General features: G+C 40.1%; 2 protein-coding genes and 1 non-coding gene across 9 annotated transcripts; 1 reads left to right on the top strand and 2 right to left on the bottom strand.

The window, feature by feature from the left end:
- Nucleotides 1-3008: 3008 nt before the first annotated feature.
- Nucleotides 3009-83717, bottom strand: GABPB1 (GA binding protein transcription factor subunit beta 1). 7 transcript variants are annotated; one of them, XM_030930238.1, is made up of 10 exons: nt 82339-83717; nt 73449-73472; nt 36863-36970; nt 32359-32526; nt 29105-29299; nt 27453-27564; nt 26984-27097; nt 15885-16067; nt 12481-12596; nt 3009-4548 (listed from the first exon to the last, which is right to left on the bottom strand). In XM_030930238.1, the coding sequence occupies exons 3-10, from the start codon at nt 36968-36970 to the stop codon at nt 4396-4398; spliced, it is 1149 nt and encodes a 382-aa protein (XP_030786098.1). In that variant the 5' UTR covers nt 73449-73472; nt 82339-83717; the 3' UTR covers nt 3009-4395. The 7 variants fall into 7 exon arrangements, with proteins under 7 accessions (XP_030786098.1, XP_030786095.1, XP_030786097.1 ...); XM_030930235.1 differs by having other exon boundaries at nt 15885-16070; nt 27417-27564; XM_030930237.1 differs by lacking the exon at nt 73449-73472.
- On the bottom strand, nt 74571-74673 carry LOC115897769. Its single transcript, XR_004057565.1, has one exon. It is a non-coding gene; the product is annotated as a U6 spliceosomal RNA (small nuclear RNA).
- Nucleotides 74713-83701, top strand: LOC115897548 (formin-like protein 3). The gene is made up of 2 exons (XM_030930804.1): nt 74713-74818; nt 81577-83701. Exons 1-2 carry the CDS (start codon nt 74713-74715, stop codon nt 82221-82223), a joined length of 753 nt encoding a protein of 250 aa, XP_030786664.1. The 3' UTR covers nt 82224-83701.
- Nucleotides 83718-104061: the final 20344 nt, after the last annotated feature.

A 104061-nucleotide genomic window follows, 5' to 3' on the forward strand; every position in this document is an offset into this window, starting at 1 on the left:
TTGACTATCATTGAAGTGAAAAGTTAAAAGAGCTCAGTGTATCAAGAGGATCAAGACTGTGTATCTGTGTATCTATATATTTGGAAAATAGTTTTAATAAGTCACAAAAATATTGATATCAAAATTTTGATTTGGAACCAGAAGCATATTTCCAATGATGATAGTATGTTTTCCATCGTAGGTTACACAGAATAATCTGAGAATGAATATGGAGAGCTTACGTCAAACTGAGTCCATGTGCATCAGGTTTTCTCAACTAACAGAGGAAGCAAATAGCAGACATCATTCAAAACTACAACAGACTAGTTATCTATAATGAAATCCAAGCACGGTAAATATTATTTGATGAAATAACGAATCTATTAGTTAGTCCATTCCTAAGTTGACCTGACATAATGGAGGAGTTATTTATTCAATAGAAACCAGGTGAATGGAAAATGTTTTTTTTCTATTTGCTATATAAGCCTGAGTGCTAATGCCTTGGGAACCCATCCACATGGACATTAAGGTTCCTTTGTTTGTGATTTTACCTGAAAAGGCTTTTCGTCTTGCTCTATTTTATTCTGAATCAGCTCTCAAGGTCTTTCAGGTATTAAAGCACAAAGAAACTTTATAGATTTTATCAGGAAAAAACTTTGTTATACAGTAGTATGGAAAAAATCAGTAACATCAGAATAAGGTACTCAAAAACATTTCTATCAACTCATCAATTCCTGCTATGTGCAAGGATTTCTTCTAATTTTCAATAACATCATAAACGATCATGTTGAAGACATATATACTGGTAGAGATTTTCATCAGTCACGTTTTGGACAAAGATATTTGGAAGCAGATCTTTTTATTACAAACAAGTACAGACGCTCTCTGGCTTGCAATGGGGTTACGTCCTGATAAACTCATCCTGTCAAAAATATCATAAATGTAAAATGCAATTAATACCCCGATAAACCCATTGTAAAGTCAAACAATCACAAATCAAACCATCATAACTTGGAGACCATCTGTATAGTTTTCATTACATGAGATTTCCCATTTATCCCCTTTTCTCTTTAAATTTCTTCCCAACACTCCACCACCATAAAGAAATAGAGCAGTCCAGTGGCAGAGTAAAAGAACTATTCTGCCATTCATATCACAAAAGACTGATGTTAAGAAAATAATTCCTAAAAGCCAATGAAAGCAAATGATATCACAAGTCCTTTTGTGAAGCAATTAAGATATAAATAGAATAAACAACAATAAATAAAAATGAGTTGAGAAGCACAGTCCCTACAGATACTACTCAGATGAGGCTTTCTGAAAGCATCACAGATTCAACCTAGAATTCATAATTCTAGAGGTCCAGGGACTATACAGAGGGAAGTGTTAAATCTGAATCAAGTAACTGGGCAGTCAAGATGCCTAACGAACTTGGTGTCTAGATAATTCGTAACAAGAATGATTCTAGGTGCATAGGAAAGAAAATAATTCATTACACTGTAACACTAAATGGCTTGCTTGTCTTGCAGAACCCTGGTTGAGAAAGGTTGCTCTAGAAGGTGTTTGTTCATATATATGTCGAAACAATTAACCGGTGATGTGGCAACCAGACGACTGCTAACTACAAATCCATCATTTGGGTATGTAGTGGAAACAACTGTGTGGATTTCTGAAAACTTTTATTTCATAGACTTTTATTTTTGTCAGTTCTTTAAATCCTCTGCTCAGAGCACCATTGAGAATGGCTAGAATGCAAAGTTTTTACAGCCCACCTGAAAACAGTATGAAATAAGTGAAGGGAAAAAGAAATCCATTTTAAGTTTTAATTACAAATTCTTGTCGAAGTATTGATTTTACAGAACAGTAAATGAGATGTAAATGATTGAGAAATTGTAAGTTATATAACAATGACTCTGAAAAAGGTGAGCTTCCTCCATAGATACCTGAGTACCTGATGCTACCATAGACTTACTCATTTTAAGCACCAATTATTTTCTCCCATCTATGCCAGCTGTTGTTATTAGGAATCAAAATTATTTCTTGCACCAGGTAAAGTCTCAAGCAGGAGAGGAGATTGGAAGTCAAAGACAACATTAAGTTAGCTTTCACAAACTTGTTCCCAACACTGTCTTGAGGCTTTTCAGGGCCAGCCTGGTCTGAAAGCAAAACTCTACAGTGGCTGCACTCTGGGGTGAAGACATTGGCCCCTCTCTGCTCCTGCACCACGTCAGGGTACCTGGCTGTTGTACCAGCACCCTGCCTAACATGACCAATTAATGTGCCAAAGTAACCAGAAACAGACGTTCTCTATTGACTTTTCAGGACTGCAGAAAAAGTCACTTCATGCTACTGAAAATATGGCCTGGCATTTATTTTTATTTATTTTTTTTTTTTATTTTTTGAGACTGAGTCTCGCTCTAGTCACCCAGGACTGGAGTGCAGTAGTGCGATCTCGGCTCACTGCAAGCTCCGCCTCCCAGGTTCAAGCAATTCTCCTGCCTCAGCCTCCTGAGTAGCTGGGATTACAGGCACCTGCCACCATGCCCAGCTAATTTTTTGTATTTTTAGTAGAGACGGGGTTTCACCCTGTTAGCCAGGCTGGTCTCGAACTCCTGACCTTATGATCTGCCTGTCTCGGCTTCCCGAAGTGCTGGGATTACAGGTGTGACCCACCGTGCCCCGCCCCTGGCATTTTTAAAAACTAGTTTTTGGATCACTTAAAATATGTCAAATTTAGTGGAAAATTGAAAAAGATCTTTTTCCTCTTCCTTACAGAGTTCTTCAATTTGCCCTAAACCCTTTTTAAGCGCTTCCAGTAGTAACCATCAGGCAGGCAGACCACAGACCCCTTTATTACATTAACAAATAAACTGGTAATTCCAGTGAGAGAGTTAACAAATTCTCAAGAGCTACCTCAGGAATTTTAACATCACACTGTGGAGAGTATAAAATATTTTCATATGGTGGCTCAAATACGCAGTAGGATAACATTTTTAATGTGTTAATAAGATGTGATAAAAACATAAGTCTACAATGAACATATGTGAAAAAGATATTTAATTGCAAAATAGAAAAGTAGGCCAGAGTACAGTTTTAAGGGTAATTGCTTTTTTATACAGTATAGATAACCTAGAGGGATGTTAGGGTTAAACAGTTCATAAAGCAATAAAACATTGAAAAATAAAGCAAGAAAAAGGGGTTTGAAGTAATGTTTTACCAAAAAAAAGAAAGAAAAAGTGAACAGTCTGCCAGTGTTTAATGTCCATACATTGTGGAATTCAACAATACTGTGATGAGGGCAAGTCACAGCACAGACACTGAGCTTTCAAAGGGAAAAGTAGAAGTTACATTAGACATGTCTATTGCATCACTGTAGTACAAAAAGTTCCTGTTCTACATACAAAAGCAATTTTTTTCCATAAGAATAATTTCCTGGGGAGAAATAAGTCCATAAAATATTTCAGAAACCCATATACATTGAGTTTTCCAAAAACATTATCTTAAAATCCAGTGCCTTAAAGTGCTTTCATGTGGAAATCATGATGGAAGGCACAGAATACAGTTTCACATCCCCACTATTAAATTTTCGAAAAAGCACAGATTTTGCAGAATTGGCAAATTCAAGTTATCTTGTAGGCTGCTCCTTCCGAGAACATTGTCATTCCAATAAAACCAGCTGCTAGCTTACTTAGTTTCAATGACCTACAGAGTAAAGGGGTTTTTTTTTTTTCCCCCGGTCACTTTCATCATTTCTGTGGGAGAAATACCTACGTAAGTGATGCATTGTGAAATTATAAAACATGCAGAATATGTACAAACAGAAATTTTAAAAAATATTTGCTTCATATACATGTAAATCTACTTGGGTATAGCTGAAATTGAACAAATATAAAAATTTTGCTTTCTAAAAAATGTTTTCAGAGAATCTGACACAACTTAAAGCTGTACAAAGATTTCCTGGGAGAAATCTTCTCTTCGTATAGAGGTTTATACCTATAGGAGTAATTCCAGCATCAGTCCACCATAATTATTACACAACATTTGCTCTAACCAGCAACGATCACCCTTAAAACTGTTCTGTTTCTGAGAAATTAAGGTTTGTACTAAAATCAAAAAGAATTCACAAAAGCAGTGGCTTATTGTGGTTTTGGATCTCTTCAACAATCTTTATCAACTCATTTGGAACTGTAAAAAAAAAACAAAAACTATTTACAGAATTCAGTTTTAAATACATTTCACAACTTCTAAAGTAAAGTTTTATGTTACAAGAATTCAGAGCTCATGGCTTAAGTCCAATTATCAATCTGTAGTCTCTTCTATCATTCTGTATTCCCATGGCTGTACCTTTGTTGTGTACAGTTCAAGACTGTATTCTTTCTTGACCAAAAGTAAAATCAAACTACATGTTCGTTTCAATTAAACAGCTTCTTTATTAGTCTGAAGACGAGTCATAGCTTCCAACTTCTGTCTGTAGGCCTCTGCTTCCTGTTCTTTCTTTAGGAGCTGCTGTCGATATTTTTGTGCTTCTCGATTTGCTTCATCCAGCTGTTTCTGAAGAGCTTCTCTCTCCTAATTAAAAGAATAGTTTTTTTTTAATTTTGGCAAAAATACATTTTTAATACATATAAGCATGCATCATTCAAATTAAAAAAAACAAAAAACAAAAAACTGTAGTAGCTAAAAGTAGCCACCTACTGAAATTTCCTAGACATCTTGCCTTTTCAATCAATTCACTAATATTTAAGTCCCTAATTTTGTGCTCCACATTATGAGATATGGATCACTTTCCGACCGCAAGGAAATTATTTTCCTATTTAGAAATAAGACTAACAGAAAGACTCCAAGCTGGGCACCTGTACTTTTATATGTACTACAAAAACTAACAAAGAGTTTTTAAGAGGGAAATACACAACCACACCTCTTTATATTTCCATTTGTTGTGCTCTTACCTAAAGGTAATAATTATAAGACAATTTTACTGAGCACCCACTATATGAGTAAACAGGGTGATTTCCAACAATAAGCTTCTGAGACAGATACTATGCACAAGTTACAGATGAGAAAAATGATGCGCAGGGATGATGTAGCTCTCCCAAGGTCACGTAGTAAGGAGTTAGATTTATAGGGTTCTGACATTACTGCTTTTAAAACTATTTTTCATTTACAATAGCAAGCAAGATAATTCACCTTTAAAATGAAGAGTGCTGATCAAGATCAGTATTTCCTAAATTATACTGTTTCATAAACCAATAAAATACAAAATTATCAATGATTAAATTATATAGGTATAAAATGTATGTATTAAATTCCTCAGCAAATTGAGAGCTGAAACACAAATCCAATCCAATGAAAACGGTATTCTTTCTCCTCTTCCTCCTCACTCTGCCCCTATTCAGTTATTGCAGGAAAAACAAGGAAAAACATTTCAACGAACCCATTCCCACACCTCTAAGCAAGCACAAGGACAAAAGCTCAGCCTCCACAGACCAAAGCTCAAGGTTAGTTTCCATGGTCTTAGGAATGAAGCAACCTCATCACAGATGCCCAGGACCTCTGAGTGGGGTGAAGGCCAGGGTTCGGACTGTGCCAAGAATGATGGGTCCACAGTGGACAAGACAATTGGTCAGAGGAAACTAAAGGTAAGTGGTTGGCCGACTGCTGGGGAGGCACAGTATGAGGTTCTCTTTCTATATATCCTATTCTGTGTATCCTCTGCCTCCTTGACTCTTGCCCATTGCCAACACCAAAGGATTCCTCACCTTCACTATTCACATGGTTGGTCCACAAGCAGGAGCATGTATAATCCCCCTGCCTTTCTGTGATTCCACTTCCTTCCCCACAATGGGAATGAAGCGAGATCCAACATTTCTTTTTCTCATGGGCCCACCAGATGTGGGAGTGATTCATTTGGAATCCAATTACACAAAATGTATAAGTAGAAGAAAGGAATGCCCCTTACCCCCAGTTTAAGCAATGCCCAGGCCCTATCCTGCGGCCTCCCAATACTTCTTCTCCCCTCCTCTTATCCTAACTCCAGCCAAGATAGGAACAAGTCAGAAAAGACACCCTGGGATGAGTCCAAGGTAAGCAATCAATGCCAGTACCCTGGCTACGAACTGCAGGACTTTAAGGACACCAATGGAAGGGGTGAGGTGTGGAAGGTTGGATGTTACTTCCCAGGAGCTAGACCACAGCTCTGGCAGGAGTGTTCACAGCCATGCATGTGTTTTAAAATGTTACGTGTAGCCGGGCACAGTGACTCACACCTGTAATGCCAGCACGTTGAGAGGCCAAGGCAGGTGGACCACTTAAGCCCAGGAGTTCGAGACAAGCCTGGGCAACATAGCAAAACCCCTACAAAAAAATACAAAATTTAGCCAGGCATGGTGGCATGCACCTATTGTCCCAGCTACTTGGGAAGCTGAGGCAGGAGAATCACTTGAGCCCAGGAGGTTGAGGTTGCAGTGAGCAACTCCACTGCACTCTGGCCTGGGTGACAGAGCAAGACCTTGTCTCAAAAAAACAAGAAAAAAGAAAAAAACAAACACAAACTTACATGTATGTGAAAAATAAGACCAATCCTTTGGTAGCCAAAGTTTTGAAAATGAGTAAAAATTTACCTTGATTTAGCAGGAAATATTGGAAGAGGTTAACTCTAAAGCATCTTCTAGTATTACCTATTTATTAACATTTAGAGTCAGCCGGGCGCGGCGGCTCAAGCCTGTAATCCCAGCACTTTGGGAGGCCGAGACGGGTGGATCACGAGGTCAGGAGATCGAGACCATCCTGGCTAACACGGTGAAACCCCGTCTCTACTAAAAAAATACAAAAAACTAGCCGGGCGAGGTGGCGGGCGCCTCTAGTCCCAGCCACTTGGGAGGCTGAGGCAGGAGAATGGCGTAAACCCGGGAGGCTGAGCTTGCAGTGAGCTGAGATCCGGCCACTGCACTCCAGCCCGGGCGACAGAGCGAGACTCCGTCTCAAAAAAAAAAACAAAAAAAAAAAAACACAAACATTTAGAGTCAGGAAAGGATTCACAATTATTGCGGAAGATGAAAGCAAACCGAGTGAGACAGTCTAACAGTGAAAAAAGCCTAACCCTATTTTCCATATTGCATATTTTAACTTCAAGAAGTATAATTTATCTTGATAAAAATAAAAAGATAGCTCCCTTCTGCCTACTAGGTGAAATAAAGAACTCATTTTCACAGTATTTTTTGGCTAATTCTATGAAACCTAGAAGACAAAGATCATTAGCACTGCATGCTCAATACATTTAATCTTTAAGACTGAAAGTATAATTAGCAGTATACTTTTTTTTTTTTTTTTTTTTGAGACGGAGTCTCCCTCTGTTGCTCAGGCTGGAGTACAGTGGTATGATCTCGGCTCACTGCAACCTCCACCTCCCGGGTTCACACCATTCTCCTGCCTCAACCTCCCGAGTAGCTGGGACTACAGGCACCTGCCATCACGCCCGGCTAATTTTTTGTATTTTTAGTAGAGACGGAGTTTCACCATGTTAGCCAGGATGGTCTCGATCTCCTGACCTCGTGATCTGCCTGCCTTGGCCTCCCAAAATACTGGGATTACAGGCATGAGCCACTGCGCCCGGCCTAAATGTTTTTTAAAAGAGATAAACTGGGCAGGATATGTGAGCTGTTTGCTTGTGTGTAAACGTCAATTTTCTAACTGCCCTGGGCCAAACATGATAACTATGATTTTGTTTTTATAAAGTTTTATTGAAATATAGCCACACCCACCCATTTTCAAATTGTCTATGGCTGCTTTCACTACAATGTCAGAATTGAGTAGTTGACAAAGAGACTGCAGGGTCCACAGAGCCGCAAATATTTGGTACCTGGCCATTTATGAAAAAACCTTTGCCTTCTCCAGCCTTAGAAAAAAAGAGATATGGACTGGGTGCTGGGCATGCAGTGGCTCATGCCTGAAATCCTAGTACTTTGGAAGGCCAAGGCAGGAGGATTGCTTGAGCCTAGGAGTAAGAGACTAGCCTGGACAACAGGGCAAAGCCTCGTCTCGAACTCCTGACCTCAAGAGATCCTCCCACTTCAGTCTCCCAAAGTGCTGGGATTACAGGCATGAACCACCATGCCCGGCTGCAAAACCTTGTTTCTACAAAAAAATACAAAAATTGGCCAGGCATGGTGGTGTATGCCTGTAGTCCCAGCTACTCAAGAGGCTGTGAGGTGGGAGGATTGCTTGAGCCCAGGGAGGTCAAGGCTGCAGTGAGCTGTAAATGCACCACTGCACTCCAGCCTAGGCAACACAGTGAGACCCTGTCTCAAAAAATAAATAAATACAAACATACATACATACATACATAAAAACATTAATTTTAAAAAAGAGAGAGAAGAGATATGACCTGGATATGGTGACTTATGCCAGTAATCTCAGTTCTTCAGGAGGCTGAAGTGGGAGGATCACTTGAGGCCAGGAGTCCAAGACCAGCCTGGGCAACATAGCAAGACACCCTCTCTACAAAAAGAAAAAAGCCTAGCCTGGTATAGTGGCCCCAGCTACTTAGGAGGCCAAGGTGGGAAGCTTGCTTGAGCCCAGGTGTTTGAGGTTGCAGTGAGCCATGACTGCACCACCGCACTTCTGCCTGGGTGACAAAGCGAGACCCTGCCTTAAAAAAGAAAAAATAAAAATAAAAAAAAACAGAGAGAGATGTGACTATAAACATTTTTAAATTGCAGCAGATCAGGAAAGACAGCCATAAAAAAACAAAAAACAGATTGAAAAACTTTGCATCAAATAAAACATTTTATAAAGTTTACAGAAATCAGTTTTTTAGAGAGCACTAAGGATCTCAAATCTACCACCAGTTCAAGGACACAAATATTTCATTAAAAATAAAATGTACAGACATGAGCAGTGGCTCACGCCTGTAATCCCAGCACTTTGGGAGGCTGAAGCGGGCGGATCACCTGAGGTCAGGAGTTCAAGATCAGTCTGGCCAACACAGTGAAACCCCATTTCTACCAAAAATACAAAAATTAGCCAAGCATGGTGGTGTGCACCTGTAATCCCAGCTACTTAGGAGACTGAGGCAGGAGAATCACTTGAACCTGGGAGGAGGAGGTTGCAGTGAGCCGAGATCGCAGCACTGCACACCAGCCTGAGCAACAGAGTGAGACTCTTTCTAAAAAAAAATTAAATAAAATAAAATTTACTAATAAACGTATTTATCTTTAACCTCCATGGGAAAGAAAACGTAAAGGTATTTCCTGAAGTCACACAATAAAGTAATAGAGAAAATCTGTTACTCCTAATACACTAAATGTATTTCTTACACATGTACAAAGATTAATTTCAATTCAGAATAGTCTAACGTTTATTTTTGGAAATCTGTAAATAACACTCTTCTGCCAAAAATATATTCAATGCAGTAATAAATGGAAGATAAAATTATATACATTATTGCAATTTGGTGTCTTATTCATACCCTTCCCTCCAAAAAACAAACCTATTTTATTTCCTATATTGCCATATGCAGATGTAAAGCCCACAAAATGTACAATACACTTTCTACAATTTAAAGTAATTTTTCCAGAGACTCTTGGAAAACTTCTCCATTGTTAGTTAGGAAACTGTAAACATAAATTCTTAGCACCTTATTGTATTATTATTTTTTCTTTTGTCTCACTCTGTCATCCAGGCTGGAGTGCAATGCCGTAATCTTGGCTCACTGCAACCTCCGTCTCCCAGGTTCAAGCGACTGTCTCGCCTCAGCCTCCCGAGTACCTGGGACTACAGGCGTGTGTCACCACACCCGGCTAATTTTTGGTTTTTGTTTTTTTTTTTTTTTTTTTTTTTTTTTTGAGACGGAGTCTCGCTCTGTCGCCCAGGCTGGAGTGCAGTGGCCAGATCTCAGCTCACTGCAAGCTCCGCCTCCCGGGTTTACGCCATTCTCCTGCCTCAGCCTCCCGAGTAGCTGGGACTACAGGCGCCCGCCATCTTGCCCGGCTAGTTTTTTTGTATTTTTTAGTAGAGACGGGGTTTCACCGTGTAGACCAGGATGGTCTCGATCTCCTGACCTCGTGATCCGCCCGTCTTGGCCTCCCAAAGTACTGGGATTACAGGCTTGAGCCACCGCGCCCAGCCTAATTTTTGTATTTTTTAGTAGAGATGGGGTTTTGCCATGTTGGCCAGGCTGGTCTCGAACTCCTGACCTCAGGTGATCTACCCACCTTGGCCTCCCAAAGTACTGGGATTACAGGCGTGAGCCACTGCCCCTGGCCAATTCTTAGCACTTTCTTTATGGAGAGTCACTCTGGTCATTGCAGTCACAGATACATGGAGAAAACCCAAACATTAGATTTTGTACAGAGTTAATTCTTAAATTTCTTTAAGTTTCTCAATCTCAGCATCATTGATATTTTTGGGCCACATAATTCTTTATTGTGGGAGGCTGTCTTGTGCATTGTAGGATGTCTACGCAGCCTCTATCCATTACATGTCAGTGGAATGCCACTAGTCATGACAACCAAATATGTCTTCTGATGCTGCTTTAAAGAAACTTTTTCAGTTAATGGCCAAGCTGTCCCTCAGGAGTATAAAAGTCTCCCCACAAGATAACCCCATTGGCCACCTAAGAAAATAAATTCAAAATAACAACTTCACGTATTATAAGGAAATGATTACCTGGTTTGGTGAAAACATTGGAGGTCATCTCTTCATTCTATATCTCCAGCCTACCACTACCTGTATACTCACTGTATGCTTCCAGGGTTCTCTGAAATAGCCCTAAGAGGTCAGGCAAGCTTGGCTTGAACATTTCCAGTGATGGAGAACAAGATTTCCATTACCAGAAAGCTCTCATTACTAAAATCAAAACAAAGCAAGCAAACAAAAACCACTGTTCTTCACACCAAGCTGAAACCGAATCTCCCTAAAGCTCCATCTCCTGGGCCCTAGTTATTTTATATACCTCTCAATTCATACTTTCCTGTTATTTGCAATTATTTTCCCTGGTCTCTCAAAGACTGTAAGAAAGAAATCAGGCTAAACTTTGAGGGAAACAGCAATGCTCCCTGGTCATTAGGTAAATAAAGGTACAGGCTGCACATTCATTGTTTAAAAATATAATCTGTTGAATTAAATAAGCTTACATTTAATAAAAAATTCAAGTAATTTTAAAATAATACTTTATTAAAGAGTTAAAGCGAAGTACATTTTTTTACCTTATGTGTCTGAAAAATATCATCTGACATATCAGAAAAACAACAAAAGTATTAAATAATAAGTATACTGATACCATTCAATGGAAAAATTGTTAGTTTGTGAATAAAAACTTCAACATCCTACACATCACTTTAAATCCTGAAGAAATAAAACAACCCAACATCAATATTTAAAGTCATAATTTTACCAGATATTCTGGTTAAACCATTAATCAGATTCTTTTAAACTCAATAATATATTTGTGGTGTGGCCAAAGATGTACCAGTCTTATATTTACATGAATTTAGGAACGGTATTTTCTCATTGTCTTTAGTTTAACTTACGTTACCTTTTAGTGGCTTATTTTAAAAATCTCCTTTCTATAACAAGAACCTTTACAAAAAATTACTAAATATTCACCAAATTTACTACAAACACATATCAGATATAAATACTGTATGACTATGCTGACTTTTTCAATTCTCATAAAAACCCAAAAATGGAGACATTATTATTCTAAATTCCAGTTTGGAATACAATAAAACTGCAACTCAGAAAGATAAGATTCCTTGCCTCAATGCTAACAGAGCAAGAGGTGGGATTCAAAATCAGCTCATCTGATTTCAAGTTCAGTGGTTGCAGCTGTTCTTTCAAAGTTATTCAATAATAACTTTGTTTTCATTTGATATAACTTATTATCAAGTTCATGGAGCAAAATTTTATTTAGTCAAGAAAAAAACCTGTGAAGCAACTATGGTTTGGTTACACCTACAAACTGGTTTACACTTACAAATTACTCTGGGGGAGGGGAAAAAAAGTTGAATCCTATGAACAGCTAGTCTAAATTCATTTACTTTCCTTGAAAGAAGCAATTATCTACTGCTTTTAAAAAATAACCCATTTGACAAACATCAACCTTCTTTAAGAGGACCCCCTAGCCCAACTGGGTATTTTAGCTTCAGTTTTGAATGACAAAAAAAATTTTAGCCAATATATACTGGTATTTTCCTTAGTGACTTGTAAGAATGGTGTGTGTAAGTTTAAAATATAAAGGATGAAGTGCAAGAACCAAAGACATTCCAGTGTTGCCAAGATGACAGACTATTATAAACAAATTCTTCACTCACTCATTCATTCATTCAATATTTATTTATTGAGGGCTTGCTATATGTATAAGGCAAAAATAAACAAAATGAAAATACTACGCACTTTCATTCTGTATCAAAACAATACTGTCAGTAATAAATATAAAAGACAAAAAACTTGAATTTATTTTGGATGACTGCGGCAAAGCACACCGGGTAAAAGACTCCTTACTTCTATTTCTGCAGATTCCACCCGGTTTTCAATTATTTCGATACATTGTCTCTTAGCTGGTGGTTCTTCACTTATAACAGTTTCTTCAGCAATGTCTGTTGCTGGTACTGTTAATACTAAAATGAAAAAAAAAAATTATGTATTACTTCATTTTCAGAGAGATTTATTAGAAATAAAACTAGTCTTGACACTGTTGATGCTACTCATCTAAAATAAGTACATTCCAAAAGAGTAATTCCAAATCATTGATCTGCTTTTTATGAGACTATCCATATACGTCTTTTTTATTACCTTCTTACTTTTTTACTTATGAAAGTACCTACATATATTTTTTAAATTATATAGATAATATATTCATTCATGACTCAAACATCAAAATATTGAACAAGCATATTTTGAGAGGCTTCATGCCCACCCCGATAACAGATAATCATTTTATTAATTTATTATGTATTATCCTTGTATTAATTTGTTTAAAAATTAGTATACATTCTCATTTTCCTTTCTTACATAAAAGGTAGCATATATAAAATAGATACATTATTCTGCATCTGCTTTTTTCACTCCAAATACTTATAGTATCTTACATCATTACATAGAGAGCTTCTGTTTATTTAGCTTCTTAATATCCACTAAGTGGATATTCCATTACGAGCACTTAGAGTTCATAAACATTGCTTGTTTTTGTATTGGACTGTTGGGCTTTTTCTCAGTTTTTAGTAGCTCTTTATATAAATGTAATTATACAGAGAGGCTGTCCTTGCTTTGCACAGCAGTACAGGAACATAAAAACGACTGTGCAAGCTGAAACCACGTGAAGCCATCCTAATAATCACAATGGGGAAAATTACAATTGTCCCATGGCCTTTAAAATTTTTTGCCAAAACATGAAAAACCCTCTTAGTGACAGCTACAAATGTAAATAAAAATTTAAAAATAGTAAAACTAACATTTATTTAGTACAATGTAATTTAAAACATTAGAGATATTGAGAATTCGGGTTTTCTTTTTTATTCATGACATTTATAAATTAACTCAGGAAAAAAGAATTTATATCTGTTTATTAGACTGTACAGTCTATATAATTCACATGTTAACTATATATTTTTAATTCAGGAAGGCTTTAAAAGTTTTTTGTTTTTTTTTAATATTCAGTAGAACTCTCTCATTGCTATTCTTTTCCAGAGTTTTCCTTATTCTTCTTCCCTCTGCCCCATCAACATAAACTTTAGAATCAATTTGGCTAATTACAGAAAAAAACGTGATCTTTGTTATGGGCTGAATGGTACTCCCACTCCCCAAATTCACATGTTGAAGTCCTAACCCCCAGTACCTCAGAGTGTGACTCTATTTGGAGATAGGGTCCTTAAACAGATAATTAAGGTAAAACGAGATGGGCCCTAATCCAGTACTACTGGTGTCCTTACAGGAGGAGGAGATTAGGACACAGATAACACAAACAAACTGAGGTAGACCATGTGAGGACAGGCCAGAAGATGGCCATCTGCAAATCAAGAAGAGCAGCCTCAGAAGAAACCAAACCTACCCCAAGACCTTGACCTTGCACTTCTAGCCTCAGAGCTGTGAGAAATCATTAGTCTGCATAATGATACAAGTTTTGGAAACAATGTTACGTCTGCTTGATACAAATATTTTTAAAGCTTTCTTCTTTTCTAAAAATTAGAATTAGTTCTTTAACGCTTTGTGAAAGCATCTGACCCTAATCCAAATTTCAGACCAGCTATCAGCAGAAGATTTCAGCAGAGTGGGACAGAATGGCCTCCCAGGCTTCACAGGTCAAGTGTTTCCTCTTCTACTGTTACAGCAACAAACTCCTTTCTCGAAATCTGGTCTCTGTTCAGTGTCATGCCTCCTCTGTCACTCAAAACCAAACCTGGTTTAGGCGAAGTTCTACCTCTAGCCCTGCCCTTCACTGGCCATGAAAGGCACACGCTCTACAATCCTACTCATTTTCTTTCTTCTTTATTTTTTTGGAGATAGGGTCTCGCTCTGTCATCCATACTGGAGTGCAATGGCGCAATCATAGTTCACTGCAGCCTCAAACTCCTGGGCCCAAGCGATCCTCCTGCCTCGGCCTTCCAAGTAGCTGGGACTACCATACCTGGCTAATTTCGTTGTTTCTACTTTTGTAGAGACGAGTATCATTGTGTTGCTAAGGCTGGTCTTGAACTCCTGGCCTCAAGCAATCCTCTCACCTTAGCATTCCAAAGTGCTGGGATTATGGGCTTAAGTCACCATACCAGCCCTAGTCATTTTCTCAAAGATTATGTGTGGACACTATTTTTAGGGGAAGACAAGGTATAGGGCAATGCTTAGTTAGGTACTTTCTGCAGCTTCTCTCTCTGCCTCAGTATTCATGCCCTATTCTATCTTAGTCCTGCATTCAGCACTTCCTACTGAGTCTGGGGCCCTATCCTTCTGAGAAAGCATGTTTATCTTTATTGCTGAGCTTAACCTCTTTTCTTTCCTTGATGTACCAGTGTGGATTTCCATGAGAGTCCTCTTGCCCTCTGGCTGTAATGGCTTCAGATGCTTTTGGCAGCACTTAAAAATGAGGAATTCTGAGGTTTTCTCAGCCTTTTAGTTTTACTGAAAATGTAGTTGAGGCTTTTGTTTCATCTTGTTAGCCTTTGTGGTTTTCAAAAGGAGAAAAATGTTAGAATTCACAATAAAGCTGCTAAAATTAGCTACCATATTCCTACTACAAGTCTTAAGTCCACCTTTTTTTTTTTTCTTTTTCTTTTTCTGAGAAAGAGTTTCTCTCTGTTGCCCAGGCTGGAATGCAGTGGCACGATAATGGCTCACTGCAGCTTCAACCTCCTGGGCTCTAGCAATTCTGCCTTCAAGCTCCCAAGTAGCTGGGACTATCAGTAAATGTCACCATGCCTAGCTAATTTTTTATAATTTTTTTAGACATGGGGTCTCACTATGTTGCCCAGGCTCCAACTTCTTTTTAAGTAGCTTTTTCTTATGTGATATTTTTAAAAGCTCACATGGTATTCGAATTGCATTAAATGATCTAGGAAACTATTGTCCAATGCTGATTTGAATTATTTATTTCAGGTATTATTTGTGGTGACATTTAAGCTCATTTTTCAACCAGAATACTTTAGGGCCAATTTCTCTTTCCACCTAGTATATACTCAGAGAAAGCAAGCTAATTTTAATTTTAATTAGCCTTAGCAAATAAAATTAGGTAATTAAGTATACTGCAAAGGGTTATACAAATATAACTCAAGGCAAAAATAAATTCTTTGGAACACATATCATAATTTCCTGAGAATTAAAAATAAACACAATCTCTTTGGACTGCAGAGAAGACTTAAAGAAAATAAAAATAAAAATAAACAAACACAAACTTTATAAAAATGTCTACTACTAACCTTGTTGTCCATCTGGCATGGTCACAATGATGGGTTGACCAATTCCACTGGTTGGAATAGAGTGCAAATTTCCAAGCTGAATTCCATCTGTAACTATTGTGATGACTTGCTGACCCCCTGAACTAACTACTTGCTGAATGGCACCATCCACAGATTCTGCAGTAACTACTTCCTCTGTGGCCACTACTGGAAAAAAAAAAAAAGAAAACTCAGCAAACATATGTAACAGTATGAACAGAAACCTATTATTGCTTTGTCTGCTACTTTTGCTTTCTCTGCTTCTTTCTTTTATTTTTTTAAATAGAGACAGGGTCTCACTCTGATGCCCAGGATGGAGTGTAGTGGTGCAATCATGGCTCACTGCATCCTTAACTCCTGCACTCAAGTGATCCTCTTGAATCAGCCTCCCAAGTAGATGAGACTGCAAGTACGTACCACCATACCTAACTAGTTTTATTTTTTGTAGGGATGAGGTCTTGCTATGTTGGCCAGGCTGGTCTCAAACTCATGGCCTCAAGCAAGCCTCCTGCCTTGACCTCCCAAAGTGCTGAGAATTACAAACATGAGCCACCACACCTGGTCCCCTGCTTCTTTCTTACCCAGGAAAATTTGTACATGGTTTTAAAACTCAGTCTCCAGTGGTGTTGGAAATATCTGTGTAACCAGTTGATTGCAAGTCTCTCGTAATTTACAATACATAAGTTCCAACTATCTTCACATGTGAGTGGTTAAACAATTTCTCTTCATTTGGTTGTATGAGGTATAAAATTTAGAAGATCTAATATCATGACAAAGGTTGTAACTGTTTCATAAAACCTCACAATTCAGTCGGGTGCTGGTGGCTCAGGGCTGTAATCCCAGCACTTTGAGAGGCTGAGTCGGGAGGACCACTTGAGGTCAGGAGTTCGAGACTAGCCTGGCCAACATGGCAAAATCCCGTCTCTACTAAAAATACAAAAATTAGCTGGGCCTGGTGGTGAATGCCTATAATCCCAGCTACTCAGGAGGTTGAGGCAGGAGAATTGTTTGAACCCGGGAGGCAGAGGTTGCAGTGAGAAAAGATCATGCCACTGCCCTCTAGAATGGGCAACAGAACAAGACCCTGTCTCAAAACAAAACAAAAAAAATCCACAATTCATAAGATGAATTTGAATATGATTATACTCCATTTACATTTATATATGAGTTGACATACAGAAGAAAGAGTATTCTCTTTTTGGATTAAGTGAGCAAGGATTTGCCTTGATAATAAGTGGTATACAGATGTGGTACTATGTGATAGTAAATAGTATAATATATTAACATTTCCACAAATAAAATCCCCAAATATGCTCTTAATAATTTATGGGAGCCTTAGAGAGGATTCTGGCAGCTAAAGCAGCACCTGTGTCCTTGTCTGGGTAGAGAAATTGCAAGTTAATACTGCCAAAATCCTTTCTCACAGGCAATCCTACACCCACTACTGATCCCAAAAGACATGTAGAAGAACATACATGGTAGCTTTATTCATACTAGTAAAAAACTACGAACAACCCAGACATTCTTTGATAATAAATAAACAATGGTAGACTCAAACACAGCAATTTGACTGTATGCAAAACATGGATGAACCTGACAAAAAAACAAAACTAAGTGATGTAAACCAGACACAAAAGAAGTACTGTCTACCTTCCATTTATGAACTGAGCAATGTTTATACAATGTTTACAATTATCCTCTGTAAACCCTTTGTGATAATTCCTCAAACTGCACACTTATAATCTATAAGCATTTCGTATATTAAACTGCACTTCAATAAAAAAGCATCAAAAGGAATGATAGTAATGGATTACTATCCATTGAATTTTTTTTTTTTTTTTTTTTTTTTTTGAGATGGAGTCTCACTCTGTCACTAGGCTAGAGTGCAGTGGCGCGATCTTGACTCACTGCAACCTCTGCCTCCCAAGTTCAAGCAATTCTTCTGCCTCAGCCTCCCGAGTAACTGGGACTACAGGTGCATGCCACCACGCCCAGTTAATTTTTTTTTTTTTTTTTTTTTTTTGTATTTTTAGTAGAGACAGGGTTTCACCATATTGGCAAAGCTGGTCTCGAACTCCTGACCTCGTGATCCGCCTGCCTTGGCCTCCCAAAGTGCTAGGATTGCAGGTGTGAGCTACCACACCCAGCCTGAATTTTAAAAAATCTTTCTATCTGACTCATGCTTATAATACCAGCACTCCAGGAGGCCGAGGCAGTATGATCACTTGAGCCCAGGAGTTCAAGACCAGCCTGAGTAACAGTAAAATCCTGTCTACAAAAAATTTAAAAATTAGACAGGTTTGGTGGTTTACACCTGTAGTCTCAGCTATTTGGGAGGCTGGGGTGGGAGGATCCCTTGAGCCTGGGAGGTTGAGGTTGCAGTGAGCAGTGATCACACCACTGCACTCCAGCCTGGGTGACAGAGTGAGACTCTGTCTCAAAAAAAAAAAAAAAAAAATCTATCATAATACCTCATAAAAAGGAGAGAAAGGAGGAAATGGGAAAGATCTTCCTGATAGAAAGACATCTAATTAACATTGAAAAAAGACAAATTAAGATAAATCATTGTAACTCCTAACGTAATAATTGCTTCAAGCGAGGATCAGTAGTGGGTGCTAAAAGCATTGGTAAAATCTTGTGGGGAAACAGGATATTCAAATGTTCTCAAAGTATCCCACCAAAGATTACTATTAGTTGCAAAGGGAAAAATCTACCTGAAAAGAGCCGGCAGTCACGACTCCACCAAGTGGTTCTTATCAGGATGGGCTGATATTATGTGCCTCCTTACGTGATGCACTGGGAGGTTACAAAATTCACTGGTGGTCTTCCTGGAAATGTCTGAACTAAATTTGACTATAAATGACATTTGGAGGACAACTTGAAAATGGACCATATGGCAGATAATTTTTGTAATTAATGTTGATGTTTTTAGAAAATAAAATGGAGCTGTGGATATGTAGAAGGCTATTCTTACTCTTGAGAGATACATGCCAAAGTAAAGGTGAAATATATCATGATGTCTCCAGCCTACTTTCATATAACTTGGCAAAATAAAGGGGTGTGTGTGTGTGTGTGTGTGTGTGTGTGTGTGTGTGTACATGCATGCATGTGTCAGAGAACATATGGGCATGCCAAGATATTAATAGTTGATGAATACAGGTCAAAGTTATACAGGTTCATCCTCCAGTTTTTCTGTGGGTTTGAAAACTGTCTACATATAAAAAAATTAATTATAACTAGTTCAAAAAGAGGAATGACATTAAAAATTATTTCTAAATGGCATGGTTTTTAATGTGTTATTTACACATTACAAAAGTATAATTACAAAAAGGGTAATTTTACAAAAAGTGTAATTAAATAAAACCACTCTACTAAAATCGAGCTACCATCCAGATACACAGTTGCTCTGAAACATGCTGAGTTTCTATCAACCCACAGTAGGGCATCATGGATATCAGTGATCACAGGATTTACTAAGACAGAGAGGCCATAAATACAGGCACTGCTTTTTTTTCTTTAAGGCAGGAAAAATACTAGGAAACTGGTTTTCACGATGTACTCAACAGGCCTGGCTTCGACTGTTACTGTGTTACTTAGTAATCAAGGATCACAATACAAACCACAAAACACTCAAAATGCAAACAACCTTTATGTTTTGAGCTCTCTTGTAATTTTTGTTTACCTTAAACTATGATTAGGTTTTATCACCAAGCACTTAAGAAAATTTCAGGAAGATAATTACAAAATGAAAAGTAGGACATAAAATAGTAATATAGTCAACAGAACTACTACTAGGATTTTCAAACACATTAAGTATTGCTTTGATTTTTTCAAAAAACTATCCATATGAAAAAGAAATGTTCACTTGAGTTGAATGCTAACTACAGTTAGTAAATATTTTAAAGCTTAATCATATGTAAGAAATTTCTAAGATCACACACAAGGCACAATTCAAGAACTTTCATCTTTGCACTATTTGCAATGACTATTATTAAAATAAAAGAGTTCTTGCCTTTCATCTAAAAAGCTTTCTTTTTAAGTTGTGCTATGGTAAGATATTTAAGAAAAAATTAAAAGGAAACCAATTATGTAAGACAAAGTGCTCCCCAGAAGCCTTAAGAACAATCTAACAGTAAAATGTTGAAACATGTAAGAATAAAAGAGAAAGCCTAAAAACTCTTAAAAGATTATTGATTTTTAAAAACATATTTATATTCCAAAACATAAAGCTCCCTGGATAAAAAACAACTATAACATAAATATTCACTGATCTAATTCAAAAGTCAAGTTGTAATATTTAAAGAAAACCTAGATAATCTGCAGCACCTTTGAAGACATCTGAGATCTCTTGTTCAACAAGAATTCTGAATTCGGATGCCATAAAAATGAAATAAGACAGGGAATAACACTGTCTTTGAAATATTCTAAAAGACTGAAAATTCTACATAGAAACATTTAAATAATAAAATAGAAACTATGGGCCAGGCGCAGTGGCTCATGCCTGTAATCTCAGCACTTTGGGAGGCCAAGGCGGGTGGATCATGAGGTCAAGAGATCAAGACCATCCTGGCCAAGATGGTGAAACCCCATCTCTACTAAAAATACAAAAATTAGCTGGGCGTGATGGCACACGCTTGTAATCTCAGCTACTCGGAAAGCTGAGGCAGGAGAATGGTGCAAACCTAGGAGGAGGCGGAGCTTGCAGTGAGCCGAGATCACGCCACTGCACTCCAGCCTGGGCGACAGAGCAAGACTCCGTCTCAAAAATAAATAAAATAAAATAAAATAAAGTAGAAACTATGTTCATTGAAGAAAAAAAAAAACTTTTCAAAGGTATTATGGCAGCAGTTTAACATGAAATTAAAAACAAAAAAGCAAAAACAAAACAACCTCATGAGGCCCAGTACGTATCCCTTAAAGCCAATTGAGTTGTATTACCCTATTTTTTATACAGACCAAAAAACAATCTGCAAAACAGACCTGGTTCAAATTTCACTTTTAGGAAGAAAGGACAGAACTTTTTATTTTTATTGTTTTTCTTTTTTGAACCCCTATTTTGACACTTAAGAAAGGAGGGAACTTTTAAAGCCACCAGATGCATTACACCTTTGGAAAAACCACTTTATTAGTAATTACCAGAAGTTGCTCTAAAGACAAAAAAGAAGGGTGATCACAGATGTGTATTTAATCAAGGTATTGTATAATTAGACCACAAGGAAGAATAAAGCTAAGCAAAGAAAAGTTGCTATAGGACTACAGGCTAGAGCTATGAAATAAGAGATGTATGAAAAAATATTTTTAAAGAGCCAGATAACTACACTACAGATGTAAGGCCTCCATCTTAACCAATCACAGCTTCTAATTCTACATCCCAAATAACCCTCTAATCTATTCACTCACTGTCTCTGTCAAATCTTCACTCACGCTATCACTATGATAACTCTTCCCTGGTTGACTGCATTAGACTCCAAACAAAACTCCCTTCAGAAGCATTCTTCTAAACCTGCCAAAGGATCATTTTTGAAGTCCTATATAATCTCACCTTCAGTCACCTTGAGTGACTCTTCTACTTACTGGGTTTAGCTGCACTGGCCTCCGAGTCCCCCTAAAAAGTCAAGTTCTTTCCTGTCTCAAAAGCTTCACATGTCCCTCTTGCTAAAATGTTCTTCCCCAAACTTTTCCCTGACTAATGCCTACTTTAATTTTCAGTTTAAATGTTTCTTCCTCTAGGAAGATTCCATGATCCACTAGAGTGGCCTGTAAGCCTTAGTAGAAAGACAGGAAAATGTGATTGCTTCTGTATACTAATAAATAATGTACAACACGGTGGTGGTTTTCCTCATAAGAAAATATATATCCACAATCCCCCCCCGCCCCAAAAAAAGCTTTCACTTTTCTGTCTATTCATTTTGGAATGACTTTCAAAATGAAAATCACACAAAATGGTATGAGTTGGAATTAGTTCCAATCTATCTAAATCTTACCCATTCTTTAGAGCACAACTCAACACATTCCCCTCCACCACACCCACCCCCAAACTCCAGCTAAAAGTAATCTCTTTCCACTGAACAGCAATAGTAATTCAATGAGCTATTTTAATCATCCAGCACTGACAACCTGCTGTTATATTTGCTAGAACATCAAGAAAAGACAAAGGTATCATTTGGTTTCTCAATGAAAATATTATAATAGACATTCTAAGGTTCTCATGGGACTACCATTAATATGTGCGGTATATGTCAAAAATGGTACTAACGTCATTTCCATTTTCTAATGGAAAGTTAATTCCACTGACTTCCAAATGGAAATCATTTCCATTTTGCAAGTAATTCCAAAATGAAGAGACACGAAGGTGCTATCTAAAGCCATAATTCCTGAGTGAAATGGCATGGTACCCTGGACTACCACAATTGCCTTCTCTTTATATATAGGACCATGCCAACCAGCTAGTTTCCATTTAAAATACAGTCCATCTGCTGCTACCTTCTGGCTGTTTTCTACCCAGGAAAAATGTTTATTGTACCACTTAGCTAGTAAAAGAAAAGAATATGAGCAGTTAACAATCAGTGTACTGATGGAGCTTACACTATATTTTGGCCAACATCATTTTAAAATGGCAAGAAAGTAGCAGAACACTTATTTCAACAGACTACCTATTACTAGAAATAGCTACAGAAACAGATACATCCCAAAAGTAATAGTGACGCTTTTGCTTGAAATAAGGTAAAATGAAAATTACACAAATAATTCAATATTGTGTAATTCAAATATCACAAACCAAATTATGAACATTCTAAAAGAGCCCACAGACAATGTGAATAAACTGCATAAGAGAGATGGTACATTATAGTGGTCACAGACACACACCTTGGGAATCAGTCAGACTTTGAGCATAATCCTCCTTTCTCTACTTAATAGCCATATGCCCTTTGATAAAATTATTCAACTTCCACAAACCAGTTTCATTATGTATAAAATGGAGGTACCACTACTGTATTTTCCAGATTCTAACAAGCCCTTGAAAAGATATATATAAACATTTCGAGAATCAGGATGAGTCTGACAATTGATTTTAAAGAAACTGGATAGCCAGAAGTCAGAGAAATAATTTGTGGTAGATTTAGCTTTGCCTGAGTATGCGCAAATTCAGCTTTGAGTTGTTTACTCTTGTGGTAACATACTTAAACTTTTATTTATTTATTTATTTGTTATTTATTTATTTTTTTGAGACACAGTCTCCCTGTGTTACCCAGGTTGGAGCACGGTGGTACAATCTTGGCTCACTGCAATCTCCACCTCCAAGGTTCAAACGATTCTCCTGTCTCAGCCTCCTGAGTACCTGGGATTACAGGCACATGTCACCACATCTGGCTAATTTTTGTATTTTTAGTAGAGATGGAGTTTCATCATGTTGGCCAGGCTTGTCTTGAACTCCTGACTTCACGTGATCCACCCATCTCAGCCTCCCAAAGTGCTGGGATTATAGGTGTGAGCCACCGTGCCCACCCATTACTTCTTCTTTTTTTTTTTTTTTTTTTTTGAGATGGAGTCTTGCTCTGTCACCCAGCCTGGGATGCAGTGGCACAGTCTCAGCTCACTGCAACCTCCGCCTCCTGGGTTCAAGCCATTCTCCTGCCTCAGCCTCCCCAGTAGCTGGGATTACAGGGGCACACCACCACATCCAGCTAATTTTCGTATTTTTAGTAGAGACGGGGTTTCAGAAACATGTTGGCCAGACTGGTCTTGAACTCCTGACCTCATGATCTGCCTGCCTCGGCCTCCGAAAGTGCTGGGATTACAGGAGTGAGCCAGCACTCCAGACACTTCTTTTTAAGCTTTTCATATATCTTCAAAAAGATTCCGCTATGGGCCGGGCGCAGTGGCTCACGCCTGTAACCTCAGCACTTTGAGAGGCCGAGATGGGCAGATTACCTGAGGTCAGAAGTTTGACGACAGTCTGGCCAACATGGCGAAAACCCATCTCTACTAAAAATACAAAAATTGGCTGGGAGTAGTGGCGTGTGCCTGTAAACCCAGCTACTCAGGAGGCTGAGGAAGGAGAATCACTTGAACCCAGGAGGCAGAGGCTTCAGTGAGCCAAGATCACGTCACTGCACTCTAGCCTGCGGTGACAGAGTAAGACGATGTCTTCAAAAAAAGATTCCACTATGATGTCACATTGAAATGAAAAATTATTGTGCTCATACAAGATTTTAAGTCACATACAATAAAAACTAACTGAAATTGATAATTCTCTCAGACTAGACCAAAACATTTTCAAAGGTAAGAGAAGTTAGTGTGGCCAATTCATGGAGTCACACATCTAAATGTCATAATTTCCAGCTGAGTTATAAGAAAAGCCATTTCACTTTCAGATATATGTGTTTTTGTTTTCATTTTTGAGACAAGGTCTTGCTCTGTCACCCATGCTGGAGTGCAGTGGTGCAATCACAGCTCACTACTACCTCTGCTTCCAAGGCTCAAGTGATCCTCCCATCTCAGCCTCCCAAGTAGCTGTGAACACAGGCGCCTGCCACCATACCCAGCTAATTTTTTTTCTAGAGACAGGGTTTTGCCATGTTGTCCAGGCTAGTCTTGAACTTCTGAACTCAAGTGATCTGCCTGCCTTGGACTCCCAAAGTACTAGAATTATAGGCATGAGCCAGCACACCTGGCCAGAGGTAAGTTATTTAATTAAAGAAAAGAAATGTACAAGTTTAACCAAATAGAAACCACCAATGAAATGTTTTCTTTGCTATGCTTCTGCAATTACAAAAATATTAAATAGATCCAGACATAGGTTATAAAAGCAGCATGTTAGTATGATGATGCATATAACTGCTAATGGCCAAAAGTGATTCATACAAATCTTAAGACTCCCAAATATAAAGGCTTGGATTCAAACTTTGATTATAATGAATGCTACAGAAGGTGGAGAATGGATAAATGTTATTTTCAAAAAGAGGCCGGGCGCACTGGCTCACGCCTGTAATCGCAGTACCTTGGGAGGCCAAGGAAGGCAGATCACTGAGGTGAGGAGTTCAAGACCAGCCTGGCCAACATGGTGAAACCCCGTCTCTACTAAAAATATGAAAAATAGCTGGGTGTGGTGGCACATGCCTGTAATCCCAGCTACTGGGGAGGCTGAGGCAAGAGAACTGTTTGAATCTGGGAGGCAAAGGCTGCAGTGAGCCGAAACTGCACCACTGTACTCCAGCCTGGGTGACAAAATGAGACTCCATGTCAAAAAAAGAAAGAGAAAAGAAGAAAAAGAGAAAAGAAAAAGGTAGCATTCCCCCAACTCCTACAAGTCAAGAATATTACAGTAATGTGCACCTTAAGGCTTTGTGGTGAGGAATAAATGAGATTATAAGTAAAATATTTATCACAGTGCCTAGCAGAGAGAGTAAGCATTTGATGAAATGTTGTTATTATTGATCAAATTTTGAAAAAACACTAATTTTAAAAATGAATGACAAATTATTCTTTGCTTTTATAAGCACTGACCCAAATATAATGGCTTAAGCTACAGAAAAATATTTTCTTGGAATTTAAAAAATTGGCTAATTTAAAAAAAAATTACTGACATAATAATTACATCAAAAAGTATTTTGGTTAAGTATAAAGGTAAATCTTGTATAAACCAACTGGTCATTAATACTGTCTGTCATCATTTAACAACAGGTAACCCTTTCATTTCTTTTTGAGATAAAGTTTCATTCTTGTTGCCCAGGCTGGAGTGCAATGGCACAATCTCGGCTCACCGCAACCTCCACCTCCCGGGTTCAAGCGATTCTCCTGCTTCAGCCTCCTGAGTAGTTGGGATTACAAGCATGGGCCACTACACCCAGCTAATTTTGTATTTTTAGTAGAGACAGGGTTCCTCCATATTGGTCAGGCTGGTCTCGAACTCCTGACCTCAGGTGATCCGCCCGCCTCAGTCTCCCACAGTGCTGGGCTTACAGGAGTGAGCCACCCCGTCCAACCAGGTAATCATTTAACAGTGGTTTCTGTATACTATTTCCTAGTTCTATCAGTCATGAAGATTTTATAACACTCTAACAGAGCTGCTAAAAATTAAAATTTATGAAAAAAGCAAGTTTTTTTTGTTTTTTGGTTTGGGTTTTTTTTGAGGCAGGGTCTCATTCTGTCACCTAGGCTGAAATGTAGTGGCATGATCTTGGCTCACGGCAACCTCTGCCTCCCAGGTTCAAGCGATCCTCTGACCTCAGCCTCCTGAGCAGCTGGACCACAGGCACCAACCACCACACCTGACTAATTTTTCATATTTTTTGGTAGAGATGGGCTTTCAGCATGTTGCCCAGGGTTCCGAGCTCAGGGAATCCACCTATCTCGGCCTCTCAAAGTGCTAGGATTACAGGTGTGAGCTACCATGCCCAGCCAAAGTAAGTTGTTTAAACAAAAAGTCACAAACTAGTAAATCAAGGGCCAAATTAGATACAGGGACATTTTTTCTATGAGCCACAAAAGTTTTGTTTTGTTTTTCAATTAGTTACCAAGATTTAATGTTCTTTTAAAATCCGGATTCACAGCTTCCTATTAAAAAACAGAATTTGGGAATACTGGGCTGATGACTATAATCAGTTAGAGCTGAGTCACAGACGACTCCCTGCCCTTGCCCCACTCTTCAGCCGGGCGTAATCTCAATCCTGCCCACCTTAGCCTTTTATTGTCTTCCTGGCCTTTGTAAATATTTGAATCTCCAACTGTTTTTTTTTTCTTTTTTTTTTTTTGAGACAGAGTCTTGCTCTGTTACCCAGGCTGGAGTGCAGTGGTGCAAACTCAGCTCACTGCAGCCTTCACCTCCTGGGTTCAAGCAATCCTCCTGCCTTAGGCTCCCGAGTAGCTGGGATTACAGGCATGTGCCACCATGCCTGGCTAATTTTCTGTGTTTTCAGTAGAGACAGGGTTTCACTATGCTGCCCAGGCTGGTCTCAAACTCCTGAGCTCAGGCAATCCACCCGCCTCACCCTCCCAAAGTGCCAGGATTACAGGTGTGAGCCACTGCACCCAGCCTGAATCTGCAATTTTAATGTACACATTAGATGTGCTTTTCTAACCTGGAGTTTCCGAAGAATTGGACAATGGAGCAGATGCTTCAGCTAAGGCAGCTAATGTAGCTAATACTGATGTAGAAGAGTTTCCAAACTGAACAGCAGATACACCCGTTTCATCTGTAAGAAAAAAGAAAATAGATTTGAATTTCTAAGGAGCTTAATCCAATGCATATTTCTGATACTCTATTTACCTTATTTGACTCTTAAACAAAGCTTGGATAGCATTAGCTTTTGAAAGGTAATACTGCAGTAAATTTTGCAGTATCACCTTTCTTCAGATTGTTTTGTCTCATAAAATTTTTTTTGCCAGTTATACCAAAGAAAACCAAGGTGGCTGATAGAATCTTACCCTTGTTCTCCAACAGTCCTTTCTTAAAAGGATGAATACCTACTAAAGCATAAAATCCCAAAGCCTATCCTATATGCATCTCAATACCTGTTGCCTTGGATGAATTTTCTGAAGATACCAGACCTGTTAGGTTCACCACCCCTCCAGGTCCAATGATAAACTGTGGTGTTGCAGCATGTATTGTCACAGTGTCAGGACTCTCTGGATTTGTGTTGATTTGGTTCTGCATAGCAATCTAGGGAAAAAATGACCACAGTGTTTTCAGAATTATAACCAGAACATATAGCACAAATTCTCCATATAATACAAACACACATGTAAAGGAATATTCTCTAAGAAGAATCACATAGTACAAGTGGAAATATATGTCTAAAGTCCCCTGACAATGTAGGGGCACACGATGGGTATATATTTATATCCCGAATCCCCCTCCTAGGTAAAGCAGCGAAATCCTGGGAGAGGAGAAATGAGTATCTAAAATGTTTTTAATAGAACAAAGAACAACTGGACATTAAGCCGGTTGAGGTGGTTGGTGCCTGTAATCCCAGCTATTCAGGAGGCGGAGGCAGGGGAAGTGCTTAAGCCCAGGAATTCGAGACCAGCATGGGCAACATAGTGAGACCCCCATCTTAAAAAAAAAACAAAAACAAAAACAAAACAAACAAACAAAAAATACTTCTATAGCTATAGGAATTTAATTATTTCTTCTATATTTGGCAATACATAATACCACATATATAAAGCATGTCCTTCTCAATTAATTGTTCCCCATCTTCAACTCCAACCCCCAAATTGCACTCCTAAGAGTAAAAGGAATGGAAAGAGGCATGGCAGAATTCATTTTCCTGAACATAAAACATCTTTTAAGTAACTAGTGGAAGCTCAAAGGAGGCAGACAGTCTTAGAAAAGAAGAGTTCTACTGCTGGGATCAGGAACAAACAGGCAAGAAGAGGCATTAATTAAAGAAGATAATTTATATTATGTCATATGGCTGAAAATAAGAGACGTAACATTGGTTACTAGAAAAATCTTCCCAAAAGCCAAAAACAACAGATCTTTTTGAGGATGTTGAAAAATAAAAGAAACAAATCAAACTGCATCACTCACTCAAGGGATGTTATTATGGTTGCTAATATATACATTTTTTAATTTTTATAAAGTCATTTATAGACCTGGAAAAATCATACAGTATCAAAATGCAACAAAAATAATAGAATAAAATGTCTAGGGCCAGGCGCAGTGGCTCACACCTGTAATCCCAGCATTTTGGGAGGCCGAGGCAGGCATATCACCTGAGCTCAGGAGTTCGACACCAGCCTGGGCAACATGGTGAAACACCAGCTCTACTAAAAATACAAAAAATTAGCCGGGCATGGCAGCATGCACCTGTAGTCTCAGCTACTCAGGAGGCTGAGGCAGGAGAATTGCTTGAACCCAGGAGGCAAAGGTTGCAGTGAGCCAAGATCGCGCCACTACACTCCAGCCTGGGTGACAGAGCAAGACTCCGGCTCAAAAAAAAAAAAAAGTCTAAAGGGAAATTTAGAAACTTAAAAATCAGAAAGTAATCACCTTATCTAACGTTAATGAAAAGACTGGCCTTATAATCAAGAAAATGAATAGTAATAAAGAGGAAGTGAAAGAGAAAAAGGCCTATCCAAAATAAGCCCAAAATGAAAGGCTACAAACGAAATAGTTTAAATCATCCACAATATAACAGATCCCTCTACTGATAATTCTTTTTCTTTATGTTCTTAAATTAAAAGTCAAAAGTTACCTGTAATATCTCTGCTAAATCTTCATTTCCATTGTCTATTGAAATATCAAATGCAGTTTTACAAAATTTACTTTGCGTGTGTACATCAGCACCATATTTGATTAAAAGTTCCACCACCTCTTGATGATTGTGTTCTGTGGCCCAATGGAGAGCTGTCATCTTTAACATGTCCTTTGCATTGACATCAGCACCATGCTACAAAAATATTTCAAAGAGATTACTAACATATGAAATATCATATAAAAAATTCCTGATATGAAATTATTAGTCTGTGCTTTAAAGCAAGAACAAATAACATAATCAATTCTTTATTTGTATATGTTAAATACATGTTCCAGGCCAGGTGCTGTGGCTCACACCTGTAATCCCAACACTTTGGGAGGCCGAGGCAGTTGGATCAGCTGAGCTCAGGGGTTTGAAACCAGCCTGGGCAACATGGCAAAACCCCATCTCTACAATACAAAAAAAACACAAAAAATTAAGGGCCAGACATGGTAGCTAACATCTGTAATCCCAGCACTTTGCGAGGCCAAGGCAGGCAGATAACTTGAGGTTAGGAGTTCGAGACCAGCCTGGCCAACATGGTGAAACGCCATCTCTACTAAAAATACAAAAATTAGCCAGGTACGGAGGCACACACCTGTAATGCCAGCTACACAGGAGATTGACACAGGAGAATCACTGGAACCCAGGAGGCAGAGGTTGCAATGAGCCAAGATCATGCCACCACCGCACTCCAGCCTGGGCAACAGAGCGAGATGCTATCTCAAATAAATAAATAAATAAATAAATACAAAAAATTAGCTGGGTATGGTGGCACACACCTGTGATCCCAGCTACTCAGGAGGCTGAGTTGGGAGGATTGCTCGAGCCTGGGAGGCGGAGGTTGCAATGAGCCAACATTGCACCACTGCACTCCAACCTGGGTGACAGAGAGAGAGCCTATCTCAGAAAAAAGAAAAAGAAAAAGAAAAAAAAAAAAAACATATATATATACACACACACATACACATGTCCCAGCAATCACCACTTAATCTGTCACTTACAATCACCACTTAATCTGTCACTTAATCATTTTTCTCTCATGCTGAATTTCCTGTTTTCCTTCTAATTTCTTAGGAATGAGGCAATTATTTTTTCAGTAACCCAGCTATGGGCACAAAGAGCTAGAATGGCATAAGAAATGAAGGAAACTATGAGCATTCCTCTAAAAGCTTCTTTAATGTTTGTATGGCAGCTGGTCCCTTGGTTCCTCATTTCCACAAAAAAAAAAAAAAAAAATCTTTTGCTTTCAAAACCACTGCAACCCAGAAAAAATAAAAATAAAAAAATTATAAAAAGAAAACCAGTGCACCATAAAGAACTAAAAGTAAGCTAACTAGAGATATATTGTCCAATATGACAGTCAATAGACACATGTAGTTTTTGAGCATTTGAAATGCTGCTAGCCAGAATAGAGATGTGCTATATGTATAAACACACACTGAGGCCAGGTGCAGTGGCTCATGCCTGTAATTTCAGCACTTTGGGAGGCCAAGGCGGGCAGATCACCTGAGGTCAGGAGTTCAAGGCCAGCCTGACCAACATGGAGCAACCCCGTCTCTACTAAAAATACAAAAAATTAGCGAGGCCTGGTGGTGCACGCCTGTAATCCCAGCTACTTGGGAGGCTGAGGCAAGAGAATCACTTGAACCTGGGAGGCAGAGGTTTCGGTGAGCCAAGATCACGCAACTGCACTCCAGCCTGGGCAACAAGAGCAAAACTTCATCCCCCCCAAAACAAAAAACAAAAAACAAAAAACATTGAAATTGAAAAACATACAAAAAAAATAGAATGTAATACATCTCATTAATAATTTTTGTACTGGACCAGGCGTGGTGGCTCACCCCTATTATCCCAGCACTTTGGGAGGCCGAGGCTGGCAGATCACTTGAGGTCAGGAGTTAGAGACCAACCTGACCAACATGGTGAAACTCCATCTCTACGAAAAATACAAAAATTAGCCAGGCGGGTTAGCAGGCACCTGTAACCCTAGCTACTCAGGAGACTGAGGCAGGAGAATTGCTTGAACCTGGGAGGCGGAAGTTGCTATGAGCCAAGATCGTGCCACTGCACTCCAGCCTGGGCAACAAAGCTAGATTCCATCTCAGAAAAATAATAATAATAATAATAATAATAATAATAATTTTTATACTGATTTCATGTTGAAATGATAATCTTTGTATATATTGGGTTAAATAAAATATAAAATTAGAATTACTTTTTAAATGTAGCCACTGGAATATTTAGAATTACAGTATATGTGATTTGCATTTATGGCTTCCATTGTATTTCTTTTTGATAGGCTGACCTGGAGGCCAGAATAAGAAGGATCAAGCAGAACACCTATCACTCTATGTTTCAGAATTTTCTACAAGGTCAGGAGTTTGAGACCAGTCTGGCCAATATGGTGAAATCCCATCTCTACTAAAAATACAAAAATTAGCTAGGCGTGGTGGTGGGTGCCAGTAGTCCCAGCTACTTAGGAGGCTGAGGCAGGAGAATCGTTTGAACCCGGGAGGTGGAGGTTGCAGTGAGCCGAGATGGTGCCACTGCACTCCAGCCTGGGTGACAGACAAAGACTCTGTCTCAAAAAAAAAAAAAAAAGAAAAAAGAAAAAAGAAAAAAACACTGTAGTCCCTCACCATAAGATAGACCAAGGTCCAAGAAATAAATTAGTTGACTTAACTAAGAATACACCTAAAGAAAGTTTTGTCCCTCATGAAATGAAAGCTGTAAGATAATTTTCATTTAATGGGCTTATACACACAAAAAATGAAATACTATAGATAAAATACTAAGTAGGCATTTAACAAAAACTAGTTCCCTCTCCTTATAAAACTGTAAAGTCTTTTGGCCGGGCGCGGTGGCTCAAGCCTGTAATCCCAGCACTTTGGGAGGCCGAGACGGGCGGATCACAAGGTCAGGAGATCAAGACCATCCTGGCTAACACGGTGAAACCCCGTCTCTACTAAAAAAATACAAAAAACTAGCCGGGTGAGGTGGTGGGCGCCTGTAGTCCCAGCTACTCGGGAGGCTGAGGCAGGAGAATGGCGTAAACCCAGGAGGCGGAGCTTGCAGTGAGCTGAGGTCCGGCCACTGCACTCCAGCCTGGGCGACAGAGCGAGACTCCGTCTCAAAAAAAAAAACAACAACAACAACAACAAAAAACTGTAAAATCTTTTAAAAGCAAAGTGCAAAAAGAGAACACATACCTTAAGTAAAACCTCTACTATGCTGGCATGGCCCTCAGAAGCTGCCATATGTAATGGTGTTCGGTCCACTTTGGTTCTGGCATCTCTGCTTACACCAGCTCGGAGCAGTACCTCTGTGGTGGAATAATGACCATACTGTGCTGCTAGATGAAGTGGAGAAGTTCCCAACTGTACCACAGGAAAAAAAAAAAAAAAAATCCACATTTTCAGTATTGTTAGTATACTTCTGTTTATATAGCAAAGATTTTCTTTACATTATCTGTTTACATAGTAACTCAAACCTCAAAAGAAATGACTAGATTCATGCTTATCACATCCTCTTCACAGATGCCTTGAAGAATTCCCAAACACTCTCAATGAAGAAGAAAATCCAGTATTTCCTTTAATTCAAATTTTCTTTCTTCATTATTTTTTATCAGATAAACTGCCTGAACAAAATTAATTTCATTAGAAATTAAGAGACAGTGGCCAGACATGGTGGCTCACACCTGTAATCCCAGTACTTTGGGAGGCCAAGGCAGGTGGACCACTTGAGGTCAGGAGTTCAAGACCAGCCTGGCCAACATGGTGAAACCCTATCTCTGCTAAAACCACAGAAATTAGCCAGGTGTGGTAGCAGGTGCCTGTAATCCCAGCTACTCAGGAGGCTGAAGCAGGAGAACCACTTGAACCCGGGAGGCAGAGGTTGCAGTGAGCCAAGATTGCGCCACTGTACTCCAGCCTGCACGACAGAGCGAGACTCCATCTCAAAAAAAAAAAAAGTTCACTATGTTATGAAGAGATTAAGTGGGATATATGTATAAAAGTCCTTAGTCCTATCTCTCTCTATATATATATTTTTTTGTTTATTTGTTTGTTTGTTTAATTGTTGTTTGCTTAATTAGAGACAGGGCCTCACTGTGTTGCCCAGGCTGGGGTGCAATGGCTATTCACAGGTACAATTACCACACACTACAGCTTTGAACTGCTGGGCTCAAGCAATCTGCCCACCTCAGCCTCCAAAGTAGCTGGGACTACAGGCACACACCAACGAACCCAGCTAAACCTTACATTTTCAAGGGAAGGTCATCCCAGCAGATCAAATAAATTCCTTAAACAATCCTTTCTTTCTCCATGCTTTGTCAATTTTTCTTTAACTAGCCTTTTCTATACTCTTAAATGTTAAGTCAGTATTTAATGAAAACATCTCAACAGCCAATTTAGCAACCAGGAGCTTTGCTCAGTTTGACATTAGGATCTACTTTTTTATTTTTGTCTTCTGAGACTTTCCCTTCTTGGTTATTGATGCAAAATATATATACATATATGCAGGGTTTTTTGTTTTGTTTTGTTTTCTGAGACAGGGTCTCACTCTGTCACTCAGGCTGGAGTACAGTGGGGTGATCACAGCTCACTGTATCTTCAAACTCCTGAGCTCAAGCGATCCTCCTCCCTCAGACTCCCAAAGTGGTGAGATTATGGATATGAGCCACCACACCTGGCCATGTAGTTTTTGTAGCTTTTGGGGTTTTCTTTTAATTCATTTTTTTGGAGACAGGTTCTTGCCCCGTCGCCCAGGCTAGAGTGCAGTGGAGCAATCGTAGCTCACTGTAACCTCTAACTCCTGGGCTCAAGTGATCTCCCATCTCAGCCTCCAGAATTATACTGCATGTATTTCTCTGTGACTTGCCTTCTTTTGCTCAATATTATATTCAAGAGATTCACCATGTTAATAAGTATAGCTTACTAATTTTCTGTGTTCTATAATATTCCATTGAATGAGTAAACCACAATTAATTTAACCAATATTGATGAATATTTGCATTGTTTCCAGTTTTTGTGTTATTATGAATAATGTTGCTGCTAAATACAGAAATCTTGTATATGTTTCAGGCACATGGACACATTTCTCTTGGGAATAGTCTTAGAAGCCCAACTGCTACATCATACAGTATGTACATCTTCAAATTTACTATGTGCTGCCAAACTGTCTTCCAAAACGATTATACCAATTCCATACTTCCACCAAAAATATTTGAGAGTTCCCACCATCTCCTCACCAAGCCTTGGTACTGATCAACTGTTTTTGCTAATCTGGTGGATATATAATAGTTTTTCATGATTTTCCTTTGCATTTGCCTCAATCTTAATGTAGTTGAGTATCTTTTCATGTTTATTAATCAAACTTTCTCCTTGATAAAGTACCATATAAAGTCAATCTTCTATTGCCTTGTCTTTTTATTGCTAACCCATGGGAATTCCTTATGTATTATGGATACTAATCCTTCTTAAGATCTTTTTGGCTTTGAGAGGCCGAGGCAGGCGGATCACGGGGTCAGGAGTTCAAGACCAGCTGGCCAACATATTGAAACCCCAACTCTACTAAAAATACAAAAAATTAGCCAGGCGTGGTGGCAGGTGCCTGTAATTCCAGCTACTTGGGAGGCTGAGGCAGGAGAATTACTTCAACCTGGGAGGTGGAGGTTGCAGTGAGCCGAGATTGCACCATTTCACTCCAGCCCAGGCAACAGTGCGAGACTCCATCTCAAAAAAAAAAACAAAAGATCTTTTTTGTCTTGAGGTACTACAGCATCACTATGATGTATCTACATATGGATTAGTTTTTAAATTGATTCTGCTGAAGATTTGTTAGGCTACTCAAATCTGTGGGCTGCCATCTTTCATCAGTTCTGGAAGATTATCAGCAATTACCTCTTTGAATTATTTCATCCCTATTTGTGCTCTTTTTGTGGATCTATGATCAGATATTAGACTTTCTCACATGATCCTTCATGATTCCTAACATCTCTTTTACATTTTCTATCTATTTTTATCTGTGATATAGTCTGGATCATCTTTTTTCATACCTTTCAGTTTACTAATTTTCTCTTTAGCAGTTTCTAATCTGTTACTAAAATTTTATCTCAAGTCCTTATAGGTCTGCTTCTGTTGACAGTTGTTTTAGCAGGTTACTGTTCAAACTGGCATGTGTTCATGTGTTTAGTTATTTCTGACTACTCACTTTCCTTTGAATTTCATTTGTGGATATGAAGCCTGGGATGAAGCCAGGTTCCTCCAGAGAGGATACTCATCTGCTTCTGTCAGGAACCTGGGGTAATCCCTAGTCCAAAGATCACTTCAAACTCATTTTTCAGTTTACAGTTTTTTAGACTACACAAGTATTTATGAGTTCAGGCTGCAAGTGTGTACAAAGGATGCCTTGTGATTCCAAATTCTCATCATCAGATTTTTTTCCTCTCTCCATTTGATGTCTTGGTTCACATCAGCTTATTATCTTTGCAGCATCATGGCAACAGGGGCAAGGGCAGGAGCAAATAGGAGGAGGGACAGGGTATTCCTGCTTAACCTTACACTGAAGGTGCAGCTCTTTGGAATTCCAGAATTATGAGAAGAGATCTCCTATCAGACTTCTCTCCATGAACAGCCTCAGGTCTTTATCTTTAGTATCGCAAGTCAGTGAGGTGGAAAACCCACCAGACAGTGTGAGTTCACCTAATGTTCTCTAGGTAAAATTTCTCTGGGTTTTAGCCTTCACTTGGTTTTTCAGGTTGATAAGCTCTTTCTTTCCAACTCAGCAGTGTACTTAAGAAGAGTTTCTTTAACATATTTAATCAAAAAGTCTTTATTCTTTAAAGATACAAGTTGAAACATTTATGGATAAAATGATATGGTCCCGGAATTTGCTTTAAAATAACACAGAACAAAAAATAATACAGTAGATGGAGTTATAGAGGAAACAAGATTTATCATGATCTGATAATTTTTGAAGTTGGGTAAAGGGTATTACAGGGATTGATATATATTTGAAATTTTCTATAATAAAAAATTTTGTTTTGTTTTTCATGAAAAATGTAAAAATAACAAGAGAAAGGAAGGCGAAAACAACAAAACCAATAATCTGGAATTTTTAGTTGTTACCAATGGGAGGGTTAATTCAGATTCCTAGCATTCCACATCCCCAATACAATGCTTTTTTATTTGCCCCCAGAATTAAAGAGTTATGTTTTTTTGCCCTCCCCACAACTGCCTTCTTTCTATAGTTGTCAAGATCTCATTCCCATTCCTTTCTTCCTCTTTGATCATGTTCGCAATAGTTTTACAAGTACTAATTGAAACATAAACTTGTTTTTCTTTTAGGAGCGACTGTAACACTAACTCCAATCTTTATCAGTATCTTTCTGAATTATAAATTCTACCTGTGCTATTTATAAGGCCTTTAAATTAAATCCCAAGCAGACACATGTTTATATTCATGCCACATGAATGCACTCCAAAGTTTGAAAGAAAAACTCTTTGTGGATGAAATATTTGGATAAGGTTATCCAATATCAAAGAAAATAATATAAACCACTTCTTTTAGGACAATTATATTTCTAAAATAATAAACACATTTGCAAAAAAAAATAATTTTTTACCACTTATAAACACAATCCTGACTACATTTTTCTCTGCAAAAACTCAAAAATGAGAAGAAAAAACACACAACATGAAAATCATTCTTTACCCAGTCTGTAGTAAAAGGAGCTCCATTTGCCATCAAAATACGAACTTCATCATCTTGACCTGCTCGTGCCGCTTCTAAAAGCTTCTTTCCCAAATCTACCAGGGACATCTAAACAAAACATAGATGAACTGAACATCAAAATCTCCATTTATACATTATGACATGACATTTTCCTTTCCTGTCTTTATTAATAAGTCAGTTCTCAATTATCCCTTCAAAAGAGTGTGCCATGGTTAATACAAAATAACAGATCATACAAAAGCAATTTATATTGCATTTCAGAATCCATTTTTCTTTCTCATTAAGTTTTTACCTAGAATAAAAGTAGTTTAAATTCTCCAAATACATCTGGTAAAAGAAGAGGTAAGTAGCAGAGAAAAGCTGGTCTAAATTTTTATTTATTTATTTATTTTTGAGACAGAGTCTCGGCCTGTCACCCAGGCTGGAGTGCGGTGGCACGGTGTTGGCTCACTGCAAACTCCACCTCCTGGGTTCAAGTGATTCTTCTGCCTCAGCCCCCCAAGTAGCTTGGACTACAGGCATGCACCATCACACCCAGCTAATTTTTCTATTTTCAATAGAGACAGGGTTTCACCATGTTAGCCAGGCTAGTCTCAAACTCCTGACCTCAAATCATTTGCCCGCTTTGGCCTCCCAAAGTGGTGGGATTAGAGGCATGAGCCACCACGCCCAGCCAAGCTGGTCTAAAATTTAAAACTGGCAACTAATTGTTTTCACTAGAGGGTTTGCAGCAATAAAATTTTTCATAAAAGTAAATAAAGTGCAAGATATTGTCATCTGTTGTTGGTGCAAATTAAATTAAACTTACCATAAATTATTTTGCAATAGTAAATGTGTTCAAAATTTTAAAGTACAAATTTTCCGCCCTCCTACATGCAATATATATTTAAATTCTTGCAGAAAGTAAATCATTCACATTCTAGGAAAATACTAAAAAGAGAGTAACAGTATTATGAATAGACTATCTGTCTCATTAGAGGCTAGAGGCCAGGTACGATGACATACTCCTGTAATCCCAGCAGTTTGGGAGGCTGAGGCAGGTGTATCACTTGAGGCCAGGAGTTTGAGACCAGCCTGGACAACATGGTGAAACCCTATCTCTACTAAAAATAAAAAATTGGCTGGGTGTGGGGGCTCACACCTATAGTCCCAGCTCCTCAGGAGGCTGAGGCACAAGAATCACTTGAACCCAGGAGGCGGAGGTTGCAGTGAGCCGAGATCGCACCACTGCACTCTAGCCTGGGGGACAAAGTAAACTCTGTCTTAAAAAAAAAAAAAAAAAAAAAAAAAAACCAGGAAAGAGTATCCTGTGTCTTGAATTTAATATATGTTAAAAGGCTAATGTCCCAGCCTGGGATGTGAGGTGTGCATGGGTATGTATGTATTTGTGTCTTCTTGAATAAGAAATATTGAAATATATGTCAGAAAAAAAGATTATGACAGTAGAATATAGGTAAATTAAGATTTGAATGTATCACAAACATTCAAATTCAAGGGATGACAGTTCTCAGAAGAAAGTTTCCAAACCCGGAAAGACTATCCAGCTGGAAGATTACTCAATTATGTTATACAGTATCCTAAATAAGGAAACGCAGAATTTTAGGCCTGTAGGGAAGGGAAATATGGAACCCCTGAGATTTACAATGAAAAAATGTGCCTGGGGTACAAATTTATCTCAAAAAAAGTATATACTCTGAGGCTGAGGTAAGTAGTCAAGAGGAAGTAAGTTATAAAGAGAGTAATGGCAGGTTGATCAGTGTATCTCCACCTGGTATGAACAATTATTACAAGTTGAGTATCCCTAATCCAAAAATCTGAAATCTGAAACTTTTTAAGCATCAAAGGAATGCTCATTGGAGATTTTAGATTTTGCAGTTTTTGCATTAGGGATGCTGAACCAGTAAGTATTAATGGAAACATTCCAAAATCTGAAAAAAACCAAAATCTGAAACACTTCTGGACTAAGTATTTCAGATAAGGGATACTCAACCTGCACTCAATAAGGAAGAGAAAGGAGTGTATGTGTGAGAAGGAAGTTGGCAAATGGGGCTTGAAAAAGTTATTTCTGCCAGGAAGAACTGAAATGTTCTACATCATTAAAAGGGCTGTCAAGAAATCTAAAAGGGGGCCGGGCGCGGTGGCTCAAGCCTGTAATCCCAGCACTTTGGGAGGCTGAGATGGGCGGATCACGAGGTCAGGAGATCAAGACCATCCTGGCTAACACGGTGAAACCCCGTCTCTACTAAAAAAAATACAAAAAACTAGCCAGACGAGGTGGCGGACGCCTGTAGTCCCAGCTACTCAGGAGGCTGAGGCAGGAGAATGGCGTGAACCCGGGAGGCAGAGCTTGCAGTGAGCTGAGATCCGGCCACTGCACTCCAGCCTGGGCGACAGAGCGAGACTCCGTCTCAAAAAAAAAAAAAGAAAAGAAAAGAAATCTAAAAGGGGTAATTATAAGAAAAGCTGTCCACGAAAATAAACAGAACTATGCCTATAATTTTTAGTGAATTAGGTAAGATGGAAATAAGCACAAAAGAGGTAACCAGGGACAGATACTAACACTTGGAGGCTTGCACAATAATTAGGTGAGATATACATATCCCAAACAGGCCTTCGTCACAAGGCAAGAAAGAATTTCTTAGAATTGTTTCATTTGTAAGGATAAAAATAATCTATATTATGGTCAGGCAAAGCAGCTCACACCTGTAATCCCACCACTCTGGGAGGCCGAGGTGGGTGAATCACTTGAGGTCAGGAGTTCGAGACCAGCCTGGCCAACAGGGTGAAACCCTGTCTCTACGAAAAATTCAATCCAGTCTGGGCATAAGAGTGAGACTCCATCTCCACAAAAAATATATATATATTATATTCTGGAGTAAAGAATAGGAAAAACAACCACATGTACTTGTGGGATTTATATGGGATTTTTTTTAAATACACTTCTCTGTGATACTTGCAACATTTTCATCCTTGCATTTCTGATTTCCTTTCCTTTTTTTCTCCTATTCTCTCATAACCTTGATGGAGTCACTGAAAGCCAAGATACTCCTCAATCCTGCTTAAAGTCACTAAGATCTATAGAGATTACTGATCTCCAATGAGGCATTTTTTCCTAGATAATATGTAACTGCTGGACAGCAAAAATTAACATCATATTCAACAGGCAAGAAACCTGCAAAAATAATTTCCTATTAAACGGCAGGATAAAGCAAAAAGAAACTGACCTCTCTCCTACAGAAGTATGGTAAAATCTGAACTGGTCACACTAACAAATATAGCACCTATACTCTGAATGATACAAAATTTGGCTTTACAACAAAATATATCTTTCCAAAAATAAATATTTTTAAATAGGTTTTACACAGGTAATATAAAATCAGTTTGCATTCATTTAGCATACATACTGCCAAATGGTTTAGATATCTGAGTATCTTTTGCGAAGTTTAGGACTTTTCCCCATTTTTTGAAACTGGGTTGTCTGTCTTTTTCTTATTGATTTGTAAGCATTCTCACATATGTTCTGGATATGAGTCCTTTGTCAAATATAACAAGTATTATAAATATCTCTGTCCAGAACCCTGATTTTTGACTCTCTATCTTATGTTCTTTCTTTGATAACACATAGTATTTTCTATGGGTAGATAATTGTTGAGTCTCATAAAAATGTGCAACTTCTACATATTAAAATAAAATAATCAAAATAAAATAAGAAATGGCAAAGAAATATATTTACCACAAAAATGACTAGAAGAAACAGTCATGTTTTACTTATTTAAAAGACTTGACTCAAAATGAAAAGGGGCGGGAAATAAACAGCAAGGACCCAACACATCAATAGTTAAAAGACAGGCCATACATTTTACAGAAAAGAAAATAGAAATAATTCACAAGGGCAGAAAATGCTCAGTGTCACTGCTAATCAGGTTAACATAAAGTTAATAATTTTAAAGTAATTACTGATGCAGCCAAGAATTAGGTGAAACTGATACTTTGATATATTGACAACTCAGATATGCTGATAGTAATATAAGTGGATCAGCTTTATTTTTTAGTCAACTTGGCAAATTTAACAAGTTACAAAAATATCTGAGTCCATTGACCCAGTAAGTGACCCCACTTCTAAGAATCTATTCTAAAGGAAAAATATATTGAAACAGATCTATCAGTAAAGATTATATATGCATACACATATATATTATATATAACTCATAATGTGACCAATCTAAAGGTAGGAAAATGATTGAACTGTAGAATCGAAAGGAACAGTGCAGTAATTTAACCTAACAGTTTTGAAGCTATATAAACAACAAAAAATTTATGCCACATTATGAAAAGATAAAAAACTTTTTTGCCAAAATATGCATATAAAGTATAAAATACTGAAAAATATTAACAATTGTATAGGATGGAATGATTATGGGAAATTTTGTCTTCATTTTACAAAGTTTCTATAATGTTACTATATTACCTAATTTTAAAAATGTTTTTTTCAAAGGGACAAATTACATTGTACGACTGTCAACTAAACAAATGACAACATTAAGGAAAGTTTTATGTTCCTGACTTACTAGATGGGATGAGCAGAAAAAAATAAAGAAAATGTAGAACATTGGGAACTTAAAATATCAATCATATATCTGTTTACATGAATTATAATAAAATCATGAAGCATTTGAACAAATCAACTTTGTCCATAATTATTCAATTGTCCTAATTATTCAAAACATATCACAGTTTAGGACCAAATAAACTTAAGTTACTGTGGTTTTAAATTTCCATGAGCAATACAGCCATACGGTAGATTAATGAGATGGATTCTTGGAAATCAGTGGTTCTCATTGGTAGCAGCACTGCCCCCTTGAGAGCCCTTTGTATGTTTATGGCGGCATTTTGGGGACTGAAGGTGCGGATGCTCTGCTAGCATTTAATGGGCAAGCGCCAAGGATACGAGAGGTCCAGCAAAGGAGGGAATAGTCCTGTAGGACAAAGAATTGTCACATGTTCTGGATAATTTTCAAAGATTCCATTGAAAACATATCCAAGGCTGGAATCTAACATGTAAACAAAATGTATTTTTTCCACAGTGTTAATGTATTCTAAATATTCTAGAATGCAGCCGTACTATAAATCTATTTGTTTTGTTCAGAAATTTACTAAGAGTTGTTTGTCATTTTGGAAAATCACGTCAATGCCATTTTGGCATGTGCATCACCAATATCATATATCAATCAGCTTGTTCAGCTATCACATTCACAGTGATTTTATGTGCCAGCATAAGCATTTTACTACCTCACTGTGACATCTAATGTAGTGTGCTCAAGTATTTACATATTTTAATACACATTTTATTATAAATTGCTTCTTTTCAAATTATCCTTTATATTATAATCAAAACATGATTTTTTTGAAATTATGCAGATCAGTAACATTAACTATGATTTTCTTTCTTTTCTTTGGAGATATAGACTCTCTCTGTAGCCCAGGCTGGAGTACAGTGGCGAGATCACAGCTCACCACAGACTCGACTTCCCAGGCTCAACCAGTCCTCCCGCCTCAGCCTCTCCAGTAGCTGCAACTACAAGAGTGCACCACCATACTTGGCTGATTTTTGTATTTTTTGTAGAGATGAGTTTTTGCCACATTGCCCAGGCTTGTCTTGAACCCCTGGGCTCAAACGATCTGCCTACTGCAGCCTCCCAAAGTGCTGGGACTACAGGCATGAGCCACTGCACCCAGCAACTATGATTTTCACTTAAAGTTAGAAGGGAGAAAAAGAAAAAAAAAAAAAAACTAAAAAAAAAAAAGTTAGCAGAAGGGGCAATACAAAATATTTATTATAAAAAGGTGGCAATGGATCTAATAAGATTGAAATCAATGGAAGAAAATACACATAAGATCAAGCAAGACAAAAATCAAAGGTGCTCTGATTTTCTTGTCAAGATAATTAGTAGTTTTAAATAATGAAAACAACAAAATCGTAGCATTTTCACTCTGTCTCACCTGACAGGGACCACACACACTCACCATAGTTTTTGACCCTTAGAGGAACTCAATTGTAATAAGATAACTACACTGACCAAGGGGAACATAGCTCCAGGTCAAGTCACTAATTTACTCAGTTCAACATTTATATATTAAAATCCTGGATGGGTGCAGTGACTCAAGCCTGTAATCCTAGCACTTTGGGAGGCCAAAAAGGAAGATCACTTGAGGCCAGGAGTTTGAGACCAGCCTAGCTAACATGGTGAAACCCCACCCATCTCTACTAAAAAAACACAAAAATTAGCCTGGTGTGGTCCCAGCTACTTAGCTGGCTGAGGCAGGAGAATCCCTGAACCTGGGAGGCAGAGGTTGTAGTGAGCTGAGATTGCTCCACTGCACTCCAGCCTGGACAACAGAGCAAGACTGTCTCAAAAACAAACAAAAATCCTCAGAGATAAAGTGCTAGATTTTTTTTTAATCATTTAGTTTAACAACAAAAATATATTGCTTTTTTGGTGTGGCAAATAAGTTCTTTACTCCAATTAAAATGTATGTTAGTAATAAATCTATTATCCAAACTAGCTACTTTTGCTCAAAAGTACATGCCAAGAGAGCCATCTAGTGGTAACAGGAATTACTACCAATAACTACATGTTAAAACTTAAGAGTCTATTTTGTTTTGAATTTTTCTGTAATTTACAGCTTATAGAGTTGTTGTGAGGATTATGGCATCTACTGGACATGAAAGCTCTATAAAATCATAAAGTACCAGTTCCACGTGAGTGGTTACTAACACTCTTAAATAAGAGTATGAATTTTAAAAATGTTTACACCTATTATAAATATATTTAATAAGCTCTACTCACATTAAAACTTTAAAATAAACTTTTTATATAATTGTTATGCTCAATAAGTACAATTATAAATCCAATATAAATCTCCTAAAGATTTTCTCCACTTTTTGTATTACACACACATCCTACACACACATCCAAAGTCTTTAAAATGTTCATACTCTTTGACTAGTAATTCTACTCATATAAACCCATCATAAGGAAACTTTTCAAAAATCTAAATACATTAATGCTAATGTTATTTAAAATAAGGAAAAAAACAACTACAAACAATGATTAAAGACATTAAGATATGTCAGGCCGGGCGCGGTGGCTCACGCCTGTAATCCCAGCACTTTGGGAGGCCAACGCGGGTGGATCACGAAGACCAGGAGATCGAGACCATCCTGGCTAACATGGTGAAACCGTGTCTCTACTAAAAAAATACAAAAAATTAGCCGGGCATGGTGGCGGGCGCCTGTAGTCCTAGCTTCTTGGGAGGCTGAGGCAGGAGAATGGTGTGAACACGGGAACCAGAGCTTGCAGTGACCCGAGATTGCACCACAGCACTCCAGCCTGGGCGACAGAGCAAGACTCCATCTCAAAAAAAAAAAAAGATATGTCATAATGGAATACTGTAGTGATTTATTTATTTTACATTATGAAAAATTTGTAATATACATAAAGTAGACAGTCGTATAATAAACTCCCACAAAGCCAACATTTAGTTTAAATATTATCAATTTTTGGCCGACTCATTTCCCACCTCCACCCACTGTTTTGAAGCAAGTGTTAGACATTATATCATATTATCTCTAAATATTTCAGTACAGATCTCTAAAAGATAAAAATATTTAAAAAATAATAGTATATATATTCATTTGAAAATATTTACAAACAGTATGTAACAGTTTAAGAATCAAGACTCTAAGTTGTATATATACCATGATCTTAACAGAAAAACACTTGGGGTCGAGCGTGATGGCTCATGCCTGTAATCCTAGCACTTTGGGAGCCCGAGGCAGGTGAATCACCTGAGGTCAGGAGTTCAAGACCAGCCTCGCCAACACAGTGAAACCCCGTCTCTACTAAAAATAATAATAATTAAAAAAAAGAATTATTTTTGGTGTGGTGGCTAACGCCTGTAATCCCAGCCACTCAGGAGGCTGAGGCAGAAGAATCACTTGAACCCAGGAGGTGGAGGTTGCAGTGAGCCGAGATTGCCCCTTTGCACTCCAGCCTGGGCAACAAGAGCAAAACTCCGTCTCAAAAGAAAAAAGAAAGAAACAATTTAAAAAAAAAAAAAAACTTGGAGACAATACACCATGGTAATGAAAATTATGAATTTTCCCTTTTTTCTACTTTTTTCTAAGTTTTCATTTTTTATAGCAAGCATATATTACTAATGTAATATTAAAACTTTTATTAAAAAGCATTTTTTCAAAATTAGGTTACAGATAAGGTGATAAAGTCTTTAATGTACATTAGATATTGAAAGCATTTTTCATAGTAAAAGTATGTAAAATATGACTCCAAGTAAAATTTAGCATATTATAATCATGTGTACATGTATGAAAATATTCCAAATTTAGTTGCCTACAGTCTCATAAGAAAACAATTTCAATAATAACAAAAACAGTCCCTAGCATCTTGCTCTTTATCTGCGTTGTCTCATTTTATCTGAAGTGCCTTAACAAGATCACTATTGTCTCCATTTTGCGAGGAAGCAAGTGAAAAATAAAAAGATTTACGAAAGAACACTAGTTTTGATCTTAAAACCCAACTCATATTCTCAATTCTTCCTGTGTCCTAAGTTGGAGAACACTGGGAATCTGCTGGGATATAAAGGGCATGTCCTCCAACGATTTAAGTTTAGTGTCTCCCAGTGTAATTCCTTTGAACAGAAAAATAAATCATCAATGAACTCTGGTATATTTGGATTTTTCCCCCACGCCCATTTTACTTAATGGAGTTTTTTTCCCCTTTATTTTTTTTTTTAAATATTTTCAAATATTATATCCATATATGTATCTCCCATATACCGCTTTTTCAGAAAACCACTAGATGACACATTCCACCAAAACCAAGAGTAAACCAGAATTAATCAAGGCCTTCAGGAAATAAAGGATCCAACATAAACAGAATAGGAGAGAGTACCCAAAATGATGGTGAAGGGAGACCCCAAGACAACAACTGTGACACAGGCATAGAAAGCAAACCCAGATGGGAGCCAGAGAACACAGTTCCAGGAAGGAGGTCTCCAAGGAAAAGACAGGCTGGTAAGTCTCCCAAGAAGAGAATGAACGCCAGTGGAGTTTGGGATTGGTTAATGACGGATATAAGAAAACTAAGAAAAGAAAAAACTAGACTATTTTTCAGAGGGGAGAAAAAAACTATACCATAAAGGTATACATGTCTCTTGTATAGTTTTTCCTTTACACACACACACACACACACACACACACACTTCCTTTGTGGTACAGACGCGGATTAGCTAAGAATAACAGTTCCTGGGGTGTAATGTAGAGCAAAATTTTCAGTGTAATCATATTGAAAAGATAAATGGTGAGGGAAAAACAGCTGAAGCCTCATCTTCGTAAGTAGAAAGTCAAAAGGTATCTGATGTGGAAAAAAATCAAGAAATAGCATACATTTGTTATTTAGAAATACGAAGAGCTAAAAGATCCATAAAATGGAGACCTCTGGGAAAGAGGGTTCTGGGGTGGGAAAAAATAACACAACTGAGTATAGGATTTTCATCAGAAGGCTTATATTTTTTACTTTTTCAACTATGCGCACATTTAATTTTTTTCTTCCTTAAAAAAAGTTTTTTGGTTTTTTTTTTTTTTTTTGAGACCGAGTCTCGCTCTGTCGCCCAGGCTGGAGTGCAGAGGCGCGATCTCGGCTCACTGCAAGCTCCGCCTCCCAGGTTCACGCCATTCTCCTGCCTCAGCCTCCTGAGTAGCTGGGACTACAGGCGCCCGCCACCTCGCCCGGCTAATTTTTTTGTATTTTTAGTAGAGACGGGGTTTCACCGTGTTAGCCACGATGGTCTCGATCTCCTGACCTCATGATCCGCCAGCCTCGGCCTCCCAAAATTCTGGGACTACAGGCATGAGCCACAGTGCCCTGCCAAAAAAGTTTTTATTTTTATAGATTCAGGGTGTACGAGTGCAGTTTGTTACATGTATATATTGCATAGTGGTGAAGTCTGGCCTTTTAATGTGCCCATCACCTGAAGAGTGAACACTGTACCCAACAGGGAATTTTTCAACCCTTGCCCTTCTCCCACCCTCCCTATTATTACCCACTGTATATCCATGTATAACCACTGTTCAGTTCCCACTTATAAGTCAGAACTCTGCACATATACTTTCACAAAAATAAAATTACAGGGCTGGGCACGGTGGCTCACGCCTATAATCCCAGCACTTTGGGAGGCTGAGGCGGGCAAATCACAAGGTCAGGAATTCGAGACCAGCCTGGCCAACATGGTGAAACCCCATCTCTACTAAAACTACAAAAAATTAGCTGGGCGTAGTGGCAGCCGCCTGTAATCCCAGCTACTTGGGAAGCTGAGGCAGGAGAATTGTTTTGAACCCAGGAGGCAGAGGTTGCAGTGAGCCAAGATCACACCACTGCACTCCAGCCCAGGTGACACAGTGAGACTCCATCTCAAAAATAAATAAATAAATAAAATCACAATAAACAAACACGTTTACTGTACATAAGAATTATACAGTTTAAAGTCATCTCAACACATCCTTGTGTTCTCAGAAGTAACCACTATCCAAATGTTTAGTGTGCATTCTTCCAGATCTTTTCTATGCGTATAGAAACACATACACACAATGCTTACTTCTTTTTAAACAAAAACACACAAAGGGGTCAGGAGGGTGGGTAAAAATAAAAAATTAAAATTCAAAAACACACAAAAAGGGATCATACTATATTGTTTGGCAACTTGCTTTTTTCCCCATTCACAAGCAATCTTCTTTTTTTCATTTTATTTTTTTGAGATGGAGTTTCACTCTTGTTGCCCAGGCTAGCATGGAATAGCGCAATCTTGGCTCACTGCAACCTCTGCCTCCCTGGTTCAAGCAATTCTCCTGCCTCAGCCTCCCAAGTAGCTGGGATTACAGGCATGTACCACCAGGCCCAGCTAATTTTTGCATTTTTAGTAGAGATGGGGTTTCAACATTTTGGTCAGGTTGGTCTCAAACTCCTGACCTCAAGTGATCCATCTGCCTTGGCCTCCCAAAGTGCTGGGATTATAGGCGTGAGCCACCACTCCTGGCCAATCCTCTTGTTTTATCAGTGAAATCTTCCTGTGTCAGTACACACAGTCTTTTTACTGGCTGCACAGTACTATGGAGTGTGACCGGCTGAATAATGCTCCCCCAAAGATGTCTAGATCCTAATTCTCAGATCCTGTGAATATGCTACCTTACATGGCAAAAGGAACTCTGCAGAAATTATTAAATTAAGGATCCTGACTAGGGTGGTTATCCTGGATTATCCAAGTATGAAGTAATCACAAGAGTTCTTGTAAGAGGGAGACAGGAGGATCAGAATAGGAGATGTGACACTGGGAGCAAAAGGTCACAGTCAGGGAGAAGGAAGCAGAGATCAGAGAAAGGATGAGAGAGATGTGAAGATACTATGCTGTTGGCCTTAAAGATGGAGGAAGGGGCCACAGGTCAAGAAATGCATGCATTCTTTAGAAGCTAGAAAAGGAAAGAAAACAGATTCTCTCCTAAAGCTTCCAGAAGGAACAGTCCTGCCGAAATCCTAATTTTAGGTCTTCAGACTTCCAGAATTATAAAATAATAAATTTGTGTTGTTTTAAGGCACTAAGGTTGTGGCAATTTGTTATAGCAAATAGGAAAGTATTACACTATAGGAACAGGAAACAAATATACAGTATATTATTTATATGATCCTATTTTAATTTTTCATCTTTACAAATAGTGCTGCAATACACACGAGTTAGCACTGTTCTAGAAATTATTGTGAGAAGCAGGATTGCTAGACTTGCTTAAAATCACATTTTAATTGTGATTAGACACTGCCAAATTATCTACCAAAAAATTGTAGCAACTTATACTCCCACTATCAGTGTACAAGAATAACTGTTTCTCCACAAGGTCTCCACTCCCCACAGCCAGAACCTTGATCTCAGAGCCAGATCTTCCTAAAGTCAAGACCAGTTCCAATGAAATCATACTCACAAAGTTGATAAAAAAACTTCCTTCTAAGATAACTTTCTTTCAGTAACCATAATCTGAGGACATCCCACTACCACCAAGGAGAGAAAAAGACTTAAGAAGTAAAAGATGCGGCAACCCTTTTATCACTTTTAAAGTCTGCATTAAAAGGGCATTCTGTAGTCCCAGCTACTCGGGAAGCTGGGGCAGCAGAATCACTTGAACCCAGGAGGCAGAGGTTGCAGCGAGTCAAGATCACGCCACTGTATTCCAGCCTGGGCAATAGAGCAAGACTCCATCTCAGAAAAAAAAAAAAAAAAAAAAAAAGTTCAATAAATATTAATCCATTGAATGAACAATATTTGGCACACAGTAGAAACTCCAGAAATACTTGGAATAACCAAAAACATCATAACATTTGACTTTTTTTTAATGTAATCTAAATTTCACAAACCCTAGAAAATATCGTAACAGAATGCTTACTGAATACTTACGTCAACCTTGTTGTAACAAAATTTCTTATAACTAAACAAGGCTGGAACTTGCCTGAATATTATCTTTTTATTGGCAGCAACTCAAATTGACAGATGTGACCAAAAAAAAAAAAAAAAAAATCTGAGGTCAATCCTGTTTTTTAGTCAAAAGAGAAAATTGTGAATATAATAAATGTAGATACTGGCTTCGTCTGGGACCCTCAGAATTACTCTTGGACCTGCCAAGTTAGCATAGAAAAATCTAGGCAGGAAGCCAGAACTTGTCTAATAACTAGCAATAATATTACAAAGCAAAATCAGCTCAAGACCACCCTCAATGACAGTAGATCAAATCAGTACACCAAACTGAGTTCAAAGGTTTCAAATGGGTATATTCTAAAATTGAGGTACCCAGGCTGGGTGCAGTGACTCATGCCTGTAATCTCAGCACTTTGGGAGGCCAAGGCTAGAGGATAACTTGAGGTCAGGAGTTTGAGAACACCCTGGCCAACATGTTGAAAAATACAAAGAAAAAAAAAATTAGCCAGGTGTGGTGGTGCATGCCTGTAGTCCCAGCTACTCGGGAGGCTGAGGCAGGAGGTTCACCTGAATCAAGGAGGCGGAGGTTGCAGTGACCCAAGATTGCGCCACTGCACTCCAGCTTGGGCGACTGAGCAAGACTCCATCTCAAAAAAATAAAAAAAAACTGAGGTGTCCAATACAGTAACCACTAGTTATACAAGGATACTGGGCATTGAAATGTGGCTAGTCCAAATTGAGATGTGCTATAAATATAACATACCAGATTTTGAAGACTTGCTAGCAAGAAAATATGTAAAATATCTCATTAATAACTTTTATACTGATTACTTGATGAAACAGTATTTTGGAAGGGCCAAGCGCAGTGGTTCACACCTGTAATTCCAACACTTTGAGAGGCTGAGGTGGGTGGATTGCTTGAGGCCAGGAGTTCAAGACCAGCCTGGGCAACATGGCAAAACCTGGTCTCTACAAAAAATACAAAAAAATCAGCCAAGCATGGTGCCACATGCCTGTAGTCCCAACTACTTGGGACGCTGACGTGACAGAATAACCTGACCTAGGAAGTCAAGGCTGCAGTGAGCCGTGATCACACTACTGTACTCCTGTCTGGGCAACAGGAGTGAGACCCTGTCTCCAAAAATAATAATAATAATATTTTAGATATAAGGGATTAAACGCTATTACGAAAATTAATTTTGCTGGGCACAGTGGCGTGCACCTGCAGTACCAGCTACTTGAGAGGCTAAGGCAGGAAGGTCACTTGAACCTAGGAGTTCGAGACTGTACTGCACAGTGGCTACTAGAAATTTTTAAATTAAATCTGTAGCTGCAGGCACCACTGCAGAGGAATGGGAAATTGCTACCCTAGGATCAGGCCCATGGGGGAAATGGGAAACCTTGGTACTGCAGTACCTGCTGGCCCATCATTTTTACGAGCCATGACAATAAAACCAATCATAATTAATAGAATGCACTACTCTCACTACAGGCTCCAGAAGACAACATAGATGCCCTTTTTTAATCCCTGCCTAAGGGAAAGGAAAAAAAACACGTGCAGAGGCAAGAAGTGGCCAAGGACCCACAGTGAGGCAGGGAGAAGTCATTCACCCTTTCTATGCCTCAGTTTACACATCTGTAAACTGAGGGTAATAGCACAACCTCTCTCACAGGGTTGTTCTGAGAATTAGAGGCAATTAGCCAGGCACAGTTGCTCCCAAAATTTGGAGAGGCTGAGGCAGGAGCATCCCTTGAGCCCAGAAGTTCAAGACCAGCCTGGGAAACACAGAGAGAGACATCATCCCTCCCTAAAATTAAAAAAAAAAAAAAATAGCTGTATATAGTGGTGTCTCCCTGTAGTCCCAGCTACAGCTACTCAGGAGGCTGGGAGGTGGGGGGAGGATCACTTAAGCCCAGAGGTTTGAGGCTTCAGTAAGCCACGACTGTGCCACTGCACTCCAGCCTGGGCAACAGAGTCAGATCCTGTCATTCATTCATTCATAAATAAATAAAATTTTAATTTTAATTTTTAAAAAATGGCTGGGTGTGGTGCTCATGCCTGTAATCCTAGCACTTTGGGAAGCCAAGATGGGTGGATTGCTTGAGCCCTGGAGTTTGAGACCTGCCTGGGCAACATGGCAAAACTCTTGTCTCTACAAAAAATACATAAAAATTAGCGGGGCGGGTGGCTCACACCTGTGGTCCTAGCTACCCAGAAGGTTGAGATGGGAGGATCACCTGAGCCCAGGGAGGTCAAGGCTGCAGTAAGCTGTGATTGCACCACTGCACTCCAGTCTAGACAACAGAATGAGACCTCATCTCAAAAAAAAATTTTTTTAATGAGTTCATTGACGGCAAGCACCAGGCCAACAGTAAGTGCTCAATAAATCTTAGTTACTGCTGTCTCCCACTGTTAATGACCTGCATTCGGTGAGTGCTGTGTGCCCAAGCGCCATCTCCCTACACACAGTCCTAGCAGTAGGGGCTGTACTGCCTATACTCACATTACAGATGGGAAAACCAAGGTTTGGAAAAGTCACCTGACCAAGGTCACAAAGCTAGTAGGTGAGACATTCAGCCTCAAAAGTGGGCTCCCCTGGCTTTGAAGCCCCTCCAGTGATCCACTGCCCTGACTGCTCCCAATGTCTCTGTGGGTCTTTTTTTTTGGTTTTTTTTTTTTTTTTTTTTTTTGAGACAGAGTCTCACTCTGTCGCCCAGGCTGGAGTGCAGTGGCGCGATCTCAGCTCACTGCAACCTCCACCTCCCGGGTTCAAGCAATTCCCCTGCCTCAGCCTCCCAAATAGCTGGGATTACAGGAGCATGCCACCACGCCCGGCTAATTTTTTTGTACTTTTAGTAGAGACGGGGTTTTACCATGTTGGCCAGACTGGTCTCAAACTCCTGACTTCAAGCACCCCACCCGCCTCGGCCTCGCAAAGTGCTAGGATTATAGGTGTGAGTCACCCCGCCTGGTCTCCATGGTTCTTTTTATGGGCACAAGTTACGGTTATAGTACTAGCTGTTTAGAAAATAGTTAAAGGAGGTTAGCTAGACCCAAGAATCTCTGGCTCCTTGGGGAAACTGTGGGATTATGAGTAGGCGGTTTCTTGTCTCCACTTTTTAGAAGGCCGGCCCCACTAGACATGCGTAGCTCCCTGAAAACACCATGCCCAAGGAAGGTGTTCAGTAATGGGTGTTCCTTTCTGACTCTAAATGTCAGGTCCTAAGTAAATTTTGTGATTTACAAAAGGTGAAGTCCCTAAAGGATCAAATGTGCTTTGAGGGTGTCAGGATGAAGCTGTTTCCATGAGGAAGACGGACAAGTGTACCCCACTGGTAAGTGGGACTAGATCAAGATTTGGCCTCCAATAGTCAGTAACTACAAACTGGACAAATAATATTTTGAGGGCACTAAGGCAATATGATGCTATGTCAAAAAAAAAAAAAAAAAAAGGCACGGTTAAAAGCCAGAAGTTGAGACCCCACCTCTGCCAGATCAGCTGTGTGACCCAGGTGCAAATCTCATCACTCCCTGTCTGGTTCTGTTTCTGTGGATGTAGAATAGAGCAATCAATGGCAAAATAATAATAATAATAATAACATGTGGCTCACTATATTTCTACTGGAGAGAGCTGTTCTAGAATCATTGGTCAAACTTCTTTTTCTTTTTGAGACCGAGTCTCCCTCTGTCACCCAGGCTGGAGTGCAGTGGCGCAATCTCCGCTCACTGCAAGCTCCGTCTCCTGGGTTCATGCCATTCTCCTGCCTAAGCCCCCTGAGTAGCTGGGACTACAGGTGCCTGCCACCACGCATGGCTAATTTTTTGTATTTTTAGTAAAGACGGGGTTTCACCCTGTTAGCCAGGATGGTCTCGACCTCCTGACCTCGTGATCCGCCCACCTCGGCCTCCCAAAGTGCTGGGATTACAGGCGTGAGCCACCATGCCCGGCCTGGCCAAACTTCTTGAAGTCACTAACTTCAGAATATGCAAGAAGTCACAATGTTTAAAATAAGATATAAGGGTTTTGGGGTTTTTTTTTTTTTTTTTAAGATGGAGTCTGGCTCTGTCGCCCAGGCTAGAGTACAATGGCATGATTTCAGCTCACTGCAATCTCTGCCTCCTGGGCTCAAGCAATACTTCTGCCTCAGCCTCTCAAGTAGCTGGGATTACAGGCGCCCACTACCATGCCCAGCTAATTCTGTATTTTTAGTAGAGACAGGGTTTCACCATGTTGGCCAGGCTAGTCTCAAACTCCTGATGTCAGATGATCCAACCACCTCGGCCTCCCAAAGTGCCAAAAGGAATGAGCCACCATGCCCAGCCAAGGGGATTCTTTTAGAAAAATTTCATCTAGGCCAGACATGGTGGTTCATGCCCGTAATCCCAGCATTTTGGGAAGCCAAGGTGGGAAGATTGCTCAAGCCCAGGAGTTTGAGACCAGACTGACTGAGCAACATGGTGAAATCCTAATCTCTCCAAAAATTTTTAAAAATTCGCCAAGAACCGGACATGGTGGCTCACGCCTATAATCCCAGCACTTTGTGAGGCTGAGGTGGGTGGATTACCTGAGGTCAGGAGTTTGAGACTAGCCTGGCCAACATGGTGAAACCCCCATCTCTACTAAACAATAAAAAAAAAATTGGCTGGGCATGGTGGCATGCGCCTGTAATCCCAGCTGCTGGGGAGGCTGAGGCAGGAGAATCACTGGAACCTGGAAGGTAGAGGTTGCAGTGAGCTGAGATTGCGCCACTGCACTCCAGCCTGGGCAACAGAGCGAGACTCCATCTCAAAAAAAAATGAAAAACAAAAATTAGCTAGGGTTGGTGGCATGCTCCTGTGGTCCAGCTACTCAGGAGGCTGAGGTGGGAGGACTGCTTGAGCCTGGGAGGTCAAGGCTGCACTGATCACACTCCTGCATGCCAGCCTGGGCAACAGAGCAAGACCCTGTCTTTAAAAAAAATAATAAAAACTGCACATGATGAACTGCCCGTTATGGTGCTGAATACACTTTCCTTCTAAAAACCATAGGAGGAGACAGCCTTTATCCTTGGAATATTTCACAAATTCATTTGACAAGGAAGGAGCCCATAGATTCTACTAAATCCTCCTCATCTTTGCCACTGACTGTGCCTTTGCCCAATTCAACTATCAGTTGCTTTTAAATCACATGAATGTATCCCAGGAAAAAAACAGAGGCTTCAAAAGAGTGCAAGTAGAAGATAAAGAAAAGGCTAGAACTCTACTGGAATTAGCCAGAAGATGCCTTTGATTTAATCAGGGAAGTATAACTTACCTGCTTCCTACAAAGTTAAGCCAATAAACTGCTGGTTCTTGTAAGTCACAAAAATGAACCATCAATATTCTCCTCAACAAAAAAAAGAATGCATACATTCTGATCCTTTCTTCTCGGGAGTTCTCATATCCGTCCCCTCCTCTCTACTACCTCTGGTCTTACACACTCATTGCCTCATACCTTAAACATCACAATGGTCTCTCAGCTGACCTAACTCAATTTCTCCATCCTGCTGCCAGGCAATCCCCCTAAAATACGATTGTATTCAATCAAACATTTCTATATTTGAACCTCTACACAGTACCTGCCCTTAAAGAATTCACCATCTAGTAGGGAAGACGTATGTCTCATGATTCCCTTGTCCAAAATCCCCACCAATACAATCATTCTGAAGAACAACTTATGAACATCTAGTAGAGTTTAAGATGTGCTGATCAGGCGTGGTGGCTCACACCTGTAATCCTAGCACTTTGGGAGGCTGAGGTGGGCAGATTAACTGAGGTCAGAAGTTCAAGACTAGCCTGACCAACATGGAGAAACCCCGTCTCTACCAAAAATACAAAATTAGCTGGGCGTGGTGGTGCACGCCTGTAATCCCAGCTACTAGGAGGGCTGAGGCAGGAGAATCGCTTGCACCTGGGAGGCAGAGGTTGCAGTGAGCTGAGATCATGCTATTGCACTCCAGCCTGGGCAACAAGAGCGAAACTCCATCTAAAAAACAAAAAAGCTGTGCCTACTCTTTGACCTAGGGACTCCACTACTAGCTACCCTATATTGGTATACTCTTAAACACATAAACAAGGAAAGGAATGTTTATAAAAACATTATTGTAACAGGAAAAAAAAAAAAGAAACTCCAAAAAACCTAAGTATCTGTAAACAAAAAAATTAAATTTTCATTATAAAAATTTTCAAATATAGAAAATATACATGCGTATATATAATATGTACTGTATATGTGTGTTTGTGTGTTTGATTATACACACACCTCTATACCCATCACTGACATTCTAAATTAAAAGCTGGTCATCTTGCTTCATCCTACTCCTTTCTTTAAAAAAAATAAAAAATAAAAAGGGACTTTACAGTTTACACATGTTGTATTTGGTTACTCTATCTCGAAATCAAGTTTATTCTAGGACACTTTCCCTTTCTCCCATCTACCTCTCCCGTTTTTCTCCCTCATGACATTGATTTGTTGAAGAGAATGGTTGGTTCATCTGTACCTCATACTGAGTTTTTTTAATTTCTTCCTCAAGATAGCATGTAATTTCTTGATCTTCCATATGCCTTACAAACTAAGTCTCTGAAGTTAATTAAAATTCAGATTTAAAATTTTAGACAAAAAATTTCAATAGCGACATGCTTGATATTGAAGCACATCAGGAAGCACATCTTTTTTGGCTCACTTTTAATGATACTAAGAATAATAGCTAGGTTAGTGATAGTCTAATCCTTCCAATGTAAAGTTATATTCTTTTAGCCTGAGGCCAACTAGTAATCTAGTTATCTGTGGAATCGTACTTTGGCTCCATGGGAATATCCAATTCCCAATCAAACATTTTTGTCTAACAGTTTTAGCACCCATTAATGATCCTGGCCCAAAGTAATTATTCATAACAGGTTGTAACAAATTGTCACTTTCAAATTCTTTAATTCCTTCTACATGATTTGGCATTCCTCACTAAATATAAAATGGTTCCCACTCAAAAGGCAGTTCAAATATATAATTCTTTTTCATTACCAATTTTCACAGTAAAGAATAATAGCCACCTAGCCACCTCCATTTGTTCTATTTATTGTTATATAATCATTTTCTCAATAAATTATTCTCCTTATTTCTTCTGATGTTCAAATTGTCCCAGTTTTGGCCAAGGAGAGCCTTTTCAATTTGGCTTTTCCATCTTTGAAAGCTTTCTTGGTTTTGGCACAAGCTGTTCCAGGTTCATTATGTATGTCCCCTTCCCCAGACCCAGAATCAGTCATTTCTTCAAGGAGTCCTGGATTATTTCAAGTACAAGTATTTAAAGACCAAAAATTAGGGTATTAGAAGAGCTCACATCTACCAAGGTGACAAAGTGTTTCTAAGTCCTCTCAGTGGACAGAGCTAAGGAACAAATTTATATGGATTAAGAAATGTGTATTACAAATGATGAATTCATATTGACATTTATAATTCAGGTTCAAAATTACAGGTTTTGTGCTTAGCTTCTTTGATTTTATACATGTATCTCTATTGATTACTAATACATTCACATAAAGACTTACTGGCTTTATCCTATAATACATATCATATGGTGTCAAAATTAAAATACCAATATTACAACTAGCAATAAAATGAATAAAGGTGGAGTTTTTTTTGCAGTTCTTTTTATCCTTAGTATATATGCCATTTAGTATTAAGCTCCAAAGTCACCTGAAATAGTTTTTCTCCATGTATTTAAATAACTATTTTGATATACACATGGATGCAATTGTTCAAGTTTGTCTTCAATTTTAAGGATTTAAAAATGGCCGGGCGCAGTGGCTCAAGCCTGTAATCCCAGCACTTTGGGAGGCCGAGGCGGGCGGATCACAAGGTCAGGAGATCGAGACCATCCTGGCTAACACGGTGAAACCCTGTCTCTACTAAAAAATACAAAAACCTAGCCGGGCGAGGTGGCAGGTGCCTGTAGTCCCAGCTAGTCAGGAGGCTGAGGCAGGAGAATGGCGTGAACCCGGGAGGCGGAGCTTGCAGTGAGCTGAGATCTGGCCAGTGCACTCCAGCTTGGGTGACAGAGCGTGACTCCATCTCAAAAAAAAAAAAAAAAAAAAAAAAAAAAAAAAATTTTGATTTTACTATAATTTTTGAATGTGTATTTACTAATTCAAAAATCAAAACTAAATAATAAAAAAACACATTCAGAAATCACATTTCCATCCCTACTTCATGTATTTCCCATACCCTCTACCATAGGGTAACAATGTTATTAGTTTCTAATTTGTCTTTTCAGTGTTTCTCTTTGCAACATATACAAATTTGCATATTCTCATATTCTTATTCTCCACACTTCCACTCTACCTTTTTTTTTTTTTTCCTCAAGGCAGGATATCATTCTGTCACCCAGGCTGGAATGCAGTGGCATGATCATGGCTCACTGCAGCCTCGACTTCTCAGATGCAGGTGATCCTCCCACCTCAGCCTCCCAAGTAGCTGGGACTACAGGCCCGCATCACCACACCCGACTAATTCTAATTTTTGGAGAGATGAGGTTTTGACATGTTGCCCAGGCTGGTCTCAAACTCCGGGGCTCAAGCAATCCTCCCGCCTCAGCCTCCCAAACTGCCGGGATTACAGGCATGAATCACCATGCCCAGCCACCATTCCCTACTTCTCACACCAAAGGAACATACTAAACACATTGTTCTGTACTTTGCTTTTTTTCTCCATTTAATATGTATCCTGGAAAATACTGCACAGAGATTTTTCTCATTCTGTTTTACAAGTGCATAGTACTCGGCTATGTGAAAACACCATCACAAACTTTTTTTGTTTTGTTTTGTTTTTTTTTGAGGCAGAGTCTCGCTCTGTCGCCTAGGCTGGAGTACAGTGGCGTGATCTCAGCTCACTGCAAGCTCCGCCGCCCAGGTTCACGCCATTCTCCTGCCTCAGCCTCCCTAGTAGCTGGGACTACAGGCGCCTGCCACTGCGCCCGGCTAATTTTTGTATTTTTAGTAGAGATGGGGTTTCACCATCTTGGCCAGGATGGTCTCGATCTCCTGACCTCGTGATCCGCCCACCTCGGCCTCCCAAAGTGCTGGAATTACAAGCGTGAGCCACCACGCCCGGCCCATCACAAACTTTTTAATTAAAAAAAAAAAAAAAAAAAAAAAAAACTAGTTATCTCTTACTCTAGCAATCACAAGATCTTACCTTGCAATTTGAGTCCCTCTGTCAAGTGCCTCACACATTTACTTCCATCCATTTTTCTCTTAATATAGGGCCCTGACAGTCATCTGATTTTAAACAATTCTCCTTCCTCATCCCATACACACTTACCTTATTCCAGACCCAATGTCTCCTCCCCTCATGCGATTTTTCCACTTTAGAATGGTTACATCCTTTCTCTCCAAATTCTATACTTCAATCAAAGCCCATTTTTAAATGATCTTTTCTCCAACAAAACTTTCTGAGTTCTTAAATTTCCTCAGCAATTTATAGCATAATCTACATGTTTCTCCTTCATTCAACAAACAAATGTTTACTGAGCATATGAAGAGCAAGGAGCTTATGTTCTGGGATAAGAACTTCACAATAAAGAAGTAAAATAGTAGTAGTGGTGGTTGTGGCAGTGATAAATGGAATGAAGAAAAAGTAAGGCAGAGCAAGAAACAGAGTACTAGATTAGGGATAGGGAATTGCCATTTTGGAGAAAGTGATTACAAAAGGCCTCTCTGAGGAGGTGACAACTGAGTAGAAACAGGAATGAAAGGGAAAAGCAAGCCAAGGGAGGATCCAAAGGAAGCATCATGATGCACAAGTCATTTTCTTGGTTGCTTAGCATCAAAACACCTTCTTGTCCTTGGGGAATTCCTTTCCATAGGAATCTTGAAAGAAGGCAGAAACCTCTGTCTACTACCGAGTACTGCCTTCCTTGCTTCCCATATGGCAAGGGTACCGTCGTATGACCTCCACTCCACAAGAGAAGCATCTGTGCTGGACCTTAATGTGGAAGATAGTGCATTAAAAAAGCAGAGAGTGTGTAGAACCCTTTGTGGCAAACATGGTAGCAGATTCCAATGACAGTAGTGGTAGCAGCTTCTTCCTGTGATAAATTCCTTTACTGTTAAATTAACCAGAGATTATTTGACTGCTTAGAACTAAGAATTCTGGCTGACCCTGGTGATCCAGGGAAATGGAACAGCAAATGTAAGGGCCCTGAGCTACAGTGAAGAAGTATAACAGCAAATGCAATCATAGAAATACGAATGGGCTGGATCACATAGAGCCTTATAGGCACTAGTAAAGAGTAAATTTTATTGAGATTACTACCGAGTTGTCAGAAAGTTTTAAACAGGAGAGTGTTGTGATGTGATTTACATTGCTAAGAGACTACTCCTGTTATCATATGGTTAATACATAGTGGAAAGCAAGAACTGAAGCAAGAGTACTAGTTAGAAAATTATTCCAGGCAAGAGCTGCTGGCACCTCAGGTCTGGATGATATCTGTGTGGTTATTAGACAATTTACCTTTAATTACTATATATTTAAGTTAAATCTAACATCATATTTTGTGCCTTCCATTTGTCCCCTGTTCAGTTTTCGGTTGTTTTGCTTTGAAATAAGAGTCTCGCTCTGTCCCCCAGGCTAGAGTGCAGTGGCATGATCTTGGCTCACTGCAACCTCCACCTCCTGGGTTCAAGCGATTCTCTTGCCTCAGCCTCCCAAGTAGCTGGGATTACAGGCATGCACCACCATGTTCGGCTAATTTTTGTATTTTTAGTAGAGACGGGGTTTCACCATGTTGATCATGCTGGTCTCAAACTCCTGACCTCAAGCAATCCACCTGCTTCGGCCTCCCAAAGTGCTGGGATTATGCCCACCCCCGGTCCAGTTTCTTTTCTCTCCTTTGTTGCTGCTGCCTTCTTTTACCTCAATTCTTTTTTAACATTCTATTTATTTCCTCTACTGATTTGGAAGTTACACTCTCTGTTTCTGTTCTTTTACTGGTTTTCTAGAAATTATACCATGCAGTAAAGTCTAATCAAAATATTTATTCTCTCTTTTCCCAAAAAATCTATAGATTTTAAAAGACATAAGCAACACATCAACCAAATGCAATATGTAGACCCTGTTTGGATTCCAGTTTGAAAAAACCAAATATAATTTTTTAAATAATTTTTTTAGATAATTGGGAAAATGTGAATACTGTCTAAGTACGTAATGCTAAGAATTATTATTAATTTTTTTCTGTATATGATACTGGTATTATACTTTAAGCCCATACCTTTTATGAGCTAAGAACAATATATTTACGGGTTAAATAATGTGATTGTTATGACTTACTTTAAAATACTTGGGATATATATAAAAACACTTTAGTCATCAATTCATAATGGTTGAAGGTGGGTAATAAATACATAAGGATTCATTATACTCTTCTCTTTTACATATTTAAAATTTTCCATAACAAAGAGGTTTTTTTTTTTTTTAATTACTATCCTTCTAGGTAAGACAAGAACCTTAAATCCTAGACTCTATCCTACTTGTTATTCCCTTGTTTTTAAACCATTAGACGTTTTTACTATGTTTAATGCAATCCATATTCATTTTCATTCTCTAAATATGTGTCATTTTCTTTACCTTTCATTTACTCTTCATACATTTCATTTTGTGATTTGGGATCAATTTCATTCTGTCCTAAGTATATCCTTTAAAAACGTACTGTCCAATATGGTACATGTGGCTATTTAATAAAAATTAAATAAAACTAAAAATTCAGTTTATTGGTTACACTAGCCATATTTCAAGTACTCAATAGCCCTATGTAGCTTGTGACTACAATATTGGACAGCACAGACAAAGAACATTTCCAGGCCAAATGTGGTGGCTCACACCTATAATCCCAGCACTTTCTAGGACTGAGGTGGGAGAATCACCTGAGCACAGAAATTTGAGCCTGAGCAACATAGCAAGACCTCGTCTCTACAAATAATTTTAAAAATTAGCCAGGTCGAGGTCATGTGCATCTGTGATCCCAGCTACTCAGGAGGCTGAGGTAGGAGGATCGCCTGAGTGATCACATTATTATCACATTATCACATTACTTAATCCATAAATATAGTTTTTAGCTCAGTGAGCCATGATTACACCACACTCCAGCCTGTGTGAAAGAGTGAGATCCTGTCTCAAGAAAAAAATAAATAACATTCTCATTTCCACAGAAACTTCTATTGAACAGTGCTGATTTAAATGATCTTTCATGGGTGAGATGTTGATGACAAGTTGTTTTTATCTGAAAATATCCTTATTTTACCATCATTCTTTAAATATATTTTCACTGGGCATAAAATTCTAGATTGACAGGTAGTTTTCATTTCATATAGCAGATGTTTCGCTGTCTGCTGATTTCCACTGTTGCTGTTGAAAAGTCATCCTGCCAGGCGCGGTGGCTCACGCCTGTAATCCCAGTACTTTGGGAGGCTGAGGCAGGTGGATCACCTGAGGTCAGGAGTTCGAGACCAGCCTGGCCAATATAGTGAAACCCTGCCTCTACTAAAAATACAAAAAATTAGCTGCATGTGGTGGTGGGCGCCTGTAATCTCAGCTACTAGGGAGGCTGAAGCAGGAGAATTGCTTGAACCCAGAAGGCAGAGGTTGCAGTGAGCCAAGATTGCACTCCAGCCTGGGCAACAAGAGTGAAACTCCATCTCAAAAAAAAAGAAAAAAGAAAGAAAAGAAAAGTCATCTATTACTCTAATTCTTGCTCCTTTGATGGTTTTCTTTTTCTCCAGCTACTTTTGGCTTTCTGTGACTTTATTACAATGTGTTTAGGTGTGGACATATTATTATCCTAATTAGGATTCACTGGAATTCTTGCATCCTGGTTTGGTATTTTTCCTTGGTTCTGGAAAATATCAGCCATCATCTCTTCAAATGTCCCATTCTCTCTTCCTTTCCTTCTGGAATTCCAATTAAGACTCTCTCACTCTATCCCCATATGTCTTACACTGTCTTCTATAATTCCCATCTTTTTGCCTCCAGCCATCATCTGTGCTACATTCTGGATAATTTTATCTAATCTATATTCCAGTTTGATCGTTTTTCTGATGTGTCCAATCTGCTGCAAATTGAATCATTAGGTTTTTAATTCAGTTACTTTATCTTTTTTTTTTTTTTTTTTTTTGAGACAAGGTCTTATTCTGTCACCTAGGTTGGAGTACAGTGGTACCATCTTGGCTCACTATAGCCTTGACTTCCTGGGCTCAAGCAATCCTCTCATGTCAGCCTCCTGAGCAGCTGGGAATACAGGCACATGCCACTATACCCAGCTAATTTTTTTTGTATTTTCTGTACAGACAAGGTTTCACCATGTTGCTCAGGCTGGCCTCAAACTCCTAAGTCAGTTATTTTTTAATCCAAAAATTCTATTTGGTTTTTTCAAAACTATGATGCCACTTAAAAAAATATATCATTTCCTATTCCCTATTCTCAAATTTGTCACTTATTTCTGTAAACACAGTAAGCTTGGTTGTTTCATTACGTATCTTTTAATTCTATTACATCATGCCTATGAAAATCTTTTTCTGCTGTCTGTTGTTTCTACTGGTTCATGCCTATGGTTCCTTGTCTCCTTGTATGTCTAGTTATCTTTGACTATGTGCTGATTACTGTCCTTGAAAACCTGTGGGGAGGCCTAAGATGAAGGAGCCTTCAGTCAGAGAACATTTGCATTTGCTTCTGATAAGCACCTGGAGTCAGGAACCAATCTAAATTAAGTATGGCTTATGGTTCCCTTTCCCACCTATGCTATGGGCACGGCTTTGTAAAGACTTTTGTTTGCTTGTTTCCTTTCTCTTTTTTCCTCCTGCTCTGCTCAGTGCCTACACAACTTGTCTTGAAGTTCCTTGATATTTGATTGAGAGGTAGGTGATGAAAGGTGATGAAAAGGGGTTAGTTCTGGTTCATCCTTACCTCTCAGCTATAGATATATGGAGCCCAAGCCTAATCAGGCAAGAATGTCTCATAAGCCTTTACATGTCCACATGTTGGGTGGGCTCTGCATCTTAATTTCTGTCCACCTCATCCCATAAGACTGATGAACAGAAATCTAAATTTCTTGATATTGGCAAACATATTGAAGGCAAAAGAGGCTTCAGTTCGCCACATAGTCTGTTAACTTCTTGCTTTAGGCTTTCTTCCAGAATTTGGCTTAACAGATTCCCTTCTCTTCCCAGTTCTTCAAAGCTATTAAGGTAATGCTCTATGTATTTTATCCAACATTTTCAATTGTCTTCAAAAAGAAGACTGGTCGGCCGGGAGCAGTTGCTCACACCTGGAATCCCAGCATTTTGGGAGGCCAAGGCAGGTGGATCATGAAGTCAGCAGTTCAAGACCAGCCTGGCCAACATGGTGTAACTCTATCTCTATTAAAAATACAAAATTAGCCAGGCATGGTGGCATGCACCTGTAATCCTAGCTACTGGGGAGGGTGAGGTAGGAGAATCACTTGAACCCAAGAGGCACAGGTTGCAGTGAGCCAAGATCACGCTGCTGCACTCCAGCCTGGGCGATAGAGCAAGACTCCAACTCAAAAAACAAAAAAAGAAGATAATAGGCCACTATTATCCAGAAACCAGACATATTTGGAAGTGACCTTCCTGATGTACAGCTTGACCCTTGAACAACATAGATTTGAATTGCACAGTTCACTCATACATTTTTTTTTAATATATTAGAAAATTATTTTGAGGCTGGGCATGGTGGCTCATGCCTGTAATCCCAGCACTTTGGGAGGCCAAGGCAGGTGGATCACCTGAGGTCAGGAGCTTGAGACCAGTCTGGCCAACATGACAAAAACCCATCTTTATTAAAATAATACAAAAATTAGCCGGGCATGGTGGCGGGCACCTGTAATCCCAGCTACTCAGAGGGCTGAGGCAGGGAGAACTGCTTGAACCCAGGAGGAGGAGGTTGCAATAAGCCAAGATCACACTACTGCACTCCAGCCTGGGCAACAGAGTGAGACTCCGTCTCAAAAAAAAAAAAAAAGTATTTTGAGATCTTTGACAATTAAAAAAAACTCACAAAACTCACAAGCCTAGGTACAGTGTCTCACACCTATAATCCCAGCACTTCAGGAAGGTGAGGCAGGCAGATTGCTTAAGCCCAGGAGTTCAAGACCAGACCAGGCAACATAGTGAGACTCCATCTCTACAAAAAAAATTTTTAATTTTTTAATTAGCCAGGCATGGTGGCACGCAGCTGTGGTCCCAGCTACTCAGGAGGCTGAAGAAGGAGGATCACTCGAGCCCAGGAGGTCAAAGTTACAGTGAGCCATGTTCATGCCACTGCACTCCATCCTGGGCAACAGAACAAGACACTGTCTCAAAAACAAAACTCACCAACTGCATATTTAAAAACTTAAGAAAAAGGTGTCAGGAATGCATAAAATATATATAGATTTTTGTCTATTTTATGGTTTACTACAATTAAATATACACAAATCTATTATAAAAAGTTAAATGTAGCCAGGCATGGTGGTACATGACTGAGAGGATGAGGCAAGGGGATTATCCTGAGCTCAGGAGCACCAGGCCAGTCAGCCACAGTGGTGTGTGCCTGTAGTCCCAGCTACTCAGGAAGCTGAAGTGAGAGGATCACTTGAGCCCAAGAGATTGAGGCTGCAGTGGGCCATGATCACACCACTGCACTCCAGCCTGGACAAAAGAGTGAGACCTTGTCTCAAGAAGAAAAAATTACTTATATATATATATATATATATATATATGTAGAGGTCAGAGCCCATCCAAAACTCTAGCCCAGCCCAATCCAGCATTTCTCAATTTGTGATTCCCAAAGCTCCAGACTTCAGTACCAAGAAGGACAGTGGCTAAAGAGGTAAGCACAGGTTGGAGGTGGCAGAACGTTTCAGACCCTTTTCACTCTCACATAAACAAGACCATCTCCACCTGTTATGAGATTCTATAATATTATTTGTAATTTTAAAGCATTTTTTGAAAGACTAAGCCAGCAATAAAAGAATCTTAAAAAGTACTTACTAGTAAACTATTTTCTCTTCAGACATAAATGGTTAAAAGTTTTTAATCTTAAGCAAAAATTACTGGTTGAGTGCAGTGGTTCACACCTGTAGTAATCCCAGCATTTTGGGAGGCTGAGGCAAGCAGATCACTTGAGCTCAGGAGTTCAAGAACAGCCTGGACAACATGAAGAAATTTCGTCTCCACCAAAAAATACAAAAAATAGCCAGGTGTGGTGATGCAAGCATGTGGTCCCAGCTACTCGGGAGGCTGAAGTGAGAGGATCACTAGAATCCAAGTAGAGGACTGCAGTGAGCTGAGATTGCTCCACTGCACTCCAACCTGGGTGTTAGAGACAGACCCCGTCTCAATTAAAAAAGAAAAAAAAAGAATTACTTAGTAGTTCTTTTTCATTACTATTCCACACCCAAATCTTTACTAACAAAAATCCAGAAAAAAACTACATTTATTTGCAAGTCCTACAAGTATGTGCTTTATCTGTGCTCCTCTTTTACTTAATTTTAGACTCTAGCCAAATAAAACTCAGGTAAAAGTAGTATGGATATATTAGAACCTCAAAAATCAGATTCTGAAATATAATTCACTCAAAAAAAAATTTGAACTCTAAATTATATACCAAAAGCTTGTTTTTGTTTTTTGAGACAAAGTCTCGCTCTGTGGCCCAGGATGGAATGTAGTGGTGTGATCTTGGCTCACTGCAACCTCTGCCTCCCGGGTTCAAGTGATTCTCCTGCCTCAGCCTCCCAAGTAGCTGGGATTACAGGCGCGTGCCACCAAACCCGGCTAATTTTTGTATTTTTAGTAGAGACGGGGTTTCACCATGTTGGTCAGGCTGGTCTCTAACTCCTGACCTCAAGTGATCCAACCACCTCGGCCTCCCAAAGTGCTGGGATTACAGGCGTGAGCCACCACACCCGACCAAGAGCTTGTTTTAAGTAGCACCCAACATGTTATGACTCCTTGTCTCCATTAGGTTAAATCTCTTTCTTCGTCTTATATACAGTTACTCCCAAAGGTACTACATAAAAAAATATTTCTGTGCTGTTATAAACTTCCCTAAACTTCAAAGAGATTTATTTTTCCTTCAGAGTTCTGTCTCCCAGGCTGGACTATAGTGGTGCGATGTTGGCTCACTGCAACCTATACCTCCTGGGCTCGAGGGATCCTCCCACCTCAGCCTCCCAAGTAGCTGGGACTATAGGCACACACCACCATGCCCAGCTAATTTTTTTCATTTTTTGTAGAGACAGGGCTTCACCATGTTACACAGGCTGGTCTTGAACTCCTGGGCTCAAGTGATCCACCCACCTTGGCCTACCAAAGTGCTGGGATTACAGGCATGAGTCACCACACCTGGCCTAAACTTCAGTTTTAAATATTACAGCATAAGCTCATCTACCATGATGACTTCCTTTTTCATATATATTTTTGTTTCTTTGAATTTCAGATATCGAAAGATGTCATTAAATTGGAACCATAGGCCAGACATGGTGGCTCATGTCTCACTTTGGGAGGCCAAGGCAGGCAGATCACCTGAGGTCTGGAGTTCGAGACCAAACTAGCAAACATGGTGAAACCCCATCTCTACTAAAAACACAAAAATTAACCAGCAGCTGGGTGCGGTGGCTCCTACCTGTAATCCCAGCACTTTGGGAGGCCAAGGCGGGCAGATCACCTGAGGTCAGGAATTCGAGACCAGCCTGGCCAACATGGTGAAACCCTGTCTCTACTAAAAATACAAAATTAGCCGGGCATGGTGGTGCGTGCCTGTAGTCCCAATTACTCCGGAGGCTGAGGTGGGAACATTGCTTGAGCCTGGTAGGCAGAGGTTGCAGTGAGCCAAGATCGCACTGCTGCACTCCAGTCTGGGCAACAAAGTGACACTCCATCTCAAAAAACAAACAGACAAATAAATAACCGGTAATTAACCAGGGCATGGTGGCAGGCACCTGTAATCCCAGTTACTTGGTAGACTGAGGCAGGAGAATCACTTGAACCTGGGAGGCAGAGGTTGCAGTAAGTCAAGATTGTGCCACTGCACTCCAGCTTGGGCAACGGAGTAAGACTTCATCTTGGAAAAAAAAATAAAGCTTCTTGAAACCATGTTAATAAATTAAGCTCTTACTTTCCACCTAAGCTATATATTTATCAGTTATACATTCTCTATTTCTCTATCTACATTGTACCTGTGTTTATCAGTGTCCCTATTATGATTATAAAATTAGTCATAATTTTCTAAAAATTAACCCAGAATATGTCCATGGATAAAGAATATTTACTGATGACTACTTAACATTCATGTTTAAGATAAGCTCAAAAGTTCCTTATCTAAAGTACATAAATTATACCAACACTAAACTAAGAAGTAGTAAGGGTTTGTCAGTTAGCACGTCCAGAACTTCCCAGGCACATGCCAAAACCTAATCTTCCTTCTGCATTACCTGATAATATTAACAGCCTCTTTACTTCCCAATTTAGAAATCTGGGAGCTATCTTCAACTCTTCCCTCTCCCTCATCTTCTACATACAGCTGGTCTCAATGTTTGTGTCCCCACAAAATTAACATGTTGAAACCCTAACCCCAAGGTGATGGTATTAGTGGATGGGGACTTTGAGTGATGATTAGGTCATGAGGGCAAACCTCATCATTCCATTCATAATTTCATGGATGGAATTACTGCCAGATAACTGCTTTGTCCCTTCACCATATGAGGGCACAGCAAGGTGGCTCCATCAGTAAAGCAGGAAATGGACCCTCACCAGCCATGGAATCTGCCACCACCTTGATCTTGAACTTCCCAGCCTCCAGAACTGTGAGAAATAAATTTCTATTCTTTATAAGTCACTAGTTTATATTTTTGTTATAGTACCACAAATGGACTAAGACAGTTGGTCGTCAAGTTCTATAAAGGCTACTTCACATCTTTTTCTTTTTTCAATAGGCAATACTTTCATATAGCTCAAAAGCCCAAACACAGAAATGTATACATTGAAAATTCTCAACGGGAAGTATTTACACTACTCACTGCTCCTCCTCGACCCAGCCTGGACCCACAACTCCAACAAGTAATCACCTTTACTAGTTTCATGAGTATCCTTCCAGCATTTCTATAATCACCAAAAAAAATAAATAAATAACATTACCACATAACACTGTTCCCCACCTGCTTTTCCTGTTCAACACATCCCAGAGATCTTTTCCTATTAGTTCACAGAGAGAACTTCCTCATTTTTTTATACAGCTGCACAGTATGCTATTACTGTGTTTTAACATGCATTTCTCAAACTACTAATGAGACCGTGGATCTTTATCAAATGTTTGTTGGCCACTATGTTTCCTCTTCAGAAACTGCCTATTCATATTCTTTACCTATTTTATCATTTCATTCTCTTTGTAGGAGTGCAATATGTATATTTCTGGTTTATTACATATGTTGCATACTCCTCTCAGTCTGTTTTAAATTTGTATATTTTTTCTTTAAAATTTGTATATTCTAAATGTTAATGTTGTCATGAAGTTTTAAATTGTGGTTTGGTCAAATTTATCAAAATACCTTTCCAAAATGAATGTAGATATAATTATACATTCCAATCACCCATAGAATACAGTGGCACTGAACCACATGTATATTTAACTTGAAAATGATTTAGGCCAGGTGCGGTGGCTCACGTCTGTAATCCCAGCACTTTGGGAGGCCAAAGCGGGCAGATCACCTGAGGTCAGGAGTTCGACACCAGCCTGACCAACATGGAGAAACCCCGTCTCTACTAAAAGAACAAAATTAGCCAGGCATGGTGGCGCATGCCTGTAATCCCAGCTACCCCGGGAGGCTGAGGCAGAAGAATTACTTGAACCTGGGAGGTGGAGGTTGCAGTGAGCCGAGATCGCGTCACTGCACTCCAGCCTGGGCAACAAGAGCGAAATTCTGTCTCGAAAAAAAAAAAACCAAAAAAGAAGATTTAAACATTTGGCTACTCACCATTCTAGTTAATAAACACAAGTCCCAGCATGAGCCTGAAATATCAATCTATTTCCTCAGTAGGTCTCAGTTCTCAAATGCATCTTATGGAATGAACTTCTCATTGCAATACATAAGTTAACATTTTATACGATTTTATTTTGTACAACATAGCCCATAAATGTAAGCCATCTTCCTCTAGGGCACAATTGAGGAAACAGTGATATATTTCATCACTAGAGGAAAAACTGGCTGTTTTGGAATTATCGAGAGATGGTATCTTACTTCCCATATGGCAACTTCCTAAAAGTTAATTCTGACTATACAGTATTTTCCCCTAATATGCATAATCAGTAAGTGGTAACTCCAAAGCATCTCAGACCTTCAAGGATATGACCTGTGCCTCACTGCAGCCTCTTCACTCAACATTTCCCCCTTGGATTTATATTTTAATATAGAGTTATCTACAATACCCTCATGTGCTATTCTCTCTCATGATTCTACTCCTTTATATGTTATCCTGCCTAAGAAGTCATTCCCTCTCAAACTTACCTAAGTAGTTCTATTCTCCCTCCAAACCCAGTTCAGACATTACCTCCTCCAATAAGTTTCCCTTGACCTTCTCAGCAAAATGAATTAATCACTTCTTTATTCTCTCATTGCAGCCTTAACACACTTCCATTATTAGATAGATTCCATCACATTACAAATGATTTATTTACAAGCTTTCCTCTCTCATAAACCTTAGGAATTCAGATAGGGATTTATCTTTTTTTTTTTTTTTAACCCTTATAGGAGTAAAGGCTAATAGTTTATCTTATTCTTACGTGTATTTTAGTATCTAGCAGCTTCTAATATACCACTCAACAGATATTTGCCAAATTAAACGAGTCCTTTCTATTCAGCATTATTATAAACACTGTAAGCCTACACACACACAAATTGAAGGTAAGATCTTTAACCAAAAATATTTCACAAACTGAAAAAAATGTGTGGATTATAACAAAAGTAGTTTGTAGTTCAGTGTTTTGTTTAAGCGGGTATAGATACCATAGATCAGTGCTCTTCAAACTGTTAGTCATGACCTATTAACAGACTGTGAAATCACTTGAGTGGGTTAAAGCCAATGTTTTTGAAAATATCAGCATATATCAAACGTAGTTATCTCACACACACACACATGCACACAGTAACATAAAAAGACAATTACTATGTAAGATGTATTTTTTATTGGGAGTCAGAATAAACAATCATCTGAGAGCTACTTCCATAGTTGATAGGTTCCAAAGTTTATATTAACAAGTTGTAGCAGTCAAGGAAGGCCTCTTCAATGAAGGACTTAACAACTGAAGCATAACCTGTCTCCCCACCATCTCTTCTCAGCTCCTCTCTCATTCTCCCCCTTAGTTACTGTGCTCTAGCCACAAAAGTCTTAGCAATTCTTTGAACAAGGCAAATGTGTTCGCACTTTAGGGTCTAGCACATGTTGGTTCCATTGCCTAGAAAACTCTTCACTTAGACAACTGCATGGCTTCCTCCTGCACTCCAGGACGCCCAGGGAGTAGCTTTCGCAGACCACCTAAGACAGCTACCACATCCCACCAATCTATCCCCTCATCTCCTTTTCTTTTTTAGATGGAGTCTCGCTCTGTCGCCAGGCTGGAGATGCAGTGGCGCCATCTCAGCTCACTGCAACCTCCGCCTCCCAGGTTCAAGCAATTCTCCTGCCTCAGCCTCCCGAGTGGCTGGGACTATAGGCACACACCACCACGCCCAGCTAGTTTTTGTATTTTTAGTAGAGATGGGGTTTCACCATGTTGGCCAGGATGGTCTTGATCTCCTGACCTTGTGATCTGTCTGCCTTGACCTCCCAAAATGCTGGGATTACAGGCATGAGCCACCACACCTGGCCTCCCCTTACCTACTTTTATTTCTTTTCATTTTACTCATTACCACCTAATATCACATATTTATTTACTATGAGTCCCTCCCCACAAACGTCAGCTCCAAGAAAACAGGGACTTTGTCTTCGTTTTGTTCATTACTCTAACACCAGAGATTAGAACAGTGCCGGCCACAGGGCAAACATCCCTGAGTAGGCTCTGATAGGCAAAGAAAAGGAAGAATGCACGGAGTTGTGCTTAAGCAAGGTATATTACAGAGGAAACACCATCTTAATAATGTTAAACAGTAAGGAATAAGGCTGAAAAAGAATATAAAAAGGTTGGAAAGTCAGAAGTAGAATTTGGACTTTATCTTGTAAACAACTGGGAGTCAAATTTTTGAGCAAATGGTGACCCCTTCAAACATTTATTCAGCACAGGTTCAATTCACTTTGACAGAATAGACAGTGCAAAGGTCAACAGCACATGTTCTCTCCTTAGGCTTATATGTTTAGCAAGGGGTTCAAAAATTTTTCAGGAAAATCATTCTGGCAGCCATATGCAAAACGGATTCAAGGAAGGAAAATCTAAAATTTAAAGGAAATAAATAATAGGGAAAAAAAAGAAAGCAAAAGTATGCATTGCAGACTACTTCAAGATTTAAATATGACACAATTAAAAGAAATGCTGAAAGCAGGTGGGAGGCTGAATAATAATAAATCTAAAAGTGATGGAAATTCCTTGAGTTTTCCAACAGAAATATCCAGTAACCTATTAGAGCAACAAACACGGATAGGACACACATTTGGGAGCCATCAGCATATAGAACATCTGAGAGGGGAATAGATAATCAACTACTGATGAGAATAATCGTGCTAAGAGGCTCATGAAACAACAAAGAAAACAGAATAGTAGTAGTCAGAAGGGAAAACCAGGATGGCAAACTAACACAAAGGGCAAAGAAAGAACATTAAGAAGCCTCGGTGGAAATAGTAACACATATATACTAGCTGAAGAGAGTCAGGATGAAGCCGTTATTATTGACAAAAAAGATGTCCTCTGAAGCAACAATCTGATTTATGATAGTCCAAAACTGCGTAATTTAGGAAAGAAGTAGTAAAAGAACTCAGGAGTTGAATAGCCTGGACAACACAGTGAGACTTTGTCTCTACCAGAAAAATACAAAAATTAGCCAGGCATGGTGGCACATGCCTGCAGTCCCAGCTACTCAGGAAGCTGAGGTAGGAGGATCACCTGAGCCCAGGGAGGTCAAGGCTGCAGTGAGCTGCAATTGTACTCCAGCCTGGGCAACACAGTGAGACCTTGTCTCCGAAAAAAAAGTAAGAACTCAGGGCAACAACTGTAAGTCAATTCTTAAAATTTTTGAAAATAAAGAAGAGAAATGCAGCAGATAGAACAGTAGCAGCAGTTCATCAAAATTGATTTTTTCCTCCCAAAGTACAGAAGTCTGTACATATTTTAAGATAGCGAAGAAAAAACATTGCAAATAATGATCAAGGCCAGGTGCAGTGGCTCAAGCCTGTAATCCCAGCACTTTGGGAGGCCGAGGCAGGCGGATCACAAGGTCAGGAGATCGAGACCATCCTGGCTAACACAGTGAAACCCCGTATCTACTAAAAATACAAAAAAACTTGGCCGGGCGTAGTGGCACGCACCTGTAGTCCCAGCTACTCGGGAGGCTGAGGCAGGAGATTCGCTTGAATCCAGTAGGCAGAGGTTGCAGTGAGTCAAGATCGTGCCACTGCACTCCAGCCTGGGCAACAGAGTGAGACTCTGTCTCAAAAAAAAAAAAAAAAAAAAAAAAATCAAAGTGACCAGAGAGGTAATTAACTGTGGCAGCAGGATTCTTCTTCCATTCAATTTACAAAATAAGATGAAAGAACAGTGATTTGTCATGGTTAAATGAAAAAAAAAATGTGCAAGCTTGTATCCTGTTTTCCTTTTTCACTTAAATAGAAGTAAACGGCATCTATTAAGAGTTAAAAAGAGGAAGAAAGAATATAAGACAACAGAAAAACGCAATTAATAAGATGATTGCCAAGAAGTAGGAAGGGCCTATTTGGAATTGTTCAGCATAAATTTATAGTGGCCAAGAAATCTTCATAATTACTCACCTTCCTCCACAAATATGCTGTGACCTGTGAGGGAAAACAGAAGAAATCGATGGTGGAAAAATCTGACAATATGAGTCCAGTAAAATATAAAATAAGTGACTGATGTCAAAGTGCAGACTGTATCTAGTACGTACAGGCGTAAGTTAAATGTCTTAGACTGGGTTGCTGTAACAAAATACCATGAACTGGGTAGCTTACTAAACAACAGAAAATGATTTTCTTGGTTTTTTTTGTAGCGATGGGGTCTCACTATGTTGCCGAGGCTGGCCTCAAGCAATCCTCCCACCTCAGCCTCCTCAAAGTGCCAGGATTACAGGTATGAACCACCACACCCAGCCCAGAAAACCATTTTTAATAGTTCTGGAGGCCGAGAAGTCCAAGATAAGGCACTGGCAGATTCAGTATCTGGTAAGGGCCAGCTTCTAGACAGCAGTCTTTTTGTAACCTCATGTGGAAGAAAGAGCTAACAAGCTTTCTGGAGTCTCTTTTTTTTTTTTTTTTTTTTTTTGAGATAGAGTCTCATACTGTCACCCAGGCTGGAGAGCAGTGGCGCGATCTCTGCTCACTGCAACCTCCACTCCCCAGGTTCAAGCAATTCTCCTGCCTCAGCCTCCCGAGTAGCTGGGATTACAGGCGCCTACCACTGCGCCCGGCTAATTTTTGTATTTTTAGTAGAGATGGGGTTTCACCATCTTGGCCAGACTGGTCTTGTACTCCTGACCTCCTGATCTACCCAACTCAGCCTCCCAAAGTGCTGGGATTATAAGCATGAGCTACTGCATCCAGCCTGGAGTCTATTTTTTAAGAGCACTAATCCCACTTGTGAGGGCTCTACCCACCTGAGCTAATCACCTCCCAAAGGCCCCACCTCCTCCTAATGCCATCATCTTAGAAGTTAAGATTTCAACATGAATTATGGGGAGACACAAGTATTTAGACCATAGCACTAAGGGAGAGAAACTGAGGGTCTCTATGAATGGAACAAGTAAAGGAACATAGGAAGAATAATCACATCGGCAAAGACACAGAGTTCACACGAGCCATTCAGGGCATAAAGGAAATTTTTTAAATCATTCACTTACACACCACACAATTTTTTTTTATTTTTTATCATTAAAAAGAATAAACATGGAACACATCACAAATTTATGTGTCATCCTTGTGCAGGGACCATGCTAATCTTCTCTGCATCGTTCCAATTTTAGTATATTTGCTGCTGAAACAAGCACTAGACTACTAATTATTTTTTCCTCTGTTTGGATACATGGGAAGTGCTGTGGACATAAAGGATTCCAGGAGTCAGAAGGGGCTATACATCCAAAACTGTTACCATAATGAGAAGAATCGACTGAATTCCAAAGTTCAGTTCTGTAATTTTAAAACCACCTCACCAGCTACTCAGGAGGCTGAGGCAGGAGAACGGCGTGAACCCGGAAGGCGGAGCTTGCAGTGAGCCGAGATTGTGCCACTGCACTCCAGCCTGGGCCACAGAGCCAGACTTGGCCTCAAAAAAAAAAAAAAAAAAAAAAAAAGAACCACCTCAGTCTCTACATGCACAGAATGGGTGCACTAAAGACAGGTATCACATTGGCATCTATCCACGTCCTTTAAAGAATCATTACTATAGGCTGGGCGCAGTGGCTTATGCCTGTAATCTCAGCACTTTGGGAGGCCAAGGCGGGCAGATCACTTGAGGTCAGAAGTTCGAGACCAGCCTAGCCAACATGGCTAAACCCCGTCTCTACTAAATATAAAAAAATGAGCTGGGTGTGGTGGCGGGCACCTGCAACTGCAGCTACGTGGGAGAATCACTTGAACCCAGGAGGCAGAGGTTACAGTGAGCCAAGATCACGCCACTGCACTCCAGCCTGGGTGACAGAGTGAAACTCCATCTCACACACACAAAAAAAGAATCACTACTATAATAAACCACCATAGTAAAAGTATCTTATCCCTCAAGCGTAATGAGACATAAACAAGCTAATTGGGTTATAGGAATGCTCAAGCCTCATTCAGAAAAAAAAGATTCTATATTATATAATATAATCACGACATTAATGGGTTTAAAATATTCTTAAAAATAGAATCACAGGCAGGACCAATTTTTTAAAGTTTCAGTTTTTTTTCTTTTTTTCTTGAGACAGAATCTTGCTCTGTCACCCAGGCTGCAGTACAGTGGCGCAATCTCAGCTCACTACAACCTCCACCTCCCAGGCTAAAGGGTTGCTCCCCCCTCAGCCTCCTGAGTAGCTAAGACACAAGCGCACGCCACCATGTCTGGCTAATTTTTGTATTTTTAGTAGAGACGGCGTTTCACCATATTGGCCAGGCTGGTCTCGAACTCCTGACCTCAACTGATCCACCCGCCTCAGCCTCCCAAGGTGCGGGAATTACAGACATGAGATACTGCACCCGGCCATTTTTTTTTTAATTTAAACTGCGAAACTTTTAGGCTGGGCACAGTGGCTGACACCTGTAATCGCTGCACTTTGGGAGGCCAAGGCAGGCAGATTACAAGGTCAAGAGATAAGAGACTATCCTGGCCAACATGGTGAAACCACGTTTCTACTAAAAATGCAAAAATTCGCTGGGCGTGGTGGCGCACGCCTGTAGTCCCAGCTACTCGGGAGGCTGAGGCACGAGAATCACTTGAACCCAGGAGGTGGAGACTGCAGTGAGCTAAGACCGTGCCACTGCACTCCAGCCTGGTGACAGAGACTCCATCTCAAAAAAAAAAAAAATTTTTTTTTTTTTAAATCATAGTATCAGTGTGCTCAGTATTTTTTTAATCAAAGGAGATGGAGGTGGACATTTTCCATTATTTCATTTTAACTGACTTTAATTTACCATGCACTATAAAACTATACAATGCCATGAAAAGATGTTTTAATATTATAAAATAGGACTCAAAATTAATATTTTATAGGTTCCTTATCTGCAATTCCAAAAATCCAAAAAACTTCTGAAACCCAAAATAATTCATCTTGTGGTAAACCTTACCCAAGCTGATATGAAGCTATTTACAGTCTTTATCCTATTTAGTGCAAGCATTCATACATTTTGCTGTAGAAACAGTAACACTTTTGAAGGGGGATACTGCACTGGACTCTTTTGGAAGGCTATACATTACTACCTTGCCCTTATCAAAAAAAATTCCTAATTCCATAACCTATTAGATCCTAAGAGTTTGAATGGTGGACTGTGATCCTATAATTGCTAACATTTATTGAGCTATTAACTATGTGTCAGATACTGTTCACTTTATATGAAATAACTCATTTAATCTTTCCAATCATCATGTGCTAAGTATTATAATAATCCCCATTTTACAAAGAAGGAAACTGAGACATGGAGAGATTAAGTAAACTGCCTAAAATCACACAGCTAGAGTGTGACTAACTGGGATGACACTGGGATGAATATTTAAAATATTACACATAAGGGTAACAAAACACAAGAAAATAAGATAATTGATTATGGTAGGGTGCTAGGAGTCAGTGATATGTTTCTCTACTCAATTGATATTACTTCCAGAATAAGGAATCAAACAAAAAATGACAAAACACTACATGCATTTGCAAATTCTCATTTATGTACAATTTCTACGAACTTGCTTAAAATGCAGAGTATAAAACCCAAATTTCTCAGCTTATGTAACATTATTTTTTATTGAAAAATAACATCTTAATATCTTAATTACAACACACGATAGATAATTTATAGTCATTGCAGAAGTTAGAAAATTTGGATAAGCCAAAAAAAAAAAAAATCACCTATAAAACTACACTCAGAAATAACCACTTAACAATTTGGCACATATCCCTCCAAACATCAATATATTTTGGGTTTTTTTACCAAATGGAATCATGTTTTTAAATCTTACTTTTTCTCACTTACATATACCAAGACATCCTTTCATGTATTTATATTATTCTATCATCATTTTCATGGCTGAGAAGGCAGTACCCCACTGTATGGATGGACCCTAACAACCACTGTGAAATATTTAGGTTTACAATTTTACCATATAATGATCAATAGTACTGGCTCTAGAGTCACAGTGGTTGGATTCAAGTCCTGGCCCTAAAACTTAAGTAACTCAGGTACCTTGAGCAAGCAACCTCATTTCTCTATGCCTGTTTTCTCTTCTGAAAAACAGAAATAGCACTACCCACTCCATATGATTACCGTGGGGGTTAAAGGCATTAACACACAGATTGTATAATCAACACCGCAATTGGTATGCTCACAGCTAAATGTTCACACACATCTTTACTACATCAAAAAAAAATTCTTTAAAGGGAATTTCCATGTCAGAAAGTATGCCCATTTTTAAGGCTTCTGAATCTGCCAAATTACAGTGTGGTTTAAAGTCCTTCATTAAATAGCCTTCTCACTTAATACTCATTTCTCTTTATCAAAAAAGGCAAAAACTATTATCCAGTTAAGTTAACCAGCTTGTTTCACTCAATTAGTTTTTTGTTCTTCCACCTGTAAACCTCGGCATATTTAATAAAACCTCAAAGTTTATAGGTAACTTGAAGACACCTAGCCCAAATTCTCCTTCAGCATGATTCCTCTACTCTAGAATCCTCAATCTGTCAGTGAAAAGGAACAGCCTACCACCCAAAACAACTCATTCTATTTTCACAGTTTTGAGGAAATTTCTCTTGAAATAGAGCGGAAATCTGTTTCTTTTAAACTTCTACCCACTGACCCTAGTTCCTTCTGGTCAAATGTGATCCTTCTGTGTGACAGAACTCCAAATCCTTAAAGGTGGCTGTTACTTCTTAAAAGAAGCTCCTCTTCTTTAGGTCAAATATCCCATTTTTTCAACTTTTTCTCATTTCCATTTCTCTCATGATCAAGGTCCTCGTTTATGCTCTACAGATAAGTGATTTTGACACTTTGGTGTCTACCACCTTGGAAATGAGAAAAATAAAGGTCCGTTCCTACCCCACGTAAGTTTGGGCCTCTGTGTGGTTTCTTATTAGCTCTCCAGATTATTCGGATAAAGTCTGAGAATGAATACAAGGTCTCACTTATGATAGTATCTACCCAAAAAGCTGACTCAATACCCCACGTATAATATAACTAGTACAAAGTAAAGTGGGGCTAACACCTTGCTCTTTCAATAAGCTATTCTACCTTCTTCAGAATTACTCTCGGACAGGTTTGGTGGCTGACGCCTGTAATGCCAAAACGTGGGAGGCCAAGGTGGGAGGATCACTTGAATCCAGAAGTTTGAGACCAGCTTGGGCAACATAGTGAGACCTCGTCTCTACAAAAAAGTTAAAAAATTAGCCGGACACATTGGCAGGTACCTGTAGTCCCAGCTACTCAGGAGGCTGAGGCAGAGGCAGGATCGCTTGAGCCTGAAAGGTGGAGCTTGCAGTGAAGTATAACTGCACTACTGCACTAAGCCTGGGTAACAGAGAAAGCAAGACCCTGTCAAAGAAAGAAAAGGTGCAGAGGGGAACACAGGGAGGGAAGGAGGGAGAGAGGGAGGGAAAGAGGGAGAGAGGGAGGGAAGGAGGGAGAGAGGGAGGGAAGGAGGGAGAGAGGGAGGGAGGGAAGGAGGGAGACAGACAGACAGACAGAGAGACAGAGAAAGGTGTACTAGCCCACCAACAACTGAACTGACAGCTGATTGCACCAAAGCATCTTCTCTGTATAGAGCACTGTGATGTCAACACTGAGAAAAAACACAGGCCCTAATACTGATCTCATCTAGTGCTAGATTTACCTTCTAGAAAGCATGATGGAACAAACATCTTCAGAAAACTATAATACTAATTATAGCTATACCAAAGTAGGCACATCAGGCTATAGAAACATTGTGATTACTAGCTGGAAATCATACTAGTTGTGGGGGAGGAGAGGGGAGGGGAAGGATGACACTAAGGAAACTAAGTTGCTCTGAACTTCGAGATTTTGTGTGGGTTTGTTTTTTAACGTTTGCAAAGTCAGAAAAGATGAAGGCCATCAGAGAGTTCATCTGAACTCAGGCTACCTGCAAACAGAGACTGGGTAACCGCCTCATGCACCCTCAAAAATAAATTCATGATGCAAAACTTCATGTAATTTCTGAATTTCTGAATTCCTCATGACATGTGAACTTTACCTGTTACTATTTCTAACAAGGTAATGAAGGGCAAAAGAAAAACAAAACAAAACAAAACATTCATGGTACAGGAGATGTGGTCCAGTATAATGACACAATGTTAGAGGAAAAAACAAACTAAAACCAAGCATACTTTTTTTTTGAGACGAAACGGAGTTTCGCTCTTGTTGCCCAAGCTGGAATGCAATGGTGCTATCTCGGCTCATTGCAACTTCCATCTCTCTGGCTCAAGCGATTCTCCTGCCTCAGCCTCCCAAGTAGCTAGGATTACAGGCGCACGCCACCGCACCCGGCTAATTTTTTGTACTTTTAGCAGAAATGGGGCTTCACCGTGTTAGCCAGGCTGGTCTCAAACTCTTAACCCTCAGGTGATCGGCCCGCCTCCGCCTCCCCAAGTGCTGGGATTGCAGGCGTGAGCCACTGTGCCTGGCCAAACCAAGTAAACTTAACCAAGATCCAATCTATTTTCATTTAAACAGCAAACATTAAAAATACACCTGGTATTTTCTAACAATTACACGAAGAATGACCAGATGCTTCCTGTTGATGGAACAGTAGAGAACTACAGACTGACAGATTCAGACTGGAGTTCACAGAAACAACTGGAAACAAACTTAGCTTCCTTTCAAAACCATTAAAGTATGGCCTTAAATTTTTACGCATTAATCAATTAGGTATAATTGTCTCCCAACCTAGAAAACCCAGAATGATTCAAAGAGACTGAGAACTCTAAGGATACGTATCTGCGAACTATTCGTTTCACCAAAGGATTCACTGCAGAACTAGTTTTCTGTAAAATCTGCACCTCCTATAGTTTTCAGCATGTTTCATCTTTAAAGATAACATTTACACACAACTATTAATACCATATGTAATGTGGAATTCACGTGTTTCTTGTGTAAATCATTATATGTACTAGAATTAAATTTTTTAATCACTTAAGAATATTTTCAAATGTTCCTGAGTCTCCGAGATCATAGGTAGATTATGCAGTCATTATCTGTGATTTTGTTTAGGTACCTAAATTCCAACTTTTAAAAAAGCTGGAGCCCAGTAAAAAAAAGTATGGGAATCAATCTTATTCGTCTTGTTAAAATGTGTCTTGCATAACATCCTGATTTGACTTGTATGGTGAAAGCACGGTAAGAATGACACATTTCTGTTTTTTGGTTTAAAAAAAAAAAAGTATGAGTGTACAGTGGAGTGTTCCAGAGGTTACATGGTGTGCTAACCACAACAGTGACGTAGATTTGAGAATCTTCTATTAAACCAGGCATTAAAAAGATTTGCAAAAATGCAAGATGTTACTCTTAACATATCATCTATGTTAACATGTCATGGATTTTGTTTTTGGAAAAAAAAAAAACCCGGGAGAAAAGAAAATAAAGCCATCTTTAGTTTCCTCAAAGTCTGACCCTGAAAATGCAAGTATCAAAGCTGATGGTTTGTACGTCAGTGAGAAAAAAATTTAAACCAAGCTGGGTGGGTCTTCACATGAGATAAACTATCTACAAGAATGTCTGACCACTAACTTCTGCATAATAAATGAGAGTGAATCTTTTAATTCTGGGATGGCAATGTACTTTACAAGGACCATTTACAGCCTACATCAAACCTTTTTCTAGATAAAAAACGTACTTCAGTAACTTGCCTGAATTGAAAGAGCAAAACAGTCCGGAGAGAAAACTTAAAATGTTTCCACATTATCAAGCCCCCTTCAGAAGTACTGTGGTCTCGGCCCCTCCTTTGAACAGATGTCCGCTCGCCACAGTCCAATCAGGTTTAAAGCAAGAGTATTTGTACTGAAAACAAGCTTCAAGTGGGAAGATACACACAAAGCAGGCCTGTATCATTCCTTTGGTTTCAGTTTTCACGATGCACCCTTGAGGCTAGGCACGCTGATTCAACACACTTGGACAGCTTCACCGAAACACACTAAATACACACTGATGAACTGTGCCCTGGCAGAGATGACCTGGCAAAATTCTCAACTTCTTCCCTGAGGCCGTGCACCCGCGGGTCTCGGCGACGAAGTCTTTCGGGCAGAAGTCCCAAGCCTTCAAAACGGCAGGCTTCTCCCACTCAGGACTCCAGTCCCCGCGGCCAAGGCTGTCGCAGCGGGGGCCCCGCGCGGGACTGGCCAGGCTCTCCCGTTAACCCTGTCTGGACCGGCCGATCCCGCCGCGGCCCGAGCGCCTCTCGGCGCCGCAGCACAGGGCGCCCAGGACCCGCCGCCCCCGCCGCCCGTTCCCCTCTCCGGAGAGCCCGGCGGGGCCGTCAAGCTGCCCAAACAAAGGGTACCGCGGCGCCAGAGGCCGGGCCCAGCCGCGCCTGCCTTCCTCCTTCTCCCGCCCACCGCCAACCTCCAGTCGCCCGCAGAACCTCCGCTGCCTCGGCGTGACCCCATCGCCACCCCGGGGCTGCCGCTCGGGACCGGCCCGCCGGGTAGCCGCGAGGAGGCCGCCGCACCCCAGGGCCGAGGAGGGGGCGGCGGCCGCCACCATGTCTGCCCGCCCCTCCCAGAAACGGGGTGCCCAGCGGACAAAGCGCAGCGGCGGCGCGGGCGGAGCGGGCGCCCAGGCCGACCCCGCCGACCCCCGCGGAATAAGCGGGGCCAGGAGCCCCGGAAACCCGGCGCCTTAATGCAATAAACAGGAAATCGCGGGGATGATCTGGGTTCCGGGGGAAGTGGAATTATTTTTTACCAGCGAAGAGATCAACTTCCACATCCGGTGGTAACAGGGCCCTACACAGACCCGCACTGACCTGGAAAAGCTTCGGGAGCGGCGACGGGAAGGCAGCAGGAGGTGGTGCGGCGACCCGAGGCGCCTCGTACCCGGCCGGGCTGACGCGGCCCCGCTACACACAAAGCGCTTCAGCAGCACAGGGCGCTATTTTCCGAAAATGCCGCGTCTGGTCGGCGCCCAAAATCCCCACCGAAAAGTCCCCCGTGCTGCGCGCGGAGGGACACATGGTGTGCGAGTGAGTCAAGCTCCCAGCATCCCTCCCGGACCCGGCCCTCGTCAGCTCCTCGCCCGAGGATTTTCCGCCTCTGCACTCATCGGCAGATCCCGCTCCCACCCACTCCCTGACTCTGTTCCCACCGGGAGAGAGGGGAAAGCGAGTCTGATTTTTTAACGAAAGGGAGGAAAATATGCCATTTCTAGCGCTTCAGCCACACAAAGAAAGCGGCGGAATGATCCGCTCTCGGCGACCGCAAGTCCCGGCCCGCCCGGCGCCTGCGCGGCAGCGGGGGTGGGAGCTGCGGCCGGCCATGTGCGCGGCGGAGAGACTGGGTGGCCGCGGAGCCTTCCCGCCTGTTTCTGCGGTGGGTAGCAGTTCGGAAACTAATGTTCCTGTGCTAACCTTCGTGTCTCTGTGACATGACCGTTTAAAGACGGAGAGTGCGGAATCTTTGGAGTTTAAGCTTGCCAACTGTGCGGCCTAGCAGAATCCTGGGAGACGGAAGGACAGCCAGGAGGCTAGGATTTACCTTTTAAGTGTCCCTAGATTCAACTAGTCAGACTGGGACGGGAGACGCTGTGAAGGTACCAGGGAAGGAACAAGTGAAGTTCCTTTTCCACTTTTGCGTAAACTCAGCGGTCAGATTCATGACGAAGATGTACATATTTCTGTAGATTTTTTTCCGAGCATTCTAATGATGTCTCGTATTTCGTAGATCCTAGTAACTGCTTGGATTACTGCCACCTCAGAGGTAGAGATCTGTTTTTCCGTGGCTGGAATGTCAAAACTTTTGTTGTATTTTATTAAGTAGCAAAAGTTTGGAGATTTGCAAAGTTAAAAAAAAAAAAAGCCTTATGAACTTAATCTAGATGTGATTTGCTAAGGAACTTAACATATTGATATGTTTTTCGCAGGGGAGTCAGGGCATGGCTTTCCCAACCTAGTAACTGCAACTTCTAGCATCCTACATCTAGGACTTGGGAGTATGTGAGACAGCGCCAAGAATTTAATCCAGGAGAACTGACAAGCTTAAATGAAACCCATATTGCCCACTGATTTTGTGCAGCCTCAGATAAGTAATCTTTCTCCACTTAGCCTTTTGTAACAATTGATGTAATAAAGGTTTGTAGTCTTTGCGTAATTTATTAAAGCATTGTGGCTAAAACAAAAAAAGCATAGGAACCGTAGTCTATGTTTTCTTTTGATTTAATATTTTCATTGCTTCAGTTAATAGAAATTTGTCAAAATGCTGATGTTTTTCTGTAACATTATTTGAATGAGCATTATTTGAGTAAACATTCAGCTAATTATTGTTAGAAAATCGTTGCCCCCAGAATGAGCATTGTTTGAGTGAACATTCAGCTAATTATTGTTAGAAAATCGTTGTCCCCATTTATCTTACGCTGTAGAATGTAGACAAGTAAGTAGGCATCATCAGTATGATGAGAGTGAAGCTGCTTAATACTGTGGAATCAAATAAAGGAGGAACCCCTTACTAAACTAAGAGGGAGAAATAAAATGGAATGGGACTAGAGAAGCAATTAGCTTTAATAAGGGTATTGTGGAAGACCTTCTAGATAAGAAGCAGTAAGTACCGATGTTTGGAGGCTAACACTAGAGAGATTTTTGGGTACAGAAAACAGTGCTGGAGGTCTGCTTGTGAAGCCCTTGAATGCTATGTGCAGAAGTCAGCTTCTGAGAGCCAGGAGGAAGATATTGAAAGATTTTAAGTAGTAGAATCAGGATTGAATTCATTTTAGACAGATCACTGTTACACAAAAATTTGAGGCAAGGAAAAGAGTTTGGAGTAAACAGTAGACTGTGAGCCAATAATGACTTGGACTGAGTTGGTGGCAAGTAGTTGTGAAGAAAATGAAGTGGTTATTGGGAGATTTGGTTAACGGAAAATGAAGTGGTTATTGGGAGATTTGGTTAACGGAAAATTACTGAGGGAAATAGGTGTCAGAGGTGACTGCCAAGTGAGTTGGTGGAGCAGCTACAAGGGTAGTAATATCTTCACTGAGATTAGAAACAAGAGAATATATGTTAGGGAAGAAAGAAGTCTCTGTTTTGACCATGTAAAATTCGAAGTGCCTGTGAGCCAACCAGACAGATATGTGTAGTCAGCAATTAGATATTCATTCAACACTGTTGGAAGAACACCTACTCTGTGCCAGGTACAGAGTAGGTGTTCACCTACACTGAAATGAAGCAGCAGCAAAACAAACGGTTCCTACTCTTGTTTTTAGAGGGAAACAGCGTATAAACAAGTTTTAAAAATGAGAGAATATCCCGTAAGTTCGTGAAGAAGGCCGGGTACAGTGGCTCACGCCGGTAATCCCAGCACTTTGGGAGGCTGAGGTGGATGGATCGCCTGAGCTCAGGAGTTAGAGAGCAGCCTGGCCAACCTGGCGAAACCCCATCACTACTAAAAATACAAAAATTAACTGGGCACAATGGCACGCTCCTGTAATCCCAGGTACTCCGGAGGCTGAGGCAGGAGAATAGCTTGAACCCAGGACATGGAGGCTGCAGTGAGCCGCGATCTCGCCACTGCACTCCAGCCTGGGCGATGGAACAAGACTCCGTCTCAAAAAAAAAAGTTCGTGAAGAGAATTAAAGGCTGATTGGATAAAGTGTTAGTCTGGGGAAAAGAGAGCAAACTTTTGGTGGTTGGTTGATCAGAGATGGCCTCACTGAGAAGGTATTAGAAAGGACTTAAGAACAGTGTGTGAGACCAAAATAGCGGGGCAAAGGCCCTAAGGTGAGAAGTTTGTTGTGTTTAGGGAACAGCAAGGTCAGTGTAGCTGAAGTAAGTAGCTGTCTTTTGGTCAGTGTACTGACCAAAAGAAGGAATGATAGGAGGTGAAGTCTTCAGCCTCGATAAGAAGGTGACGTGCACTGGAAGCCATTGAAGGATTTAAGAAATGGAGTATCATGGACTAGGATAGTAGCAGTAGAGATGAGGAAAGTAGATGGATCCAAAAAGCTGACCTATTTTGCTCACCAATTAAATGAGGAAAGGGAGGAATCAATAGTGATGCCTAGGTTTGGGGCATGTTGTCTAGGTGGAATTAATTTTAATTACACCTTTTATTTAACCCAGTATATCCAAATATTATTTCACGTGATCAATATAAAAAATTACTAAACATTAAAAATATTTTACATTTTTCTCATAACTAAGCATTTGAAATCTGGTGTGTATTTTATACTTATAGCATATCTCAGTACTTGATTTCATAAAATTTCCAGCTGAAAAAATAGATTCACATATCCACGTCGTTCCAAGCATACTTAAAAGTTTTACGGTAATCAAATTGTGTATATTTTTAAATTTTATTTTAAATTAAAGTTAGGATTATGAATTCGGTTCCTAAATTAGCCTCATTTCACTTCCTGCGTTTCAAGTGGGACAAGTTGTTACCATATTGGACAGTGCAGTCTAGTGAAATAGAGAATAGTGGGAAGTCAGACTTAAAAAGTTTAGAACCAGCTCTGGAAGGCATTGGATGTCAGATTAAAGGACTGAGATTTTACCCTTGAGTCAGGCAGAACAATGGATGGTTTTTGAACTAAGGAGTGACACAACATTGTGTTTATGACTAGAAAGAGGCCACTAGGTGGCCAGCCGTGAGTCAGGACACCCTTCGGTTGCTTTGACTTCAGCCCTATGGATTCAAAGTCTGATTTTTGTCAGCACTCTAGAGCACTTCCACCAAAAGTGTGGTCCACAGGGCAGTGCCAGTCTGTAAGCCCTTTGTTACACATCCATGACAAGTCATTTACAGAAAGTAAGAATTTAGAAACTTACAGCAATTTAACAGACTAATTTTATTTCTGTGGGTCTAATAAAAATTTGAGGGACTGTACTTTGTATATATCTTTATTCCCTTTTGTTTGTTTGTTTGTTTGTTTTTTGTGTTTGAGATGAAGTCTTGCTCTGTCGCCAGTCTGGAGTGCAGTGGTGCAATCTCAGCTCACTGCAACCTCCGCCTCCCAGGTTCAAGCAATTCTTCTGCTTCAGCCTGCCGAATAGCTGGGATTACAAGTATGCACCACGACACCCAGCTAATTTTTTGTATTTTCAGTAGAGACGGGGTTTCACCATGTTGGCCAGGATGGTCTTGATCTCCTGACATGTGATCCTCTCACCTTGGCCTCCCAAAGTGCTGGGATTACAGGCGTAAGCCACCGTTCCTGGCCTTTTTTTCCCTTTTTCTTTTCCTTTTTTATTTTTTGAGACAGAGTTTCACTCTTACTGCCCAGGCTGGAGTGCGATGGTGCGATCCCGGCTCACAGCAACCTCCGCCCCTCACCCCCCGAGTTGAAGTGGTACTCCTACCTCAGCCTCCCAAGTAGCTGGGATTACAAGCATGCGCCACCACACCCTGCTAATTTTGTATTTTTAGCAGAGACAGGGGTTTCTCCATGTTGGTCAGGCTGGTCTCCAACTCCCAACCTCAGGTGATCCACTTGCCTTGGCATCCCAAAGTACTGGGATTACAGGTGTGAGCCACCGCACCTGGCCGTTTTTTTCCTTTTTCTAATAATTTTTATCATATTACATAAAAGTACCTGTGGTCTCACAGATGAAGGGAGTCAGAAGAACCAAACTCCCAGAAGACTTATGTAAATCTGAATGCCTTTTTTACTTTGGAGTGAAAACTGTAGTAGCTCAACTATAATGGACATTGCTCATTTTCTCCCTCCATGTAGACATGGAAAGCTATATGGAAATAACTGAGTTTATAGTAGCTACCATATATTAAACGTTTCCTGTATGCCAGCCACTGTGCAAAGCCTATTGTATATATTGTCTCATTTAATCCTCAAAACTCTGTAAAATAAGTATTGTTTGCCCCATTTTTCCAATGAAGAAACTGAGGCTAAAATAGGTTGTAACTTAACCTAAATTCACCAACCTCAAAGATGTTAAAGACAGTTCCAGTACAGGTCTCTCATTTCCTTCTTGATTAGGAATACTACTTTGAAATGAGAGACCTGTACTATATCTGTTAATACCAAATTCCCTGGCATAAAGACTTAGTACATTGCTTAAAGAGAATGCATGAAGTTAACTGCATTACCTTCTGGAGGGTTCATTTGTGAATTTGGGGCCAAAGTAAGGGTAGTTACTGGTGTTCTAACAGCATCAAACGAATGAATTCATTTCTTTTTGCGGGGGGTGGGGTGGGGTAGAGGGAATAAGGTCTCATCCTGTCGCCTATGCAGGCTACAAGGCCATGAAGTGATCTCGGCTCACTGCAGTCTCCACCTGGGCTCAAACAATCCTCCCACCTCAGCCTCCTGAGTAGCTGGGACTACAGGTGCATACCACCATGCCCAGCTCATTTTTGTATGTTTTGTAGAGACTCGGTTTTGCCACGTTGCCCAGGCTGTTCTCGAACTTGTGAGCTCAAGTGATCCTTCCACCTCAGCCTCCCAAAGTGCTGGGATTATAGGTGTAATCCGCCACACCCAGCCTAATGCATTCATTTCTACAATAGAAATATGTCTCTTTGCTCCTATCTTGAATTTGTAGACTCCCATAAATCAATAAAAAATAAGACAGCCAATAAAAAATGGGTAGAGGCCAGGCGCAGTGGCTCACACCTGTAATCCAAGCACTTTGGGAGGCCCAGGCAGGCAGATCACCTGAGGTCAGCAGTTTGAGACCAGCCTGGCCAACATGACAAAACCCTGTCTCTACTAAAAATATAAAAATTAGCCGGGCATGGTGGCACATGCCTGTAATCCCAACTACTCAGGAGGCTGAGACAGGAGAATTGTTTGAACCCAGGAGGCAGAGGTTGCAGTGAGCCAAGATCACACTACTGCACTCCAGCCTGGGTGACAGAGCAAGACTCCATCTCAAAAAAAGAAAAAAGGGTAGAAACTTAGTCACCTCACAAAAGAGGGTATCTAAATATTAGTTCCTTTAAAAAAAAAAAAAAAAGGCATGTAGATGGCCGAAAAACATGTAAAAGGTACTCAACTAATTTAATCATTAGAGAAATGCAAATTAAAACCTAAATGAGATTTTAATCTCACATCCAACAGAATAGCTAAAATGGAAAACCCAGAAAATGCCAAATGTTTGTTAAGAGTTGGAGTAACTAAAACTACACAGTTGCTGGAATTGTATATTGGTATGACCACTTTGGGAAATGGGAAGTTCAACAAACAGGCAAACCAATCTAGATTTAGGGATATATGTTTAGGTAGTAAAAGTATAAAGAAAAGAAATAGCTGCTTTGCAGGGCGTAGTGCTTGAGAGGTAATAGGTGCTTCTGGAGTGCTGTTGATGTTCTGTTCCTAAGTAGGGTGCTATGGTTTGGGTTTGGTTTGCCTGACCGTACCAAGTCCCATGTTAAAATTTGATCCCCAGTGTTGGAGGTGAGGCCTGGGTGGAAGGGTTGTGGGAGTGGGTTTCTCATAAATGGCTTGGTATTCTGGAAGGAGTGAGTTCGTTAAGAGACCGGCACCTCCTCTCTCCTTTCTCTCACTATGTGATTTCTGCATATGTCATCTCCCATCTACCTTCCACCATGAGTGGAAGCAGCCTGAAGCCCTCACTGGAAGCAGATACTGCTGTCATGCTTCTTGTACAGCCTGCAAAACCATAAGCCAAATAAGCCTAACATTCTAAGACACTGGTATTACATGAGTGTTCTTTCTATGATTTATTGAGAAGTAGGTTTTTTGGAGAAAAATATACTTTCAGTATGTATATTATATATTTCATGGTTAGTTATTTTTAAAACTCCTAAGCAATGTTGGATACACACTACCAATTATTATTTCCCTTACTGAGCCAATTTTTCTGTAAATGCATCACAAATGTGAAAGATAAGGTAGGCCTGAATTCTGAGGAATGACAGTGGTGAAGGAAAGGCGAGACAGATGCAAAAGACACTGCAGAACTCAGAATGAAAATCTCAATCATCCTTAACACCTGCCCTCATCCCATCATGTTGAATCAGATGTCAGTAGCCATTTTATGTGGCATTTTTTAAGCTTGCAAAAAGTTACAAACAGAAAATGGTCATTTTATCACTCCATCACAGACAAAAAACATGAAATTAAGCTAGGAGACATGTTCAGGTGATTAGGTAGAGCATAGACTAAAAACCAGTGAACTTGCACACACAAAAAATGCCATGATGGGGACGAAAAAAAAAAAAGATTTGAGCTTGTGGCTCCTCACTCCAACTCCTGTGACTCTCACCTTACCCCCACTGCCTTCAAGTTTTTTGTAGAAAGAAGTTATATGGATTGCATTTAAGATGATGCCAGAGTATCAAGGTAGAATTATTAAACAGACACAAAAGCTAAGATTTGGTACTCTGAAAAAGGTCAGAATTGGTGATAGAAAATTAGAAATTTTCCATCCCTAGAAAGATAATAATAAAGCCATGACAGTGAAGGGAAACCAGTGGGAAAGAATATTGAGAAAAGTACTGAAGGACAGAGAAGGAGAAGCGAAGGAGGAAAGGAAATCAGCATTTATTGAGCACCTGTTAAACTGTATGCCAGCTGCTCTACATTTACTATCTCATTTATTCCTCTCCATTTCCAAGGTAGCCAATTTTAGCCTCATTTGGTATTTGGTAGACTGACTTTGTAGACTCACACAGCAGTAAAAAGAACAAGCATTCAAAACCAGCTTGACTCCAGTTCATTCTATGTACTACACCATTCCTGGAGAGGCTAAGTGTGTGTTATAGAAGACCATGGGGAGAATTTAGGTCAAGGAAAGATAAGCCCTGGGAAAAGACCATTGGATTTTTGTGTTTTTTAACCAAGGGGTTCCCATAACATAGCAGCACCTTCACTCCTGTCTTTAACACTTCTGTGAATGTGGGTAATCCAGACATACATTTGTGTTGTAAACGCCTGTCAATAAGGGAAAAAAGTCAGGATAGTAAATGTGAAAATTAGTATAATGAAAACAAACCAGCTATTAAATTCTAGCTAGATACTCTTGCCAACCAAGCACTTTGAATCTCAAGGCTTGGAAGAAGAACAGCTTTTTTTTTTTTTTTTTTTTTTTCCTGAGACAGGGTCTTACTCTGTTGCCCAGGCTGGCATACAGTTGGCTCACTGCAGCCTCGATTTCCCATGCTCAGGTGATTCTCCCACCTCAGCCTCCTTAGCAGCTGGGGCTACAAGCGCAGCCACCATGCATGGCTAATTCTATGTATTTTTGGTAGAGATGGGGTTTTGCCATGTTGGCCAGGCTGGTCTGGAACTCCTGAGCTCAAGTGAGACACCCATCTTGACCTCCCAAAGTGTTGGGATTATAGACATTAGCCACCACACCTGGCCTGTAAACAGGAATAACTTTCTTGCTGTGTGATTCAATGCTGTTTACCGCATTGTTCAGGTACTGCCTAGAACCATCTTGATTATCACCAGTGGTATGGATCCTGCACACTGGGAAATACTGTGGTGTTATATAATTTTGTTCACTGTGTTTACAGTGCAGTTTTAGTCACGTGACATTCTACGAGAAAAGATTAAGATGGTTTTGCCAATCAAAGGTCATTAATACTTGGAATGAAAGATGAAAGATAACTTCTACTGGTGATGAACACATCATGCCTTTTGAAAAGCATCAGTATCTTCTTAAAATGTATAAACTACAGTAATCAATGAGGAAGACTTTTTCCTACCAGTTTAATAACTCACTCACTATACACATAGCATTATAACATTAAAGAAAATTTTTAAACAATTCTGTACCATAAAACAATTACTGGTTCCTTCCTACCTGTTTTTAGGTTTACAGATGAATAATGTGTGGATTTTTGGCAGACACACTGCTGAAAATTTTTCACTTGGTAGGGTGAGCATCTCACCCTATCTCTATTTGTCTCCCTGCTCTATCTGAGTTCTAGAGAAGATCACCAGTAAGCAAGTGAAATTATTTGGCCAAGTCACTGATATCAGAATTCCCCAGAGGCACCAACAACTTTGATTTCCAGAAATTGGTTAGGCATAGCCCCTTCATTCAACCTTATATTTTGTATCTCAGAGTTAAGATTGCATGCATTTGGGCTACCACCTAGCCTGTAGACTCTATTTTAAGACAAGCAGGCATTTAATAATGGTTGGTTGGTTGGTTAGAGCTTCTAGCCAATTTTTAAAAATTATTTGAATAGATAAGCCATTCACTGGTTCAAAAAAAATTTTTTTTAATCATCACTCCCACCCATCCAGTTACCACTACTGAAGTAACCTCTACTTTTTGTTTCTTGTATATTCTTTTTTTTTTGAGACATAGTCTCGCTGTGTTGCCCAGGCTCACTGCAACCTCTGCCTCCCGAGTTCAAGCGATTCTCCTGCCTCAACCTCCCAAGTAGCTGGGACAACAGGCACACGCTACCACGCCCGGCTAATTTTTATATTTTTAGTAGAGACGGGGTTTCACCATGTTGACCAGGCTGGTCTTGAACTCCTGACCTCAGGTGATCAGCCCTCCTCAGCCTCCCAAAGTGCTGGGATTACAGGCATGAGCTATCGTGCACGGCCTCTTGTATATTTTTCCACATACACATTTTTTCATGCATATCTATGTAAGAATAAATGTTCTTATTCCTCCCTTCCCCATTTTTATATGAAGGAAAATACCATACAAACCTTTCTGCACATTGGACTTGAGATGGATTTTCCATCTCAGTGCAAAAAGCGGTATTTTTTCTTAACCACTGCACATTACTTAGTTATGACCCAGTTTAAGGACATTGAGTTTCTTTTGTACTCAAACTAGTGCTTGAATGATTATCCTTGGATGTACATCTTTCCTTGTATATTTAAATATGTCTCATCTCAGTTTCCAGAAGTGGAATTGCTCTGCAAAAAGACATGTATGTGTTTTTATTTTGCCCTCTATGTACCAAATGTTTTCACCCCAGCATTGCTGATGGATTAGAGTGCTACCAAGTTTCTGGATTTTTACCTACCAGCTTTTGAAGGTTATTTCAAGTCTTAATCTTTTCAGGAACAGTAACGATATCATTTGGTTAAAATGAGAGAAATGGGGTTCAGTTGACAGAATTTGTTCAGGATATAGAATTTTTTGGCTGCTGCTCCTGCAGCTACATACCCACAACTAGTAAAAACATGGTTGCTTAGGTTGTCAAATGACCAGCAAACCTGGAGAGGAACCAAGAATGACTATAAACAGCTCCACCCACACTTTTTTTGGGCAAATGTGCAAGCTTAGCAGAATCTAAAAAGATCCTTCAGGCTCTGAGTTGCAGAAAATTAACATGGTAAGGAGGAAGAAATAACTAATTTCATTAAAAAGTTCCCTGATATGGGAACCGAAAATGATTTTTGACCAACCTGGGGAATAGAGCAAAATCCCATCTCTACACCATGCCGAAAAATTAGTCAGGCATGGTGGTGCTGCCTGTAGTGACGGCTACTCATCCTGAGGTGGGAGGATTGCTTGAGGCCAGGAGGTTGAGACTGCAGTGAGCCAGGATCACACCACTGCACCAGCCTGGGCTACAGAGTAAGACTCGAGGAAAACAAAAGATTTTTAATCTTGCTTCAGTGCTGAGGTGGTACAGGGACGGAGAAAGGGATATTGGGCTATGAATTCCACCTAAACTGGGGATTTTTATCAGGGTGTGAAGAAAGATTTTTAGGAATAATTATCTGAGTTACTTGGAGTAAAAGTAACAGGAGGAGGAAAGGAGATGCGGCATGTGGGTCTCTGACTTGCCAAACTTTTTATTCATTTTACAAATCATGGGTTTCTAGAGCATCTTAATCTTTGACATGCAACTGCTTAGAAGTTGCACAATCTCTATGCTTCAGTTCCCCCCATAAAACGGGGAATATGATAGAATCTACCTTGTATTTGAGAGGATCAAGTAAATATAAAGTGCTTAGAAAAGTAAGGATTCGAATACTAGTAGTTATTATTTTGACATGTTTAAGTAATCAGTACTATCCGGAAAACTGTGTTAATAGTGCCTGATCTACACAAATTTAAGTGATTATGTATACCTCTTTTTTGAGTCAAGAGTCTCGCTCTGTTGCCCAGGCTGGAGTATAGTGGCACGATCTCTACTCACTGCAGCCTCCGCCTCCCGGGTTCAAGAGATTCTCCAGCCTCAGCCTCCCAAGTAGCTGGGATTACAGGCGCCCCCCACCACACCTGGCTAATTTTTGTATTTTTAGTAGAGACAGAATTTGACCAAGTTGGCCAGGCTGGCCTCAAACTCCAGATTTCAAGTGATCCGCCTGCCTCAGCCTCCCAAAGTGCTAGGATTATAGACATGAGCCACTGCACCCAGCACTCTGTGTATCTCTTTTGAAAGTCATAAGAAATATCTTTGGAAAAAACACTTAAGGTTATTTATTTAGAGATAGTGTCTCTCACTCTGTACCCCAGCTGGAGTACAGTGGCACAATCACAGCTTGCTGCAGCATCAAATTCCTAGGCTCAAGCCATCCTTCCACCGGACATGTTGGCGTGTGCCTCCTGAGTAGCTGGGACTACAGTTGTGCTCCACCACACCGGGCTAATTTTTGTATTTTTTAGTGGAAATGGGGTTTTGCCATGTTGGACAGGCTGGTCTGAAACACCTGACCTCCGGTGATCTGCCCACCTCAGCCTCCCAAAGGGCTGGGATTACAGGCATGAGCCACCACACTCAGCCACCTAAGGCGTTTTTAAAAATCAGTAATTTCTAAATGGTTTTGGACTTTTCACTCCTTATAAATGTTAAGGTATTTTGGTATCGCTTTTTTCCTTGCAAAAAAAAAGAAAAACCAACTAGGTGATACCTATTCCTCAGTTAAAGTTAATTAAAACTATTTTGGATCCCAGCACTTTGGGAAACCAAGGCAGACGGATCACCTGAGGTCAGGAGTTCAAGACCAGCCTGGCCAACCTGGTGAAACCCTGTCTCTACTAAAAATACAAAAATTAGCTAGGCATGGTAGCAGGTGCCTGTAATCCCAGCTACTCGGGATGCTGAGGCAGGGGAATTGCTTGAACCCGGGAGGCAGAGTTTGCAGCCAGCCGAGATCGTGCCATCGCACTCCAGCCTAGACAACAGAGCAAGACTCCATCTCAAAAAAAAAAAAAATTGCGGTTTTTGGTTTTGAAAATGTCATGATACCTGTTGAGATAACTGCTGAATATATGGGGTAATATACAGTCTAGGGCATGGTATCAAAAGAACTTGTCACTGTATATATCCGAAATGGTAAAAATATGTTTTGCCATTTTCACAAATTCATTCATTTTTCGTGTTTCACGAATTCATTATTTAAAAAAAAATCCTGGTAATTCTCTCTATTTCTCTTGCTTTTCTCCTTTATGACTTAAGTTTTCCTCATTATAGTTTACCTCACATAGCCAGGCATGATAGCAGGTGCCTGTAATACCAGCTACTTGGGAAATTGAGGCAGGAGAATCGTTTGAACCCAGGAGGTAGAGGTTGCAGTGGCCCAAGATTGTGCGACTGCACTCCGGCCTGGGTGACAGAGTGAGACTCCATCTAAAAAAAAGAAAAAATAGCAAAACTACAACTTTTTCCCCATTTGGTGTTCCACCTGGAAACTCATGTTTTATTTCTACTGTACCATGCTGCTTCTCAGACATGCCTGACTATGTTTTTTCCCCTGCTGTTTCCTTTAGGAGTGAAAGCCTGGCGCAACATGTACAATAAAATTCATGGAAGATTTTTGGGGTATTTGTCCTCTTCTTTCCTGTTAAAGCAGCTGGAGTCTGTAGGCAGGACCTAAGGTGTCTACACCATAAGGAAGCCATGGAAGAGTGAACTGGCAAAATTCTAGACCTAACAAAAAAAAATTCTAGACCTAACTCATGAAATTTTGGTTCTTTAAGAATTTCTTTGACTGCTATTACCTGTATTTGTGTTGGTTACTGTTCAATATACTGGGTCTTGTCTCACTTTCAGAACAAACTAATAGCTCAATCCCAACACATTTGTCTTTGTCCTCCTTCCTGTCTACGTATTATACATCTTCTCAATCAGAAGGCATGCCTGTGCAGCTCAGCAGCTCAGGAGATAGAGTAAATGCATGGTACAAACATTCCCAACCAACACTGAGCAGCCACCCCAGCCATTCAGTCATTGCTTTCTCATTCTTCTCAAGGACATTCCAAGTTTTCAGTATAGGGAAGCTTGGGACAACCCCTATGCCCAAACTGATTGTAATAGTGGAGCTTTATGAATTACACATAATGTAGCAGAGGTTAACTAAATTCTCACACTGAAGTGTGTGAAGAGACCAGATTTTGTAAGCACTTGTGGTTGGAGACCCAAGAAAGGATCTACCTGTTGAGGTCTTAACATGGGTTCTAGGTATTTATACTCTTAATTCCTTCTAATTTGCACCCACCTCAGAAAAAAAGTCACCATACTTAGGCAAACCTAGACCCAACTATGCTTAAAGCAATCCTTTGCTGACTAGCCCATGGAGTTGCTTATGTAAGATAGACTTGCAGCTGTATGGTACGCTTTCCCTGCCTCTGGCTTTCTGAATCTCCAGGCCAGAGAAAGTTAATGACAACAAAAGTACAGACTCCAGTTTTATCCACAGAGATATCCTTTGACCAGACAAAAACACAAGATCGGCCGGGCGCAGTGGCTTATGCCTGTAATCCCAGCACTTTGGGAGTCTGAGGCAGGCAGATCACGAGGTCAGGAGTTAAAGACCAGCCTGGCCGACATGGTGAAACCCTGTCTCTACTAAAAATACAAAAATTAGCTGAGCATGGTGGTGTGTGCCTGTAACCCCAGCTACTCAGGAGGCTGAGGCAGGAGAATTGAACCGGGACCTGGGAGGCAAATGTTGCAGTGAACTGAGATCGCGCCACTGCACTCCAGCCTCGGCTGGCTACAGAGCGAGACTCCGTCTCAAAAAAAAACAAAAACAAAAAATACAGTATCACTGAAGAAGCTATACTATTATTGATTCTGACTCAAATCAGAAGTCAGTGAAAAAAATTGATCAAGTCAACTACGTAAAAATCAAAAACAGGCCAGGCACAGTGGCTCACGCCTGTAATCACAGCACTTTGGGAGGCCAAGGCAGGCCGGATCACAAGGTCAAGAGATTGAGACCATCCTGGCCAACATGGTGAAACCCCGTCTCTACTAAAAACACAAAAAATACTTAGCTGGGTGTAGTGGTGTGCACCTATAGTTCCAGCTACTCAGGAGGCTGAGACAGGAGAATCGCTTCAATCCGGGAGGCAGAGGTTGCAGTGAGCCAAGATCACACCACTGTACTCCAGCCTGGTGACAGAGTGACACTCAGTCTCCAAAAAAAAAAAAAAAAAAATTCTGTACCCCCCCTTCAAAAAAAATAGACAAGTCAAGGGACAGATTAACGACCTAGGAAGAAGTATAAGGAATATTGATAAGTACTCATAGACAAATATTTTCTGCTTAATATAAACTTAATGATAGATTAAATTTAAAGGAAGGTGCAGAAAGTGTATATATTGTGCTACCTTTGAATAAAAGGAGAATATTACTGATAATCAAGCCTAGTGTTAAGTAAACTGAAACTTTTGGCCTGGCTGCTGTTAATAACCCATGGATTCCCTTCTATCCTGCCTCTGGGATGAGATCACTCTGCGTTTTCCAGGGCCTTTTAGAAAAGACTCGACCCTGGCACTCTGTCTCCTATTCCCACCAACAGACTGCTGTGCAAGACTCAGTGTCTTAAAGGCAGGAGCCGTTAATTTCTTTGTATTCCTCACACCTGCCACAGTCCCCAGAATACTTAATGTTACTTAGCTGAACTGAATGGAACATATGTAGGGCCCAGTATACTTAAGATCCAAATGTATCCCCTCCAATGTGTATTCCATTAGAGTGAGTTTCTGTTGATTTCCAATCTGTTTTAAAGTTTCTGATACCCAACTATAAATCCTGTAGCTCCCATTCCCTTTTCCCACAGTCATAACTACTATCTTTTCTCCATCCCTTCTGGAAATGTACATTAACCCTAGCTTTTTTGGGAAGCAGGCATTTCCCTGGTACTTAAGATAAAACTTGGCAAGTTGATTTTTGTTCCTTAAGGATTTCCTCAATACATATTTGATGAAAGCTTGACCCTTTGTTCTGGCAGGTTATGATTCAAGGTTTCTCTAGTCTTTTCTCCACAAACCTTCTCAGTGTGTTGCATGACAAGGTGGACAAGAGCTCATGCTTTAAACACACACATAATTGCTTTCAAGTTTGATTCTGTCACTCATCAGCTCCATGAATATTAAGTCACTAAAGCACTCTGAGCATCATTTTCCTTATCTATAAATTTAGCATAATAGTGCTCATCTCATAGTGTTGTTGTGGGGAGCTGGAGATAATGTAAGTGAAAATCCCTGGCATAAAGTAACTGCTCTAAATGCATCCACCTTCTTCTCCACAAAGTGATTTATGAATTGATGAAGAAATAAATGAATAGCTTTCCCAGGCAGCAATACTAACCTTATTTGTAGAAACCTGTATTACCAGTTTCTGGCTGGGTGCGGTGGCTCACGCCTGTAATCCCAGAACTTTGGGAGGCCAAGGCGGGCAGATCACAAGGTCAGGAGATCGAGACTATCACAAGGTCAGGAGATCGAGACTACCCTGGCTAACATGGTGAAACCCTGTCTCTACTAAAAATACAAAACAATTAGCCGGGCATGGTGGCAGGCGCCTGTAGTCCCAGCTACTCAGGGGGCTGAGGTAGGAGAATGGCATGAACCCAGGAGGCGGAGCTTGTAGTGAGCTGAGACTGCACCACTGCACTCCAGCCTGGGTGACAGAGCGAGACTCCATCTGATGGGGGTGTGGAGAAGAAACCTGTATTACAAGTTTCTAAATACAGGGGCAAACTAGGTCTCTTAGTAGCTTGCCTTGGCCTATCCCTCCCTATCATTTTAGTTTTTGAACTTTGTACTCTTGAGGTATGTCAGTATATCCTGATCAAAGTCAAATCTAGGTGTGACAATGATGTAGGGAGCCTATATAGTAAGGGCCCTCTTACGAGCCTCCTTGAGGCTCTCAGATGTTAAGGCAAAGTCTCTGACCTTTAGGGAATAACCATCCATCAAGGTACATAAATAACAATTACGTATGGTAGAAAATGATGTGACATCAGATGTACAGAGAAAAAGCTATGGCAATTTAATAAAGACAATTTACTTTTTTTTTTTCTCTTTGAGATGGCGTCTCACTCTGTTACCCAGGCTAGAGTACAATGGCGTGATCTCGGCTCACTGCAACTTCCGCCTCCCAGGTTCAAGCGATACTCCTGCCTCAGCATCCCAAGTAGTTGGGATTACAGGCGCGTGCCACCACGCTCGGCTAATTTTTGTATTTTTAGTAGAGAAAGGGTTTTGCCATGTTGGCCAGGCTGGTCTCGAACTCCTGACCTCAGGTGATCTGCCCGCCTTGACCTCCCAAAGTGCTGGGATTACAGACATGAGCCATGATGCCCGGCCGACAATTTACTTTTAGCTAGAGAAGATCAAAAATGAGTTCATGCATTTCAGTCAATAAAGATTTATCATAGATGTTTCATTTTTTTTTTTTTTCTTGAGACGGAGTCTTGCTCTTGTCTCCCAGGCTGGAGTGCAATGGTGCGACCTCGGTTCACTGCAACCTCCACCTCCCAGGTTCAAGCGATTCTCCTGCCTCAGTCTCCTGAGTAGCTGGGATTACAGGCACCCACCACCATGCCCAGTTAATTTTTTGGATTTTTAGTAGAGACAGAGTTTCACCATGTTGACCAGGTTGGTCTCAAATTCCCAACCTCAGGTGATCTACCCTCCTTGGCCTCCCAAAGTGCTGGGATTATAGGCATGAGCCACTGTGCCCGGTCTGTCATAGATGTTTCTGGGCAAGGTGTTATGCTGGACATTAGGGATGCAGAGATTAAAATTATCTTCCAGGCCAGGCACTGTAGCTCACATCTGTAATCCAGCACCTTGGGAGGCCGAGGTGGGCAGATCACCTGAGGTTGGGAGTTACAGACCAGCCCAACCAACATGGAGAAACCCCATCTCTACTGAAAATACAAAATTAGCCGGGCATGGTGGCACATGCTTGTGATCCCAGCTAAGTAAAAAGAATTCATGAATTGGGTCCAGTTTGTGTTGGAACTAAAGACAATGGGGGGAAAAAAACATTAAAGATCTTCATAATAGGACATGGTAAGATTAGAAGTTTGAATTGAGAAGATTAAGTTTGTAGTCTTGTTCAGGATAGGATGGATTAGGACACACCAGGAACAAGAAGGGCAACTAAGAGATCAATAAAATAGCTACTGGCCGGGCGCGGTGGCTCAAGCCTGTAATCCCAGCACTTTGGGAGGCCGAGACGGGCGGATCACGAGGTCAGGAGATCGAGACCATCCTGGCTAACATGGTGAAACCCCGTCTCTACTAAAAATACAAAAAACTAGCTGGGCGAGGTGACGGGTGCCTGTAGTCCCAGCTACTCGGGAGGCTGAGGCAGGAGAATGGCGTAAACCCGGGAGGCGGAGCTTGCAGTGAGCTGAGATCCAGCCACTGCTCTCCAGCCTGGGCGACAGAGCAAGACTCCGTCTCAAAAATAAAATAAAATAAAATAAAATAAAATAGCTACTAAGTAAGCGATAATGAGATGATACAGAATATGGCAGGAGGAATGGAAGGGAGGGGCCAAATGGAAGAAGTGTTGCAGGCAGGCATGTATTGTTTTTGGCAACCTGAGTGTCTCAGAGGATGGTGTACCATTAACAAGTAAGAAACATAAGAGATAAGGCTTGGGGGAAGTGAAAAAAATTCAGTTTGGACACACTAATTCTGAGAGTCTTCAAGAAGCAGTTTCTGTAGATCGGTAAGAGAATTGGCAAGATGGGTTAAGTGGTTAAGAAATGGGAAGTGAGAAAGTAGAGGGCAAATATGACTCCTCTTTTCTGACCTTTGACAATGAGAAAAACAGTTGAGGGTTTTTACTGTCGGATAAATTGGGGAGATTGAGCTTGTTTTAGGATTGAAAGGGAAAATGGAGAAAACTGAAGGTGAAGGAAAGGATAAGAGATAGAGCAAGGTCATAGTATCAGAGGTATTGGTGGAGCAGTTACCCTTGGAAAGATATTTCTATGACAAGAACTTTCAGAAATAGGAGGTCAATAATCTCAGATTCTACTTTAAACTATCTCGCTTTCTTTTTTTCTTTCCTGTGTGGAAAATCTCATCCTGTTTTATTTTTTATTTTTTTCTAGTCCCTTGACAATCAAACCAATTTCTGACTGGCTTGCAACATGGCCTACTTAGTAAGGGACACGTTGCTGAAAAGTAGAGTGGGAGTTGTGTGACTGCATTTCCTGGTGTTCCTGCTGCAGAGAGCTGCTCGTTCAACTGCTTCAGATTTGATATCACAATACTCTGTGACTGGCTTTTTAAAAATCACTGTTTAATTTGGATAGATGTTGATTTTTACAACTCTAACTCATACATTTTTAAAGTCATGAGTAAAACAATAAAACCTCTAGAAGAAAACAAGAGAGTAATTTCATGATCTTAGAACAGGCAAATATTCTTTAAAATAGGACACAAAAAACACCGATCATAAAGGAGGGGAATGGTATAAATTGGGACTATTAAACAATTACAGGCCAGGTGCAGTGGCTCTCACCTGAAATCTCAGCACTTTGAGAGTCTGAGGCAGGACAGCACTTAAGCCCAGGAGTACAAGAACAGCCTGGGCAACATAGTGAGACTCTCTCTCTATTAAAAATAAAGTTAGCATGTGGCATGTGCCTGTAGTCTCAGCTTCTTGGGAGACTGAGCTGGGAGGATAGCTTGAGACTAGGAGTTCAAGGTTGCAATAAGCTATAATTGCACACTACTGCACTCTAGCCTGGGCAACAGAGTTAGACTCTCTCTCAAAAAAAATTTTTTTTAAGCCACAGAGTGAAAGAAGACATTTTTACATAATTTTTTTGGCTGGGTACAGTAGCTCACGCCTGTGTGTGTGTGTGTGTGTGTGTAAATAAAAATAGAGACAGGGTCTCACTGCATTGCCCAGGCTGGTCTCAAACTCCTGGGCTCAAATGATCCACCTGCCTTGGCCTGCAAAAGTGCTGGGATTACAGGTGCGAGCCACCATGCCAAGCTGATAAATTTAAAATACTCATACACAGAATATATAAAGAATTTTTACATATATAAGAAAAAAACAGCCTTGGCTGGGTGTGGTGACTCACACCTGTAATCCCAGCACTTTGGGAGGCCAAGGCAGGCAGATCACTTGAAGTCAGGTGTTCGAGACCAGACTGGCCAACTTGGTGAAACCCTGTCTCTACTGAAAATACAAAAATTAGCCAGGTATGATGGTGTGCATCTGTAGTTCCAACTACTCGGGAGGCTGAGGCATGAGAATTGCTTGAATCGAGGTGGAGGCTGTAGTGAGCCGAGATATGCCACTGCCCTCCAGCCTGGGCAACAGAGCAAGACCCCATATCAAAAACAAAAAGAAAGAAAGAAAAGAAAAAACAGCCTTGTGAGCTTTTGAGATTGCAAAGAAAGAATAAAATAAAATAAAAATCATAAAATGGGCAAATAACATGAATAGGCATTTTATAAAAGACTATCCAGGCCAGGCACAGTGGCTCACGCCTGTAATCTCATCACTTTGGGAGGCTGAGGCAGGTGGATCACCTGAGGTCGGGAGTTCGAGACCAGCCTGACCAACATGGTGAAACCCTGTCTCTACTAAAAATACAAAAAATTAGCTGGGCATGGTGGCAGGTGCCTGTAATTCCAGCTACTCAGGAGGCTAAGCCAGGAAATAAATTTTTTTTTTTTTTTTTTTTTTTTTTTGAGATGGAGTTTCATTCTTGTCACCCAGGCTGGAGTGCAAAGGCGCAATCTCAGCTCACTGCAACCTCAGCCTCCCAGGGTCAAGCGATTCCACTGCCTCAGCCTCCTGAGTAGCTGGGATTATAGGCATGTGCCACCATGCCCAGCTAATTTTGTATTTTTAGTAGAGATGGGGTTACCCCATGTTGGTCAGGCTGTTCTTGACCTCAGGTGATCCATCGGCCTCAGTCTCCGAAAGTGCTGGGATTACAGGCTTAAACCACGGTGCCTGGCCCCCAATAAACATTTTTAAAGCTACTCAAGAGTCTTTAGTCATCAAAGAAGTGTACATTACAACCACAGTGGAATATCACTACATACCCATCAAAATGGCAAAAATGAAAAGGACAGAAAATACCAAGAGTTGGCAAGGAGTTGGGTTTGTTCCAACTCCTTGCCAACTCTTGGTATTTTCTGTCCTTTTCAGCTGAACAAATACATACCCTATGACTCAGCAATTCCAATCTTAGGATATAATAAGTAGAAACAACTGGATTCTATTTAAATATCCTACAGTAAAATGAATGAATAAATTATAGTATAATCATACAGTGTAATACTACTCTATAATAAGAATGAAAGAACCAAAGCTACACACAACAATATGGATAAATTATACAACAGAATGATGAAGCCAGAGACAAAAGAATTAATATTGTATGATTCCACTTACATAAAGTTCAAAACCAAGTAAAGTATCTATTTTGTTAGAAAAGAGGATATTTCTGGTAGTTCAGTGGTTAGGAAAAGGAGAGAAAAGAGGATAATGGTTACCCTTGGTGTGTGGGGGGAAGGGTGTACAATGTAGCAACTGGAAAGGGACAGGAGGAAGATTTCTGGGATAGAGGTGTTATCTTTCTTGAGCTGATAATAGTTACACAGGTGTGCTCAATTTGTGAAAATTCATTGAAATATACACTTATGATTTGTGCCCTTACTCTATATGCAAATTATACTACAGGACTTTAAGTTAGAGGTCTCAAATCTGTCAATATTCTCATAATAGGTTTGAATCAAAACTGTAATTTGTCATTTTTCCTCTGATTTATCTATTTATTAAAATTATCCGTGCTTCTCATTAGTTTCATCCTTCGAAAGCTTTAAGCACCTAATTGTCCACATCTTTAAATGTTCTAATCATTTCCATAGAACAGAATATTACACTAAGTTCTGGACTTTGTGGACCCTCTAGTTGTTACAGAATATAGCTTATCTCCCTTAAAATACACAACACTAATGAAGTTCCTCAAATAACCACATGGATAATAACATCCATTTAGTCTGGAGTCCACAACCATAAAGAAAGTCTAGCATAACTACAACTGTGGAGATCCTCAGTTTGGTAATGCCTTGGTGATTCTTGTTGCCACATTCTAGTCTTCTAGTCTCCTTGAGAACATTTGGATGTTAACATCATGTTCAGAAGGAAATAATGATAATGGAGGGGGATGGATGTCAGCAATGCCTTGGTTTTGGCAGCTTCATTATTCATAAGTTATTCGCCATTCAGAAGAGACAACTATATAAAAATTTCTTCAATACAATAATCTAAATGCTAGAGAAAAAAAAAAAGGAACAAAGTTTTTTTTAATTTTGTTTTTATAGGCAGCCCCTGAAATTGAATA

Source organism: Rhinopithecus roxellana, chromosome 5, assembly GCF_007565055.1.
Source record: "Rhinopithecus roxellana isolate Shanxi Qingling chromosome 5, ASM756505v1, whole genome shotgun sequence".
In the NCBI taxonomy this organism is placed as follows: Eukaryota; Metazoa; Chordata; class Mammalia; order Primates; family Cercopithecidae; genus Rhinopithecus; species Rhinopithecus roxellana.

Coding starts and splice junctions, on each gene's coding strand:
- GABPB1 (XM_010356609.2), bottom strand. CDS start 36,970: ATGTCCCTGGTAGATTTGGGAAAGAAGCTTTTAGAAGCGGCACGAGCA. Junction 27,565..29,104: donor ATTTAGCAGAGATATTACAG/GTAACTTTTGAC, acceptor TTTTTTCCCTAG/ATTGCTATGCAGAACCAAAT. Junction 27,098..27,416: donor AAATTCATCCAAGGCAACAG/GTATTGAGATGC, acceptor TTTTTCTTACAG/ATGAAACGGGTGTATCTGCT.
- LOC115897548 (XM_030930804.1), top strand. CDS start 74,713: ATGGGAAGTGCTGTGGACATAAAGGATTCCAGGAGTCAGAAGGGGCTA. Junction 74,819..81,576: donor GAATTCCAAAGTTCAGTTCT/GTAATTTTAAAA, acceptor TTCTTCCCTGAG/GCCGTGCACCCGCGGGTCTC.